At 49.9% G+C, this 109,439-nt stretch overlaps 3 protein-coding genes across 8 annotated transcripts; all 3 read right to left on the bottom strand.

Annotated features, from left to right (window-relative positions):
• Positions 1-11,373: 11,373 nt before the first annotated feature.
• On the bottom strand, positions 11,374-61,356 carry ATP8B3 (ATPase phospholipid transporting 8B3). 5 transcript variants are annotated; one of them, XM_082206261.1, is made up of 28 exons: positions 61,138-61,356; positions 50,015-50,056; positions 49,168-49,259; positions 47,717-47,830; positions 46,659-46,757; positions 45,541-45,602; positions 45,149-45,221; positions 44,252-44,322; positions 43,965-44,047; positions 42,782-42,940; positions 39,673-39,761; positions 38,736-38,929; positions 36,403-36,611; positions 35,890-35,921; positions 34,280-34,436; positions 30,916-31,104; positions 29,837-29,949; positions 28,695-28,859; positions 27,543-27,654; positions 26,194-26,269; positions 24,811-24,952; positions 23,156-23,426; positions 21,551-21,774; positions 20,335-20,418; positions 19,343-19,582; positions 16,864-17,002; positions 14,455-14,585; positions 11,374-13,038 (listed from the first exon to the last, which is right to left on the bottom strand). In XM_082206261.1, exons 1-28 carry the CDS (start codon positions 61,193-61,195, stop codon positions 12,781-12,783), a joined length of 3,678 nt encoding a protein of 1,225 aa, XP_082062387.1. In that variant the 5' UTR covers positions 61,196-61,356; the 3' UTR covers positions 11,374-12,780. The 5 variants fall into 5 exon arrangements, with proteins under 5 accessions (XP_082062387.1, XP_082062388.1, XP_082062386.1 ...); XM_082206262.1 differs by lacking the exon at positions 61,138-61,356 and adding an exon at positions 56,691-56,918; XM_082206260.1 differs by lacking the exon at positions 61,138-61,356 and adding an exon at positions 53,038-53,161.
• A 2,210-nt stretch (positions 61,357-63,566) lies between these two features.
• Positions 63,567-68,900, bottom strand: LOC309523151 (uncharacterized protein; the record flags this gene model as incomplete). Its single annotated transcript, XM_082206910.1, has 3 exons — positions 68,312-68,900; positions 67,525-67,700; positions 63,567-63,944 (listed from the first exon to the last, which is right to left on the bottom strand). Exons 1-3 carry the CDS (start codon positions 68,484-68,486, stop codon positions 63,567-63,569), a joined length of 729 nt encoding a protein of 242 aa, XP_082063036.1. The 5' UTR covers positions 68,487-68,900.
• An 8,820-nt stretch (positions 68,901-77,720) lies between these two features.
• Positions 77,721-107,785, bottom strand: REXO1 (RNA exonuclease 1 homolog). Of its 2 annotated transcripts, none has more exons than XM_082206266.1 (16): positions 107,536-107,785; positions 98,145-99,805; positions 96,474-96,578; positions 93,850-94,081; positions 93,036-93,193; positions 90,438-90,575; positions 89,773-89,896; positions 88,725-88,844; positions 87,949-88,086; positions 87,390-87,503; positions 86,613-86,686; positions 85,228-85,338; positions 84,048-84,163; positions 82,835-82,973; positions 80,994-81,114; positions 77,721-79,529 (listed from the first exon to the last, which is right to left on the bottom strand). In XM_082206266.1, exons 1-16 carry the CDS (start codon positions 107,672-107,674, stop codon positions 79,441-79,443), a joined length of 3,579 nt encoding a protein of 1,192 aa, XP_082062392.1. In that variant the 5' UTR covers positions 107,675-107,785; the 3' UTR covers positions 77,721-79,440. The 2 variants fall into 2 exon arrangements, with proteins under 2 accessions (XP_082062392.1, XP_082062393.1); XM_082206267.1 differs by lacking the exon at positions 107,536-107,785 and adding an exon at positions 105,301-105,412.
• Positions 107,786-109,439: the final 1,654 nt, after the last annotated feature.

Here is a 109,439-nt window from a genome sequence, read left to right as displayed (position 1 = left end):
CATAAACCCAGCCAATCGACCCAATCCACCGCCTCTCTCTCCATCACAAACCTGGCAAGACTTTTGACAATGTTCTCTGAAATACCTCAAAAAAAATAAAATAAATATTTAATGTATAGTTTATGTGACAAAAAAATAATGATGATGATGATAATAATAATAATAATTACTTAGCTAGTTTTTGGAATTTGCAACTTGAAGCTTTATACTGTTAAATTATAATTTTTTTGCAGAGGGCGGCATGTTGTAATTATGTTAAGATCCTCATTGGGAGACGTATTGAATGTTAAGAAAAGGGAAAGGGAAAACTGGTTCGTTTCATGATTTTTTAAAGAGGGAGAGAGACGAAGAGAGGGAAACGAAGGTTCCTTGGCGTTTACAGATTTCATATTTAAACGAGTCCTTTAAAAGAAAAAAAAATCACAAATAATACTAATACCTGTTGCTTTCGGGGATGTTATTCTTTTCTCCTCTCCTGCTGAGTCATGTCTTACGAGAGTATTTATTATATGTGTTTATGTGTTAAATTGTAATTTAAGAAGAAGAAGAAGAAGAAAAAGACCAAAAAAAAAGAGAGATGAAATGGAAATTTGATTTATGCATGGAAAAAAAATATACTCTTTCTTGAAGTAACGTAATAATTATTGAGCGGGTGGGAGGGTGGGCGGGGCGGGCGGGGGAGGAGGGAATTGATGTGTTGTTTGTCTGACAAAAGATTTCATTTCGACTTGACAAAAGGTCCGTGCATGGGCCGGATCCGTTTCATGTGACCGTTGACCCTCTTCCTTTCCCCCCTCCTTTCTCGTTTATCCCGCCATCTCTTCTTCTTCCGTGTTGTCTGTCTGCGCGTTGTCCAACGACAACGAGGACGGTGCTTATCCGAGGTGAGGGGGAAAGGCTGGAGCTCCTCGTGTGTAGGAGACCCCTGGCAGGGCCGGGGATCTCCCCCCACGTCCGAAAGCAGTGCTCAGCTAGATGGAACCAATGGCCCAACTCTGTACAAGGCAGCTTCCTAGGTCCCTGTTGAAATCCAAATTCTCATTCGAGATCATGAGGACCAGAATCCTTATGCAATCTTCAACTTAGTGGTGGGACACCAGCTTCGCATGTAGAAGGCCCCCTGGTTTGATCCAGGTACAGCCGGGATAGACACCATTTCTGAAACCCTGGAGGTCCTCCGACAGTCGGTGCCAGCGCTACTGGGCTAGCTGGACCAACTGGCCCCAACAGCTTGGGAGCAGAGTGAGGGCAAGAGGGCTGGAGCTGGCTACAACGAAGGAATGGTGCCTCAGCCAGCGCCAACCCAACGCGGTCCCTGCCTTTCCAGCAAGCAAACAACAGCTCCTCCACACTGCTCTGCCCGTGCCCCTTTTAGCATCCAATCACAAGTGTCTTTATAAAGAGAAAGAGACAATCATCTGCCCAAGATAAAAAGTAAAGTTCCACTGAACCCGTAACCGCATTGATACCGGTTGCTGGAAACGGCAGGGAGCGAGGGTTGCTGTTGAGCTGAGGTCCCAATTGTGAGCTTCCCGTTGGGACATCTGGTTGGCTTCTGTGACCACATGGGCCTCCTTGTTCCAGCAGAGCTCAGCTCATCCTCTAAGGAGCAGAATGAGAGACGAATTCTTCCCTTCATGCCCTGTGAGAACAGGAAGCTGGACTTGATGGGTCTTTGGCCTGATCTTCCGGGGCGCTTCCAATATCAACTTTTTAGGATAGACCTCTCCCACTGTGAATTTTGGGTCAAGGGGAACCACGCACCATGGACGTGCTTGTCCTCTGACCACGGCACATTGGGCTCTTGGACCAAAATCAAGCTCAGATCAGGGCAGAAATATCTCCAGGAATCGATGCTTCTAGGTCCTCTTTCTATAGTTTGGAAAGTTGCAACCAGGGCATGGGGGAAAGAGGGTGTCCGTAAAGTTTTTGTTGTTCTAAAGGATGAGTGTCCGCACCTCTTCCATCTCTGAGGAACAAAGTGTCTTACAGGTCTCTGAGGCCTTCCAATTCGACGGGACCTGTAGCACAGCGGAAGGTCATCTGCTTTCCATGCAGAAGGTCGCAGGTTCAATCCCTGTTATCTTCAGCTACAGCTGGCAAAGAATCATCTCCAAAACCCTGGATAGTCAGTCAGTGTAGATCGGTGATGGCAAAGACCTGAAGTCTTCCAGATGTTGTTGAGTCAGGTCCCAGCAGCTCCCCAGGGTTTGGGAGAGGATTTCTCCCCTCTGGGGATGATGGGAGCTGTCATCCCGTAACATCTGCAAGGCTGCAAGTTTCTTGTCAACCAGGGTTCTTCAGCCTCAGGTCCCTAGCTGTTGTTGGGACATCACCCCCAGGCTGTTTAGCCAATGGTCAAGGATGATGGGAGTTGTGGAGTCTAGCATCGCCTAGAGACCCAAGGTGGAAGAACACACTGGTGTGGACAGTGCTGACCTAGATGGACCAATGGTCTGATGTGACATAGAACACCTTCTGCATTTCCATGCTCCGATGTTTAAAGGACTCACCACCAGAAATATCAAATCCAGGAGGGTCATAAGAAGTTCTAAAAAAATAATAATGGTGGTCTTAAACAAAGAGAATTTGGATGTAATTGAGAGGGTGTTTAATGCTTGCCAGAAAAGTGGTCCATATGTAAGTTCAGAATGAAAACAAACCCATCAACGGGTCTCGAGACAGGGTTAGTATCCAGACAGGGTTTTATCCAATTCATGTATGCTCAGAACAGACCCACTAAAATTAATGGACCTGACCAAGTCACACCCATTAATTTCAATAGGTCTTCTCTGGGTAGGGCAAACACTGACTGCAACCCTATGGGCTGTAGCCAACATTAGTCATACTCAAAGTACCCCAGATATTTATGTCTGTAATAAGCACTAGGAGCCAAATTATTTCTTCATTTCTGTCCTCGGATGATGACCACATTTAGATTGGCCCTTGTACAATAGGGCTGCCCGGTCACAGACCACCCCAAATTGGCTTTCAGCCTTGAGACAAAGAGGCCCTCTTCTGAGCCATCTCGTTGACCTCATAAGCCCAAAGGGTCACGAGATGACATAGGTTGCTCCACACGTGAGCAATAAGTGGTCCAAGAGCCCAGCCAAGTTTTTTAAAGTTTACCATGAATAATGTGGGAACAGGAGTGTCTCTGTCTAAGCCGTGCTCAGAGTGAACCAGTCGAGTTTATGGCCAGCTAAGTTCTCTGTGCAGGGCAAACCCATTGGAATTAATGGGCCTGAGTTACTTGCGTCCATTACTTTCAATGGGGCTGCTCTGAATGGGACCATTAAAGGACATGACATATGTGAGGCCATTGATTTCAGTTGGTCTGGATAGACTTTAGTTTGAGCGCACAGGGGGTTAGATCCATTTTCCTCAAAGCCTGGTCAACTTCTAGAAGTTCTGACTTTGGCCTTTTATCCCTGACGTGAAGTAGATGGAAGACTTGTAAGACCCGACACCAAAACTAACACCCTTTTGTCTCTCCTCCTTTCTGCCATTCTGCCTATCAACACTAGCTCCATCGTTCACACAGTTCTCAAATCATTTCAGGAACAATCTTTCCAGGATACCAAAGATCTCCATTCCCTTCCTTCCTTCCTTATAGAGGTATCGACAATCCAAACTTGTCCTAAAGACAATTCTCTCTACCACAAGAAGGGTGGTGGTGGGGGTTCCTCAGGTATAAATTTTGGGAACTGTGAGGAGGAAGAGGGAATCGTTTCCCCCCTTTTTTTATTAGAAATGGTTTTGTCCACAGCCATCGAGGAGAGCAGGATGGAATATGCCACCATCTGACAGGAGGCAGCAGCATATCAATGGTTTAGAAGAGAGAATTTCAAGGCAATAACAGACTTCCATCCTTTCTTTCATTACTTTTTGTTGTTGTTAATGAAAAGCTAATACAGTATGTTTCCCCATACCTACCCAACCTTGTCTCACCTAATGATTGCATTATGACATTGCAGACTATCAATTAACGGTAGGTGGGATATTTTGTGCATGTGCTCTGAACCAATGCTGGTTTCATAGAATCATAGAATCATAGAGTTGGAAGAGACCCCAAGGGCCATTGAGTCCAACCCCCTGCCAAGCAGGAAACACCATCAGAGCACTCCTGACATATGGTTGTCAAGCCTCTGCTTAATGACCTCCAAAGTAGGAGACTCCACCACACTCCTTGGCAGCAAATTCCACTGTCAAACAGCTCTTACTGTCAGGAAATTAAAATAAAAAAAATTCCTTCCTGTAGCACCTTAAAGACCAACTAAGTTAGTTCTTGGTATAAGCTTTCGTGTGCATGCACACTTCTTCAGATACACAGATACATGTGTATCTGAAGAAGTGTGCATGCACACGAAAGCTTATACCAAGAACTAACTTAGTTGGTCTTTAAGGTGCTACAGGAAGGAATTTTTTTTATTTTGACTATGGCAGACCAACACGGCTACCCATCTGTAACTGTCAGGAAGTTCTTCCTAATGTTTAGGTGGAATCTTCTTTCTTGTAGTTTGGATCCATTGCTCCATGTCCGCTTCTCTGGAGCAGCAGAAAACAACCTTTCTCCCTCCTCTACGTGACATCCTTTTATATATTTGAACATGGCTATCATATCACCCCTTAACCTCCACTTCTCCAGGCTAAACATGCCCAGCTCCCTTAGCCGTTCCTCATAAGGCATCGTTTCCAGGCCTTTGACCATTTTGGTTTCACCGGGCACAGCCAATGTGGACAGGGATACGTTTGCTTAAGGTTCTTCATCAGGGCCCTTTGGAGTTGGCTGGATATGTGTTTTGATCCAGAGCATCCTGTTCTGTTGTGGCGGGAGAGCCTTTGGAGTGGGGTGAGGCAGGACCACAGACAGCTCCCAGTGAGAAACGTGCCCCTAGCCAGACCATGGACAGCTCCCAGTGAGACATGTGCTCCAGGTCAGCACTATGGACAGCTCTCGGTGGCAAATGTCAGAGGTAGACTACGGCCTTTGAACATCTGCCTCCAGTCCACCTCACCTGGCCTTCATCCCTCTTGAGAATTTCAGTCTATTAAGGCAAACAAGCACTTCTTCTGTCCTCCTCCTATCCCTGAACCATCGGGCCAGCTAGTTAGCTTGGGAGGCAGAGGGAAAGGTTTTTGGACCTTGGTGCTGTGGCTTCTAGTTCAGCTCCTTCCTGAAACCCCAGAGAGCCTCTGGCAGTCAGTGTAGACAGCACTGAACTAGAGGGACCAAGGATCTGAGCTGGTATAGGCAGCTTCCTATAGTAGCCTGAGACAGCAACCCACATGTCGAATGAATGCGTAAGTGGACTCTATCAAGCAAGCATTGCATTTGAGGGAAGGTGAAGGCTCTGCCTCTGATCTTTGACCCAGATTTGCTTCTCCACCACTGCAAAATTGCTCCTTCTGTGAAACGTTCGTCAGGTGTCCACAGGTAGTTCAGGCTCCATAAGTGTCTCACATGCAACTCCTAGGAGTGCAATGATTTTTATACCATTATCAAAGCAATATTTTGGATGCAAATCTGGTCTACACACACCACGAGAAACTGCAAGACAGGTAAGAATAAAAGAAGCAAAGTTCCCCAGGAGTTGGGACCATTTCCACACGCCTTGCTACCTGAGATCCGCAGGCTAGGCGATGGAGTCTCCTCCAGATATTACTGGTCATCAGCCTTCTTGAAGGTCCAGCTCTCACTTCCATACACCACTACTGGGAAAACCATAGCTTGAACTATACGGACCTTTGTTGGCAAGGTGATGTCTCTGCTTTTTAAGATGCTGTCTAGGTTTGCCATCACCTTTCTCCCAAGGAGCAGGCGTCTTTTAATTTCGTGACTGCTGTGATCATGGAGCCCATGATCTTTATGGAATAATTCAAAACATCAGAACTAACAAGCCAAAGTCTCTGAACGTCCTTAAATGAATCACGGTTCCAGACTTTACCCGGCAGAGAGCAAGCTGTGAAGCTTTCTATGATCAGCAAACGTCCAATTCTGATGTCCAGCTCTGAACTCTGCTGAACGGTGTTTCCGGATAACAGCTCCTGTTTTGTTGAATTCCTCATCAGCCAATTAGTTCCACACTTGTAAGTCGGAAGATATGTCATTTCTTCATTAACTGAAAATAAAATATTCAAACGATGACCTGCACATAACAACAACTTCAAATAGCGTAGAAATTATAAACTGTAACAGAATTGGACATTTGCTGATCATACAAAGCTTCACAGCTTGCTCTCTGCCAGGTAAAGTCTGGAACCGTGATTCATTTAAGGACTTCTTTCAGAGACTTCAGTTTGTTAGTTTTGATGTTTTGAATTATTCCATAAAGTTTTTCACATTGTTATTGTTTATGGCCATTGTGTTGCTTTTGATATTGCTGAGTTACCCAGCAGGGTCTGATGGGCCACTGTGGGAAGCAAGTTGATAGACTTTATGGGTGACTGGCTTGAGTCATCAAGGCTCTTCATAGGCTCTTATGCACCAAAGAAGAAGAAGAAGAAGAAACTAATGTTCTTCTAGGCTGTATCAAAAGAAGTCTAGTGTCCGTATCAAGGGAAGTCATAGCACCACTCTATCCTACCACTCACTTAGAAGATTGTGTCCAGTTGTGGGCACCACAGAGTTTAAGAAGGACATTGGCAAGCCGAGGAGGGCGACCAAGATGATCAAGGGTCTGGAAACCAAGCCTGATGAGGAACGGTCGAAGGAGCCTGGTGTGTTTAGCCTGGAAAGATGGAGAAAGCTTGTTTTCTCCTGCTCCGGAGGGCAGGGCTCGAACCAATGGCTTCAAGTTACAAGGAAGGAGATTCCAACTTAACATATACGGGAAAACGTTCCGATGGTAAGAGCTGTTTGACAGTGGAACAGTCTCCCTTGGGAGGTTGTGACCTCTCCTTCCTTGGAGCTTTTTAAGCAGAGGTTGGGTGGCCATCTGTCATGAATGCCTTAGCTGAGATTCCTGCAAGGCTGATGACCTCTGGGCTCCCTTCGCACTCTATGATTGTATCATAATATTGACAGTCTGCTTTAATGGCGGAATGGGTCAGGAAACAGGGTGAATTGGTGGACGTCAAATGTCACAGGTGGGGCATTCATCTCTCAAATGCAATCTTTTTGAATGGGTGACACTTGACACATCGAGATAGCCCTGAGGGGCAGCCAATTCTTGGCTGAATGGGTCATCTGCCTTAATGGAAAACCATATAGCAGGTCAAGAGACATTGGAGATATAGAAAGTTGTCCTAGCAAGGAAGACACACACGAACGAGCCAGCCTCTCCTGTTAATTTAGCCAGAGAAGCAGAGTTAATATAATCACCATGTCTTAGCCATGTCCAATGGTTTAGCTTAATGGCATGGTTTTCTCGCTGATTGCCACCAAGCTGTTTTAATTTGACCCAAAAGAAGGTGTCTGGCATCTCCTCAATGGCAGGTAAGGGTGATATTCAATGTTAGTCGTTCTCAGAGTTGGACCCATTGAAACGAGCGTACCTAAGTAACTCATGACTATCGATTTGAATGGGCCTCCTCTGGGTACGAACAGGTCCCCCAAACGATGTATATTTTTAACGGCATGAGCTTTTGTGGGCTGGATCCTGCCTCACCAGACCTTAGCAGGCTGGTGAAGATATGAAGGATAAAATGGTAAGCTGCGAGTTGAACAGAGAGCAAGTGGAGAGTCAGCGATAGCCGGGACATAAAGGCATAGAGTAAGGATACATCTTGGAGTAGGAGATTGGTGATAATTTACTCCACATGGCTGAGATGACCTGTGTCAGGGCAGGGGTTTTAATGTCAGCCTAAACAAATGGCCACCCGCTGTAATGTTGCCATAGGTAAAGGTAAAGGGACCCCTGACCATTAGGTCCAGTCGTGGCCGACTCTGGGGTTGCGGCGCTCATCTCGCTTTACTGGCCGAGGGAGCCGGCGTACAGCTTCCAGGTCATGTGGCCAGCAGGACTAAGCCGCTTCTGGCGAACCAGAGCAGCGCACGGAAACGCCGTTTACCTTCCCACTGGAGTGGTACCTATTTATCTACTTCCACTTTGACGTGCTTTTGAACTGCTATATTGGCAGGAGCAGGGACCGAGTAACGGGAGCTCACCCCGTCGTGGGGATTTGAACCGCCGACCTTCTGATCGGCAAGTCCTAGGCTCTGTGGTTTAACCTACAGTGCCACCTGCGTCCCTGTCCCAGAAAGTTGCCATATTCCATTGCTATTCAGCACACACTTCAAATGCCTACCAATTGAGATTTCACTTTCTACATCTGACAAGGTGGGTTTGAAAGTCCACAAAAGCTTACCACACAAGAAATTTAAGGCACTGCAGTTTCGCTGCAAGAAACTAACAAGGCTGCCATGCCGGGAATTTTGACAAAATGAAACAAGTCGGCTCCCGAATGCCGAAAACCCGGAAGTAAGTGTTCCAGTTTTCGAACGTTTTTTGGAAGCCAAACATCTGACATGGCTTCCACTTGAGCTCCTTGGTTTTCGAACAGTTTTGGGAGTCGAACGGACTCCTGGAACGAATTAAGTTCGAGAACCAAGGTTCCACTGTACTCACAAATCAATCAGGGGGTGGCTACATTTCTCACTGGCTCTGCCTCCATCCCATTATTGGCTGTAGCGCCACCTATTGTTGGCCTCCTTGCCTTTTGCCCAATCAGACCCAGTCACCATTGCCTTCCAAATCTAATAAATCTGTCTTTTTTAATTTTATCCAGTCTTGAATCCAGCAAATGCAAGAGGCTTCATAATATAATTTCAAATCGGGCAGGGAGAAGCCTGGAGGTTGTAGCTCTGTTCACCAACATTGGGCGGGGGGTCCACAATAACCCATTGGCATGACCTGGAACTTTGGCACGGGTACCATGCATCGCCCACCAAATCTACCAAGCATTTGGGGTTTTGTTACCAAGTAGGCGAGAAAGGCTGTTTCGTAGCAACGTAAACGGCCCTGTTTCAAAATTCCAGCGCCGGTTTAAGCTCCTGTGTTTCATTCCTGCTTCTCTTTATCCAGGTGGCTTAGGAAACTCGTTTTTTGTTTTTAACGTTATGGGTAACACATACTTATTCGCTCTTCCTTCTGTGTCTTTGCCATTCTATACTTCGGTTCTTTTCAAGATGTCAGTTTAATCTTTAGCTCTCTTTTTTTAAAAAAGTCTTATTTGTTGGCACTTTATCCAAAAGAAACCCAAAACCAAAACACCACCATTATGAGGGGAAATAACAATGTTGCTTGGAGCTGGTTTTCAGCATTCAAGAACCCTGCTTGAAACTTCTCGACCGATTTTTGAAAGGAAACCAAAAAAGAAAAAAAAAAACTAAGAGAGAGAGAAAATAATTCTATTTGTGTTTTTTTTTATTGCTATCTGCTGTTCCATGTGTGTTTGTATGTTCCTACAGCTTTTGGGTTCCTTCAATAAATTATTTTTTGGTCATTCAACTAAGCTCCTGCAGTTCACCCGTGTCGTTGACTTTTGCCACTGATGCTACGATAATAATAATGATTTATTCCCTGCCCATCTGGCTGGGCTTCCCCAGCCACTCTGGGCGGCTTCCAGCAAAATATTAAAATACAATAATTCATCAAATATTAAAAGCTTCCCTAAACAGGGCTGCCTTCAGATGTCTTCTAAAGGTCAGGTAGTTCTTTCTCTCCTTGACATCTGACAGGAGGGCGCCACCACCGAGAAGGCCCTCTGCCTGGTTCCCTGTAACTTCACTTCTCACAGGAAGGGAACCGCCAGAAGGCCCTCAGGAGATGGACCCCGGTGTCTGGGGTGGAGACGCTCCTTCAGGGATACTGGGCTATTTAGGGCTTTCAAGGTCAGCACCAATACTTTGAATTGTGCCTGGAAACGTACTGGGAGCCAATGTAGATTAGAAAACTTCCCCCAAAGTTTCAAACTTTGGAACAGGGAGAGCCGTCCGTCTTTAGACCCAGAAGACTGGGGCTGCAGGCAGAAACTCTATTTCTCTACCTCATTTCCCTTTTAATCAGAAACCGCTCTGTTCACCCTTTGCAAACCGAAACACGGCAGCCGCCTTTGAAATTTGCACTGCTCTGAATTTTGCGATGGAGTGTGTAGAAAGACGAATTAATTGGGGGAAATTGCTGGCACACCTTATTCGTTGGTTTGCTTATTTATTGCTGGCACATATTATTTGTTTATTCCTGGGGGGAGATCACTACAGTGGTCCCTTGGTTCTCAAACTTAATCCGTTCCGGAAATTCCGTTCCAAAACCAAAGCGTTCCAAAACCAAGGAGAGCTTTCCCATGGAAAGCAATGCAAAATGGATCAATCCATTCCAGACTTTTAAAAACAACCCCTAAAACAGCAGTTTGAGGGACACGGGTGGCGCTGTGGGTTTGAGCAGTCTGAGATGAATTTTGCTATCTATCGAGACCAGCGATCCATTTAATGAAAGCAGAAAACAACGGATAATCAATCTATGAGGGCAAACTGTGCCCTGCCCCAGCAACCTTTGCCTGACAGCTGCTGCCTGCCTTCCTCCCTACCAGCAAGCAGTCCAGGGTCGGCCCTGACACACCATTCCTCCTTAGTCTAAGTTTTGCCTTCGCAGACCTCAACAGGAGGAAGGAAGAGGATGGGGACAAAGTCAGCACTCCGTGGCTCCAATTTTCATTGCTCTAGCGCCACCTGCTGTCCAGCTCCCTGCCTCCCAGCCCATCAAGGACCAATGAGTACCAGCCACCAATGGCAGCTGCCCCACTCTCCCCTATTTGTAGCTTCGTGATGTGAGCCTTATATCTAACACATTGGCGGTGTCTGGTGTGCCCTTTCGAACAATGCCAGAGGAGGAATTCTGCTCGCTGCCCAGGAACCCCCCCAGAACACACTTCCTGCAGATGAAAGATTTGTGGCGCGCAGCCCCAAGAACCAGCCAGAATTGTTATGTTTTCCTTTCCCAAAATCAGTTTTATTTCAAAGTGCTGGAGAGTGCAAAAAAGGGGGGAGGGGAGATTAAGGATGCCTTTGGACAGAACCTCTGTCTGGAGTTGAAGCCCTTGTGCATCAGAGATTCTGCTGTGAAGGTTCTCCCCTCCATCCCATAACCAGTCAGCCAAACTGCTACAGTCTTGGGAGATTTCGCTCTGTGTCAGTACTGCATCCGTCCAGCAGAGGGCAGTCTTGTGTGCAACAGCCAACACCGGCCGCGTCGCTTGGGCGCCCTCTAGGGGCTCTTGCCAGTAATGCAGTGGCAATGCGCCCTGATTTCGTTTAAGAGAATAATAATAGGAATTAAAAAAACAAACCACCTTTATGGAGCTTTGTCAAGCGGGTTACTGCTGGAGCCGGCTTTCCTTCACTAAATAAACTGTTCTTTTTTTTTTAAAAAAAAAGAGAGAAATGTTCTTTGTTTATTTTAAAAAAGGCACCTCCTGTTTTTCTTGCAGCCAGAAAACAATGATTGAAAACGACTAATGTTGCAGAGGAAAAGAGCCCCCGGGAAATTATGATGCGGTGCTTAAAAATACCTTCAAGGACAGCCAGGCACCTATTGAAAGCTACAAGACATAGAACGGCCAGATATAGGGGCAGTCTACCTCCCAGCAGTAGGTGATGAGGTTCAGCAACTTGGGGAGGCTGGTGGCTTTCACGGTCCGTTTGAGAGCTTCTCCCAGACACCCAACAGTTTGTAGCTAAACGCTGGATTAGACAGAACTCGGGTCGGATCCGCCAGGGCTCTTATTGGGTTAGGAATGACAGCTGGACCTCCAAATTCGGAGGCAGTCTACAGTGACTGTGGCTGTGTGTCAGCTTTGGAGCCCTGGCCATGCGATTCCCAGAAAAACACTTGGAGTTGGTCATTGTCGAAAACAGGGTGCCGGGTTCGAGAAGACCCCGGGAAGTCCACGCTCGTGTTCTTAAGAGGTGTTTTTGGCACAAACATAATTCCTGCGTTTGCAAGCAGCTGGCCTAGATCCCCTTTGGGGTGTCCCTTCCGACTGTACAATACTTTGATTCTTTGGCTAGAGGATAGAGAGGGGTGTGTGAGCGCTTGCAGAAACTGGCCTACGGGACGAAGGTTAAAGTTTACATTTGAGGCTCTGTCCGTTTGCCTCTAGTTCCGGCCACTGCTGGTATGTATCCCATGGAAGGACGCTCAGAAACAGGGGGGCCAACTTGAATAAAATATTGGGGGGCAGGCAAGCCCCTCCCTGAATAATCAATCACATGATGAGGTGCGCACACATTTGAATGCACATCGACTTTGCAGGGCCCAGCCTCCTCAAACATTGTTTTGTTTTGAGGGAGGGCAAATATCCATTGGCCCCTAGGAGTTGACCCCTGTGCTCAGAAGTGAATGGGATAAGCTCCACTTTGCTTGAGGGCTCTCCTTTCTGCCGGCGCCTCTGAATTCGGTGCCTCTGAATTAAAAAAACAACCCTAAGAATCAGGCACCGGTGGTTGTCGATTGGAATGCTTTCTGAATAAAGTTTCAGAGGGTATTTGCAACATCGACGTCTTCTTTCGCACCACAGTTACGGTGCGAGAGCACAGCAGAGTCACCGCTCAACGTCTGCCGCCGCCCGTGCGAGAACGGCGGCGGTTTCCGCGCAAGGAAATGTCCGGCGTGCCGGGATTCGAACTCAGAGCTGCGATCTCCTGCGGACTGCGCTTTGGGTCTCGGGAGCCCTCTTCGGACGCCAAGGTGATGGAGATTATCCGACGCTGGTCCCTATGGCTACTGGTACACACACACACACACACACACACACACCAAGGCCTTGCTCTTCTCCTGGTCAACAGAGATGGAATTTCTTTTCTTCAGAGGCGCCATCGGCAGAGGGGGTGTATTTGGGGCTGCCGCCAAAGCCGTTCAGCTGGCTGCGGACACGGGGGCCCTTGCTCCGTAGACTAGCACCTCTGGAGATGAGGTCTGCGTAACCTTCCTTGTGAGAGAAAGCATAGCTGGAACGTCTCAGGTGCGAGTTCCTTCGGATGTGAGAGGTCAGTTCCACCGCCTTTTGCTTCTCTTGCATGTCACGGGCTTGCAGCACCTGAAAAGAAAGCAGAAAGCGTTGTCTTTTTTGCATAACCTTTTTCCTGAATTTTCACATTTTGCAAATTCCTTTCATCGACAATCAGAGCAAATCTCCCGTATCTGTTGACTCCTTGAGCATCCTTCCATTGTGTTCTTTTCTTACCATGTATTACTTATATTTCCCCCATGATATACCTTGGAAGGGGATGCGGGTGGCGCTGTGGGTTAAACCACAGAGCCTAGGACTTGCCGATCAGAAGGTCGGCGGTTCAAATCCCCGCGATGGACGGGGTGAACTCCCATTGCTCAGTCCCTGCTCCTGCCAACCTAGCAGTTCGAAAGCACGTCAAAGTGCAAGTAGATAAATAGGTCCCGCTCCGGTGGGAAGGTCAACGGCGTTTCCGTGCGCTGCTCTGGTTCGCCAGAAGCAGCTTGGTCCTGCTGGCCACATGACCCGGAAGCTGTACGCCGGCTCCCTCGGCCAGTAAAGCGAGATGAGCGCCACAACCCCAGAGTCGGCCACGACTGGACCTATTGGTTAGGGGTCCCTTTACCTTTACCTTTATACCTTGGAAGTCAAATGAAATCCGTTCTGGAAGTCCGTTTCACTTCCAAAACGTTTGGAAACCAAAGCACGGCTTCTGATTGGCTGCAGGAAACTCCTGCAGCCAATCAGAAGCCGTGTTGGACATTTAGCTTCCAAAAATTGTTTGCAAACCGGAACAGTCACTTCCGAATTTGTGGCTTTCGGGAGCCAAAACGTTCGAGAACTGAGCTGCTCGAAGACCAAGGTACGGCTGTAATTCTAACTTCTTAATAATGATATTTTCCTCAATCCTCAAACCCACATATCATAAGTTTGTTTTCTTTTTCACACAAAACGTCTATAAGGAGTTTCCAATCCTTAGTAAATATCGACCGTGATTTTTCTCCGATTAAACATGTCAACTTTGCCATCTCTGCCACGTCCAATAATTTTAACAACCATCATAGTTCATAAAGAATCTTTCCATCTTTGTGCAGAAGAAAGTCTCGCCGCTGTGGTCATGTCTTGAAATAATATTCCACAGTCTTTTTCTAATTATGTATCCACTATTCCTAGGCAGGAAAAGGTCTGGCTTCAAATGAATGTTAGGCTTTAAAAACCTTCTACATTGATGTATCTGATATTTCTTGACTTTTTTTACAAGTCCACCAAACATGATAAAATGTCCCTTCATATTTTTCACACTTCTAGCAAACAGCTTGATAAGCTCTAAAGTATTGTGCTGGATTTAGATGCCATTGGAACATCGTTTTGTGTTGATTTTCTTGAAGGCCATTGAACCCGTCTTCCCAACAGATTGCGCCAAAGGATTCCATCTAAGGGCTCAACGCTTTGGCGCTGTCCTTCAGCACCCAAACTCTGGGGAGACTGCCAAGCAACACTCACCTCCGACATGGTTGTGGGTCCCGCGAAACTCCGCACAAAACGGAAGGTGAGGGACGGGATCGTGTTCACCACAACGCAGAGCAGGACCACAAAGAGCGACAGTGGGTCTGTCAGCGCGTTCTTGGTGGCAGCTGGAGGAGAAAAGAGTGACCCAGTCAGCTCGGGAACATCAGAGGGGTCTTCATATGTCGGGTGGCAAGGCAGCTGAGAAGACTGGGTCTACCCAACACACACAAAATGCCAATTGCAAAGGAAACTCAAATGGGCCTTTAAAAATATTTCGTAGAAATTGAATTTATGCATATATGCAGGCTAGAATCCTCCCTGCCATTCAGACTTAAAGGTACACGTGAAAAGGATCCAGGGGTTTTAGTAAACCACAAGCTTAACAGTGTGATGCAGCAGAAAAATAGGTGATACTATTCTAGCTTGCATCAACAGATCAAGGGAAGTCATAGTCCTGCTCTAGTCTGCCTTGGTCAGACAACATCTGGAATACCATGTCCAGTTCTGCATACCACAATTTAAGAAAGCTTTTGATAAGGTAGAATGTGCGCAGAGGAATCATGGGACTGTAGAGTTGGGAGGGACCGTGAGGATCATGTAGCCAAATTCCTTGCAGTGCAAGAACCTTTCGCCAAAGAGGGCAGCCAAAATGGAAACCAAGAAGGAAAATGGAAACCAATTCAAGAAGGACACTGACAAACTGGAACGTGTCCAACCAAAATGGTCAAAGGCCTGGAAACGATGCCTTATGAGGAACGGCTAAGGGAGCTGGGCATGTTTAGCCTGGAGAAGAGGAGGTTAAGGGGTGATATGATAGCCATGTTCAAATATATAAAAGGATGTCACACAGAGGAGGGAGAAAGGTTGTTTTCTGCTGCTCCAGAGAAGCGGAGACGGAGCAATGGATCCAAACTACAAGAAAGAAGATTCCACCTAAACATTAGGAAGAGCTTCCAGACAGTAAGAGCTGTTTGACAGTGGAATTTGCTGCCAAGGAGTGTGGTGGAGTCTCCTACTTTTGAGGTCTTTAATCAGAGGCTTGACAACCATATGTCAGGAGTGCTCTGATGGTGTTTCCTGCTTGGCAGGGGGTTGGACTCGATGGCCCTTGGGGTCTCTTCCAACTCTATGATTCTATGATTCTATGAGGTATGGTCGAAGGAGCTGGGTATGAGCTGGCCTTGGAAAGCGGAGACTGAGAGGAGATATGACAACCATCTTCGAATATCTCAAGGGCTGCCACATGGAGGATGGAGCAAGGTTGTTTTCTGCTGCCCTGGAGGGTAGGACTCGAACCCAAGGCTTCAAGTGATAAGAAAGGAGTTTACGGCTCAATGCCAGGAAGAACTTTCTGGTGGCAAGAGATGTTTGACAGTGGAACGGACTCCCTTGGAACCGTTCAACAGTTCCTCATCAGGCGTGGTTTCTAGACCAGGGGTCAGCAAACTTTTTCAGCAGGGGGCCGGTCCACTGTCCCTCAGACCTTGTGGGGGGGGCCAGACTATATTTTGGGGGGGGGATGAATGAATTCCTATGCCCCACAAATAACCCAGAGATGCATTTTAAATAAAAGCACACATTCTACTCATGTAAAAACTCGTGGGCTGGATTGAGAAGGCGATTGGGCCAGATCCGGCCCCTGGGTCTGAGTTTGCCTACCTACCCATGTTCTAGACCCTTAATCATCTTGGCTGCCCTCCTCTGCACACGCTCTAGCTTGTCAACACCCTTCTGAAATTGTGGTGCCATGAATTGGACACTGTGTTCCAAATGGGGTAAAAGGGTAAAGGGACCCCTGACCATTAGGTCCAGTCGTGGCTGACTCTGGGGTTGTGGCGTTCATTTCGCTTTATTGGCCGAGGGAGCCGGCGTACATCTTCCGGGTCATGTGGCCAGCAGGACTAAGCCGCTTCTGGCGAACCAGAGCAGCGCACGGAAACGCCGTTTACCTTCCCACCGGAGTGGTACCTATTGATCTACTTGCACTTTGACGTGCTTTCGGACTGCTAGGTTGGCAGGAGCAGGGACCGAGCAACGGGAGCTCACCCCGTCATTGCGGGGATTTGAACCGCCGACCTTCTGATCGGCAAGCCCTAGGCTCTGTGGTTTAGACCACAGCGCCACCCTCCAAGTGGGGTATTTCAGTCAGTTCATAAAATATAATAATACAACAATAGTGGAGCTGGAAGGGAACATCTGGTGCAACCCTCTGCAGTGCAGGAATGTTTTGGGCTCCCTGGTTCCTGCCCCATCAGTCCCAACGGGCGCTGGCCCTCCCTTCAGGGCAGGCAGCATGGCCCACACAGATCTCCCCCACCAATACCTCCCTGCTTCCTCCCGTCCCACAACGCATCTGCCGTTTGAGTGTTGTGGAAGACACGGGAGAGTTCCGGGAGTCCTTACCTGGAAACTGGAAAGCGACAGGCGACGTCTTGAAGGCTTGAAAGCTTTGAGTTATATAGGAGAAAAGGCAGTAGAAACCGATGCTGACGGCAATAGCCAGCACGGACAGGACAGTCCAGAATTTGACCTCCATCATGCTCTGCCAGGGGAGATACAGAAATTATTATTATTATTATTATTATTATTATTATTATTATTATTATTATTATTTTACCAACAACCAAAACACAAACAGTGAAACCCCCCAGGCGGCTGATACATTGGGTATAAAGGTAAAGGTAAGGTAAAGGGACCCCTGACCATTAGGTCCAGTCGTGGACGACTCTGGGGTTGCGGCGCTCACCTCGCTTTATTGGCCGAGGGAGCCGGCGTACAGCTTCCGGGTTATGTGGCCAGCAGGACTAAGCCGCTTCTGGCGAACCAGAGCAGCGCACGGAAACGCTGTTTACCTTCCCGCCGGAGTGGCACCTATTTATCTACTTGCACTTTGAGGTGCTTTTGAACTGCTAGGTTGGCAGGAGCTGGGACCGAGCAACGGGAGCTCACCCCGTCATTGCGGGGATTCGAACCGCCAACCTTCTGATTGGCAAATCCTAGACTCTGTGGTTTAACCCACAGCACATCCCGCATCCCTACATTGGGTATACATAATCAATAATAACATATTCAAATCAAGCATATGTACAATTCTATATACCTTAACACTCCTCCCTCCACAAGATTTTAGGTTTTAACATTCTCCCGGATTGTTCAAACCTGCCCAAATAATTCAATATCTTCTCAAACCAATCCTCCTCCTTTCTCACTGACCTTAAACCCTTTCATTCTGTGTATCTTCACAGTTAGATATTCTAAGATTATAATATTTTTCCTTCCATTGCTTCACCCCTAGCTCTTCTGCGTTTTTCCAAATACTCGTTATAACCTGTCTGGCTGCAGTTACCATCAATTTTACCCATTTACATTCCTCTTTTGTTTCTAACTCAGTCATAGCTGTCAACGTTTCCCTTTTTTAAAGGGAAATTCCCTTATTCCGAATAGGATTCCTCGCAAGAAAAGGGAAAAGTTGACAGCTATGATCAGTGCTACTCAGGGTAATAAGAACCATTAATTCAGATATTTCCACCTTCCTACCCACAATTCCCGATATTTCTATACCAATCTGTTTCCAGAATTTGTTAACAAACGGACAATCCCACCACATATGACTGTAAGTTCCCATCACTCCACATTTCCAAGGGGAGATACAGAAAGGAAGTTCAGTGAAGCAAACTGCTTTGCCAAATCTGCAGCCACAGGGATTCGATTTACCCGGGCGGATTCGATTTACCGTATTTTTCGCTCTATAGGACGCACTTTTTCCCCTCCAAAAATTAAGGGGAAATGTGTGTGCGTCCTATGGAGTGAACGCAGTCTCCTTGGCTTCAGCGATAGCAATGCGAAGCCTCCGAAGCGCAGAGGGAGCGCTTCCTCTGCGCTCCAGAGGCTACGCATTGCTTTCGCAGAAGCCTGGACAGCGAGAGGGGTCGGTGCGCTCTGGTTAGACCTCACCTGGAGTACTGTGTCCAGTTCTGGGCACCACAATTCAAGAAGGACACTGACAAACTGGAACGTGTCCAGAGGAGGGCAACCAAAATGGTCCAAGGCCTGGAAACGATGCCTTATGAGGAACGGCTAAGGGAGCTGGGCATGTTTAGCCTGGAGAAGAGGAGGTTAAGGGGTGATATGATAGCCATGTTCAAATATATAAAAGGATGTCACATAGAGGAGGGAGAAATGTTGTTTTCTGCTGCTGCTCCAGAGAAGCGGACACGGAGCAATGGATCCAAACTACAAGAAAGAAGATTCCACCTAAACATTAGGAAGAACTTCCTGACAGTAAGAGCTGTTTGACAGTGGAATTTGCTGCCCAGGAGTGTGGTGGAGTCTCCTACTTTGGAGGTCTTTAAGCAGAGGCTTGACAACCATATGTCAGGAGTGCTCTGATGGTGTTTCCTGCTTGGCAGGGGGTTGGACTCGATGGCCCTTGGGGTCTCTTCCAACTCTATGATTCTATGATTCTATGATTCTATGATTCTATGACCCCTCTCGCTCTCCAGGCTTCAGAGATAGCTGCCTGAAGCCTTCGGAGCGCAGCAGGAACTCGCGCTGCGCTCCGAAGGCTTCAGGTTCCTTTTGCTGAAGCCGGGAGAGCAAGACTCTCCTGGCTTCAGCAGAGAGGGAGAGCTGTGCAGCGCCCCTTCGGCAAAGCGGGAGGAGAAATGGAAGGGGCTCCATTTCTCCTGCCCCTTCGCTGAAGGACGCTGAGCAGGGAGGGGGAGAATTTTCTTTCTTGTTCTCCCCCTCTAAAACAAGGTGCGTCCTATGGTCGGGTGCGTCCTATAGAGCGAAAAATACGGGAAATCTCGATTTAAATCACTGATCGCATCCAACACGCACAAACACACACACGGGCACCTCCCACCCACCCCAAGCTCACCTCGGCAATGACGGTGAATATTGCAGCGGTAGCTATTACCATGGCAAAGGACTGGTAGTCGCCGACGACGTGGGTGCCAGAATGGTCTCCCATGGCCCAGAGCGTGATGAAGAAGTTAGCCAAGGAGACGAAGGAGCCATGAACGAAGCAGAGGCAGAAGATTCGGAAATTGAAAAAGCGGTCTTTCTGGCCTGCCTTGTAGAGCTCGGGGAATTGCAAACTTTTCTTGGCACTCACGTCCTGAATGAAAGGAGGAGAGAAAGAGAGAGGGGTGGATTATTTTTATTGTTTATATTGTTATGAGGTTTTTTTGGGGGGGCACCCTAAACCCTAAACCCTAAACCCTAAACGACATCTGAAGGCAGCCCTGTTTAGGGAAGTTTTTAATGTCTGATGTTGTACAGTGGTACCTCAGGTTAAGTACTTAATTCGTTCCAAAGGTCAGTTCTTAACCTGAAACTGTGCTTAACCAGAAGCACCACTTTAGCTAATGGGGCCTCCTGCTGCTGCCGCGCCGCTGGAGCACAATTTCTGTTCTCATCCTGAAGCAAAGTACTTAACCCGAGGTAATATTTCTGGGTTAGCGGAGTCTGTAACCTGAAGCGTATGTAACCTGAGGCACCACTGTATTGTGTTTTTAATATTCTGTTGAGAGCTGCCCAGAGTGGCTGGGTAAACCCAGCCAGATAGGTGGGGTATAAATAATAAATTATTGTTATTGTTATTGTTATTGTTATATACATTGCACTGGTCTCTGAACACTCCCTGTGGGATCGGCGGCATGATGTCTCTGAACGCCAATTGCTGGGGGGGTCACTGCTGGTGATTTCGTGCCACAGGCATCCGGTTGGTTGCTACGGCAACAGGATGGAGAATTGGATGGACCGCACCCCTTTGGACTTGTCCAAGGGCAGAGCTCTCCTTGTGTAATGGAGGAGAATGGGATGAGTGGGTGTGGGTAGCAAACGCATCTACGGAAACGGCGGACTTACCTGTTCAAACAAGCCCATGCACAGCACCGGGTACGAAGTGTAGAAGACGTTGTAGAGGGCAAGGAACCAGCCCTCCAGCAGAGGCTGAGATGGAAGAGCAAAACCAGAGAGGATTAGATGGGTTTCCTTCACATAACTTGCAACCGGTGTTAGGAACCTATGACCCTATGTCGTTGGACTACAACTCCTATCATCCGGCCCATGCCAGCTGCTGAGACCTACGGTCCAGTGACACTTGGAGGTTCACTGATGTTCACCATCCCTGAACCAAGAAGAGGCATCCCTTCGTTCAGGGATGAATGCCTCTTCTGAACAGAGGCTGCCTTTCACCTCTTGAATGCAGTAGGGAATGAGACCTTCTCATAGCAAAGATGGGGGACATCAGTAACCCTGCAGGTGTTGTCAGACTACAACTCCCATCATTCCTGACCACTTCTGGCTTAAAAGGTATATGCATTTTATGGAGAACACGCTACCTTATCAATTTACCTTTTCTCTCTCCCCATCTCTGTTTCTCCCTCCCTCCCTCCCTCCCCTCTTTCACACACGTAAGCACACAGCTGGAAAAAGAGAACATCACATTGCACCACCATTTATGAATCAGGCACCATTTCCCTCCCATGATGCCCTCGAATAGTGCTTGACTTGTGCAGTTGGGCAGGGAGGGAAATGGTTATCAGTCATCATCACCATCTTATTATTATTTATGCCCCATAGTTGCTGCTGGTTTTGCCACGAGCAGGGGCAACAGTTAAAGAATAAAACCAAACGAAAACACAGGACTTGAACCCAGGATCTTCCGTCTCACAGGTCGTCATGCACAGTACCATATCACCTCGGAAGTGAACAAAACGGCAGAATGAAAGGGTACGAACTACAGGGAGAGGGCAGGGGGGAGACCCCTGAAAATTCACATGGAGTGCATAGTTTAAACTATGGAACTCACTGCCACAAGAGGCAGCGATGACTGCCAACTTAGATAGCTTAAATAGGATTAAACAAATTTGTGGAGGTGGAGAAGTCTATCAATGGTTATTCATCAAGTTGGCTATGCTCTGCCTCAGCAGTCAGAAGCAATAACACACCACTTGCTGGAAGCTGGAAGAGTGCACAGGCGATAACTCTTGTGTTCGGAGCCTGAGGTCATCCTACAGGTATCTGATTGGCCAGTGTGACATGATGCTAAATGAGCACCTAGGGCCCTATCCCTTCCTACCTGCGCTGTGAAGCCAGTGTAGAAAGCAAACCAGATCTGCACCATCATGCCGGCGAAGGTCTTGTAGAAGAAGTAGCGGAGGAACTTGCAGATCCGGAGGTAGGACCACCGGCCATGGACAAAGAGCAGCCGCTCCAGGTAGCGGAACTGAGCCAGGGCATAATCGCTGCACTGAACAGCCTGCATCCCTTCCTGTCCGCTGATCCCGACTCCGATGTCGGCAGCTGGAGAGAAAAAAGGCAATCGATAAAGTAAGTGGTTTTGTGTGCCATGATTTGTCATGGCTCCTTTAGTGGAGATTCCTGCCTTGCAGCTGAAGACCTAGAATAGGCAACCCCAAACTCGGCCCTCCAGATGTTTTGGGACTACAATTCCCATCATCCCTGACCACTGGTCCTGTTAGCTAGGGATGATGAGAGTGGCGTGGCGAGTTCCCGCCTCCCCCCAATGGAAATAAAGACACGTATATTAGGTTAATGGGCTAAAACTTTATTGGTTACAGGTAAGAGCGGTATTGGCTTAGGCATTGGTCCTATCAGACTATCCGGCTTCAGCCTGCTTGCATGAAGACTGGGAAGGGTTAACACCAGCAGGGGGAGCCCTGCTGATGCACATCAACTAGGTACTCCCCCGGGGTCACCGCTCAGGGGCGCGCTTTAGGCCCGGACCTCCATAGGCTTCGGACGAGGCAACGCCCCCCGGAATCCTTTCCTGGACTACCCTTCAGTATATGGGGGAGGTGATGGCACTGCTCCCCCCCAACCATCTACATAACAATACCCCTACCAATGCCTAACCGCCAAAACCAAAGGAGTTGTGACAATTTGCTACGAGGTAGGGATGCGGGTGGCGTTGTGGGTTAAACCACAGAGCCTAGGATTTGTCAATCAGAAGGTCGGCAGTTCGAATCCCGACAACAGGGTGAGCTCCCGTTGCTCGGTCCCTGCTCCTGCCAACCTAGCAGTTCGAAAGCACGTCAAAGTGCAAGTAGATAAATAGGTACCACTCTGGCGGGAAAGTAAATGGTTTCACCGTGCGCTGCTCTGGTTCGCCAGAAGCGGCTTAGTCCTGCTGGCCACATGACCCGGAAGCTGTACGCTCGCTCCTTCGGCCAGTAAAGTGAGATGAGCGCCGCAACCCCAGAGTCGGCCACGACTGGACCTAATGGTCAGGGGTCCCTTTACCTTTACCTAGGCAAAAAACCAAATGGCTGGTGCCAATTTGCCAAGTGGGAAAAATTCCCACCAGGCCCCTTAACGGCGACGGACCGAGGTCCATAGCAAGGTCAGAAGGGGAACATTAAGGGGCGGGTGGGAAACAACAGCAGCTGCGCGGGCAAAAGAGGGAGATCCCGGAGCCATGCTTGCCTTAAGTGAGGCAAGCCACACACCCCGAGCGAGTCGATTGGCTGGCTCAGGGGATGACACGGCCCGAGGATTCCCCTGATTGCGTGGGGGCGTGATTGCGTGCGTGTTGGGGGTGTGAAGCCCACAACCCCATGATGTCGGAAGTGGCTTTGTAGTCCCAAAACATCTGGAGGGCCAAGTTTGGGGATGCCTGACCTAGAAGCTCAAGTCTTCTTGGTCCCCTGGGAAAAGGCCTCACTTTTAATCATGTTGACATCGTTGGCCCCATCTCCAATGGCCAAGGAGATGGCTTTCTTGTGGCGCTTGACCATCTGAACGATGAGGGCTTTCTGCTTGGGAGTCACCCTGCAGCAGATCACGGCCTGGCAGGTGGTGGCCAGTTCCACAAAGGCTTTTTCCATCGCGTTCTCCTGGTCCTTCTTGGTTCTGTCACGGCAGCAGCGTAAGCGTTGGCGCCAGCTCAAGTTCTGCTCCTCCGTGGTCGATCCCTCTGTGTGGAAGATTTTATCCTGGGAAGAAAATGAGGAGACACCCAATCGGATGGTCTTTACAGTGGTACCTCGGGTTACATACGCTTCAGGTTACATACGCTTCAGGTTACAGACTCCGCTAACCCAGAAATAGTGCTTCAGGTTAAGAACTTTGCTTCAGGATAAGAACAGAAATCTTGCTCCCGGCGGCGCGGCGGGAGCAGGAGGCCCCATTAGCTAAAGTGGTGCTTCAGGTTAAGAACAGTTTCAGGTTAAGAACGGATCTCCGGGATGAATTAAGTACTTAACCTGAGGCACCACTGTATTTGTTAAGAGACCATCCCAAATTCTCGGTTCCTTTCGCGGATGAATTGCCACTTGGGATAGGAACCATGTATCATATGTGGTGGGAGTGTGTGCATATCAAACAATTTTGGAGGGCCACTCAAGAGGAATATTAAAAAATGCTTAATAATAATATATAATAATAATATTAATTTATTATTTATACCCCGCCCATCTGGCTGAGTTTCCCCAGCCACTCGGGGCGGCTCCCAATCAAGTGTTAAAAACAATACAGCGTTAAATGTTAAAAGCTTCCCTGAACAGGGCTGCCTTCAGATGTCTTTTGAAGATAGGATAACTGCTTATTTCCTTCACATCTGAAGGGAGGGTGTTCCACAGGGCGGGTGCCACTACCGAGAAGGCCCTCTGTCTTGTTCCCTGTAACCTCGTTTCTTGCAATGAGGGAACTGCCAGAAGGCCCTCGGCGCTGGACCTCAGTGTCTGGGCTGAACAATGGGGATGGAGACGCTCCTTCAGGTATACAGGACCAAGGCCGTTTAGGGCTTTCAAGGTCAGCACCAACACTTTGAATTGTGCTCAGAAACGTACTGGGAGCCAATGTAGGTCTTTCAAGACCGGTGTTATGTGGTACCGGCAGCCACTCCCAGTCCCCAGTCTGGCTGCCGCAATCTGGATTAATTATAGTTTCCGGGTCACCTTCAAAGGCAGCCCTACGGAGAGCGCATTGCAGTAGTCCAAGCGGGAGATAACTAGAGCATGCACCACTCTGGCCAGACAGTCCGTAGGCAGGTAGGGTCTCAGCCTACCATAGTTCCATGGATAGGAACCATGTATCATATGTGGTGGGAGTGTGTGCATATCAAACAACTTTGGAGTGACATTCAAGACGAACTTAAAAAAATGCTTAAAACATCATGTAATAAAAAAACCAGGTGTCAAAACTACGCTGGCTAGAAAGAAGCACTGGTTCAGTGTGTCTGCTTTGAAAGAGGCTAAACTGCCTGGAGGATATTTGGGGGGGGGGTGGAATGGGCTGCAAAAAGACTTTCCATTTCTAGAATTTAAGTCTGGGAAGGAAGGAAGAAGGGTCCAGCAAAAAATATACAATATATCTTACCAGGAAGTCTCCAGTGACCACCAATGCTTTCTTGCCGTGTGGCAGGGAGGCCGGGAAAGATAGGAATGACTTTTCTTTGCAGAGGCCTTCTCCACTGCTAGCTAAGCTGCTATTGCTGTACCAGCCCGGCTCCAGGATCTCGCTGCAAAACAAGGCGGGTGGTTGAAGGGCCAAAACAGAAACACTGACACACGTCTTCATATAACCAACATACTTAAGTCTGGTTAGTAATAATAATAATAATAATTTATTATTTATACCCCACCCATTTTGATGGGTTTCCCCAGCTACTCTGGGCGACTTCCAGCAAAACACTAAAATACGATAACCTATTAAACATTAAAAGCTTCCCTAAACAGGGCTGCCTTCAGATGTCTTCTAAAAGTCTGGTAGTTGTTGTTCTCTTTGACATCTGGTGGGAGGGTGCCACCACCGACAAGGCCCTCTGCCTGGTTCCCTGTAACTTGGCTTCTCGCAGGGAGGGAACCGCCAGAAGGCCCTCGGCGCTGGACCTCAGTGTCCGGGCAGAACGATGGAGGTGGAGATGCTCCTTCAGGGATACTGGACCGAGGCCGTTTAGGGCTTTGAAGGTCAGCACCAACACTTTGAATTGTGCTCAGAAACGTACTGGGAGCCAATGTAGGTCTTTCAAGACCGGTGTTAATGCATGAAGGGGTTAATACCATAGAGTAAGCTGGCCTGCCTGGCTTAGCTAGGTAGGGACTAGGCAACCAAGCCTTTGATCCCTCTGTCTACCTGAGAAGCTCAACATGTTTGCTCCAGCTTAGCCGCATGGCTTTAACAAGCCTCCCTTGGGTTCCTATACAGTGGTACATCCGTTCTCAAATGAAATCCGTTCCGGAAGCCCGTTCGGCTTCCGAAACATTCGAAAACCAAAGCGAGGCTTCCCATTGGTTGCAAGAGCTCCTTGCACTCAGCGGAAGCCGCGTAGCACGTTCAGATTCCGAAAAACATTTGAAAACAGAAGCATTTACTTCCAGGTTTTTGGCGTTTGGGAGTCGAAACGTATGATATTCGAAGCATCCAGGAACCGAATAATTCCATCCCTTTGCAACTAAGCCAAGTTCTACTGCCTGTGCAATTTTTTCCCAAAGCTGCGTGGAACAGCACATGACTCGGACCTTTGAAGCGCTTGTAAGTAAACCATGGGTTCAGGTTACAAGACTCAACACGAGGAAGAACTTTCTGATATATATATATATATAATGCTAGGAGAAGTGGGAAACTTTGGAAGAGAGGGCATATTTCGAAGGTCTAACAGCCTGCATTTCCACTGCGTGTTTTGTGATTTTAAATCTCTGCTGGGGGTTCTCTCACCAGAGAGTACTTGCCCCACACCTAGAGCTCAGCAGACACCCGTACCTGATTTCACTCTCCTCTAGAATACTCATGTCGTCCGAGAGAAGTCGACAGGCAAAGCCAATATTGACAGCAGTCTCTGAAAATGCAAAGAAAGAGCAAAAATGAGACAAGGGTGCCCTGCCGAGATGCGCCAATGACCACGGCCACTTTTATATACAGTGGTACCTCGGGTTACAAACACTTCAGGTTACAGACTCTGCTAACCCGGAAGTAGTACCTCGGGTTAAGAACTTTGCTTCAGGATGAGAACAGAAATTGCGCAGCGGCGGCAGCAGGAGGCCCCATTAGCTAATGGAATATTAAAAACATAATATACCATTAAACATTAAAAACTTCCCTAAACGGGGCTGCCTTCAGATGTCTTCTAAAAGTCAGATAGCTGTTTATTTCCTTGACATCTGATGGGAGAGTGTTCCACATGGCAGGTGCCACCACCGAGAAGGCCCTCTGCCTGGTTCCCTGTAACCTCACTTCTCGCAGGGAGGGGACCACCAGAAGACCCTCGTAGCTGGACCTCCGTGTCCGGGGTGGAGACACTCCTTCAGGGATATTGGGCCATTTAGGTCTTTCAAGGTCAGCACCAACCCTTTGAATTGTGCTTGGAAACATCCTGGGAGCCAATGTAGGTCTTTCAGGACTGGTGTTATGCGGTCTCCACTCCCAGTCACCAGTCCGGCTGCCGCATTCTGGATTAGTTGCAGTTTCCGGGTCACCTTCAAAGGTAGCCCCACATAGAGCGCATGGCAGTAGTCAAAGCAGGAGATAACTAGAGCATGCACCACTCTGGCCAGACAGTCTGCGGGCAGGGAGGGTCTCATCCTGCGTAGCAGATGGAGCTGGCAGACAGCTGCCCTGGACACAGAATTGACCTGGGCCTCCATGGAGTCCAAAATGCACAGGACACACACGCGCACACACACTGAAACAAATGTTTTCATAGAATCATAGAATTGTGCAGTTAATAGGGACCCCAAGAGAAAAAATGTAGTATAAACACTGACAACTGGGAAACACTGGCCTGCGAGCGCTCCAGTTGGAGAACAGCCTTTACCAAAGGTGTCTTGGGTTTTGAAGACACTCAAACTCAGGACAAAAGGGAGAAACGCGCTAAGAGGAAGGCACGCTTGGCAAACACTCACCGGGATCAACTCCTGCCCGGAAACCCATGTCTCCACTGTGGAAGGACGTGTGGATCCAGAATTGGCCTCCACAGTCCCTTACTGACTCACTGTGAAAACCGTGTTTATGGAAGACAATCGGCTACGAGGGATCGCCAAAGAAGGGTCGTAAAGGTAGCCAGGTGGGGGCTGGCTGCGGGCAGGTAGAAGTTGGTGGGACGGATGTCTTACCTTGCTTGTCTCCCGTCAACACCCACACTTTGATGTCTCCCCTTTTGAGGAGCTGAATGGTTTCGGGGACCCCGTCTTGCAGTTTGTCCTCGATAGCCGTGGCCCCCAAGAGCTGAGAGAGGAAGACCAAGACAAAGGAATGATGGAACTCAAGCTCATAGCTGTCAACTTACAGCTTTGAAAATAAGGGACCAGCAGCCTTGGAAATAAGGGCTCAGCAGCCAAAATAAGGGATTTTCAGAGCGCTGGTATGTTCAACTTCTGAGCCCCTCCGAGCCAAAGGCAGAAAGCCCAGACAGCAGCCAAACGAAGCCTCAAGCGGTGGTTCCCACAGCGCAGCAACCCGGCTAAGGGGATGCAGCAAGGAAAACCACCATCACCTCTCCGCTGGGAAGCGCTGAGCAAAGGCGAGTCCCCAGGCAACACGGCCGATTTGATCGGCACAAGGCATGCAAGCTCCACCACCCAGTCGTTCTTAGACTCCTTATTGGGTGAGCAACGCAGCCAAGCAACACAGTTGGAGCCTCCCTCCTCCCTGGCCGACAGGGAGGGAGGGAGAGGAGCTGCTTCCTTTGAAACCCAGGAAATTTAAGGGACATCATCAATAAGGGACAGCAGCGGGAAGCGGCGCTGGGATAAGGGACTGTCCCGCCAAATAAGGGACGGTTGACAGCTATGCTCTAGCTAACCCAGAAACCTTTCGCCCCCAGCTCCTTCCTCGCTCGTAATACCAGACTCCAACAGGGGCTTGTAGGACGGGACGGAACGTGGGAAGTTTCAGGAGAGCAAAAGTAGCTGGGTCAACAGCAAAGCAGTTGGCTGCCATCATCCGACTTCGCTTTGCTCCTCCCTCCCTCCTGACTTGACCCCCAACAACTGAGCTCAGCAACTTTGGCCAACTTTTGTGCCTGGATTTTCACTTTCGGAAATATGGCAACCCTATTATATTATGTATTTGGGGGGTTTTATATTGTGGTTTTCTGCTGCGGACCAGCCTGAGACCTGTGGCGGTACAGCAGTACACACATTTTTAATAGTAGTGACAGTAATGGTGATAATAATAAATAATAATAAACAATAATAATGACATCTGGTCTGTAGAAAGGGAAGTCCGGCCGCAGGAGAAGCCTTTTGCTAACCAAAGGATCTTACCCTGAGATCCTTCTCGATCTCCTCATAAACCTTGTCCAGTTCTTGGGCTCGATTCTGCAGCAAGACGCTGGCAGCGTGGTGTTTCTTACTCCACAGGGAGAATTCGCTCTCGCCCACATCTTTCGTCGCCACACATAGAGTCCTCAGCGTCTCGGCCGCGAAAGTCTAGGAGAGGTGAAAGCAGAGACTGGATTTCTGCAGAAGGGGGCAGCGTGGCATAGCCGGGAGTCATTTTGGACTCACGGTTGCCCATGGAGGAGCAGGTCCATTCTGTGTCCATCTGGTACGCAGGATGAGACCCTCCCTGCCCACAGACTGTCTCTCCAGAGTGGTGCATGCTCTGGTTATCTCCTGCTTGGACTACTGCCATGCGCTCTCTGTGGGGCTGCCTTTGAAGGTGACCCGGAAACTAATCCAGAATGCAGCAGCTAGACTGGGGACTGGGAGCAGCCACTGAGACCACATAACACTGGTCCTAAAAGACCTACATTGGCTCCCAGGACATTTCCGAGCACAGTTCAAAGTGTTGGTGCTGACCTTGACAGCCCTAAACGGCCCAGTAGACCTGAAGGAGCGTCTCCACCCCCATCGCTCAGCCTGGACACCTGGGTCCATCTCCTGAGGGCCTTTGAGACTCCTTAAAGGTAAAGGTAAAGGGACCCCTGACCATTAGGTCCAGTCGCAGGCGACTCTGGGGTTGCGGCGCTCATCTCGCTTTATTGGTCGAGGGAGCCGGCGTACAGCTTCCGGGTCATGTGGCCAGCAGGACTAAGCCACTTCTGGCGAACCAGAGCAGCGCACGGAAACGCCGTTTACCTTCCCGCCGGAGTGGTACCTATTTATCTACTTGCACTTTGACGTGCTTTCGAACTGCTAGGTTGGCAGGAGCAGGGACCGAGCAATGGGAGCTCAATGGGATTCGAACCGCCGACCTTCTGATCGGCAAGTCCTAGACTCTGTGGTTTAACCCACAGCGCCACCCGCTGAGACTCCTTCGGGTAGTGGGATATCAAATCCAAACTCCTCTTCTTCTTCTTGAAGTCAGCCAGCGAGCTGGGGATTCGAACCCTGGCCATCCAGATCTTAGTCCAACACTCTGACCACTACGTCACACCAGCTTCCATCCACTTCCAAAGACTTACATCCAGAGCCTTGACGGTGCATCCTTCAGTCGCACGGTCTCTGTGGAGTCTCTCCAGGATCACAGTGTCTGCTCCTTTGGTGTAAAGCTTGATATGGCCTTCGGGGTCCCGCACTGTGGGGTGGAGAAACAAAAAAAGCCTTAAGTTGAGAAAGAGGGAGAGAGAGGGAGAGGGAGAGAGAGGGGGGCACCATCTGTTTACCAAAGGTGGGAAACCTCTGAAAGTCCCATATGTTCCTGGACTACAACTCCAATCATCCCTGACCATTGGGGCTGATGAGAGTTGTAGTCTGGCAACATCCAGAAGGATGAAGTTTCCCATCTGTGAAAATGCGCTTGGACTACCGCCATGCGCTCTACGTGAGGCAACCTTTGAAGGTGACCCGGAAACTACAATTAATCCAGAATGCGGCAGCTAGATTGGTGACTGGGAGCGGCTACCGAGACCACATAACACCAGTCCTGAAAGACCTACCGTATTTTTCGCTCTATAAGACTCACTTTTTTCCTCCTAAAAAGTAAGGGGAAGTGTGTGTGCGTCTTATGGAGCGAATGCAGGCTGCGCAGCTATCCCAGAAGCCAGAACAGCAAGAGGGATTGCTGCTTTCGCTGCGCAGCGATCCCTCTTGTTGTCCTGGCTTCTGAGATTCAGAATATTTTTTTTCTTGTTTTCATCCTCCAAAAACTAGGTGCGTCTTGTGGCCTGGTGCGTCTTATAGAGCGAAAATATGCTACATTGGCTCCCAGGATGTTTCCGAGCACAATTCAAAGTGTCGGTGCTGACCTTGAAAGCCCTAAATGGCCCAGTATCCCTGAAGGAGCGTCTCCACCCCCATCGTTCAGCCCGGACACCGGGGTCCATCTCCTGAGGGCCTTCTGGTGGTTCCCTCCCTGTGAGAAGCAAGGTTACAGGGAACCAGGCAGAGGGCCTTCTCGGTGGTGGTGCCTGCCCCGTGGAACGCCCTCCCACCAGATGTCAAGGACCCTTATGGATTTCCGTATGGGACAGCGGCAGATGATTTTCAGGGTCCCCTTTTCCAACTCTACGATTCTGTGATTACGGGCCCACAAAACACTGACCCACGATGGACATCCGTTTGCGGACGCTGTTGAAGTCCAGAAGGGCCAACACCTTGTAGGTTCTCTCCACCCCGAGCTCACTGATAGTGACCGTGTCCTGCGTTCGAGACAGGAAGACGTAGCCCAGGTTCCTGGCTGCGGTCACCAGGGCTTCCTCGTCCGGCGAAGCGGCTTGGTAGACCAGCTGATCTAAGAGAAATTGGGGAGGGAGGAGAGCAGAGGGTCATCGCCAGAATCACCCCAGTCCCTTTTGCCCAGATGGATCACAAATCCATGAGGCTGGATGACGTCTTTGTTCTTCTTTTTTACAAAAAACATCCCCCCCCCCAATTTATTTATTGGGTTTTTCAGATTGAAATTTTGCAACATAAAAACTACCGTAGAGCCATTCGTTCCAATGGATCTGTTCTGGTTTTTTGTTTTACCTTTACATATATATTTGTGACTTTTGTGATTTGTACCCACAAAACACTTCATCGCAGTTTCTTCCTATCTATTCAAAGGGCCTTTGCTGCACGATACCAAATGTCAGAATTCACTGATCAGTGTGCCTATGTACTGGCTCACTGGGAAAACTTCAGAAATTCATATAGACAGGTGAGCTCAGCTCCTCAGCAGCCCCTCTGCCTGAGTGATAATCCCTGGCCTCCTGATACCCGAGTGCCAGACAGGTAGCCATTCCAGAAATAACAAACCCAGATGAAGACAAAAGGGTGGGATGAACTTGGCTGGGAAACAGGGAAATGTAAAGATCTCTTTGTTACACTTGATGATGTCTTTCAGCTTCTGCCTTCTAGAAGAAGGTACAGAGCTATAAAGACTAGGGCTAGCCGCCTAAGAAACAGTTTTTATCCAAATGCGATATTGGTTTTAAACGCAGTGTAAGGTAGTCTCTGTGGGAGTATATCATATTTAATTATGGGGCATCGGAGTTTTTAGGGGGTTAAACCAGGCTGAGATAGCTGGGATAGCAGGCTTGTTGGTTTCTGAATGTCTGATGTAGATGTTTTTCAATTTCGTTGTTCTGCATGGGACAATGACAATAAAGATTATCGTATCATATTGATGGGTGTTTGGTGGAGGGCAAGGGGAACCATGGGGCAGGGTCCAGGATGCTCAGATTGCGGCCACCAGACCTCCCCTTTCATGATATAACCATGATGTATTAGTGATGTAGTTTGGGGGGCTGTAACATGGGGATTAAAGGTAAAGGTACCCCTGCCCGAGCGGGCCAGTCTTGACAGACTCTGGGGTTTGTGCGCCCATCTCACTCTATAGGCCGGGGGCCAGCGCTGTCCGGAGACACTTCCGGGTCACGTGGCCAGTGTGACAAAGCTGCATCTGGCGAGCCAGCGCAGCACACGGAACGCCGTTTACCTTCCCGCTGGTAAGCGGTACCTATTTATCTACTTGCACCCGGGGGTGCTTTCGAACTGCTAGGTTGGCAGGCGCTGGGACCGAGCAACGGGAGCGCACCCCGCCGCGGGGATTCGAACCGCCGACTTTTCGATCGGCAAGCCCTAGGCGCTGAGGCTTTTACCCACAGCGCCACCCGCGTCCCACAACATGGGGATTAGCAGCTAATAAAAGTTGGGGTTCTCTTTTGTTCGGGGCTTCCATCCTGTTCCACCTGGTGGCAGGTGGGAGTCCTGTCGCGACAGTCTTCAGTAAAGACCAAGCCTCCTGGTTTCTGTTTTGCTCTGGGATTCCTGGCTGGTGTCCTTGTTTTTTGGTCCAGGGGAGCTCTCAGATTTCTCCGTCAACTGCACCCACAAATTTTGGCTCCAGGGCCTAGGAAACCCATGGTTGTGGGGCCAAGCCAAACCCCTGGATCAACGTTTCTGCTGAACTTTGCATTACAAAAGCAACGGAATTGCCATTCAAAACAGAAACAAAAGGCGCAGTGTCCGTAATACGCGCTGCAAACATTTCCTCGTCTTGCTGCAAAACAGACGTCTTTCTCCACCAAATCCCATCTCATTGCCAGGCAGAGGTGCCGCCCTGCATTTTTCCCGTTAACGACTTAACGGGTCATGCAATGGAATTAGCTCGACAAGGAAAGGATCTGCTTACATTGGGCTGAGTACCATAATTAAAAGTTTTAAAAACACAAACAAACAAATCCTTAGTATCTACTATCAAGCTGTGGTTTGTGGCTTCCATCCAGAGCCCTGTGGGCATTGTCATGGGAAAGTAAGAATAACAGCACCGCTCAGGTGCCAGAGAAGCTGAAACAACAGCTAGCGGGAGCCAGAAATTTTTCAGAGACATGCACTTCCTCAAAGAGGATTCTAGTCCTCATTATTCTATGACTTTGTTTACTTCCTGCTAGGGTATGGAACGAGCTGCGCATTATATCCCATTTCAACCTTGCTGACCCTAGTTCATAGACCTAGAGTTTATTTCACACTAGGGTTGATCTGAGCATGGAATTACACCCTGGTTCAGCCTTGCTGGGGGACGCGGGTGGGTTAAACCACAGAGCTTGGGCTTGCCGATCAGAAGGTCAGCGGTTCGAATCCCCGCGATGGGGTGAGCTCCCGTTGCTCAGTCCCAGCTCCTGCCAACCTAGCAGTTCGAAAGCATGTCAAAGTGCAAGTAGATAAATAGGTACTGCTCCAGCGGGAAGGTAAACAGCGTTTCCATGCGCTGCTCTGGTTCGCCAGAAGCGGCTTAGTCCTGCTGGCCACATGACCCGGAAGCTGTACGTTGGCTCCCTCGGCCAATAAAGCGAGATGAGCGCCGCAACCCCAGAGTCGGCCATGACTGGACCTAATGGTCAGGGGTCCCTTTACCTTTACCTTACTCAGCCTTGCTGGCATTCAGGCAATATTTTAAAAATGCAGTATAAACACCAACAATTGGGAAACACTGGCCTGCGAGCGCTCCAATTGGAGAACAGCCTTTACCAAAGGTGTCGTGGGCTTTGAAGACACTCGGACTCAGGACGCAAGGGAGAAACGTGCTAAAAGGAAGGCACGCTTGGCAAACCCTCACCGGGGTCAACTCCTGCCTGGAAACCCACTGTGTCCCCACTGTGGAAGGACGTGGGGATCCAGAATTGGCCTCCACAGTCACTTATGGACTCATTGCTAAAACCGTGTTTATGGAAGATCTTACTCGGCTACGAGGGATCGCCAAATAAACTCTTTGCACGCTTTGGTGAAGAAACATTCTCACGAAAACACGCACACCTTTCGACCTTTTCAGGGCCTTCTCAGTGGTGGCGCCCGCCCTGTCAGATGTCGAGGAGATAAACAATTGTCTGACTTTTAGAAGACACCTGAAGGCAGCCCTGCTCAGGAAAGTTTTAAACGCTTGCTGTTTTACTACACTTTTATATTAGTCAAAAGCAGCCACTCACTCTGTTTCTCCTCAACCATGACGGTGTGGCAGATTGCCAGGAGGCGCATGAATTCCTTCACCATGGGGTCGTCGTTTCGCCGGATGTTTTCCAGGAGCTGTTGGTCGTAAAATTCCAGCTTACTGTCCACATACTTGTTCCACTTCAAATCAGTCTCCTGGGGAGGGGAAGAAATGAAGTTAAGAGGTTAATGACGAGGAAGAACCCTGGGGAAGCTGCAAACCATGAGATTCCGTCTTCACACACACTCAGGTCAGAAACAACAACAACAATTTATTATTTATACCCCAGCCACTCTGGGCGGCTTCCAACAGAATATATTTAAAACACGACAAAACATTAAAAACTTCCCTAAACAGGACTGCCTTCAGATGTCTTCTAAAAGTCAGATAGTTGTTTATCTCCTTGACATCTGATAGGAGGGTGTTCCACAGGGTGGGTGCCACCACTGAGAAGGCCCTCTGCCTGGTTCCCTGCAACCTCGCTTCTCGCAGGGAGGGAACCGCCTGAAGGCCCTCGCAGCTGGACCTCAGTGTCTGGGGTGGACGATGGGGGTGGAGACGCTCCTTCAGGGATTCTGGGCCTTTGAGGCCATTTAGGGCTTTCAAGGTCAATGCCAACACTTTGAATTGTGTGCGGAAACGTCCTGGGAGCCAATGTAGGTCTTTCAGGACCGGTGTTATATGGTCTTGATGGCCGCTCCCAATCCCCAGTCTAGCTGCCACATTCTGGATTAATTGTAGTTTCTGCGTCACCTTCAAAGGTAGCCCCACATAGAGCGCATGGCAGTAGTCCAAGTGGGAGATAACCAGAGCATGCACCACTCTGGCCAGACAGTCTGTGGGCAGGGAGGGTCTCATCCTACGTACCAGATGGAGCTGCCCTGGACACAGAACTGACCTGCACCTCCATGGACAGCGCTGAGTCCAAAATGACTCCCAGGCTGCTCACCTGGTCCTTCAGGGGCACAGTGATCCCATTCAGGACCAGGGAGTCCCCCACACCCGCCCGCCCCCTGTCCCCCCAGAAACAGTCCTTCTGTCTTGTCAGGATTCAACCTCAATCTGTTGGCTGCCATCCATCCTCCAGACACTCACACAGAAATATAGCTGCTCGTAAGCTTTCAGAGAAGAACGTTTCCACAGTGTGGGCCTTGTGGTAGGAGAAGATTCCCACACTCCAGCTTCATAGAAGTCCAATATGTCAATAGCTCTCATGTGCACAGACCTCTTTCATGTGGCAACAGTGGCTCGGTTAGCACATAATGCTAAGCTATGGTTTGCTTAGCAAACAGCAATTCAACTAGGGTCGGATCAGCTGATAAGCGACTTAGCGCTATTAGCGCTATTAGCGGATTTTAGCTGCTTTTAGCGGCTTATCTGCTGATCGGATCAGCTGATAAGCAGCTTAGCGGCTTAGAAAAGGGGGGAGGAAAAAAAAACCAGCAGGAACTCGCAAGACATTGTGTCTTGCGAAGCAAGCCCATAGGAGATTCGTTTTGCGAAGCACCTCCAAAACGGAAAACTCTTTTGTCTAGGGATTTTTCCGTCTTGCGAGGCATTCGTCTTGCGGGGCACCACTGTAATTTACAGCAAGAATATGCAACGTACCATGGACTTGTCTTGAGCGCTGTTCTGCGAACCTGCAAATATTTGCAAAAGGAAGAATCAGAAATCAGGAAGACCAAAATGTTAAGAAGGAATGGGGGGGGGGAGGAAATTATAGCTAATCTTAAAAACCATTGTAAAACGGTTAAAATGGTTAGCAGGACTGTAAATATCACTTGTAGTTTAATGGCGAATTTTGGACACAATGGAGAGGTGAAAAGATTCTGGATTATCGTGAAAAGTGCAAGAGGAAATGATTTGCAACAGGACCCACAAAGGGGAGGAGCAGGGAAGTCTGAGAGATTCCTTGGGATCTTGTTTTGAAGTTGTAAGTTGGACTTTAAAATTTTAATTTGGAAAACCAAATAAATGATTTTTTAAAAGAGTGTGCAAAAGCTACCCTGGCGCGCAAAAGGTTAAAAAAATGCATTTGTCGCCCTGCCCATTCTGAAGCTTGCCTAGACAGAAATGTAGGACTTTTTCCCAAATCCCAGTGAGATCCCAATGGGACTTTACCGTATATCACCCCGTTGATACAACATTTCTTGAAGGTCATGATGTTCTGGGTCAACGTCCCCGTCTTATCCGAGAAGACGTATTCTATCTGCCCCAGCTGGTCATTCAGACTGGTGCTCCGAGCTTTCGCTGGCATGTCCTTTGGAGCGTAGTACATTTCTCTGTCCCAGTTGATGAAACAACTGTTGACCAGGTATATGAATTCGAACCTGCGCCGGGAAGAACAAATCCACGATCACTGAATGGGCAAAGAAGAATTTTGTGGCTTGTGGCGCAAAGCTGGAACAATCTACTGAACATCAGAATGGTTCTCCTAGCTTGTGGACTCCCTGGTGACACCTGGCTTGAGAGCAGTACATGTGAAAAGGATTTAGGAGTCTTGGTTGACCACAAACTTGACGTGAGCCAACAGTGTGACGCAGCAGCTAAAAACGCCAATGCAATTCTGGGCTGCATCAATAGGAGTATAGCATCTAGATCAAGGGAAGTAATAGTGCCACTGTATTCTGCTCTGGTCAGACCACACCTGGAGTACTGTGTCCAGTTCTGGGCACCACAGTTCAAGAAGGACACTGACAAACTGGAACGTGTCCAGAGGAGGGCAACCAAAATGGTCAAAGGCCTGGAAACGATGCCTTATGAGGAACGGCTAAGGGAGCTGGGCATGTTTAGCCTGGAGAAGAGGAGGTTAAGGGGAGATATGATAGCCATCTTCAAATATATAAAAGATGTCACATAGAGGAGGGAGAAAGGTTGTTTTCTGCTGCTGCTCCAGAGAAGCGGACACGGAGCAATGGATCCAAACTACAAGAAAGAAGATTCCACCTAAACATTAGGAAGAACTTCCTGACAGTAAGAGCTGTTCGACAGTGGAATTTGCTGCCAAGGAGTGTGGTGGAGTCTCCTGCTTTGGAGGTCTTTAAGCAGAGGCTTGACAACCATATGTCAGGAGTGCTCTGATGGTGTTTCCTGCTTGGCAGGGGGTTGGACTTGATGGCCCTTGTGGTCTCTTCCAACTCTATGATTCTATGATTCCCCTTCCTAGGAGGTTTCAAAGCAGAGGTCCTGACCTGGATGCTTTTGTGGGGTTCGACTAATCAGTGTTTCCCAACCTTGGGCCTCCAGCTGTTTTTGGACTACAACTCCCATCATCCCTAGCTAGCAAGACCAGTGGTCAGGGATGGTGGGAATTGTAGTTCAAAAACAGCTGGAGGCCCAAGGTTGGGAAACACTGGACTAGATGAACCTTGAAGGTCCCTTCCAACTCTACAATTCTATGATTCTGCGATAAGGGCCTTTCTAAATCGAGCATCCTGTTGTCACCATTGCCACTCAGATCCCACGGTCTTCTGGTGGTTCCCTCACTGTGAGAAGCGAAGTTAGAGGGAACCAGGCAGAGGGCCTTCTTGGTGGTGGCACCCTCCCTTCAGATGTCAAGGAAATAAGCAACTATCTGACTTTCAGAAGACATCCGAAGGCAGCCCTGTTTAGGGAAGTTTTTGATGTTTGTTGTTTTATCGTGTTTTTAATATTCTGTTGGGAGGTGCCCACCGTGGCTGGGCAATGTCCCTATTTTGACGGGAGAAATGTTGGAGGGGATGGAATAGGACGTCCCTATTTTCATGGGAGAAATGTTGGAGAGGATGGAATAGGACGTCCCTATTTTCATGGGAGAAATGTTGGAGAGGATGGAATAGGACGTCCCTATTTTCACTGTAGAAATGTTGGAGAGGATGGAATAGGACATCCCTATTTTCATAGGAGAAACGTTGGAGAGGATGGAATAGGACGTCCCTCTTTTCAGGGGAGAAACGTTGGAGGGGATGTTGCACAACTCCGTTCCTGTACTGCCCTCCAGTCTGTGGGGACGTTGCTGTGATTGACTAAGGAGTTAGCCAACGAGAAATGTTATGCTCCCAGGAAAAGTGGTATACAGTGGTACCTCAGGTTACATACGCTTCAGGTTACAGACCCCGCTAACCCAGAAATAGTACCTCACATTAAGAACTTTGCTTCCGGATGAGAACAGAAATCACACGGTGGCAGCAGGAGGCACTATTAGCTAAAGTGGTGCTTCAGGTTAAGGACGGTTTCAGGTTAAGAACAGACCTCCGGAACGAATTAAGTTCTTAACCCGAGGTACCACTGAACAATGGAATTGTAGAGTTTCCAGGGGTTGTATAGTTCAACCCCCATTGTCCTCGTTGGCTGACCCTACACTCCCGCCAACCAGTCAATATGGGCCCGAGTGAGACAGTCCATGCTAAGACACGCTCCTCCCATGCCTCTCCGATCACAGCCGTCCGAGGAAGAGGAGGCGGCTGACGACTTACGTGATGAGCATAGACATGGGGATGACCAGGCTGAGGAGGATGAGGAAGCCCCAGAAGGCAAAGAAGGCGTATTGGATTGAGCTCGTGGTGCTGTAGAAAGCAAAGAGGTAGGAATGCTGTTCCCGGAACCTCTCGGCAGAGACTCCGGATCCGACCGCCAGGCCGAAGGAGATGAGGAAGAGTGAGATGGTGATCTGTGGAGAGAAGCGAAGAAGGGTCAGCCCTTCGTGGGGAGAAGACTCTGGGCCAGTCACTCCCAACTCCAGACCCTCCAAGTGTCCCAGTTTTCCATGGACAGTCCTGGATTTACAGAAGCCGTCCCGGTTTCTGATTTTATGCCAGAATGTCCCACTTTTCCTTAGGAGAAATGTTGGAGGAGATAGAATAGGACGTCCCTATTTTCATGGTAGAAACATTGGAGGGGATGGAATAGGACGTCCCTATTTTCACAGGAGAAACATTGGAGGGGATGGTATAGGACGTCCCTATTTTCAGGGGAGAAACGTTGGAGGGGATGGAATAGGACGTCCCTATTTTCAGGGGAGAAACGTTGGAGGGGAGGGAATAGGACGTCCCTATTTTCAGGGGAGAAACGTTGGAGGGGAGGGAATAGGACGTCCCTATTTTCAGGGGAGAAACGTTGGAGGGGACGGAAGAGGACGTCCCTATTTTCAGGGGAGAAACGTTGGAGGGGAGGGAATAGGACGTCCCTCTTTTCAGGGGAGAAACGTTGGAGGGGATGGAATAGGACGTCCCTCTTTTCAGGGGAGAAACGTTGGAGGGGATGGAATGGAAAAGAAAAGAAAAGAAAAGAAAAGAAAAGAAAAGAAAAGAAAAGAAAAGAAAAGAAAAGAAAAGAAAAGAAAAGAAAACTTCCAGCTCCCATGGGTGAGGAGATACACACAAATATCAGGGAGGGACAGCCAAATATTTTTACCAGTAGCACCAAGCGATCCATCAGATGGCTGAGTTTGGTCTTCTTCAACTTGATTTTCCCACAGTTTTTCATGATTTTGGAATCGAAGCCTGCGGAGGAGAGACGTTTGAATACAATTCTCTGATGAAAATAGGGACATCCTATCCCATCCCCTCCAACATTTCTCCTGTGAAAATTGGCTGCAAAACTAATGAAATGTATAAACTTGAAAAGTAAAAATGAAAACTCCAGAAGGCTGGAGAGGAGGGAGGCCAAGAGGCAGAGATGAGTTTGGCTGGGGAAGAGGCACAAGAGTCTCCCCTCTTTCTGTGACAACCTAGAACCAGGAGAGGCATGAAAAGGGCGGAGGAGACGTTGGCTGCATTCAGGCGCAGTCTCCGATTGCTTGGGAAAAGCCCTGGGGAGGAGGCAGGGACTATCGATCTCTTTAACTGAGGTTCATGGAGGAAAGAGCTGCTCCACTCATTAGGCCTGACACTCAGCCAAGTCTGTGGAGGGTGTTTTTGCAAACTCCATCTTTGCACCGTGCAACTTCAACTCCAAGAAAGCAGGTAGCGCTTGTGACTTTTGGAGGGCTCTAGTACGCTCAGTGGGACCCGGGCGGTGCTGTGGGTTAAACCACAGAGCCTAGGACTTGCCGATCAGAAGGTTGGCAGTTCAAATCCCCGCAATGACGGGGTGAGCTCCCGTTGCTCGGTCCCTGCTCCTGCCCACCTAGCAGTTTGAAAGCACGTCAAAGTGCAAGTAGATAAATAGGTACCACTCCGGCGGGAAGGTAAACGGCGTTTCCGTGCGCTGCTCTGGTTCGCCAGAAGCGGCTTAGTCCTGCTGGCCACATGACCCGGAAGCTGTACACCGGCTCCCTCAGCCAATAAAGCGAGATGAGCGCCGCAACCCCAGAGTCGGCCACGACTGGACCTAATGGTCAGGGGTCCCTTTACCTTTTAGCATGCTCAGTGGGAGAGTGGAAATGGACGATGGGAGTTGTAGTCCCACAATGATAATTATAATAATTAATAATAATTTGCAGGGCGGGACTTTGGCTACCCCGGACCATCGCAGCTGCTTCTCTCTTGTGTGTGTGTCAAGAAACCGTGTCAAACTGGCTCGTAATCTTTCCTAAACTGCCTCCGCATTGCTGCTGCTGTTACCCGGTGTGGCCAGAGATCTGTCGTGAGATTAGGCGTCAGTAAAGGCCTGGGGAAAACTGGTACGGCGAGTTTCTTAATGCTTCCTGCTTTCAGAAGTCAGCCCAGGGCACAGGGTTGAGAGGGGAAAAGGAGGAAGAATAGAGCCTTTATGTTGCGGAATTTCGGCAAAGGAAAAGGCGTTTCGGCAACGTCTTTTGCAATGCTCAGCTCAGGATAGGCACACCGACATTGTAATAATAATAATAATAATAATAATAATAATAATAATAATAATAATATTTTTTTATTTATACCCCGCCCTCCCCAGCCAAGGCCGGGCTCAGAGCGGCTTACAAGCAATAATAAAAACAAGATGAGTGATTACAACTTAAAAACAAAAATAAAATACAACATTAAAATAATGGAACATTAAAATATTAAAATGAAGCCTCATTGCAGGAGAAGGAAAAGAAAAAAGAAAAAGGGGGCGGAGGGAATCAAATTGGCTCCAAGCCAAAGGCCAGGCAGAACAACTCTGTCTTACAGGCCTTGCGGAAAGAAATCAGATCCTGCAGGGCCCTGGTCTCATGAGACAGAGCGTTCCACCAAGTTGGGGCCAGTGCTGAAAAGGCCCTGGCTCTGGTTGAAGCCAATCTAACTTCCTTAGGGCCCGGGACCACTAGGGTGTTGCTATTTATGGACCTTGAGGCTCTCCGTGGGGCATACCAGGAGAGGCGGTCCCGTAGGTACGAGGGTCCTAGGCCGTGAAGGGCTTTAAAGGTCAAAACCAGCACCTTAAATCTGACCCTGTACTCCACCGGCAGCCAGTGCAGCTTGCAGCATCGCCAGGGGCCTAACTTTATATATGTTGTTGTTGTTTAGTCGTTTAGTCGTGTCCGACTCTTCGTGACCCCCTGGACCAGAGCACGCCAGGCACTCCTGTCTTCCACTGCCTCCCGCAGTTTGGTCAAACTCACACTGGTAGCTTCGAGAACACTGTCCCACCATCTCGTCCTCCGTCGTCCCCTTCTCCTTGCGCCCTCCATCTTTCCCAGCATCAGGGTCTTTTCCAGGGAGTCTTCTCTTCTCCTGAGGTGGCCAAAGTCTTGGAGCCTCAGCTTCAGGATCTGTCCTTCCAGTGAGCACTCAGGGCTGATTTCCTTCCGAATGGAGAGGTTTGATCTTCTTGCAGTCCATGGGACTCTCAAGAGTCTCCTCCAGCACCAGGATTCAAAAGCATCCATTCTTCGGCCGTCAGCCTTCTTGATGGTCCAGCTCTCATTTCCATACATCACTACTGGGGAAACCTTGGCTTTAACTATACGGACCTTTGTTGGCAAGGTGATGTCTCTGCTTTTTAAGATATATATAAAGTATTTCTGTACTTTCACAAAATATCAGGGCTGTGCATAGATTGTAGCCAACTACGCTCGACTCACAGCGAACCCTTTTAAATAAACGGACCTAAGTTAGCCGTGTCCATTCATTCCAATGGGTCTACTCTGCGTAGGGACGAGGGGGAGAATCTGGATGGGGGCAAATCTAGCAAATTCGCCCTTTCTGAAACAGCGTGAGATCTGCCCCCCTTCGAAATTTGCGCCGATCCGAATTTTGCGATGCACCTCTCCAAACCACGAGATTTACGAAAAGCGTGTTGTTAAGTAAAAGCATGCATAAAAAGGAATATACCAGCATGAATGCCTTAGATTTGCAGGAATCCCTTGCGATAATTTTTTAAAAAAATCTGTACGTTGCGTAACCCTCTTTTTAAGTCAGTGAGCATCGCTGCTCCCTGTGGAAGTGAGTTCCACAGGTTAACTTGCATGAAGGGGTTTCTCTTAGCTGCCCTGAACCTTCCAAGGGAAGGTGGGTTTTTAAGGTGGGCGTTTTGGGGACCCTCTGTGAGAAAAGCGCCGAACAAATCGAAACCAATGAAGTAGGTAGATAAGGCCATGCTGCAAAGACAGGACTCAGCTCACCTGCGTAGATGACGAGGCCATAGCAGGCCTCTGTGTTGCGCACCTTGCAGCCCCGCAACAAGAGTTTCTCACTGTCGAGGGAATATTTCTCTCCATGCCAATCCAACGTCCCCACAAAACTGTGCATCCGGCTGTTCGGCTCCTCGCAAGTGATTACCCCTGCGGAGTTTAGAAAAAGGAGAGGCGAAAAATTAAGTTTTGTCTTTCTGCTGTCCAGAGACTCCCTCTTTCCTTCTGCGACATGCAATCATTAGTAATAATAATAATAATAATAATAATAATAATAATAATAATAGTAATAATTAATACCCTGCTCATCTGGCTGGATTTCCCCAGCCACTCTGGGCATCTTCCAGCAAAATACATGAGTAATCGCCAAAGATGATGATGATAATGATTACTTGGACTAAATATCTAGCTTAAGAAAACCACAAAGCAGAAAACACATGCACACGCATTCCAAGGAATCAACAGCATAAAGCGCTAAACACCAGTGGAAAACTTTTGAGAATGAAAAGTTGCTGTTGTTGTTTAATCTTTTAGTGGTGTCCGCCTCTCCGTGACCCCCTGGAGCAGAGCACGCCAGGCCCTCCTGTCTTCCACTGCCTCCCCCAGTTTGGTCAGACTCATGCTGGTAGCTTTGAGAACACTGTCCCACCATCTCGTCCTCTGTCGTCCCCTTCTCCTTCTGCCCTCCATCTTTCCCAGCATCAGGGTCTTTTCCAGGGAGTCTTCTCTTCTCATGAGGAGGCCAAAGTCTTGGAGCCTCAGCTTCAGGATCTGTCCTTCCAGTGAGCACTCAGGGCTGATTTCCTTCCGAATGGAGAGGTTGGGTCTTCTTGCAGTCCATGGGACTCTCAAGAGTCTCCTCCAGCACCAGAATTCAAAAGCATCCATTCTTCGGCCATCAGCCTTCTTGATGGTCCAGCTCTCACTTCCGTACATCACTAGTGGGAAAACCATAGCTTGAACTATACGGACCTTTGTTGGCAAGGTGATGTCTCTGCTTTTTAAGACGCTGTCTAGGTTTGTCATTGCTTTTCTCCCAAGAAGCAGGCGTCTTTTAATTTCGTGACTGCTGTCACCATCTGCAGTGATCATGGAGCCCAAAAAAGTAAAATCTCTCACTGCCTCCATTTCTTCCCCTTCTATTTGCCAGGAGGTCCTGGCGACTGACACTCACCGTCAAAAGCAGCCATGCTCCCATCGTTGGTCAACTGCTCATGCGTCACCAAGAGAGCTTGCCGGTACTTCAGGTTGGTCTCTCTGCGAAAGAAGGATGGAGAGGGAATTTATCAGTGGGGGGAAACCTCAGGCCGTCTGTGAACGATGAGCCTATTCATTTACAGGGATTTGTTTATAGGGGAAATTCTCTCAGATAGAGGGAGGTGCACAGAGGAGCGCTCAACCCCAGCCCAGAATGGCAGCGATGGCTTAAAAAGAAGAAAACAACGTAAGAAGCAGCCTTACCCGTCAATGTCCATCGTCTCCACGTAGCAGAGGCTGTTTGGCTCGGTGCTGGAGAGCAAGAGGAGGTCCGCCTGCAGAAATCGAGAGCAGAACACCTGAGAGAGGCTCCCTGGTGGGCTGAGCAGTTGTAAATAGCGCAGGGGGTTGGGAACTATTGCCCACGGACTGGCCGATTGGGCCAAAGCAGCCATGGACCTCTTTCCCAGAGTAAATTCAGGCATCCTTTCAGCCATCCACCAAGAAAGGGAGGGAAGGAGGGAGGGAGGGAAGGAAGGAAGGAAAGGGAGAGGGAGAGGGAGAGGGGGAGGGGGAGAGAGAGAGAGAGAGAGAGAGAGAGAGAGAGAGAGAGAGAGAGGGAAGGCAGGCAGGCAGGCAGGCAGGCAGGAAGGAAGGAAGGAAGGAAGGAAGGAAGGAAGGAAAGAGAAAGGGAGGGAGGGAGGGAGGGAGGGAAGGAAAGAAGGAAGGGAAGGGGGGAGGGAGGAAGGAAGGAAGGAAGGAAGGAAGGAAAGAGAAAGGGAGGGAGGGAGGGAGGGAAGGAAAGAAGGAAGGGAAGGGGGAGGGAGGGAGGGAGGGAGGGAGGGAGGAAGGAAGGAAGGAAGGAAGGAAGGAAGGAAGGAAGGAAGGAAGGAAGGAAGGAAGGAGAGAGAGAGAGAGAGAGAGAGAAGGCAGGCAGGCAGGAAGGAAGGAAGGAAGGAAAGAGAAAGGGAGGGAGGGAGGGAGGAAGGAAGGAAGGGGGAAAGGAAAGAAGGGAGGGAGGGAGGGAGGGAGGAAGGAACAAATGAAGGAACGAAGGAGAAAGGGAGGGAAGGAGGGAAGAAACAAACGAATGTACGAACAAAGGAACGAAGGAATGAAGGAGAAAGGGAGGGAAGGAAGGAAGGGGAGGAAGGAACTTACAGGCACAATGCTGTCCTTACGGAGGCAGACGATATCACCCACGCAGATATCCCGCCATTTCTTCTGGATGAAACTGGGTTGGAGGGAAGAAGGAGAGAGAATCAGCTGCCTTCAGGAGCCAGCCGTGCACACGAAAGGGAAGAGGCTCATGCTGTGGCTTGACACCCTCCCCACCACCACCACCACCGTGGGGCTCAACTGTTCAGCCCCACACTTGCCGCTGAGAAACTCCGTGGAGCTGAGCAGCTGTAAAGGAGAGCGAGGGTGAAGGGCAGGGGTGGTCCAGTCTCAAGACAGTCAATGGCCCCTGAATGCCAGCCGCTGGGGGGCTTCCCCGATGGGTACCTGGCAGCACGGAAGACCCCTCTCCCTTCTCTTCCAGCTCTCCTCACCTTTTCCCCGTCAAAATCTCGCAAGGGCGGCTGTTGATCTCCCAGTCGCTATGATGACGGCCCTGCGGAGTGAAAGGAGGAGAGAAAAAAGATTATTTTCGTTGCCAATACTATATAGTCATAAAGGCCAGGTTTATCCTGCCTGCCCTACATAAATTCCCAGGATGTGCAGACTAACAACAACAGCAACAACTTATTATTTATACCCCGCCCATCTGGCTAGGTTTCCCCAGCCACTCTGGGCGGCTTTCAACAAAATATTCAAATACAATGGTCTATTAAACATTAAAAGCTTCCCTAAACAGGGCTGCCTTCAGATGCCTTCTAAAAGCCCGGTAGTTGTTTCCTTGACATCTGATGGGAGGGCGCCACCACCGAGAAGGCCCTCTGCCAGGTTCGCTGTAAAGTCGCTTCTCGCAGGGAGGGAACTGCCAGAAGGCCCTTGGAGCTGGACCCTGGTATCCGGGCTGGACGATGGGGGTGGAGACGCTCCTTCAGGTATACTGGACCGAGGCCGTTTAGGGCTTTCAAGGTCAGCACCAACACTTTGAATTGTGCTCCGAAACATCTTGAAAGCCAATGTAGGTCTTTCAGGACCGGTGTTATGTGGTCTCGGCGGCTGCCCCCAGTCCCCAGTCCAGCTGCCACATTCTGGATTAGTTGCAGTTTCCGGGTCACCTTCAAAGGCAGCCCCACGGAGAGCGCATGGCAGTAGTCCAAGCAGGAGATAACCAGAGCATGCGCCACTCTGGCCAGACAGTCTGCGGGCAGGGAGGGTTTCATCCTGCGTACCAGATGGAGCTGCCCTGGACACAGAACTGACCTGTGCCTCCATGGACAGCGGTGAGTCCAGAATGACCCCCAGGCTGCGCACCTTCGGGGGCACAGTCACCCCATTCAGGACCAGGGAGTCCTCCACACCTGCCCGCCTCCTGTACCCCAAAAACAGTCCTTCTGTCTTGTCAGGATTCAACCTCAATCTGTTAGCTGCCATGCACCCTCCAACTAAAAGCACTAAAAGCCCTGTTCCTATATTGTCTGAAAAGGGAACCCTGATAAGATTAAATTTGTGGGCGAGAGAGCTATGAGGGGTCCCCAACGGGCCAACCCAGACTTACAATGTCATCAATCAGGTCTCGGACGCCTCTGATGGACAGCAGGAGCGTGAGGGGGAAGAGGAGAGCAAACCAGGGAAGCGTGGAGATCTGGGGAACAGTCTGAAACAGAAGACAAGCCAGGAACAATGAATATTCGGAGATTTCTCACAATGGTTTGGAACCCAGTTCAGCTACTGATTGATTGACTGTGTGACTGCAGAAATGGATAAAAGCCCTCCATCCAAACAATGACCGTCATCAGTCTAGGTAAGGGGGGGAAATTAGCTTTAATTTTTATCATCTACAATACGGTCTTATTTAAACCACAGAGCCTAGGACTTCCTGATCAGAAGGTCGGCGGTTCGAATCCCCGCAATGACGGGGTGAGCTCCCGTTGCTCGGTCCCTGCTCCTGCCCACCTAGCAGTTCGAAAGCACACCAGTGCAAGTAGATAAATAGGTACTGCTCCGGCGGGAAGGTAAACGGCGTTTCCGTGCGCTGCTCTGGTTCGCCAGAAGCGGCTTAGTCCTGCTGGCCACAGGACCCAGAAGCTGTACGCCGGCTCCCTCGGCCAATAAAGCGAGATGAGCACCGCAACCCCAGAGTCGGTCATGACTGGACCTAATGGTCAGGGGTCCCTTTACCTTTACAGCGCATTAACTATTGCTTTCATTCTATGGATCAATGGTCTTGTTAGACAGTAAAGTTCACGTTAAATGCCTGTTTTTAAAAGTCTGGAACGGATTAATCCGTTTTGCGTTACTTCCTATGGGAAAGCGCGCCTCGGTTTTGGAACCCTTTGGTTCTGGAACGGGCTCCGAGAACGGATAAAGTTTGAGAAGCAAGGTACCACTGTACTTCCGGGTTTACGGCATTCGTAAACCAAAATGTTCGTCAACGGAGATGTTCGTAAACCAAGGTACAGCTGTATTTTATATCTGTTTCTTTGAAGATCACTCAGGTCTTGATGCTTGAAGCAATAGGCGCCAGGGGTCACTGACACACACACAACCCATTGGCTTGCTCCAGAATTCCACTTTGGGACACCCCCGTTCCCAAATACATGAGAAGCCCCTTACCTGCAGGAGGATGATGAAGATGAAGTATATATTAACCAGCCGATGAAGTTGTTCATACAAGTTAAGCGGGAGAAAGGTGAGGACGTTATACTTGGCTGTCTTGATGCCGTTGTCCTGAACACGAAGGTGGAAGGACAAAAATAAATAGATAAAGATGTGTGTTCTGAGACTTATTTGAGTTTAATAATAATAATAATAATAATAATAATAATAATAATAATAATATATTATTATTTATACCCCGCCCATCTGGCTGGGCTTCCCCAGCCACTCTGGGCGGCTTCCAAAAAATATTAAAATACTCTAATACATCAAACATTAAAAGCTTCCCTAAGCAGGGCTGCCTTCAGATGTCTTCTAAAAGTCTGGTAGTTGTTGTTCTCTTTGACATCTGGTGGGAGGGCGTTCCACAGGGCGGGTGCCACCACCGAGAAGGCCCTCTGCCCGGTTCCCTGTAACTTGGCTTCTCGCAGTGAGGGAACCGCCAGAAGGCCCTCGGGAGATGGACCCAGGTGTCCGGGCTGAAAGATGGGGGTGGAGACGCTCCTTCGGGGATACTGGGCCGTTTAGGGCTTTCAAGGTCAGCACCGACACTTTGAATTGTGCTCAGAAACGTCCTGGGAGCCAATGTAGATCTTTCAAGACCAGTGTTATATGGTCTCGGCGGCCGCTCCCAGTCCCCAGTCTGGCTGCCACATTCTGGATTAGTTGTCCAAGCAGGAGATAACCAGAGCATGCACCACTCTGGCCAGACAGTCTAATCCAGAATGTGGCAGCCAGACTGGGGACTAGGAGTGGCCGCCAGGACCACATAACACTGGTCCTGAAAGACCTACATTGGCTCCCAGTACATTTCCGAGCACAATTCAAAGTGTTGGTGCTGACCTTGAAAGCCCTAAACGGCCCAGTATACCTGAAGGAGCGTCTCCACCCCCATCGTTCTACCTGGACACTGAGGTCCAACTCTGAGGGCCTTCTGGCGGTTCCCTCATTGTGAGAAGTGAGGTTACAGGGAACCAGGCAGAGGGCCTTCTCGGTGGTGGCACCCGCCCTGTGGAACGCCCTCCCGTCAGATGTCAAAGCGATAAACAACTACCTGACATTCAGAAGACATCTGAAGGCAGCCCTGTTCAGGGAAGTTTTTAATATTTAACACTGGACTGTTTTTAACACTTGATTGGGAGCCGCCCAGAGTGGCTGGGGAAACTCAGCCAGATGTGCGAGCTATAAATAAATTATTATTATTATTAAGGATCTTGTTACTGCAGGTTGCCTAACGCTTAGGCCGGCCCCTTCTAGAACCGAGTCATGTTTTGTCCAAGCTGCAGTGACTCCGCTGCTTAAGAAAAGGAAATATAATTTGCAGTAAGCACCGAGGCTTTGGGGAAGGGGACGGAACTGGACTTGCCATAAGCTACAAGATCAATAGAACAGAGGTTCCATTTCCTTACAGCGTATTTTCTCTTCTTCAGGCACCAGGCGTAGGTCGTGTGAAACTGCTCGTGGTATGCCCGGTCGTTCGCCTTCACGATCCAGGTGAAATCTGGATAAAGAGAGGTAGGAAGAAGATCAGAGGCAGCACTGCTTGCAGAGAGCAGCCTAGAACCCCATGAGAGAAAAGAGATGCCTGGAACACAGCTAGAGAGATCTAGAAACCAAGAGGCACCTAGAACCGTAAAGGGGGAAATGGATGTCCAGAGCACAAATGAGCCCAGTACCCTGAAATAGCAAGTGAGGTCTATAAACCAAAGCAGACAGAAGTCTAGAACCCTGGGATATCGTGAGAGCTCCAGAACCCCCACCCCTCCAATTAATCTGGAGCGCTTAGTTTGAGGTTCACAGAGACCGTTTGCTAGGTCTCTGTCTCCCTCTTAATATACGTAATTTAAAGACTGGTTCTTATTATTCTTTTTGGTTTTAAAAATCCCACTCTTCAGTCACAGATGGCTTTCAGAGTGGCTCACAAATTGTGAAAGAGAGAAAGAGAGAAAGGAAGAACGAAAGGAAGGAAAGGAAAGGAAGGAAGGAAGAGAAAAAGAGCGAAAGAGCGAAAGAGCGAAAGAAAGAAAGAAAGAAAGAAAGAAAGAGGGAGGGAGGGAGGAAGGAAGGAAGGGGAAAAGAGAGAAAGAGAGAAAGAGAGAAGGAAGGAAGGAAGGAAGGAAGGAAGGAAGGAAGGAAGGAAGGAAGGAAGGAAGGAAGGAATCCTCAGGCTTCCAATGTAAAAAACCATGACATAAAAGGAAAGCAGGTTGGGAGGGAAGAGGAAAAAAGCAAGCTCAGGTCCAAGTTCTCAGCTACCTGGTTGGGATTTGGAGTCATCCTGGTTGGCCATTTTGGTCCCTAGAAATCAAAGAGATGGGCAGAGAGGCAGATTAGACAGACTGCACCAGTCATGTATTTGGGTCAGATTCGCCACCCCTTAGCAGCAGCGACGAAAAGAACCATTTACTTGACGCATTCTACAGAATATTCCGCTTATTTTCGTGAATACCGAAAGCTCGTTTCAGCATTTCGCTTTGTATCCTTTGAACAATTTTGTGCGCTCGACTCGTTCTTTTTCGTTTTTTATTATTTATCATTTTTCTTTCTTTTTCCTTTTCCTTTCCTTTTTATATTTTTACTTTTTCCGTATATTTTCCTTTTTCTTTTTGAATATTTGGATGTCATGCTTAATTCACGCTTTCTCCGTAATTTTTTAAAAATGCAATAAAGATAATAAAAATAATAGAGAGAAAAGTTGGTCCATTAAGTTCACTTATTCCAGAAAGGATGCTGAACGTATAAACTAGCCGAACAGGTTTATGGGAAAATGGGCGTTTTTAACAATGTTAAAAACTGGGTCCCACCTTATGCTGCTTTCAAGCTGCTGTAACAGCATTTCGTAGAATCCTAGAATTGCGGAATTGAATGGGTCCCTCCAGAGGTCATCCAGTCTGACCCCTGCAATGGAGGAATCCCAGCAAAAGAATTCTGGAGATCTTTGAACTGAGAAGTTCACACACACACACACACACACACACACACACACACACACACACAGACCTGGAAGATTCTGGTAAACAGAGAAGGCATTTGGCATGATTCCGCAGGATAATTTTTCTCTTTGATGTTTAGCCAGTCCTTTGAATAGGCAAATTTCAATCTGTCCCCGTCATGCCTCATAAAACAAGGTGGAAATGGATGGACTCTGTGTCTCAGCTGGAGGTGGGCTGTTGGGGTGTATGTTTCCTTTAGAAGACTCTGTACGTTGCATTTTTTTTTTTTTTTTAAATACAGTGGTCCCTTGGCTCTCAAACTTAATCCGTTCCGGAAATTCCGTTCCCAAACCAAAAGCTGGCGTTTGTCCGCACACAGCTTCCAGGAGAAACGTTGGAGAGTATGGTGTCGCAGAAAAAGGCCGTCTACAGTGGAAATTTGAGAGTGTGGCTTCTCTCTTGTCTGCCAAGAGTTCTGTAAATGTTTGCTGATTGCCCTGACTTGACCGTTCTGGGTCATCCTTTTGAATCCTGCTCACAAATTTATACCTGTTGATGGACAGAAGATGCTCTGCGGACTGTCTGCTCTGCTTAAAAGATACTTGCCGGACCAGTTTTGCAGTTCACCCCAAGCAGCTGATAGCAGTTTATTTATTTAACAAGACTGACATATTGAAAACAAAACCAAAACCTATTCTTCCCCAGATAATTCCTTCTACTGCGGGGTCATTTAAGACAGTCGAAAATGGATTCAGGGTTGCATTTCAGAATACCCCGTGTGTTTATGAACATTTATTTTATCGTTTTGACATCTTAGGATTCCTGCAACGGCCCCAAAACACAGAGAGACAAACACTGTCTCCAGCCCAATAATATCCAGTTCCTTTTGCCAATCCTAAACGTCGCCTTGCATTACCTGGAGACCATGTAAACATCAGCCTACTTGAATCCTCAACTCCCTTCCTTCGCAATCGCAGAATCCTGTAATTGCAGAATCACTCCAATCCTGCTCTGATGAGTCATCTATTTCCCACAATCCCTGACAAACTCACATGGATTGCACCGGGGTTATTATTTTTGGAGCAGAAACTCAGGGTGAATTGAGTTCCCTTAACTTTCTAAAAACCAAATAATTCTTCCTCTTCCTCCTTTTTTTGATACACCTAATGTCCCACCTATATCTGTAAACAGCAAAGTTGAGGCTGATCATTGTCTCCTAGAGTTTATTACCGCATTTTTCGCTCTATAAGACGCACCAGACCACAAGACGCACCTAGTTTTTGGAGGAGGAAAACAAGGAAAAATATATTCTGAATCTCAGAACAGCCAGAACAGCAAGAGGGATCGCTGCGCAGTGAAAGCAGCAATCCCTCTTGCTGTTCTGGCTTCTGGGATAGCTGCGCAGCCTGCATTCGCTCCATAAGACGCACACACATTTCCCCTTACTTTTTATAGAGCAAAAAACACGGTAATCGCATCTTAGATTTCTCCACCGCCTGGGTGGCACTGAAATGGGGCCCTCAATAAACAAACAAACTTTGCGGTGAGTCCCCCCAAATTTTCCCCTAGGAAAAATAGAGGTTTGCACCATTCATGGGCACAAAGGGGGAAATCACCGCTGCAGTACGATTCTGCTTGCGGGCTTTATTTTTTGGATACAATTTTTATTTATTTTCCATCTAATTATATACATTCACATCACCATTATCTTCAGAGCCTAGCGACTTCCTTCCCTCCCGCCTCGCGGCTATCAAAATCAACCTCTGTATCCTTGCATTTCCCACGTTTCCCTGTTCTGATTGTACCCAAACGGCTCAAAAAACCTGAATAAAGGTGGAAAATTTCTCACTGCTTGCGGGGCTCCCCGTCGAGGCATCCCCTCAGCCACCGAGAGGCACGATCCTGGACTTAGATAGATCCCGATCCAGCGGCAGTCAGCCTCTTCTTAAGGTCTTAGGGCGGTGGGGAAGAAATTATCTCCATTTTCCTCGTTTATTTTTTCCTCCCCTCCCCACGACTGCCCCAGGGTCCTCATTAAGGGCGCAGCTCAAAACCCGGCGGCTCCATAGCAACCGGGAGTTGGCACACCTTACCTGCTTCCCTCCCCAGGGACAGGTGAGATATACCCTCTGCCAGGGATGTCTTTGAGGCCCTCGAGCGATTTGCTAGATGTGGCAGAGAGGTGAGGTTGGCACTGCCAAGACACCTGGGCGGCTCTTGAAATCTGGATTGACTGACAAGGGAGCGCCACTCTCGCCAGTCTTTCTGCCTCTTCTCTCTCTCTCTCCCTCTAAGCCCCCACCTGCCAGCACCTTTCCCATGACGATACCTGCAAGACTCACTCACCTGTTCCTCGGAGGATAAATCCTTTCCAGCCAGGTGTAAGGTATCTCCTTTCACCTCTCCCTCGCCCGGCTGGCATGCTGCCGGGGGTTGTGCCCACACAAAACACCCACACGCAAAATCGAACCGGCTTTCACACACGTGGACGCTTCACATCCGTAAATGGAGCCTCCGCGAACCGGGATAGTCTACCTGTGCCAAGCTATTCATCAGCACCGCTCCAGTTTCCACCTCTCTTTCTCTCTCACACACACACAACATAACCCTCCAACATTTCACCGGTGAAAACAGAGATGTCCTGTTCCATAACAATAATAACAATCTAATTATTTACGTATACCCCACCCATCGGATTGGGTTGCCCCAGACACTTTGGGCGGCTTCCAACAGACATAAAAATATAGTCAGACATTAAATATTTTTTTAAAAAAACGCCTCTCTACAGGGTTGCCTTCAGATGTCTTCTAAAGTTGTGTGTTTACTTATCTGCTTGGCTAAGGTGTCGTATAACTCCCTATTTTCACGGGAGAAACGTTGGTGGGGGTGGAATAGGACGTCCCTCTTTTCAGGGGAGAAACGTTGGAGGGGATGGAATAGGACGTCCCTCTTTTCACGGAAGAAACATTGGAGGGGATGGAATAGGACGTCCCTCTTTTCAGGGGAGAAACGTTGGAGGGGATGGAATAGGACGTCCCTATTTTCACGGAAGAAACATTGGAGGGGATGGAATAGGACGTCCCTATTTTCAGGGACGCGGGTGGTGCTGTGGGTAAAACCTCAGCGCCTAGGACTTGCCGATCGCATGGTCGGCGGTTCAAATCCCCGCGGCGGGGTGCGCTCCCGTCGTTCAGTCCCAGCTCCTGCCAACCTAGCAGTTCGAAAGCACCTCCGGGTGCAAGTAGATAAATAGGGACCGCTGTCCCTAGGCAAACGGTGTTCCGTGTGCTGCGCTGGCTCGCCAGATGCAGCTTGTCACGCTGGCCACGTGACCCAGATGTGTCTGCAGACAGCGCTGGCTCCCGGCCTATAGAGTGAGATGAGCGCACAAACCCCAGAGTCTGGCAAGACTGGCCCGAACGGGCAGGGGTACCTTTACCTTTATTTTCACGGGAGAAATGTTGGAGAGGGTGGAATAGGACGTCCCTATTTTCAGGGGAGAAACGTTGGAGGGGATGTTTGCCTAATCTTCTCTTATACCCATTAACGTTGCTGGCTCTCACTGCCTCCCATGGGAGTGAATTTGCCTATGTGCCAATGCATGACGAAGCTCAATTTGTCACCAACCACAGCTGCCCAGTGCTGTGCAAAACACCCAGACCTATATTTTTAAAAGGGCGTTTCGAATCCCCGCAATGACGGAGTGAGCTCCCGTTGCTCAGTCCCTGCTCCTGCCCACTTAGCAGTTTGAAAGCAGGTCCAAGTGCAAGTAGATAAATAGGTACCGCTCCGGCGGGAAGGTAAACGGCGTTTCCGTGCGCTGCTCTGGTTCGCCAGAAGCGGCTTAGTCTTGCTGGCCACATGACCCGGAAGCTGTACGCCGGCTCCCTCGGCCAATAAAGCGAGATGAGCGCCGCAACCCCAGAGTCGGCCACGACTGGACCTAATGGTCAGGGGTCCCTTTACCTTTACCTTACAGAAATACAGTGGGGTTTGATGCACACCCCAAAATGAGCTAACCCCTTTCGGGTGCAAAACTGGTGTTGCGCGGCATGTCCTCAGTTTCAATCCAAAGAAACAGACAGAGTCCACTTGCTTCAGAGAGTTGGCAGGTGGTGGATTGCGCAGTTGACCCGACAAGGAACTGTTCTGCCTTAACTCTCCAATTTCTTTGGAAACCACCCTACATGCCAGCCAAAACCCTCCATGGACTGGAAAGGCAGAACAAAGTGCTTCTGCTCTGACGTGGTGGCTCTGCCTCTTCTCTCTGCACAAGCCTCGCTCGATCATATTTCACTCTATTTTTTCTCAGCGCTCTTATTCTGACGGCATACCGAGCTAACTCCTTGCTGCCCACTGCGGTGAAGCCGTTTCTGTCCAGCTTTGCAGCTGCAGCAATAAGTAACCGAACAAACCCCTGGTCCAGGGGGTCATGAAGAGGCGGTCACCACTAAACGACTAAGCAACAACAACAGGGACCTGGAGATCTGGACGGCTCTGGGAGGCAGTTTCAGGAATAATACAGAGCGTCCCTATTTTCCAGGGACAGTCCCAGATTTACAGAAGCCATCCCGGTTTCAGATTTGATCCCAGAATGTCCCGCATTTCCTTGTTGTTGTTGTTTAGTCATTTAGTCGTGTCCGCCTCTTTGTGACCCCCTGGACCAGAGAATGCCAGGCCCTCCTGTCTTCCATTGCCTCCCGCAGTTTGGTCAAACTCATGATGGTAGCTTCGAGAACACTGTCCCACCATCTCGTCCTCTGTCGCCCCCTTCTCCTTGTGCCCTCCATCTTTCCCAACATCATGGTCTTTTCCAGGGAGTCTTCTCTTCTCCTGAGGTGGCCAAAGTCTTGGAGCCTCAGCTTCAGGATCTGTCCTTCCAGTGAGCACTCAGGGCTGATTTCCTTAGGACTTCCCTAGGACGTCCCTATTTTCATCAGAGAAATGTTAGAGGGGATGGAGTTATGTGACCCTAGGAGCTAAGGAGAGATAAGTAACTCTACATCCTTTAGAAGACATCGGAAGGCAGCCCTAGATAGGAAGGTTTTTTAAAAAATGTTTAATTTTAATTGTGTTTGTGTTTATGCTGGAAGCCGCCCAGATTTTTGGGCTGCTGTTTCTATGTGTGCGCTCTAGATGGAGCAATTGTCTGGCCCACAGTGTTGCATCCGCCTGAGATTAGATGCTTAAGCAAAAGGATGAATGATTGTCACATTTGCCTTGCAGATCATAGAATCACAGAATCACAGAATCCTCCAGTATCCCAGTAGACCTGAAGGAGAGTCTCCACCCCCATCGTTCTGCCCGGACACTGAGGTCCAGTGCTGAGGGCCTTCTGGCAGTTCCCTCCCTGTGACAAGTGAGGTTACAGGGAACCAGGCAGAGGGCCTTCTCGGTGGTGGCGCCCACCCTGTGGAACGCCCTCCCACCAGATGTCAAAGAGAACAACAACTACCAGACCTTTGGAAGATATCTGAAGGCAGCCATGTTTAGGGAAGCTTTTAATGTTTAATGCTGTAAAAGGTAAAGGTAAAGGGACCCCGGACCGTTAGGTCCAGTCGTGACCGACTCTGGGGTTGCGGCGCTCATCTCGCTTTACTGGCCGAGGGAGCCGGCGTACAGCTTCCGGGTCATGTGGCCAGCATGACTAAGCCGCTTCTGGCGAACCAGAGCAGCGCACGGAAATGTTGTTTACCTTCCCGCCAGAGCGGTACCTATTTATCTACTTGCACTCTGACGTGCTTTCGAACTGCTTGGTTGGCAGGAGCAGGGACCGAGCAACAGGAGCTCACCCCGTTGCGGGGATTCGAACCGCCAACCTTCTGATCGGCAAGTGCTAGGCTCTGTGGTTTAGACCGCAGCGACACCCACGTCCCTGTTTAATGCTGTATTGTGTTTTTAATATTTGGTTGGGAGCTGCCCAGATAGGCAGGGTACAAAATACCTTATTATTATTATTATTAATTATTGTTGTTATTATTGTATTGAGAAAGACTTACGTGGCAGCTGCATTGCACATTTCGATCAGATTCTCCGATCTACTTGATTTGGAAAGCCAAGTGGCAGGGAGTCGTTTTTAAACAGGCCCATGCGAAACCGTGGGAGTGTGGCTCTTGTTCCGTCTTGCCTTTAAGGGTAACTAAATCTCGCTTCTCGCTTCTGGGGGAAAGCCACCGCTCCGTGGCGGAGCAAGAGCCGATCTGTTTGGAAACCCGGCAAGGAAGCGATGAACTGGTTTCTGCGCTCACAGGTTTAATTGAGCTGCTCACCTGGACCACACCTCAACCGCCTGCAAACCAGGCTTGTATCTGGTGCCGATCTCATTCCTCAGAAGACGGTCAGAGGAGCCTGGCCGCTGAGTCAGCCGGCATCCTGTTCTTTTGTCTGCCCTGCATCTCTCAACATCCAGCTTAATTCAGGATGTCAGCATCCTTTTCCAAGGTTCTGGTCCTCATGAACCAATTTATAATAATAATAATAATAATAATAATAATAATAATAATAATAATAATAATTTATTATTTATACCCCGCCCATCTGGCTGAGTCTCCCCAGCCACTTTGGGCGGCTCCCAATCAGTGTTAAAAACAGTACAGCGTTACATATTAAAAACTTCCCTGAACAGGGCTGCCTTCAGATGTCTTCTGAATGTCACGTAATTATTTATTTCCTTCACATCTGAAGGGAGGGCGTTCCACAGGGTGGGCGCCACCACCGAGAAGGCCCTCTGCCTGGTTCCCGGTAACCTCACTTCTCGCAATGAGGGAACCGCCAGAAGGCCCTCGGCGCTGGACCTCAGTGTCCGGGTAGAACGATGGGGGTGGAGACGCTCCTTCAGGTATACTGGACTGAGGCCGTTTAGGGCTTTAAAGGTCAGCACCAACACTTTGAATTGTGCTCGGAAACGTACTGGGAGCCAATGCAGATCTCTCAGAACCGGTGTTATGTGGTCCCGGCGGCCACTCCCAGTCCCCAGTCTAGCTGCCACATTCTGGATTAATTGCAGTTTCCGGGTCACCTTCAAAGGTAGCCCCACGTAGAGCGCATGGCAGTAGTCCAAGCGGAAAATAACCAGAGCATGCACCACTCTGGCCAGACAGTTCGCGGGCCGGGGGGGTCTCATCCTGCGTACCAGATGGAGCTGCCCTGGACACAGAGTTAACCTGCGCCTCCATGGGCAGCTGTGAGTCCAAAATGACCCCCAGGCTGCACACCTGGTCCTTCAGGGGTACCATTACCCCATTCAAGACCAGGGAATCCCCCACACCAACCCGCTCCCTGTCCCCCAAAAACAGTACTTCTGTCTTGTCAGGATTCAACCTCAATCTGTTAGCCGCCATCCATTTAATGGAGAACAGTGAGCTCTCTGCCTGGAGATGTTTAAAGGGCGGAAAAACAACTGGATGTACATTTCCAAAATATAAGATAAAAGACAAATAAAATAAAACCTACATACAGCAACAGTGTTTTGTGTTGTGTAGGCTCCTGTGATGTAAGCCATGGGCCCTGCCTGCTTGTGTTAACTACAATTGCATTGTACAGGTTATAACACTTAACTTCATATTAATAAAGCTATTTATAATTATTAGTAGTTTGCATCGTAATTCCAGGGGTCAGCAAACTTTTCCAGCCGTGGGCCGGTCCACTGTCCCTAAGAGCGTGTGGGGAGCTGGACTATATTTTGGGGAAAATATGAACGAATTCCTATGCCCCACAAACAACCCAGAGATGCAGGTTTTCATCCCCAAAAAGTTTTTGATTTGAGTTTCTACTGAAATGAGGCTGCATTTTAACGTTGTATTTTAATCTGGTTTTTAAGTTGTATTTTAATCAATTGTTTTCATACCTGGTGTTAGCCGCCCTGAGCCCGGTCATGGCTGGGGAGGGCGGAGTATAAACAAATTATTATTATTATTATACCTATTTATCTACTTGCACTTTGACGTGCTTTCGAACTGCTAGGTGGGCAGGAGCAGGGACCGAGCAACGGGAGCTCACCCCGTCGCGGGGATTCGAACCGCTGACCTTCTGATTGGCAAGTCCTAGGCTCTGTGGTTTAACCCACAGCGCCACCCGTGTCCCTTCAATTTTCCTTAGGACGTCCCTATTTTCATCGGAGAAATGTTGGAATTATCCGACCCCCTAGCCGTCCGAAGGCTAGTACAAGGAAGTCATTTTTTAATGTTTGCTATTAAGCGACTCCTGTGCCAAACGGATATGTAACTACAACAACCTTTAGAAGACATCTGGAGGCAGCAGCCCTGGATAGGGAAGGTTTGGGGTTTTTTTAAACGTTTAATGCTTCTGAATTCTGGTGCTGGAGGAGACTCTTGAGAGTCCCATGGACTGCAAGAAGATCCAACCTCTCCGTTCTGAAGGAAATCAGCCCTGAGGGCTCACTGGAAGGACAGATCCTGAAGCTGAGGCTCCAAGACTTTGGCCACCTCAGGAGAAGAGAAGACTCCCTGGAAAAGACCCTGATGCTGGGAAAGATGGAGGGTGGAAGGAGAAGGGGACGACAGAGGACGAGATGGTGGGACAGTGTTTTCAAAGCTGCTAATATGAGTTTGACCAAACTGCGGGAGGCAGTGGAAGACAGGAGGGCCTGGCGTGCTCTGGTCCAGGGGGTCACGAAGAGGCGGACACGACTAAACGACTAAACAACATGTTTTTATATATGTTGGAAGCTGCCCAGAGTGGCTGGGAAAACCCAGTCAGGTGAGCAGGGTATACATAATAAAATTATAATTACGGAATGTGACGCAATCCAAAGAAAAGGCCCCTTTTCCCATTCCTTTTTGCAATTTCTCCCTCTCCTCCGCATTCCTCTCCCTCTTAATTAGGGTTTAACCTGGATTAATTCCCTGAATCAGAGCCGCCCCAGACTGCCCCGGCTTTCATTTACATCTCTCTGCCCCTCCTCACATGTAAAGTAACGCACTGCCAAGAAGCAGTCTTGAGACGATGGCATGTGTGGCGATAGCACCAAGATTCCCCTTTCCCTCCAGTGTTTCCGTGGTGCCCACGGTTATTGCTAAAACCCTGGGCATTAGAATAAAGTAATGAGATTTTCATGTCAGGCTGTCCCTCAGCGGTTGCTGGTCACTAGTCTAGGGCAAACGGGACGACAAACTTAGCCCCTCTGCCTGCTTTCCTACTTACTGCCAGTCCAGAAGGTGGTTCGTTCCTCCTTGCAGACCTCAGCCCTTGCAGAACTCAGCAGGGAGGAGGAGGAGGAAGGGGCCAGAGCTGGAATAAGTTTGCTCTGGCCTCTCATTCCCCAATGGCGCCACCTGCTGATGGACTCCCAGCCTTTCGCCCTATCAGCATAAAAACAAAACAAAACCCCGCTGGAACTCGCCAGTGGCTAGGACTGCCGTTCGGACAGCGTCGGGATTTGGCACTGGTAGACAATGTCCGGGCGGAAACTGTCTGGGGAAATATCAACAAACTCAAAACACGTCAAAGTGCAAGTAGATGAATAGGTATTGCTCTGGCGGGAAGGTGAACGGCGTTTCCGTGCGCTGCTCTGGTTCGCCAGAAGCGGCTTAGTCCTGCTGGCCACATGACCCGGAAGCTGTACGCCGGCTCCCTCGGCCAGTAAAGCGAGATGAGCGCCGCAACCCCAGAGTTGGCCACGACTGGACCTAACGGTCAGGGGTCCCTTTACCTGATAGATTTCACTCTTTCTCTAAAGGCAAGTCTCGTCAGGATGGAAGGGAATTCTCACGGCCTCGGCCCTCTCCTCTCATTAAGAAAGAGCAGCAAACTGCAGGTGGTGCTGTGGTCTAAACCCAAGGTTCAGGCAACTCTATAAAGGTACTGATATTGATTCAGATCCTGATGCTGAGGCTCCAAGACTTTGGCCACCTCATGAGAAGAGAAGACTCCCTGGAAAAGACCCTGATGTTGGGAAAGATGGAGGGCGCAAGGAGAAGGGGACGACAGAGGACGAGATGGTGGGACAGTGTTTTCGAAGAGACCAGCATGAGTTTGACCAAACTGTGGGAGGCAGTGGAAGACAGGAGTGCCTGGCGTGCTCTGGTCCAGGGGGTCACGAAGAGGCGGACACGACTAAACGACTCAACAGCAACAATTGATTATGGTTTACAGTATACAAGTGTGTGTAAAAAAATGTTCTTCTTTTTGAAACTTTGAAAACTAAAATTATAAGAAAGAAAAGAAAGCCCAGAGTGCCTGGAGGGCAGCATAGAGAGGTCCTGAGGGCCGCATTCAGAACTCCCCGTCCCTGCACGAATGGGACGTGAGCCAAAACGAAAGCAGGAGATCAATTCTGGGCATAGGTGTCAATGTTTCCCTTTTTTAAATTCCCTTATTCCGAATATTCGCAAGAAAAGGGAAAAGTTGGCAGCTATGGTTCTGGAGTGTGTGTGTGTGTGTGTGTGTGTGTGTGTGTGAAACAATGGTGTAGGGACTGGGATTTACCTGGTTTCTCCTGCTTCTCGCCGGAAGCCTCGACTCCGGTCCCTGATCTGGGTCGCATCGCTCAACTTCAGCAGCAAACGCAAAATACGCAAAAATAGCACACCCGGCTGTTCTTTGGACAGGGGAAATTGCTCCCACGCTGATCCTTCGCTGGGTAGCAGAAACCCTTTCCTGCCGCGAGGCTCTGTTTAAGGCCTCATCCTTCCTTTGAGAGCAGTCCTGGGCGGCTGGCTGCTGGTGGCACACAGGGCAAATTATATATATAGGGACCTGCCCCTTCTTGCGGTTCAGAATCCCGGAGGATAACTGGACAATCAGGAAGTGCCTTCTCCCGGCAAAGCCCAGGTGAGGACAGCTCTGCCTCCTCTGCGAACTCAGGAATTTGCATGGGCCAATTTGCAACTCACCGCCTGCAGCAGCAGCAAACCTTTCCCACATGCCTGCGGTTGACTCATCACCAGGAAGGCTTTCCAAATTCTCCCCGAATTAGCAGCTCTTGCAGTCTCCTCTTTTTTTGAGGCTGCGGCCCCACTCATTTCATAACACATAGTACCATCCCCTCCAAAAGGCTGATCGCCGAAGAATTTATGCTTTTGCATTCTGGTGCTGGAGAAGACTCTTGAGAGTCCCATGGACTGCAAGGAGATCAAAGCTCTCCATTAGGAAATCAGCCCTGAGTGCTCACTGGAAGGACAGATCCTGAAGCTGAGGCTCCAAGACTTTGGCCACCTCATGAGAAGAGAAGACTCCCTGGAAAAGACCCTGATGCTGGGAAAGATGGAGGGCACAAGGAGAAGGGGAAGACAGAGGACGAGATGGTGGGACAGTGTTCTCGAAGCTACCAGCATGAGTTTGACCAAACTGCGGGAGGCAGTGGAAGACAGGAGGGCCTGGCGTGCTCTGGTCCAGGGGGTCACGAAGAGGCAGACACGACTAATCGACTCAACAACGACAACAACAACCATCCCCTCTGAGTGTGTCCCAGTTTTCCAGGAACAGTCCCTGAATTATAGAAGCTGTTTTCCTATTTCCTCTCCTCCACTTATTGGAGAAACAATTAAATGTGATGCGCATGTGTGGGTGGGGGGGAAATAAGAGAGTCCCCTTTATATAGTGAAAGTAAAAATCCCTGCACCAAACGAAGGAAATGGTTTAGCTGGCGTAGAAAGCCCTTCCTATAATTTTGAAGGAATCTACATTCTTCAATTAGGGACGCGGGTGGTGCTGTGGGTTAAACCACAGAGCCTAGGACTTGCTGATCAGAAGGTTGGCGGTTCGAATCCCCGTGACGGGGTGAGCTCCCGTTGCTCGGTCCCTGCTCCTGCCAGCCTAGCAGTTCTCCTGCTCACCTAGAAAGTAATGCAAAATGGATTGTCCCAGACATTTTTTAAAAACAACCCCTAAAACAGCACTTTAATATGAATTTTACTATCTAACGTGACCATTGATCCATAAAATGAAAGCAATCAATAATGTACTGGAGCACGTTCGGCTTCCGAAAAAAGTTCGCAAACCGGAACGCTTACTTCTGGGCTTGCAGTGTTTGGGTTCCAAGTTGTTTGAGGACGAAGGCGTTTGAGAACCAAGGGACCACTGTGATATATAAAATAAACTGGGGACTTCTGGAGAGCAAAATGCGCCCTGCGTACTGAATGGGGTAACTGTGCCCCCAAAGGACCAGGTGCACAGCCTGGGAGTCATTTTGGACTCACAGCTGTCCATGGAGGTGCAGGTCAATTCTGTGTCCAGGGCAGCTCCATCTGGTACACAGGATGAGACCCTCCCTGCCCGCGGACTGTCTGGCCAGAGTGGTGCATGCTCTAGTTATCTCCTGCTTGGACTACTGCAATGTGCTCTGTGTGGGGCTACCTTTGAAGGTGACCCGGAAACTGCAACTAATCCAGAATGCAGCAGCCAGACTGGGGACTGGGAGCGGACGCTAAGACCATATAACACCGGTCCTGAAAGACCTACATTGGCTCCCAGGACGTTTCCGAGCACAATTCAAAGTGTTGCTGCTGACCTTTAAAGCCCTAAACAGCCCAGTAGACCTGAAGGAGCGTCTCCACCCCCATCGTCCAGCCCGGACACCGGGGTCCATTTCCCGAGGGCCTTCTGGCGGTTCCCTCCCTGCGAGAAGTGAGGTTACAGGAAACCAGGCAGAGAGCCTTCTCGGTGGTGGGGCCCTCCCTGTGGAACGCCCTCCCAGCAGATGTCAAAGAGAACAACAACTACCAGACTTTTAGAAGACATCTGAAGGCAGCCCTGTTTAGGGAAGCTTTTAATGTTTGGTGTATTACAGTATTTTAATATTTTTTGGAAGCCGCCCAGAGTGGCTGGGGAAGCCAGCCAGAAGAGTGGGGTATAAATAATAAATTATTATTATTATTATGCAGGTTGTGAACGGGGAAATCCCAGACTCTTTTCGCCTACGTGCTCAGCCAATAAGTCTGCAAGGGCAATGCAGACCCACACCACAGTCCCAAATCCTGCCTCCTCCTGGTCTCTCTTTGCACGGGTGTGGGGTCCAGGGGGGCAGCTCCAGAAACTGCTTGGGCACCCCCCAGGAGAGGCCTCGGAGCAGCGTCCGTGTGGTCCTCTGCTACAGCGACGACAAGCTGTTTCTTCCCTGTCACGGCACTCTGTGACATGGGCCACATCCGAGGCGCTTGCAAATGGTGCCGGTCCATCGCGGTCGCTCCTCTTCCTCCCGCAAGGACGCCCGGGGGGTCGTCGGTCCTGGGGGGCTTCTTCCGCGGTTCGTGCTGGCTCTTGCGGAATTTGGCCCGTCGGTTTTTGAACCACACCTGGGGGGAAGAATGAGTGTTACATTGGACAGAGGACAGGGGGCGGGCAGGTGTGGGGGAATCCCTGGTCCTGAATGGGGTCACTGTGCCCCCAAAGGACCAGGGGTGCAGCCTGGGAGTCATTTTGGACTCACAGCTGTCCATGGAGGCACAGGTCAAATCAGTGTCCTGGGCAGCTCCATCTGGGACGCAGGATGAGACCCTCCCTGCCTGCAGACTGTCTGGCCAGAGTGGTGCATGCTCCGGTTATCTCCCGCTTGGACTACCACTATGCGCTCTCCGTGGGGCTCCCTTTGAAGGTGACCCGGAAACTGCAATTAATCCAGAATGCGGCAGCTGGACTGGGGAATGGGAGCGGCCGCTGAGACAATATAACACCGGTCTTGAAAGACCTACATTGGCTCCCAGTACGTTTCCGAGCACCATTCAAAGTGTTGGTGCTGACCTTGAAAGCCCTAAATGGCCCAGTATCCCTGACGGAGCGTATCCATCCCTATCGTCCAGTCCATCTCCCGAGGATCTTTCAGTGGTTCCCTCCATACAAGAAGCGAGGTTACAGGGAACCAGGCAGAGGGCCTTCTCTGTGGTGGCGCCCGCCCTGTGGAACAGCCTCCCATCAGATGTCAAGGAAATAAGCAACTATCTGACTTTTAGAAGACATCTGAAGGCAGCCCTGTTTGGGGAAGCTTTTAATATTTGATGAATTATTGTATTTTAACACAGTGCTACCTCAGGTTACATACGCTTCAGGTTACAGACTCCGCTAACCCAGAAATAGTGCTTCAGGTTAAGAACGGAAATTGCGCAGCGGCAGCAGGAGGCCCCATTAGCTAAAGTGGTGCTTCAGGTTAAGAACAGTTTCAGGTTAAGAACGGACCTCCGGAACGAATTAAGTACTTAACCCGAGGTACCACTGTATTTTGCTGGAAGCCGCCCAGAGTGGCTGGGGAAGCCCAGCCAGATGGGCAGGGTATAAATAATAAATTATTATTATTATTATTATTATTATTATTATTATTATTATTATTGACAGAGGAAGAGGAAGGAGAGGAGAGAGATGACCCAGTTCTCTCAAGGAGTGTGTTCATTTGCTGTGGGGGATGGTGTGCTTAAATGCACAAACCAGCCGCCCTCCCCGTCTTGCAGAAAGCTAGCAGCTCAGGGAGAAATGGCGCAGATTGCAGCCACCTCCCTATGTGCCGACATTTTAGGCAGAGAAGTCCATGTCCTTCCTAGCTCTGTCCCAGGAGAATACCAAAGTATAAACCAGTATGGCCAGTGGAATAATCCTCTCTTGCTGGTGCGGGGGGGCGGGGGGGAGGTTTGGGTGTGTGGGAGGCAAATGGAAAATTGAGAGGTGGTCCTGTGCTAAGTGAAAGTGCCAGCCAGGACGTACAATTATCTGCAGGAATGCCCCTATCATAAACTGGGAGGTTGACTTTTGAAGGGAACGGTGATAAGGTCCCAAACCTATCATCCTGGTAAATTACAGGGACGGGAAAAGGTCAGGGTTTGACCCCTGCCAAAATATCAGGGCTCTTTTGCAAGACAGCCTGCTCCCAAGCGAACGGGTTGCACGTACCCTCCAACATAATAGGGACATCGTAATTTCAATCATAATCCCAGACAGGGCTGGATGAGGCCCTCCGCTCCTGAAGGTAATGGGGCCCTTTCTATGTTCAGCTGTCCTTTGTCAACAACAAATTGTTGCTGTTTTTTTGTGTTGAATCTATGCTATATGGTAATTGATGGACCTAATAGGTATCTTTTATACCTATAGTTCAAGCTCTGGTTTTCCCAGTCGTGATGTATGGAAGTGAGAGCTGGACCATCAAGAAGGCTGATCGCCAAAGAATGGATGCTTTTGAATTCTGGTGCTGGAGGAGACTCTTGAGAGTCCCATGGACTGCAAGAAGATCCAACCTCTCCATTCTGAAGGAAATCAGCCCGGAGTGCTCACGGGAAGGACAGATCCTGAAGCTGAGGCTCCAAGACTTTGGCCACATTGTGAGAAGAGAAGACTCCCTGGAAAAGACCCTGATGCTGGGAAAGATGGAGGGCACAAGGAGAAGGGGACGACAGTGCAAGTAGATAAATAGGTACCGCTTCAGCGGGAAGGTGAACGGCATTTCCGTGCGCTGCTCTGGTTCACCAGAAGCAGCTTAGTCCTGCTGGCCACATGACCCGGAAGCTGCACGCCGGCTCCCTCGGCCAGTAAAGCGAGATGAGCACCACAACCCCAGAGTCGGCCACGACTGGACCTAATGGTCAGGGGTCCCTTTACCTTTAATAAAAAGGATTATATGAAGGAGAAAAAACCGGGACATCATAAGGTCATGTGTGTAGCGTTGGTCCCCTCCTCCATCACCCTTGCAAGCTGAGGCCTCTGGCCCTAACTGTTCCCTTTTGAAATATTTCACCGCCAGCAACCCAGACCACGCGGGTCTGCCCAGAGGCAGGCTTGAGAAACGCCTGTCTCCGCTGCAGCACGTCGACGGGTGCTGGGGAAAGCGAGCCAAATTTCCCCACAGAGTGGATATAAGATCACCAGGTTTATGTGCCAGACTAATGGGATAAAAAGGTTCCAGTTACAGATAGGTAGCCGTGTTGGTCTGCCATAGTCAAAATAAAAAAATTCCTTCCAGTAGCACCTTAAAGACCAACTAAGTTAGTTCTTGGTATGAGCTTTCGTGTGCATGCACACTTCTTCAGATACACTGAAACAGAAGTTGCCAGATCCTTCTATATAGTGAGAAGGTGGGGAGGGGTATTACTCAGAAGGGTGGTGGGAATGGGAGATTGGCAGATAGCTGAGATGAGCCTGTTGACGACTCTTAACGACTGCAATAGGTCTTACAGGAAAAGGCAAGGGGTGAAAAGGTGAGAAATGGCTTAGTCATGTATAATGGGATAAGAATCCAATGTCTTTGTTCAAACCAGGTCTCTCCATGGTTTTAAGTTTGGTAATGAGTTGCAATTCAGCAGCTTCTCTTTCCAGTCTATTTCTGAAATTCCTTTGTAGTAAAACAGCTACTTTGATAAAAAGTAGTGATAAAAAGTAGGGATAAAGAGGACTGACAATCCCGGGGCTGGGGGGAGGGGACGCTGGAAGAAGATTAGATTGTTTTTATTCTCTCTTTTTCCCCCCTATCATCAGAAATGTTTTATGAACATTACAAAAATGTTGAAATGAAATTACTTGGCTCTTGTAAGAATGTTTAAAGAATTAGGTAAAATGGTAATGGTTATGAGAAGCTGGTAAAAATAAGAGTTTTAAGTTTTAAGGTTTTTTTATAAGATAAGATGAAAATAGAGCAAGGTAATGTAATGACAGAATATTGTGAATTATGGAAAGGATTTGCTGTGACAATTATTAATCAAGATACAGGAGATGGGAGGAGGAGGAGGTCACGAAAAGAAGGTAATGAAAGTGGAGAATTTGAAAATGATGGTTTTAATTTTTTTCTGTTTTTGTCTTTCTTCTCTGCAATTTTGTCTTTTTTCCTTTGTAATTTTAAAAATTCTTTTTTCAATAGATATCATTACAAATTTCCCCACGGAGGTGCGCCCCCGAAATTACCTGCACGCGAGCCTCGGGCAGATTGGCAAAGGCAGACAGCCTCTCCCGGGTGCCCACGTCTGGGTAATGGGTCCGCTCAAAGGCGCTCTCCAAAGCCTCTCTCTGCTGCGCCGTGAAGACGGTCCGGGTCCGGCGGCGCCTCTGCGGCAGGCCGTAGTGCAGGTCCAGGAAGATTTCTGTGCACGTGCAAAAGGCTTTTATTATTATTATTATTTGCGGAGGAGGGAGTGGAACGAGAGGGAAGGAAAGGAAAGGCTGGCCCGTCATGGGAAAACCTGGTCCGTCTAGTATTAAGCTAAGGCGTGGGTAGACAAACGAAGGACCGGGGGCCGGAAGCGGCCCAATCGCCTTCTCGATCCGGCCCGCGGATATGGGGGACTCCCTGGTCCTGAATGGGATCACTGTGCCCCCGAAGGACCAGGTGCGCAGCCTGGGGGTCATTTTGGACTCACAGCCGTCCATGGAGGCGCAGGTCAATTCTGTTTCCAGGGCAGCTCCATCTGGGACGCAGGATGAGACCCTACCTGCTTGCGCACAGTTTCTCCAGAGTGGTGCATGCTCTGGTTATCTCCCGCTTTGACTACTGCCATGCGCTCTCTGTGGGGCTGCCTTTGAAGGTGACGCAGAAACTGCAACTAATCCAGAATGCGGCAGCCAGACTGGGGACTGGGAGCGGCCGACGAGACCACATAATACCGGTCTTGAAAGACCTACATTGGCTCCCAGGACGTTTCCAAGCACAATTCAACCGCCTGACAACCCCGTTTTGCAGACCAGCCCCCTTTACCTGCCAGGTGATCCATTGCAGGGACGGCGCAGAAAGGCGTGAGCTGAGTCGAGGGTGCTGGCAGAAAGGAGGAGCAGCAGCCTCCCGGAGCCTTTGGAAGATGGGGTGGCACTGTGTACAGGAGCGACGGAGAGGTCATCAGCGGGAAAGCGACGCTGCCAGTTATATGGTACATGGCCCTCTTTTGTCTAGAAGAGGAGAGGGGGGCAAATGTATTAGCCAAAGAACCTGGCAAAGTCTGCAAGAGGTAGCTTCAGAGGGAGTAATGTAAAGGTAAAGGGACCCCTGACCATTAGGTCCAGTCGTGGCCGACTCTGGGGTTGCGGCGCTCATCTCGCTTTATTGGCCGAGGGAGCCGGCGTACAGCTTCCGGGTCATGTGGCCAGCAGGACTAAGCCACTTCTGGCGAACCAGAGCAGCGCACGGAAACGCCGTTTACCTTCCCGCCGGAGCGGTACCTATTTATCTACTTGCACTTTGACGTGCTTTTGAACTGCTGGGTTGGTAGGAGCAGGGACCAAGCAACGGGAGCTCACCCCGTCGTGGGGATTCGAACCGCCAACCTTCTGATCAGCAAGTCCTAGGCTCTGTGGTTTAACCCACAGCGTCACCTGCGTCCCTTTCAGAGGGAGTAGGTCTTCTTAAAATAAAACAATAATACAGTCATACCTCATGTTATGTTTGCTTCAGGTTGAGCGTGTTCAGGTTGCGTCCTGCGGCAACCCAGAAGTAACAGAACGGGTTACTTCTGGGTCTCACCGCTCGCGCATGTGCAGATGCGCAAAAATGACGTCACGCGCATGCGCAGAAGCGGCAAATCGAGCATGCACAGACGCAGGTTGCGTTCTGTTCAGGTTGCGAATGGGCCTCCAGAACAGATCCCGTTCGGAACCAGAGGTACCACTGTAATAATAATAATAATAATAATAATAATAATAATAATAATAATAATAATTTTCCTTTAGGATCACACACAAACAGACACAAGCACACACACACACACACACACACACACACACACACCTTGGTGGTACCTTGGTTCAATCTGTTCCGGAATTTCCGTTCCAAAACCAAAGCGTTCCAAAAGCAAGGCTTTTCCGAGCACAATTCAAAGTGTTGGTGCTGACCTAAACGGCCTCGGTTCAGTATATCTGAAGGAGCGTCTCCACCCCCATCGCTCATCCCGGACACTGAGGTCCAGCTCCGAGGGCCTTCTGGCTGTTCCCTCCCTGTGAGAAGTGAGGTTGCAGAGAACCAGGCAGAGGGCCTTCTCGGTAGTGGCGCCTGCCCTGTGGAACACCCTCCCACCAGATGTCAAAGAGAATAACAACTACCAGGCTTTTAGAAGACATCTGAAGGCAGCCCTGTTTTGGGAAGCTTTTAATGTTTGATGTATTATAGTATTTTAATATTCTTTTGGAAGCCGCCCAGAGTGGCCGGGGAAGCCCAGCCAGATGGGCGGGGTATAAATAATAAATTATTATTATTATTATTATTATTATTATTATTATTATTATTATTATTATTGCTGCTTTCCCATAGAAAGGAATGCAAAACAGATTCATCCGTTCCAGGCTTTTTAAAAACAACCCCTAAAACAGCAATTAAACATGGGTTTTGCTTTCGAACGAGACCGTTGATCCACAAAATGAAAGCAATAAACGGTGTGCTGCAGTCACACCATCGATCCATCAGTAGCTGGACTGGGTTCCACGCAGTCGCAAAAACAAAATGAAAAAGAGCCACAAAAACGCAAAATAAATAGGGGGGAAAAGACAGACCTCAGCATTACATTCAAAAAGGGAGCATGTTCAGGTTCCGGAAAAAGTTCGCAAACCGGAACACTTCCTTCCAGGTCTGCACCCCACATAAATCACTCACCAAGTCCCAATATCTCTCTCTCTCTCTTTCTTCCTTCTTCAGTCTCGCGCCTTCATGGCTCCAACTCCCAGCTTCTGCTCATCCTCTGCTATTTAACAGCTTGGGGGATTTGGGGGAAGGGGGGAAATGTAAGCGAGGGGCACGTGTCAAACTCCGACCTCTCCCCCCCCAACTTTCCTCCTGCACCCCTCCCCAAATCTAGTAGGAACTTAACCAGAGCTCAGCCAAATTTATATGTGTGTGTGTGTGTGTGTGTGTGTGTACCTACATATATATATATACCTATATACATATATATATACCTACACACACACACACACATATATATATAGGTTTAAAATACAAACATACCACTAGGGTAGGTATAACAAGGTTCAATAAAAATAGAGGGGGAAACTTCATGACTTAAAAGCAAGTAAAAAATATGAAAAAAGAAAAAATAATGAAAAGAAAACCAAAGATTTATACAACATCATGTCCTTCAAATATATATATATATATATTTACAAGAAACTTCCAATCGTTCTTTTTCTATCGTCGTGGTATTATCTCGCAGTTTTGTTTTGTATCCTTTTTCATACATCCTACTAAGATATTTGTTACATTTATTTAATAATAATAATAATAATTAATTTTATTTATTTCCCGCCCTCCCTAGGCAAAGCTGGGCTCAGGGCGGCTAACAACAATAAAATAGTACAACATGTAAATAGTATTTAGCGTTCGCAAGTGTCATTCCAGTTCTGCTAAGGCGGTGTTATTTTTGCAATATAGTCTTATATATTCCTTAAATATTTTCCATTCTTGTATCATCTTATAGAAATAAACTAAATAATAAAAATAAAAAAGTCTAAGATAAAAATGAGAAAAACCTAGAATTGTACAAAGCCTTAACGGGATGCCGTCTACAAAAATAGTTTCACTGAACTATTCGATTACTTCTCGTTTCAGGGATTTTCACGGTATTTCGTTTGTTTTGTGTAATTTCTCAGTTCTTTTTTCTACTTTTGACATAACTGCTGGCTCAGAGTGGTCTTTAGGCTTTCCAAGGAGTAAAGTTTTCTGAGCATGTAAAAAGATCACCATCACCACCACCTCTCTCCTGTCCATTTTAAAAAGAAGGGTCACTCTCGCCTGGGCAGGTATAAATGAATGGATCTACATTTGCGTCAGCCATCGGCCGCAGCAATAACACAACAATACAACATACGAAGAATAGAAATAAAAAGTCAATTATATACAATACATTTTAGGGTTTTGAATCAATAGTGGACTTTATTCTGATTGCCCCAGCTAAAAACCTTGCCACCTTTGCTGTCACCTGCTCATCTGGATCTGCCAAGGGAAAGGACCCTGGGGCAGTGGCTGGGCGACCCGGGATGGATGATAAAAGAGGGGTGATAATCTCATTCCTCAAGTCTTTATCAAGAGGGCAAGCCAGAAGGGCATGTGCCACCGATTCGGGACTGCCGTCTCCACAGGGACTTTTTTCGTGTGGGATCTGTTGGAATCGTCCCCTAAGTCCAGCCGAGGGCAAGACATTCAATCTTGCAAGAGTCGAAGCGAGTCTATATTTTAGAATTGCTCGGTTATGCAGATTGGGTGCTGGAGTCGAAATGGGAAGAAAAATAGTCATGCCATGGGCAAAATTTCCTTATTGTGGCCAAGCTGTTCTGACGCTCGATATCATTTAGGTAAAGGTAAAGGGACCCCTGACCATTAGGTCCGGTCGTGGCCGACTCTGGGGTTGCGGCGCTCATCTCGCTTTACTGGCCGAGGGAGCCGGCGTACAGCTTCCGGGTCATGTGGCCAGCAGGACTAAGCCGCTTCTGGCAAACCAGAGCAGCGCACGGAAACGCCGTTTACCTTCCCGCCGGAGTGGTACCTATTGATCTACTTGCACTTTGACGTGCTTTCAAACTGCTAGGTTGGCAGGAGCAGGGACCGAACAACGGGAGCTCACCCCATGGCGGGGATTCAAACCACCGACCTTCTGATCGGCAAGTCCTAGGCTCTGTGGTTTAACCCACAGCGCCACGCGCATCCCGGCGCTGACAAATTAGAGAGTTTGCTTTACTAAAACCCAAAGTGAGTAGCTGCTGTGGTGATAAACCACAAGAGCGAAGTTTTTGATAGACCATTTTGGTCCAGGTGCTTTTGGGATCTTGCAGCACTCGGGATATTAGACCGGGGGGGATTTGAGTTTAGGCAAAGCCAGGACAGCAAAACCTCAGGGCCCCTAATCCTGGCTCTCCCTCTTTGCTGAGGGATTTTGCATTCGGCGGCTGGGCAAAGAAAGAGATGACTTCTTTGCTGGGGACACCAACAAGGTCTGACAAGCGTGGAGAAGGCTTGGAGAGACGATTTCCTCCTAAGCCAGGATGGGATGGTCAAAATGCCACCAAGGCACCAGGAGATGTGGAAGCCCACAGATGTGCAAGCAATTGGGGAAACCACCCGGTTTCGGTGGAGGGTTTGCAAAGAACACCTCCCTGTTCTGTGCGATGATGCTTAGGATGGAGAGGACACTGCCTGCAGACTGGCCAGAGTGGTGCATGCTCTGGTTATCTCCCGCTTGGACTACTGCCATGCGCTCTCCGTGGGGCTGCCTTTGAAGGTGACCCAGAAACTACAACTAATCCAGAATGCGGCAGCCAGACTGGGGACTGGGAGTGGAGACCACCTAACACCAGTCCTGAAAGACCTACATTGGCTCCCAGGACGTTTCCGAGCACAATTCAAAGGGTTGGTGCTGACCTTGAAAGCCCTAAACGGCCTCAAAGGCCCAGTAAACCTGAAGTGGTGTCTCCACCCCCATTGTCCAGCCCAGACACTGGGGTCCAGCTCCGAGGGCCCTCACTGAGTGAAGAGAGGTTGTGCAGGGAGCCAGGCAGAGGTCGCACAGCCTGGGAGTCATTTTGGACTCACTGCTGTCCATGGAGGCGCAGGTCAGTTCTGTGTCCAGGGCAGCTCCATCTGTACACAGGCTGAGACCCTCCCTGTCCGCAAACTGTCTGGCCAGAGTGGTGCATGCTCTGGTTATCTCCCGCTTGGACTACTGCCATGCGCTCTCTGTGGGGCTACCTTGGAAGGTGACCTGGAAACTGCAACTAATCCAGAATGCGGCAGCCGGACTGGGGACTGGGAGTGGAGACCATATAACACTGGTCTTGAAAGACCTCCATTGGCTCCCAGGATGTTTCCGAGCACAATTCAAAGTGTTGGTGCTGACCTTGAAAGCCCTAAACGGCCCAGTATCCCTGAAGGAGCGTCTCCACCCCCATCATTCAGCCCGGACACTGAGGTCCAGTTCCAAGGGCCTTCTGGCGGTTCCCTCCCTGCGAGAAGCGAAGTTACAGGGAACCAGGCAGAGGGCCTTCTCAGGGGATGGAACACCCTCCCATCAGATGTCAGGGAAATAAACAACTATCTGACTTTTAGAAGACATCTGAAGGCTGCCCTGTTTAGGGAAGCTTTTAGTATTTGATGAATTATTGTATTTTAGTAGTTTTCAATGTTTGGTGTTTTTAATATTCTGTTGGGAGCCGCCCAGAGTGGCTGGGGTATAAGTAATAAATCATTATTATCATCATAAAATTCTATGTGCCTGTGAGCTTGCTTTCAATCCCAAGCTTCTTTTGTGTTTCATCATTTTCTTTCGATTGTGAGGCCCGGCAGCATCTCAGAACTAATTTTTCTTTCTTTTTGTAAACCTCTCCAAAATAAGCTACAACATGCACAGGCGCCAATAAAGAAATGAATTTAGGCAAGCGGCAAGCCAAAAATGTGAACATCAGCGGCTGATATTTGCCACACTAACTTCCATGTCCGGAGGATGCCATCGAAACAGCCATGCGTTCATTTTTCATAGCTTTTTTTTGGTATGTGGTTTGGCCCGGAAAAGGACCTTTGCACATGTTCTTTGGTTGGAGAACTAGCTTGGAGGGAAAACTGCGCTTTGGGGCTCACAGATCTGGTCCGGGAAGAGTGGATTTGAGATGTGCGCATTGAAACAAGCAAACATCGGCCCTGGGTGCAAATAGTAAAAAAAAAAATTAGGTAACAAGAGCACAGATGTGCTCAGGAGATCAATGGCTTTGCACCCTTCGGACGTCGCTCGCTAAAGAGCTTACCTCCATCCTCTAATCAGCTTCCTGATCCCTGATCGATCCGTTGGCTCGCTAAACCCCCCATCCCACCCCAAAAAAACCCTTCTTCGCGTGCCCCATGCTTTTGGCTGACCGTGCAACCCCCCCCCCGCCTACAATTTGCTCCGGCTGTCCAGGAACAAAACACAGTTTTATAGGAATGAAATTGCCTTTCAAAAGGTGGGATCGATCACTCCCGATCACCCCTGACCCCAACGGCCTCGTGGCTGCGCGGAGGGGGCTAAGCTGAACGAAAGGGGCCTGAATGCTTCGCAGTGGGGGTTCCCCTCTAAAAAACCCCACACTACTGGGACGGCCGAGCTGGGAGATTTCCCCCTTCCCAACTGCTAGCCTTCTGTGAATCAACACGGATTTCTACAGTCCTGGTGGGGACATAGCGATTCCCTTATGTAGAAGGGCTGTGGGGTTTGGGGCTTTTTTAAGTTTGGGGAAAAGGCAAGGAAGAAGTGGTTTATAAAAGGATGCACCGCCAAGTAGCTACAGAAAAGGGCTTTTCTCCCCCTCTCCTAACACTAAAACTCGCAGACTATCCAACGAGGCTGAACTGCTGGACAGTCCAGGCCAAATGAAAGAATCGCAGAATCGTAGGAAGGGATGCTAAGGATTGCAGAATCACAGAGGGTTGTCAAGTGCAACCTTCTGCAATGGAAGATCATTGAGTACAGAGGTTCCCAAACTTTATTCCAAACTTAAGAATGGAAAGCGTAATGCTGGTTGCCAGCAAAAGAGGTTCAAAGACTCTCTCAAGGCAAATCTTTAAAAATGCAGTATAAGCACCGACAACTGGGAAACACTGGCCTGCGAGCGCTCCAGTTGGAGAACAGCCTTGACCAAAGGTGTCGTGGGCTTTGGAGACACTCGAACTCAGGACAAGAGGGAGAAACGTGCCAAGAGGAAGGCACGCTTGGCAAATCCACACCGGGATCAACTCCTGCGTGGAAACAAATGTCCCCATTGTGGAATGACGTGGGGATCCAGAATTGGCCTCCACAGTCACTTATGGACTCATTGTCTTCCATAAACACGGTTTTAACAATCTTACTCAGCTATGAGTGATCACCAAATAATAATAATAATAATAATAATAATAATAATAGTACTAGATTCTGGTAGGTAGCTGTGTTGGTCTGACGCAGTCGAAATATATAAAAAAATTATCCAGTAGCACCTTATGAGACCAACTAAGTTAGTTCTTAGTATAAGCTTTTATGTGCATGTTGGTCTCTAAGGTGCTACTGGACAATTTTTTATATATAGTAATAGTAATTATTATTATTATTATTAATATTATTTAAAAAGGCAAAGGGACCCCTGACCATTAGGTCCAGTCGTGGCCGACTCTGGGGTTGCGGCGCTCATCTCGCTTTACTGGCCGAAGGGGGCGGCGTACAGCTTCCGGGTCATGTGGCCAGCAGGACTAAGCCGCTTCTGGCAAACCAGAGCAGCGCACGGAAACGCCATTTGCCTTCCCGCCGGAGCGGTACCTATTGATCTACTTGCGCTTTGACGTGCTTTCGAACTGCTAGGTTGGCAGGAGCAGGGACCGAGCAATGGGAGCTCACCCCGTCATTGCAGGGATTCAAAGCACCGACCTTCTGATTGGCAAGTCCTAGGCTCTGTGGTTTAACCCACAGCGCCACCCGCATCCTTTATTAATATTATTAGCCAAATATCACCTGATTGGAGATGAGCAACTGAAATTCCTGGCTGCAAACTGAAGCAATCTTCAAATGCAGCCACGGAACCAGCAAACTAGGGACGCTTTGGTGTCGCTGGAAGAGGGGATGGGGAGATGAAATGGGATGCTGAAACCCCCCCCAAAAAAAAAAACACTGAACCGGTGGTCGATTCAGTGAGGAGCTTTCGACTCGGGGACATTTCTTTGCAAGGCAGCTCCCTTCAGACGTCACGAGGCGCAAACGGGTTGTGACAGGTCCATCGATATCTCAGCGGGAGACTCTGGGCCGGCCAGCCACCCTCCCTGCTTCTGTGACTTGTCCATCCCACATTTGCCGGCCAAAAGGAGCTTACAAGAGGCAAATTAACTGGAGAAGGGGTTTTAATGAGGCTCAGCGCCCTGATCAATAGCATGGACAATGGGAGGCTCTGGCGTAGGGGTGGCGATCGGGGGCTGACCCCCACGAGGAAGCCAGCCAGGGGTGCAAACAAGCTTAAAAGAGGCATGTTTAATGCAGCAACGTCTCCATCGCCAAAAAGCCCGGCCGGCTCTGCCTGACCTCTGACCCCCACCTCCCAAAGGCGAGATGCCAGAGTCGACGGCCCAGTGGGTTTCGTTCTGAATTTTCCTTCGTGATCCGGACTCAAGCAAGTTGGGAGGCGACGCGCCAGGTTTCCTAAACTGTGCCCGGTGTGGAGAGAGCCGTTAAGAGAGCAGCCTTCCTCCCAACACCAGAACTCGTGAAGATGCGATGGAGCTGGAAGCTGGGGGATGCAGGGGAAATGAAAGGGCTTCTTCGCGCCGTGCAAACTATGCCGAAGCGAGAGAATGCAAATAGTGTGAACTACGGCACTCCTATCCATTCTGAAGGAAATCAGCCCTGAGTGCTCACTGGAAGGGCAGATCCTGAAGCTGAGGCTCCAAGACTTTGGCCACCTCAAGAGAAGAGAAGATTCCCTGGAAAAGACCCTGATGTTGGGAAAGATGGAGGGCACAAGGAGAAGGGGACGACAGAAGACGAGATGGTGGGACAGTGTTCTTGAAGGGAGCAGCATGAGTTTGACCAAACTGCGGGAGGCAGTGGAAGACAGGAGGGCCTGGCGTGCTCTGGTCCAGGGGGTCACGAAGAGGCGGACACCACTAAACGACTCAACAACAACAATGGAACTCCTGCGAGCGAATGCAAAAAGTGAATGCATTTTCAGCGTGGGGTTGAAGCCTGCACCACCGATTGGTTTGCCTGTCGTGACATCATAGAATGCTCATCCAACGGTGAAGGAGAATGAAGACAGGAAGCTGCCTTGTAGACTCTCAGGAGGGGAATGGCTCCTCTTAATAAGAGAAACCTCCCTCCAGTGGTTATCCGGGATACATATCCCCTATCTAAGAAGCAGCATTCGGCTGTCTCAAGAGGGACTGCGTTCTTCCAAGTTCTTGCACGCAGAGCTGGTACTTAGACCAAGTATGGAGGAAACCCAACGCCCTCTCTGATTTAAACTTGAAGGTTTCTGGCTTTTCGCAGGTGAAACCTTTGGCAAAGTTGTGGCCTTTCAAAAATAAAATCTCAGAATTATCCACACACACACCCCTTTATCCCTGAAACACTCTCCAGTAAGCAGAATAACACACACACACAGAGAGAGAGATAATCTCTAAAACAACCAATCGTGCTTACCACAAATAGCCAGGATTTTTTGTTTATTTAAAAAAAAACATTTACAAAATAGTGTTAACAGGTTTTTACCAGTTCTGCATATACAAAACCTACAGCGCCTGTTTTTTTAAATTAACTGTACAGTGTTAACAAAACAAAGGAGATCTGGGGATCGTCTACCAGGGAACGGCTGAGGTCAGCTGCAGAGGAGGTCGACCTGTGCTAAGGTTATTATTATTATTATTAATAATAATAGGGTTTTTCCCCCCCAGGGGCAGAGGAGACTCGCTTTCTCCTCTTATTACCCTTGAAGGGAGGAAGGAAGAGGGCAGATTGGGAGCTGCAAGAAACATGGAACTGGTATTTAAAGGGAACGAACGGGTTCCGACGGCGTTGGGAAACATTTGAACTCTTTAGGCTCTCTCCTTAAATGAAAATTCGGGGGACAGAGGAGGGAAGTGTTTTGTCAGCTAAAATAGCTTGTAGTGCAGAATTGTCCCCTTGTTTTAAATAGATAGCCAACACACACACCCCGCCCCACCCTGTCTTCTAACTTGCTCTGTTCCTAGAACATTGTTATTTACACTCACGGATAACTGAGCGTGTGTGAATTTGAAAAGGTGGATTCAACCATCACCCCACTTTCTGTTTTACGCCAAAGCAAATATTTCCACCTGTATATTCCCCCCCCCCCAAGCGAGCTGGGTTAAGTTTCCCCACGGGGCGTTCACAGAGCAGCGATTAGCAATTATTAGGAAGAAGCGTTTCCTAGTGTTTTTTTAAAAAGTCGTGGTCGAGCTTGGAAGTTAAGTGCGATATGCTCTGAACAGTGGAGTTCCCTGGATTTGCAGTTGCGAAGGCGGAACGAATCGTAAGGGTCCCTGCAGCGACTCTGCCACGCTCACGCCCCGTTTTCCACCCTGGAGGACTTGCGCAACTGCCGATTCGGGGTCTCAGGTGGCGAACCCGTCGTGGGAACGGCTGCCAGCCCCTTATCCGGGGCAATCCGACGGGGCAATCCTCTGCATTGGGAAAGAGTCCGATGATGCAAGCAGCAGAAACCGGGGGGGGGGGCTGTTTCGCTGGGAGACGGGGCGAGGGGACCCCCTGTTTGCAGGGCGACCCATTTCCTGCGGGTCGGCACCAGCCGGCTGCACTGAAGGCCCCCAGTGCTTCTGGTGCAGGCGCAATGCCCTGCCATACCCACGGTCGGGACTCAAACGCGTATCCGTGCCGGCAGTTCTGCTGCTCTGCCAGCCGCACGCCGCCTCCGCCTTCTCCCCTAGGGTTGCAGGTTTGGAGGCAGCCCGCTGCCGGATCGGAGCCTCTGCAGCTTGCCCGAGTCGCCACAGCCGACTTCCCGGCGTGCGGCGGCGCACAGGGGGCCCCATATTAAGTCCCCAAAGGAGAAGCTAGATTTCCGTTTTTCGAGGTTCGCGAACGGGACGGGGTTTCGGGGAGTTAGGCGCCGCCCAGATTTTATCCTGGAGTTCTCCGGCGGGCCTACAGGTCGTGGGGGACGGGACATTGCGGCCAGACTCGCGAGGTCGCACGCTTTCTCAGTGTGACGGCAGAGGAGTGGTGGTGCCACCAGCAGCAGCTACGCAGGGATACCTGCGAACACAGAAGGGGGGGGTATGTCCATGCTCCCCAGAGGCTGTTATTGTTATTATTATTATCATTATTGCACTGCACCGGTAAAAGCGGAAGAGGCGAAGGAGGAAGAACGGCGGCGGCCCCTCCTCTATCACCGCTTCACTTTCGCGTCTTCTTTGATCTTCCAGATCATCAGTTCCATGCACGCCCGGGCGTCCTCGCTCGAGTCATGGCCTTCCACTGCCGGGAAGAAAAACAAAGAGAGAACGCAGGACGTTGTGACTCATCTTCTGGGGAAGTGGTGGTCAAACTCGGCCCTCCGGATGCTTGGGACTACAATTCCCATCATCCCTGACCGCTGGTCCTGTTAGCTAGGGATGATGGGAGCTGTAGTCCCAAAACAGCTGGAGGGCTGAGTTTGGTCACCGCTGCCTTGGGGTGATCAAAGAGGGACTCGGGAAGATGGGAAGGAATTGGGGCGGGGCGGTGAGGGACTGCAATACCTCTAGGATTGCCTCTTTCCATATGAACCTACCCTGACCCTGAGATCATCTGCCGAGACCCTCCTTCGTGTACCTGCCCCTCAGGAGGTTGGAGGGTGGCAACATGAGAGCAGGGCCTTCTCTGCTGTGGCCCCCCATCTGTGGAATGCTCTCCCCAGGGTCGTCCGCCTGGTGCCTTCATTATACACCTTTAGGCGCCAGGCAAAAACATTCCTTTTTAACCAGGCCTTTGATTGACCTCATCGACATCCTATACCCTCTTAAAATGTGGCTCTATTGGGTTATTGTTCTTATTTTGATTTTACATATTGTGATCTTTTCTGTGAACCGCCCTGAGACATCTGGGTATAGGGCGGTATATAAAATCAATCAATCAATCAATCTTGGCCCTCGGAGCTGGACCTCAGTGTCCGGGCTGAACGATAGGGGTAATAATAATAATATTATAATAATTTATTATTTATACCCCGCCCATCTGGCTGGGCCTCCCCAGCCACTCTGGACGGCTTCCATTGAAACCAAAAATACACTAAAATATCACACGTTAAAAACTTCCCTGAACAGGGCTGCCTTAAGGTGTCTTCTGAATGTCAGGTAGTTGTTTATCGCTTTGACATCTGGTGGGAGGGCGTTCCACAGGGTGGGTGCCACCACCAAGAAGGCCCTCTGCCTGGTTCCCTGTAGCTTTGCTTCTCGCAATGAGGGAACCGCCAGAAGGCCCTCGGCGCTGGACCTCAGCGTCCGGGCAGAACAATGGGGGTGGAGACGCTCCTTTAGGTATACTGGGCCGAGGCCGTTTAGGGCTTTCTAGATGAGCAGCAACACTTTGAATTGTGCTCGGAAATGTCCTGGGAGCCAATGTAGGTCTTTCAGGACCGGTGTTACGTGGTCTTGGCGGCCGCTCCCAGTTCCCAGTCTGGCTGCCGCATTCTGGATTAGTTATAGTTTCCGGGTCACCTTCAAAGGCAGCCCCACGGAGAGCGCATTGCAGTAGTCCAAGCGGGACTGTAAGGCTGTTCCTTTATGGGGAAAAAGGGCACTGGGGTGTGTGGAGTTGGAGCTGTAGGACTTTAGAGAGGCTGGTGTTCGGTGGCCAGGGCTTTGAAGCTCAGGAGCGGAGAGGGCGGAAGGCGGACTGAAGACCCCACGGATTCTCTCCCTTGCTCCCCATCCCGCCCCCCTCCATGCACCGAAATCTCACCGCTGTCCTGGATGATGCGCTTGAGGTAGTCAGCCATCAAGGTGCGCAAAGCTCGTTTGTAAGGCAAGCCCAGGCGGTGAGGGAAGACGACAGCCGTGTCCACCACAGTCCCGTGGATGAGCTGCCGGGAGAGACGGACGCAGACAGGGTCAAAGGGTTTCCCTTTCCACCCCCCAAGTACTTCTGCTAAGTTCTTCTGCGCCAGTGGAAACCCTCGCGCCACCAGGAACGCGTCCTCGGACCCCCCACTTGGGCCGGGCGATTATCTGGCTGCCAACTTTGCGATATCACCGCCGGCTAAACATTGCGACAGACTGATAGATCGCGAGGCCTGAAATAAGGACCAGGATACGCAGAGGCATCAGCTGGATTTGTGGTTTTCCAGCGCCGTGATTTTTGCCGTCGCCTGCTCTTGCGATCCACTGCCTGCCCCCCGGGGGAGAGCTGAGCTGGCCAAGTTAAGAGGGGCTGCAGGAATCGAGAGAAGCCTTCGCCAGTGTCCCCCCCCCCACTGTGATTTTTGCATAGCCAGTGCTTTTTTTCTGGGGGACGGACCTACGCAGGGGTACGCATACCCCTAAACCTTTTCTGAATCTAAGTTTGGCCTCATAGGAGTAGGAAAATGAGAGTACCCCCTAACCTTTTTTTTAAGAAAGAAAGCAGTGTGCGCAGCACACGCAAACATCATGATTTGCGATGTATCGCCAAGCCAGAAGTGATGAAACCTGATTTCGCGATATGGACATCAGAACGGTTTCGGACGATATATTCCCCAGCCCTAGACAACCCCCTCACCACTTGGCCTTTAAATTTAAAAGCTGTTCCCACCCTTTCAGACAGATACAGCAGTGGTTCCCAACCTATTTGTAAGCATCTGTAAAATCCTGATTCTCCCCCCCCCAAACATATACCATATTTTTGCATGTATAGGACTAGGTTTTTCCTCTTAAAAATAATGTCAGAAATGTGGGGGGGGGGGTCTTATACACAGAGGCCATCTCCCCCCGATTTTCTTAAATACCCCCAAATAGTAAAGGTAAAGGGACCCCTGACTGTTAGGTCCAGTCGTGGCTGACTCTGGGGTTGCGACGCTCATCTCGCTTTACTGGCCAAGGGAGCCGGCGTACAGCATGACTAAGCCGCTTCTGGCGAACCAGAGCAGCGCACGGAAACGCCGTTTACCTTCCCGCTGGAGTGGGACCTATTTATCTACTTGCACTTTGACGTGCTTTCGAACTGCTAGGTTGGGAGGAGCTGGGACCGAGCAACGGGAGCTCACCCCGTCATTGCGGGGATTTGAACCGCCGACCTTCTGATCGGCAAGCCCTAGGCTCTGTGGTTTAGCGCCACCCGCGTCCCCTCCCCCAAAATAGGGGGCGTCTTATAGACAGAAAAATACGGTGATTCTTATTATTCAAAAAGCGAACTCCTATTCATGTCGAGGAAACCTAAAAGGCCATTCACTGCTAATAGCTCATTCTCGAATTGGCCCCCTATCTAAAAATCAGATTGCCACACCCCCCCCCCCCGTGGGGCGTGTGTGTTGCGAACCAGGGAGATAGAAATTATGCTTTGGAGAGTTGCGGCTCTGGGAAGAAACCAGGTTGGAGGATATGGCGACGGGTTTGGGGTTTGTCCGTAGGACTGGGGGACGGCGATGGGTATGGGGAATAGCCGCCTGATCTAGCGTTGCTCAGTTGCTTCAGTCTGGATGGGGTGGGGGGCAGAGACTCCTCTGTTAAGCCGCTCAAGGGGGGGAAACGACCCCAGCCCACCCTGCGGCTGATACATCGCTGCCTGGCTTTCCCCAAAGCACGCAGAACGCAGAACTGCCCCGTTACCTTCAGCGCAAACAGGTCACTTTCCAGGCTGTGCCCGATCAGGATCGTGTCCGAGCTGAACATGCTCAGGAGGACGGCTTGGACGTCCCGCAGGGTGATGGAGGCATTCTCCAGGTCTGCCTCCGTCACGCCCGAAAACCTGCGAAGGCAAAGATCAACGTCGTCAAGCGGCTGGGAATACTCGCCCTTTCGAAGAAGCGTTTCCACCCCCGTCGTTCTGCCCGGACACTGAGATCCAGTGCCGAGCGCCTTCTGGCAGTTCCCTCATTGCGAGAAGTGAGGTTACAGGGAACCAGACAGAGGGCCTTCTCGGTGGTGGCACCCGCCCTGTGGAACACCCTCCCTTCAGATGTGAAGGAAATAAGCAGCTATCCTATCTTTAAAAGACATCTGAAGGCAGCCCTGTTCAGGGAAGTTTTTAATATTTAACGCTGGACTGTTTTTAACACTTAGAATCATAGAGTTGGAAGAGACCACAAGGGCCATCGAGTCCAACCCCCTGCCAAGCAGGAAACACCATCAGAGCACTCCTGACATATGGTTGTCAAGCCTCTGCTTAAAGACCTCCAAAGTAGGAGACTCCAACACACTCCTTGGCAGCAAATTCCACTGTCAAACAGCTCTTACTGTCAGGAAGTTCTTCCTAATGTTTAGGTGGAATCTTCTTTCTTGTAGTTTGGATCCATTGCTCCGTGTCCGCTTCTCTGGAGCAGTGGAAAACAACCTTTCTCCCTCCTCTATGTGACATCCTTTTATATATTTGAACATGGCTATCATATCACCCCTTAACCTCCTCTTCTCCAGGCTAAACATGCCCAGCTCCCTTAGCCGTTCCTCATAAGGCATCGTTTCCAGGCCTTTGACCATTTTGGTTGCCCTCCTCTGGACACGTTCCAGTTTGTCAGTGTCCTTCTTGAACTGTGGTGCCCAGAACTGGACACAGTACTCCAGGTGAGGTCTGACCAGAGCAGAATACAGTGGCACTATTACTTCCCTTGATCTAGATGCTATACTCCTATTGATGCAGCCCAGAATTGCATTGGCTTTTTTAGCTGCCGCGTCACACTGTTGGCTCATGTCAAGTTTGTGGTCAACCAAGACTCCTAGATCCTTTTCACATGTACTGCTCTCAAGCCAGGTCTCACCCATCTTGTATTTGTGCTTCTCATTTTTTTTGCCCAAGGAAAGCATTAAGATCTCTGATCATTCTCACCTAGTGTTGTAGTCCACGACTTTGTGGTCAGGCTTGACGAAGGTGTCATAGACGACTTTCAGCTCTGAGTTGATCACCGTGACCCGAGTCAGCTCCAGGCCTTGCTTGGTGTAACACTGCGGGAGCCGAAGAAGAGGAGAGAGATATTGGAGGGGAGGTGTCTCAGGAAGCCTCCCTTTCCGCAGACAGCCCTGATCCCCGATTCGCCAAACCCTCGCCTGACTCAACGACCCAGAGATTAAACCGATTTGGGGTCCGGAGAGGCAGGAATCAAGGGGGATTTCTGACAGCTTTCAAGGCTGCTTCTTTCGGCCGACTGTTTCCCAGCAGTTGAGGAAGAGAGCTACGATTTTAGTTATCTTTTTTCAGAACAGACATGGTAGATAGATGAATGATAGACAGAGAGAGATAGATAGATAGATAGATAGATAGATGATAGATAGATAGATAGATAGATAGATGATAGATAGATAGATAGATAGATAGATAGATAGATAGATAGATAGATAGATAGATGATCTATAGATAGATAGACAGACCGACAGATGATAGATAGATAGACAAACCGACAGATGATAGTTAGATAGACCGACTGATGATTGATAGATAGATAGACAGATGACAGATAGAGAGAGAGAGAGTAGATATATGGATAGACAGAGAGACAGATAGATAGATGGATAGACAGATAGACAGACAGACAGACAGATAGATAGATGATAGATAGATAGACATAGACAGATATATAACTAGACAGATAGTCAGACAGACAGACAGATAGATAGATAAATAGGTAGATAGATTGAGTCGTGCCTTGGTTATCGAACAGAATACAGAATGCGTTTGACTCCTGGAACCGTCCTACGGCCAACTGGAAGCCGCGCCGGACATTTGGCTTCTGAAAATCGTTCGGAAACCGGAACACTCACTTCCGGGTTTCGACCACTCGGGAGCCGAAACGTTCGAGTTCAAAGGTGTTCGGCTTCCGAGGTTCCAGCCGTTAAGGAACAGAGCTACGGTTTTAGTTAACTTTTTTCAAAACAGACACGACAGGCAGACAGACAGAGACACGTTTGAAGCTGAAAGAAGCAGCCTTTTTCGAGCTGCCTAAGCCGATGATTTTAATGGCTATCGTTTTTCGAAACCGCCCCAGTTCGCCCCAATCAAACGCTCCACCAACCATTTCGCAGTCTAAGGCGTAGATGCCCGGGTTTCCGTCCGCGCTGGGCATCTTCTCAAAGGTCTTCACAAAACCTTCCAAGCTCTCCTTCCTGCCGTCGTGAACGTGTTGCTGAAAGAGGGAGGAGGAAATTAAAGGGGCAAAGAGAGAAGGAAGACGGCTTATTTCACCTCGCCTGGCTTTAGGAGGACAATGGCTTTGAAAGAGAAGCCTCCAGGTTTAAAGGCAGTCTATCATCATCATCATCATTTTACTAGAATTTATATACCGCCCTATACTCAGGGCAGTTCAGAGAATAAAATCAAGATATAAAAACACAAAATACCTAATAAAAATAAAAACAACAACCCAATAAAGTAAAGGTAAAAGGACCCCTGACCATTAGGTCCAGTCGTAGTCGACTCTGGGGTTGCGACGCTCATTTCGCTTTATTGGCCGAGGGAGCCGGCGTACAGCTTCCAGGTCATGTGGCCAGCAGGACTAAGCCGCTTCTGGCGAACCAGAGCAGCGCACGGAAACGCCGTTTACCTTCCCGCCAGAGTGGTACCTATTTATCTACTTGCGCTTTGATGTGTTTTCGAACTGCTAGGTTGGCAGGAGCAGGGACCGAGCAACGGGAGCTCACCCCGTCATTGCGGGGATTCGAACCGCCGACCTTCCGTTCGGCAAGTCCTAGGCTCTGTGGTTTAACCCACAGCGCCACCTGCATCCCTAACAACCCAATAACGCCCCTCCCCTCCAAAACCCCCCACATTTTAAAAGGGCATAGGATGCAAAACAGATCAACCAAAGGCCTGGTTAAAAAGGAACGTTTTTGCCTGGCGCCTAAAGGTGTATAATGAAGGCACCAGGTGAACTTCCCTGGGGAAAGCGTTCCAGACGGGGAGCCACTGCAGAGAAGGCCCCGCTCTCGTGTTGCCGCCCTCCGGACCTCTTGAGGAGGCGGCACATGAAGGAGGGCCTCGGAAGATGATCTCAGCGTCCGGGTAGGTTCATATGGAAAGAGGTCTTGCGGTCCTGAGCCATTTAAGGCTTTATAGGTCGAAACCAGCACTTTGAATTGGGCCCGGAAACGAATTGGTAGCCAGTGCAGTCGGACTGGGATCGGAGTAAGATGCTCAAACCGTCTTGCCGTCCGGTGAGCAACCTGGTCTAGCTGACGTTCACAGGGACCGGCAGGGTTCCCCAAGGTTTCAAGCAAGGGGGCATTCCCAGTCCTACCTGGGGATTGGGACAGGGGCAGGACTGGCTGCCTGCAAGGGAGGAGCTCTACCAGTGAACTACGACCTGCGCCTAGGTCTAACGACCACGCTTCTGCCCCCTGGGGCTCCGTGACAGAGGACGGGCGAGTTAAAAGGAAACCCAGGAAATTTGAAAGTACTTACTTTTGCGACTTGGCACCCGGGAGAACCAACTGCTCCCGAACAGCAGTTGTAATGGGTTTCCCAGCCACCAGGAACTGAAAGGGAGAGAAAAGGTTGAGTAAGGAGAACACTGTGGCTTAGGAATCAGCAGAAGGTACCAGCTGAACGATACGCAGAGGCTCTCCTTGCAATATTTACACCCTGCCTTTCCCTCAAGCACTCAAGGTTTTAAATTAATAATAACGATGGTGATTGTTGACAACCAAAGGGATGAGATAAATAAGGGGAAGGAGCTGGGGAGGGAAGAGGAAACAGCCAAGATCAAAGCATGGCTCTTTGCCGAAGCCGCATAATGACTAGGTCAGGGAATTGAATTGGTCCGGTACATTATGGTGCTGGAGGAGACTCTTGAGAGTCCCATGGACTGCAAGAAGATCCAACCTCTCCATTCTGAAGGAAATCAGCCCTGAGTGCTCACTGGAAGGACAGATCCTGAAGCTGAGGCTCCAAGACTTTGGCCATGAGAAGAGAAGACTCCCTGGAAAAGACCCTGATGTTGGGAAAGATAGAGGGCGCAAGGAGAAGGGGACGACGGAGGAGGAGATGGTGGGACAGTGTTCTCGAAGCTGCCAGCATGAGTTTGACCAAACTGCGGGAGGCAGTGGAAGACAGGAGGGCCTGGCGTGCTCTGGTCCAGGGTTTCACGAAGATGCGGACACGACTAAACGACAACAAATATTTGTTCTATCCCCTCAGGATGAGTTGCGGGAGAAAAGGAACTCAAATGCAACGCTCTACCTCTCTGCTTGCGCAACTTCCCCCAGTGGTGGACGCATTCCTCCTTGCGGACGCAGTTCCCAGACGGAGTCACCATGTACTCGGTGCCGCAGCGGCAGCAAACTCTGCAAGAGCCTAGAAATTTGGGGGAGGGAGGGAGAAAGAGAGAGATTCAATTAATTGCCGTATTTTCCGCGCCATTAAGACGCACCTGACCATAAGACGCACCTAGTTTTTAGAGGAAGAAAGGGGGAAAGCCCTGTTTCCTGGGGGAAATCAGCTCACAGTTGTGTAGCTTCTTTTGCAAAGATGAAAAGCCCAGTTTTTTTGAGAATCAGCTCAGAGTTGTTGAGCTCACTTTGCAAAGGGGAAAAAATCCTGTTTTCATGGGGTTCAAATCCCTGCTCAGTGGGTGAATCTGCCTCTCAGCCCATCCGACCTCCCAGGGATGTCGCTGGCGATAAAGCGGGGAGGTGGAAAATGACACAGGAGGGGTTATAAATGCAACGAATCGATACTATATGAGGATCGCCAAGCCAGAAGCCCTCACGGGCCTCGCCCCTCTCTCCGCGGAGCTTACCGTCGGTCGTTTTCTTCTCCTCCGCATTGAAGACGACGGCGCGGCCCGACGTCTCAGGGCACGGCAGGGGGTACCCGTGCTCCTTCAGGTCCTCCTCCGTCAACACGTACTCCTTGAGCCGGCGGTAGAGGGAGGCCCCTGAGGGTGGCAAAGAGATTGGCTCGCTCAAATAAAACCGGCTGAGCCGAGACGTTAGCCCGTGCTAACGTTTCAGAGGGATCGCAAAGGTTTTGCGGTGTTCTGCTCGGTCCCTGCTCCTGCCAACCTAGCAGTTCGAAAGCACGTCAAAGTGCAAGTAGATAAATAGATACCACTCTGGTGGGAAGGGAAATGGCGTTTCCGTGCGCTGCTCTGGTTCACCAGAAGTGGCTTAGTCCTGCTGGCCACATGATCCGGAAGCTGTACGCCGGCTCCCTCGGCCAATAAAGCGAGATGAGCGCCACAACCCCAGAGTCGGCCGCGACCCTGACCTAATGGTCAGGGGTCCCTTTACTTTTAGGGACGCGGGTGGCACTGTGGGTTAAACCACAGAGCCTAGGACTTGCCGATCGGAAGGTCGGCGGTTGGAATCCCCGCAATGACGGGGTGAGCTCCCGTTGCTCGGTCCCTGCTCCTGCCAACTGGTCACAACTGGACCTAATGGTCAGGGGTCCCTTTACCTTTTTACCTCGCTCTGGATTTAGGGATTAAACGGCCCCGAGGCCCTCATTCGGCAGAAAGGAAGGCGGCGCAGACACAGACACATACAGAGAGAGAAGACACAAAGAGGAGCCTACCTTTCAGGTCTTCCGCCCGCAACTGAGCGGCCACAGAGCGGTTCAAGGTGAAGCTGGTCTTGGCTGCCAGTTTGCCTCCCAGCATGGCCTCGTGAGACACCAGTTTCCGGTTGCCAATCCCTGGGAAGGGGGAAAAGCAGCCGGGTACAAAATGGGCACATTAGCAAGCGTTTCTGAAAGCAGGCTCCAGCCAGGGACGCTCAAGTCTGCAAATTTCTGTGCAACCACCCGTGGATCGGATGCTGTTACCAGACCATAGCTCAGAGCAGGCCCACTGAGATGAATGATCAGAGCTAAGTTAGGTCTGTTGTTTCTCAATGGCCCGGACACTGAGGTCCAGCTCCAAGGGCCTTCTGGCGGTTCCCTCCCTGCAAAAAGCGAGGTTACAGGGAACCAGGCAGAGGGCCTTCTCGGTGGTGGCGCCTGCCCTGTGGAACGCCCTCCCGTCAGATGTCAAGGAAATAAACAGCTATCTGACTTTTAGAAGGCATCTGAAGGCAGCCCTGTTTAGGGAAGCTTCTAACATTTGATGAATTATTGTATTTTAGTATTTTGTTGGAAGCCGCTCAGAGTGTCTGCGGAAAGCCAGGCAGATAGGTGGGGCATTTATGTATGTATATTTATGTATGTAAATAAATAACTACTACTAATAATAAAAAGGGACGCGGTTGGCGCTGTGGGTTAAACCACAGAGACTAGGACTTGCTGATCAGAAGGTTTGAATCTCCGTGACGGGGTGAGCTCCCGTTGCTCGGTCCCTGCTCCTGCCAACCTAGCCGTTCGAAAGCACGTCAAAGTGCAAGTAGATCAATAGGTACCACTCCGGCGGGAAGGTAAACGGCGTTTCCGTGCGCCGCTCTGGTTCGCCAGAAGCGGCTTAGTCCTGCTGGCCACACGACCCGGAAGCTGTACGCCGGCTCCCTCGGCCAGTAAAGCGAGATGAGCGCCCCAACCCCAGAGTCGGTCACGACTGGACCTGATAGTCAGGGGTCCCTTTGCCTTAATAATAATAATCTTACAAAAGAAGCAAGCAAGGAAAGATACACACTGCGAGCATCGTGCGCGGGGCTGGGAAGGGCGCTGCGCAGCTTCTTCAAGGTATTCACAGCCACATTCAGGTAAATGTTGCGGCTGGTGCTGCGGTCGTAGACCACCTTCTCCTCCGCCAGGGCCTGCGGACAGGACATCGTTGGCCGGAGAAACGAATGAATAACAAGAAGAGGAGGAGTTTGGATTTGATATCCCGCTTTATCACTACCCTAAGGAGCCTCAAAGCGGCTAACATTCTCCTTTCCCTTCCTCCAGAATTCTTTCTGTACCCCACCCCAAATAAACCCCCCTGCTCCTCGGTCCAGTATACCTGAAGGAGCGTCTCCACCCCCATCGTTCTACCTGGACACTGAGGTCCAGCTCCGAGGGCCTTCTGGCGGTTCCCTCCCTGCGAGAAGTGAGGCTGCAGGGAACCAGGCAGAGGGCCTTCTCGGTGGTGGCGCCCGCCCTGTGGAACGCCCTCCCACCAGATGTCAAAGAGAACAACAACTACCAGACTTTTAGAAGACATCTGAAGGCAGCCCTCTTTAGGGACGCTTTTAATGTTTGATGCATTACTGCATTTTAATATTTTGTTGGAAGCCGCCCAGAGTGGCTGGGGAAGCCCAGACAGATGGGCGGGGGATAAATAATAAATTATTATTATTCCTCAAAGGTACGAACCTTGTCGAACGCTTCCTGCTGCGAGGTGCACGACTTCAGGCACTCGTCGATGAAGAGGTTGAGGTATCTCTGCCGGATGTTGGTGGGAACCTTTGCCCCGAACTCCGTGGGGATCACTGGTCTTTTCAAAGTGGCACTCTGGGGGAGGAGGAGAGATTCGCCTGAGGAATTCGGCCGACGCATCGCCCGCCCCTTTTCCCGACAGGCTACTGGGATCTGTGGGGCTATGGCATATGCGACTGGCCCGCGAGACTGGGAGACCTGGGTTCAGATCCTCACACTCGGTCATGTTGGGTGACCTTGGGGAGCTAAGCAGTCATCTTAGCAAGGCTGTTGTGAAGATGAAAGAGGGGCGGGGAGGAGAACTGTGGCCTACGAATGTACTGAACAAATACATGTGGAATGAAGGGGAGCTGAAGGCTCCCCGGACACTGAGGTCCAGGGCCTTCTGGTGGTTCCCTCGCTGCGAGAAGCCAAGTTACAGGGAACCAGGCAGAGGGCCTTCTCGGTGGTGGCGCCCGCCCTGTGGAACGCTCTCCCACCAGAGAAAAAGAACTACCAAACTTTTAGAAGTCAGAGTGGTGCATGCTCTGGTTATCTCCTGCTTGGACTACTGCAATGCGCTCTCCGTGGGGCTGCCTTGGAAGGTGACCCGGAAACTACAATTAATCCAGAATGCGGCAGCTATACTGGGGACTGGGAGTGGAGACCATAGAACACCGGTCCTGAAAGACCTACCGTATTTTTTGCACCATAACACTCACTTTTTTCCTCCTAGAAAGTAAGGGGAAATGTCTGTGCGTGTTATGGAGGAAATGCCTACGGGTGCCATGCCTACGGATTTTCCTCCTCTAAAAACTACGTGCGTGTTATGGTCGGGTGCGTGTTATAGAGCGAAAAATACGGTACATTGGCTCCCAAGACATTTCCGGGCACAATTCAAAGGGTTCGTGTTGACCTTGAAAGCCCTAAACGGCCCGTATACCTGAAGGAGCGTCTCCACCCCCATCATTTTGCCCGGACACTGAGGTCCATCTCCTAGGGCCTTCTGGCGGTTCCCTCCCTGCGAGAAGCCAAGTTACAGGGAACCAGGCAGAGGGCCTTCTCGGTAGTGGCACCCTCCCTGTGGAACGCCCTCTCACCAGATGTCAAAGAGAAAAATAACTACCAAACATTTAGAAGATATCTGAAGGCAGCCCTCTTTAGGGAAGCTTTTAATGTTTAATAGGATATTAAACAAATAGAGTGGCCGGGCAAACCGAGCCAGATGGGCAGGGTATAAATAATAAATTATTATTATTATTAAGGCACACAGGCACGGTTGAGATACTGGACTTTGCCGCACAAGGGCTAAAGTGATTTCCAACAGGGTTTGAAAAAGCAACTGCCTTCTAGGCTCCAGCCTGGCCAACGGTGAGGTGAGGATGGGGGACTGTGGTTTGGCAACCTCAGAAAGCGCTGCCAGACAGTCCCTCTCCTGACCTAAGGAGCACCTCCAGCCTCATTGTTCAGCTCGGACACCGGGGTCCATCTCCAAGGGACTTCTGGCGGTCCCCTTCCCTGCAAGAAGAGAGGTTGTGCAAGGAGCCGGCAGAGGTCGCACAGCCTGGGAGTCATTTTGGACTCACTGCTGTCCATGGAGGTGCAGGTCAATTCTGTGTCCAGGGCAGCTGTCTCCCAGCTCCATATGAGACCCTCCCTGCCCACAGACTGTCTCGCCAGAGGAGTGCATGCTCTGGTTATCTCCCGCTTGGACTACTGCCATGCGCTCTCCATGGGGCTGCCTTGGAAGGTGACCCGGGAACTGCAACTAATCCAGAATGCGGCAGCCAGACTGGGGACTGGGAGCAGCCGCCGACACCATACAACACCGGTCCTGAAAGACCTACGTTGGCTCCCAGGATGTCTCCAAGCACAATTCAAAGTGTTGGTGCTGACCTTGAAAGCCCTAAATGGCCCAGTAGACCTGAAGGAGCGTCTCCACCCCGGACACCGGGGTCCATCTCCTGAGGGCCTTCTGGCGGTTCCCTCCCTGCGAGATGAGAGGTTGTGCAGGGAGCCAGGCAGAGGTCGCACAGCCTGGGAGTCCATGGAGGCACAGGTCCATTCTGCGTCCAGGGCGGCTGTCTACCAGCTCCATCTGGTACGCAGGATGAGACCCTCCCTGCCTGCAGACTGTCTGGCCAGAGTGGTGCATGCTCTGGTTATCTCCCGCTTGGACAACTCCCATGCGCTCTCCGTGGGGCTACCTTTGAAGGTGACCCGGAAACTGCAACTAATCCAGAATGCGGCAGCTAGACTGGTGACTGGGAGCGGCTGCCGAGACCATATAACACCGGTCCTAAAGGATCTCCACTGGCTCCCAGTACGTTTCCAAGCACAATTCAAAGTGCTGGTGCTCATCTTGAAAGCCCTATTCTCACCTCACTACTTCCAACGATGCCGATCTACCATTCTACGCAGCCCAGCGCATTTCACAACCCATCTCTGACAGAAGCCCGGGCAAGACACAGAAAACAGTCTGCCCTCCGCGTTCTGCGTGCTCCCTTGTGAAGCAATTCTGGGGGGGGGGGGGCAGGCAGTGGAGAGAATCTGTACCTGCAGTGTGGGAGCGTGGGCTATCCTTTTGGGGACGTTCGTGTTGGTCGTCTTGGACGCCATCCCAGCAAGCGTGCGGGCTTTCAGGGATAGGGCTTCGGCCCCGTTGGAAGATGCCGTGCTCCCGGGCGAAGCGGTTTTCTTGAGGCCTCCTAGGGCTGGGAACACATGGGGATGGGGGACAAGCAGGAAGAAAACAAGATAATAATAAGAATAAGAATAAGAATAAGAATAAGAATAATTATTATTTATATCCTGCCCTCCCCAGCCGAAGCCGGGCTCAGTGCGGCTAACAACAATCAAATAATCAAACAGTCAAATAGTCACACAATCTAAAAATATTTCATTATAAAAATTAATTAAATCAAATTGATGGCAACCAATTAAGCAAAATTCTGTGCAGGTTGCCAAAGGAGGGAGTCAGGCTGCGCCCTGACCAAAGGCCTGGCGGAACAACTCTGTCTTGCAGGCCCTGCGGAAAGATGTCAGGTCCCGCAGGGCCCTAGTCTCTTGTGACAGAGCATTCCACCAGATCGGAGCCGCAGCCGAGAAGGCCCTGGCTCTAGTTGAGGCCAGCCTAAGCTCTCTGAGGCCTGGGACCTTGAGGATGTTATTATTTGCAGACCGTAGGTTTCTCTGTGGGGCATACCAGGAGAGGCGGTCCCGTAGGTACGAGGGTCCTAGGCTTTGAAGGTTAAAACCAGCACCTTAAACCTGATCCTGTACTCCACCGGGAGGCAGTGCAGCTGGTATAGCACCGGCTTGTAGCAGATTCCCCACCCCTTGTAGCAGAGAATCAGAAGCACTCGCTTACCGCACTTGGACACTGCAGGAAGCGCTGGGTTGGGCACGTGAGCGATCCTCTTCTTCTCCCCTTTGTGCATCGCCACGGAGGCTCTCGGGGGTGCCGGAGACGGCCGCGTGGGGGGCAGCTGCCGGGCCAACTGGGCCGCCTGCTTCTGGGCCAACTGGATCCGCTGGTAGCACACCTCTTGGGCCGTCGGGGGCCGGTACGGGCGGAAGACGGGCTTGGTCGGGGTCTCAGCCTGCGCGGAGAGGAAGGGGGAAGCGAGGAGTTTGGTTGGCACCGACAAGACAGGGGGCAGCAAACCGAGGCCAGAGTTTGAGCCAATTATAAAAGGAGGGGCAGGAAGGTCAGCCCCGCCCACTTAATGATCCAGAGTGATCCATGCGACGGTCACCTCCAGGCATGACTACTGTAATTCGCTCTACGCGGGGCTGCCCTTGAAGCTGTCCCAGAAACTCCAGCGGGTGCAGAATGCTGCAGCGAGGCTCCTCACGGGGTCTCTGCCAGGGGAGCATATTCACCCAGTGCTTTTCAAGCTGCACTGGCTCCCGGTGGAGTCCAGGGTCAGATTTAAGGTGCTGGTTTTGACCTTTAAAGCCCTTCACGGCCTAGGACCCTCGTACCTACGGGACCGCCTCTCCCGGTAGGCCCCATGGAGAGCATCAAGGTCCATAAATAGCAACACCCTAGTGGTCCCGGGCCCGAAGGAAGTCAGATTGGCTTCAACCAGAGCCAGGGCCTTTTCAGCACTGGCCCCGACTTGGTGGAACGCTCTGCCTCATGAGACCAGGGCCCTGCAGGATCGGATTTCTTTCCACAGGGCCTGTAAGACAAAGCTGTTCCGCCTGGCCTTTGGCTTGGAGCCAATTTGATTCCCTCCCCCTCTTTCTTTTTCCTTTCTCCTCCTGCGATGAGGCTGCATTTTAATATTTTAATGTTTCAATATTTTAATGTTGTATTTTAATCTTGTTTTGAAGTTGTATTCATTCAACTTTTTATTATTGCTCGTTAGCCGCCCTGAGCCCGGCCTTGGCTGGGGAGGGCGGGGTATAAATAGAAATTATTATTATTATTATTAATCACCCCTACGCGTGATCACATGAGGGACGGTGTACAGCGGTGCTAAGGAACGGCGAAATGTTTGAGCTTCGCCATTTCCAACTCATTTCACCCATGTCCCTTATCTCTCTGTTAGATTTGGGGGTGGGGAGACGGCTAATGGATGGGTGGGCGAAAAGCACAAGGCGTTATTTGTGCTGACCGCAGACCTTACTTGTCAAAACAAAAGCTTTCGCGGCAAGGCAGGGAGAAAAAGGGTTCAGCGCACGCCTCGCAAACATCGGGCCATTAAGAGCTCTCTGCTTTCGTTTCTCGGGGTGAAAAACAAAGCCCTTCAGAGCGGAAAATTCCAGTAAAAAGAAACTGGGGAGGGAGGAGAGGACAGGTGGAGATTCCACAGGTGTTGTTGGACCACAATTCCCAGCACCCCTGGCCACTGGGGGCTGATGGGACTTGGAGTCCAAAGCCATCGGGAGGGCCAAAGGCTTGCTGCCCACCCCTGATCTAAGAAGTGGTGTTCCCCTCTCTCAGGAAGGGAACCTACGGCCTTCTGCCCGTTCCTAGACTCTCTCACTGTCCGTGACCATTGGGCTATGCTGCCTTGAGGCTGACGGGAGTCTGAGCCCTGGTGATGACATTCAGAACCCCAGCAAATCTGAATCTTCAGAACAGGGTGGAGAAAAATCAATGATTTAAAAAAAATCAGATTTTTTTTATTATTTAAATTTAAATTTAAATCAGATTTTTAAAATAAAATGCTTTCGGAGGAACAATCTTTCTAAATATTTTCTACTTTAGTCCAATAAGGAAATAAGGATTTGTTTTCCATTTTTCATGCGTGCTGAAACTCTGTCTAAGCTTTTCGTTTTGTTTTTAATTGTTTAACCGCATCGGTTAATAAACATGGATACATACGCTACAATGTTACTGTCTTAGTTAAATGAATTGCTCAAACCGTTGCTAAGAAAATGATCCGTTTGTCTCCTGGCAATAAGGCACAGCAGAAAAGTTGCCCAAACATAAGCAGTTAGCTTATAAAACCTCACAACATTTTCATAATGATCTGTACTTCTAACAGTATAGCCAAATCAGTAATTCTTGATATAACCGTAAAAACTACTCTGGAAATGTATACAGTGGTACCTCGGGTTACATACGCTTCAGGTTACAGACTCCGCTAACCCAGAAATAGTACCTCGGGTTAAGAACTTTGCTTCAGGATGAGAACAGAAATCGTGCTCTGGCGGCGCGGCGGCAGCGGGTGGCCCCATTAGCTAAAGTGCTGCTTCAGCTTAAGAACAGTTTCAGGTTAAGTATGGACCTCCGGAACGAATTAAGTACTTAACCCGAGGTACCACTGTAATTCCAAAATGTATGCCTATTTCAGCAGCGGTATCGTAAAAGCCCGTTTTCGTAAGGCGGCGAATTTAAGCTTCGACTTTTCGCGGTCGGAATTTGGAGGGGGCGGGAAGAGTGAGGTTTATATTCAGGCCAATATGGTAAAACGGTATCTTGTGGGCACGATCCAACTGCTGCTAAGGGTTTCCTGATCTCCCCTGCTATCCACTTACGTTCCCTGGCTTCGTCGCGTGGGAGATCCTTCGCTTCTGGCCAGGAAAGAGCGTGGTCAGACAGTCTTCGGCCGGTTTTTCCTCGGACCCTTCCTCTTTTGATGGCTGGCGGGGCGGGGGGGGGGAGAGGGAGGCAGGGGATAAAAAGAGAGAGGTTTAACGAAAGGGAACGACAGCTTTCTGCTCCACCGCTGTTTGCATATTTTGCTGGGAAGGAGGGTGGGAAAAGAACCCCGCCTTACAGTAAAGGGAACCGCAAAGCAGAAGCGAAAGCGAAAGAAAGAAAATTTGTGGGGAGGGAAGTCACTTCGCAGAAGCAATTGCACAGGGCTCAGCGACCTTTTGCAGCAACCACTGTCCCTCAGACCATTTGGGAGGCAGGACTACATTTTGGAAGGAAAAAAATAAATGAACGAGTTCCTACGCCCCACAAATAACCCAGAGGTGCGTTTTAAATAAAAGGACACATTTGCTATGATGTCACTGTCTTAGTTAAATAAATTGTTTAAACTGTTATTAAGGAAATGGTCGTTTTTCTCCTTCCAATAAAACACAGCAAAAAAGTTGTCCAAATATAAACAGTTAACTTACTAAACCTCACCATAATTTCATAATTATTGGTCTATGTATTTCTGACAGTAGAACCAAATCGGTAGTTTTTGATGTAACTGTAAAAACGACTCTGAAAATTTATTATTCCAAAAATGAAACCTTCACCTGGTTGTAAATATTAAGATGATACCAGCAAGAATGAGTCTCTCTGTAAAAAAATGATTTAAATAAAGTCTTACTGACTCGTGATTTAAATTGTGATTTAAATCAGATCCACCCTGATGCTCAGTGCCACTGAGTTACTTTTATTTGTGCGATAAATCGCCCTTAGCCTCGAAAAGGCTGTGGGTAGTTCAGGCGGTACAGCACGAGACTCTTAACCCCAGGGTAATGAGTTCGAATCCCACCTCAGCCGAAAGATTCCTGCATTGCATGGGATTCGGCTAGGTGACCCCGGTGACCCTTTCCAACTCTAAAAATTATATGATTCCGATTCTATGAAAAGGTCTGAGCAAATGGGTGCCGGCCACAGAAACACCTCCTGTTTTTACGTTTCACTCGGAATAGCTAAACTCAAAAGAATTAAGGGAGTGCGACCCCCCCCACAAAGCAGCCTCACCTGGGTTAAGTTGGAGCGGAGCCGAGGGGCTTTCTTCCCAACCTAAAGGTAAAGGTAAAGGGACCCCTGACCATTAGGTCCAGTCGTGGCCGACTCTGGGGTTGCGGCGCTCATCTCGCTTTATTGGCCGAGGGAGCCGGCGTACAGCTTCCGGGTCATGTGGCCAGCAGGACTAAGCCGCTTCTGGCAAACCAGAGCAGCGCACGGAAACGCCATTTACCTTCCCGCTGAAGCGGTACCTATTTATCTACTTGCACTTTGACGTGCTTTCGAACTGCTAGGTGGGCAGGAGCAGGGACCGAGCAACGGGAGCTCACCCCGTCATTGCGGGGATTCGAACCGCTGACCTTCGGATCGGCAAGTCCTAGGCTCTGTGGTTTAGACCACAGTGCCACCCGCGTCCCTAACTGAAGAGTAGACCTGTTGAAATGAAATGTGGTTCCTAACCCACAGCGTCACCCACATCCCTTTCTCAACTAGCCTACCCCCAAACCATTTACCTGCTTCCCCAGCCTGCCTTTGTCTTCCGTCTTGACGTCGGTCGACTCGTTAAAAATCCGAAGGCACTCCTCCATGGGGTCGGACTCGAAGTCCACGTCTCTCTCCAGGACTGAATAGTCGAGCTCGTCGGAAGAGGACGACGAGGAGGAGGAAGGAGGAGGAGGAGCAGCTTTGGGAGCCTTAGGGCGCTTCGCCACCCCGTTGTCCCGGGGCGGAAGGAAGCAGCAGCCGTCGTCTCGGTCTGAATCCGAGCTCACGTCTGGGAAGGCCACGGGGTGAGGCTGCCCGGCTTGCCCCTCGTCCCCGCTCTCATCCCCGAAGAGGTCAGCGTGGCTCAGAGCCCGCCGTTTCGCCTTGCACTTGGCTCCGGGGCTCTCCGTGGGACCCTTCGAGGAGGGCCGCTTCCCCTGCTTGTCTTTACGTTCGGCCTGCGAAGCCTCGGCCTTGGGTCTCAAGCCCCCGGGCGGGTTCAGCTTCCCATCTTTCTTCACGCTGCCCAATTTCTTCTCCGCTCTGGGTCCTTGCGGGACCTTCTTGCACGTGCCAGAGCTCCCCGCTTTTGCAGCCTTGGGGGGCTCATCCTGTTTCCTCGAACGCCCGTCGGCGTGGGGCTTGCCGTGCTTCTCCTTACTCCTCTCCCCATTCCTGCGCTGAGCCTTCGCTTCCGCCTTCTCCTTGTCCGCAACCTTGCCACGCTCCCTCTTGCCGTCCGCCGCGTGGCCGCTGACGGCCTTCTTTTTCACCTTCTCCTTCGGGCCCCCCTTGCCCTCGCTCGTGTCCCTTTGGGGGGGCACCTTGGCCAACCTTTCCCCCTCCTCCGGCAAGCCCTTGACGCCGCCCTCGATGTCCCCCATATCGTACTGCACCGCCGTCTCCTTCATTTGCCGAGAACGGGAATCGGCCCGCGGGGACCCCTTCCGGTCTGCGGGACCCGCTTTCGGTTTCGGAGGGAAGACGGGAGCCGCTTCGCGCTCCTCTTCCGAGTCGGAGAACCTGGCGTCCGGCTCGGGGCCGCTCCCTGCGTCGCAGTGCTTCTTGGGAGAAGGCGAATACCCCTCCTCGGGGTCGACCTCCCTTTTCCTCCTGGCACCCCTCTGCTCCTTGGCTTTGCTCAGGAGCCGGGCGGAGTAATTCGAAAGAGGGTCGTACTCCAAGTCCGTGGACGGCTTGGAGTTGTCCAGGGTGTATTTGCTCTTGGCCACGGTGCAACTGTACTTCTTTGGCTGGGTGACCACCGTGGGGACGTACTCCAGCGAGCTGCCCTTGCCTTTCGCCTTGTCGAAGGAATCCAATGTGTACTTGGTGGAGCGGCTAGCAGCGGCCACCACAAGAGGGGTGGGATTGTAGTCGGCAGTGCCGCCCGCGCTGTAGCCCCCCGGGTTATATTCCAAGGCAGTGAACGACTTGGGTGCTGCAGACCCAGAGGCCTTGGAGACCAGCGACGGGGGCTCGGACGAGCCGTACTCCTTCGCCGTCCCCAAGAGCTCCTCATACTTCTTTTGCTCTCGCTCAACTTCGTTCTTGACGGCCTCGATGGCCTTGTTGACCAGTTCGAGTTCCAGGATGCCGGGCGCCGCGTCGGCGATCGCCTCCAAGGAGCCATTGCGGCTCTGCGACACGGGCTTGGGAAGCTCTGGGTTGTAAGGGTCATAGCCGCACCCTGCGGGGGGGAAGAGAAAGGGGAAAGTTACGACTTAGCATCTCTCTGAGAATTCCCATCTAATTTTTAAAATAAAACGTAAAATCCACCAGGCCGCATCAGCGATGCATCAACTGCTGGCCCAGTGTTAGAAACTCAAATACAGTGGTACCTTGGGTTAAGAACTTAATTCGTTCCAGAGGTCCCGTTCTTAACCTGAAATTGTTCTTATCCTGAAGCACCACTTTAGCTAAAGGGGCCTCCCGCCGCCGCTGTGAGATTTCTGTTCTCATCCTGAAGTAAAGTTCTTAACCCGAGGTACTGTTTCTGGGTTAGCGGAGTCTGTAACCTGAAGCGTCTGTAACCTGAAGCGTCTGTAACCCGAGGCACCACTGTATATATCAGCTAGGTGCCAAATGGCTCCTTAAACCAAGGTTACAGTGGCCAAAATGGAATGTTGTTTTGGGGCGAGACGCCTCAAAAGTCGGACAGACTTTGATTGATTTCCATCTGGCTAGTTCAGAGGACAACCCTGAGCTAGTTTAAGAGCTCTGAGAACTTTAAGAAGGAAAGTCCCTTGATCCAGGGGCAGTCCACATCTATATTGGCCTATTCCCGCCTTTTTCTTAATGGTGACATGGACCATTCCTAACGTAGAGATATTCCGCACAACTGTGAGCAGGGAGGAAGCGGAGACAAGCAACAACAATTCGCTATGACGCCGTTCACTGCTCCTGCTCAGGCTGCTCAGAAAAGGCATTTTGGTTCCTGAGATTCATTCCGATTGTTCAGGTAAAATATAACTGACAGAATTCTACAGGATGGGGCTTTAGTGTGTGAAAACAGTCAAGATCCAACAATCCCCAGGCATCTTCACTTGGTCGCAATTGGCCCATAACAGGTAAAGGTAAAGGGACCCCTGACCATTAGGTCCAGTCGTGGCCGACTCTGGTGTTGCGGCGCTCATCTCGCTTTACAAGCCGAGGGAGCCGGCGTATAGCTTCCGGGTCATGTGGCCAGCAGGACTAAGCCGCTTCTGGCAAACAGCACAGAAACGCCGTTTACCTTCCCGCCGGAGCCGTACCTATTTATCAACTTGCACTTTGATGTGCTTTTGAACTGCTAGGTTGGCAGGAGCTGGGACCGAGCAACGGGAGCTCACCCCGTCCATCGCGGGGATTCGAACCACCGACCTTCTGATCAGCAAGTCCTAGGCTCTGTGGTTTAACCCACAGCGCCACCCGCATCCAAAATGAGCCTGGGGCCTGGCAAATTTCAAACACTGCTGGAGAGCGACTGTTGCCAAGCCAGTACAAATTATGTATCTTTTAATTTAAAAAGCAGAGAATGAACACATTTTTTAATTGGCTTTTCAGAGCAATATAGTAAAGATGGTATTGGACGAGAGGGCGAGAGTTCTGGCAGGGTATTACCGGTGCCAAAACCAAAATGAAAAATAAATATTGCAAGCCTGTAGGCGATCAGAAGGTTGGCGGTTCGAATCCCCGCAATGACGGGGTGAGCTCCCGTTGTTCGGTCCCTGCTCCTGCCCACCTAGCAGTTTGAAAGCACGTCAAAGTGCAAGTAGCGGTACCGCTCTGGCGGGAAGGTAAATGGCGTTTCCGTGCACTGCTCTGGTTCGCCAGAAGCGGCTCAGTCCTGCTGGCCACATGACCCAGAAGCTGTACGCCAGCTCCCTCGGCCAATGAAGCGAGATGAGTGCTGCAACCCCAGAGTCGGCCACGACTGGACCTAATAGTCAGGGGTCCTTTTACCTTTACCTTAGGCAGGGGCTGCTGTGTTTTAACTGACTGTATGCAAACTGAGTCTCTTAGACACGTTGCGTGGAAGGCAATGAAGTAATCAGCAGCCGAGACACCAGTCCTCACCATCTCAGGCCTATCTGCTCTGCCGGGCAACCCTCACACTCCTGCACTAGAGAAAAGGGAGAAGATTGCTTCAAAGGTTTTAGGGGCAGACACGAGCCCATCACAGCTACTCCCCCCATTTTGTGGGGACCGTTGCTAGTTGGAAGTAACAGCCCTGCCTTAGCTAGGAAGGCATAATCTCTGAGAAAAAGGGACCAAAAGGAGGAAATTGCCCAATACAAAGACTTCTAGGAAAGGAACTATTGCCCAAGACGGCTCCGTTTTTAATCAAGTTTCTTAAGCCTGTCGCCTGAAGAGCAGAGATAAGCCCACTTTCGGTGAAGCTCGCTTACAGAAGCCACCCCAGAAACGAAGAGATATAAATCTCCCGCCGCCACAAGCCACTCGGGCCAAACTTGCGGAGTCGACCTATTCCTGGAAACGGCTCTTCGTCGAGAACTCACAGAAATGTCAAATGCGTTCGAGGTTTTGAAAAGGAGTGTGTCTTTGCCAGGGTTGCGCAGGTGATCTCCCCACGCTGCTGTGCTGCCTTTTAGAGCTTGCCGGACTCGATCCCAAAGCCACAGGTTCCCCATCTCTGATCTCACAGAATTGCAGACCCGGAAGGGGCCTCCCAGGAGCCATCTAGCCGAACCCCCCAAAATGCCAGGATGACAGCTGAAGCATCCTGTGACGGGCAGCTTAAAAACCTCCAACTTTCCGAAGCAGCCCGTTCCACTCTTGCCGCCAGAAAGCTCTTCCTAATGTTTCGTCGGAATCTCCTTTCTTGAGTATCAGGAAACAAGCTAAAAAGACGCGAGAATGCCTCTGTTTACAAGAGGTGCACCTGTCCTGAGATGAGGGACAGGGAAAACTTCTATCCCCCCCCCCCAATAATGCTTGGACTCCCAACTCCCAAATGGCCAATGGTCAGGAATTGTGGGACTTGCAGTCTAGCAACATTGGGGGGTGGGAGGTGTTGGCCAGTGCTGAATATTGCAAAGTGGGGGGAGACAGGGACCGTCATAAGTTGCAGCAGCTCAGGAAACATTACTGGAAAATGGAACTGAAAGGCTATTTTGACCTCCACCCCCCCCCCTTTACATACAAAACCGAGTTTCACCCCTGTGAAATTTGTCTCGAAAGAAAAGACAGAAATGAGGCGACGAGTTTCTGGACACCTGCAGCTCAAAGCTTAACCCAACTTGTCTTATAATTAGCAGGGAGAGACCATCGCGGGCAACGGATGTTTGAAAATCTGCCAATCCCCCACACAGCGCTCCGAGCCATTTCAGCACCCAATTTAAGGGCGATTAAAAGCAAAGCAAAAACGAAGCTCTTCTTTCTAATGAAGGACATGGAGAACAGCGGCTTCGTCCCAGCGAGACGGTGAAACAGATAACTGCAAAGGCCGTTTGCTCATTACCTCTGCCACCCTTCTTCGTGACCTGGGTAATTCAAGGCTGCCTCTTCGGTGGAAGTTAAACGTGCGACATATACAAAATAAATTTTAAAAGTGCCAGGTTCAAATGCTGGGTACTCCAGGGACGGCTGGAGAAAATGACTCCCTGCCTGAAAACCTGGACAGCGGCTGCCAGTCCGTGTAGACAACACTAAGCTGGATGATCAATGGCGTAAGGCACCTTCCAATATTCATATTTAAACAAGCCATTTATTTAGGTGAAAGACTGTAGCTCAATGGGACAGCACGCAGAAGGTTCTGGCTTCAATTCCTGGGAGGGGAAAAAGCTCCCTTGTGTGAGACCGGCAGTATACAAATTTAATATTAATACCCTGGAGGATCTGTCAGTTAGCACAGGCAACAAGAGATGAACGGTCTGACCAGAAAGCTTCCTACATTAGCCTTCGAGGAAACAGCATGATAATACCAACACACACCGTATTTTTCGCTCTATAAGACGCACCAGACCACAAGACGCACCTAGTTTTTGGAGGAGGAAAACAAGAAAAAAAATATTCTGAATCTCAGAAGCCAGAACAGCAAGAGGGATCGCTGCGCAGCGAAAGCAGCAATCCCTCTTGCTGTTCTGGCTTCTGGGATAGCTGCGCAGCCTGCATTCGCTCCATAAGACGCACACACATTTCCCCTTACTTTTTAGGAGGGAAAAAGTGAGTCTTATAGAGCAAAAAATACGGTACTTTGCAAGCAATGCTTTGCAGGGACCCCGATCTCTGCCCTAGACCCTGCAAAGACACGGCTCCCGACAGAACAAGCTTCCCTGCTCTGTTATTTCGATCTAGTTTAAGGCAGGTTGTCGTGCTCTTAAAAGTAACCCGTCCAAAACCAAATTGAGGGAGGGAGCCACGGAAGAAGAAACCAATAGTTTTGGGACAATTCCTATGCTTTTCTTTCTCGTTGGTTCCCCTTCCAACAAAGGGATTGATTTTTTAATGGTGCTTTGAGCACACACACACACCCCCAAAAATTTGATTTCGATGATTACACTATGTAAGGATCAAAGGTCACTTAAGACCCAGGTAAAATGAACTGGAGGGGGGGCGAGAATACTTTTTTCCAGGTATCAAGGGTCCAAGTTGACCCCAACAGCATGAAAAATTGCAATTCACAATGCAATTGCTACTTAATCCAGCCGTTAAGATTAGGGAACATTAAACACTCAGTACTTTAAATAAAAACACACCTCCAGGAGATTTAAGACAACACTGGATTAATTATCAAATGCAGCCTACCTCCACCAGTTTAAAACCCTCTCTGTGGGCATGTATTTGACCCAATACTCAATTAGCATCTGTGGTTGTTAATATATATACATATATACATATACATATACATATACATATACATATACATATACATATACACACATATATATATGCATCTTAAAAAGCAGAGACATCACCTTGCCAACAAAGGTCCGTATAGTTAAAGTTACGGTCTTCCCAGTAGTGATGTATGGAAGTGAGAGCTGGACCATCAAGAAGGCTGATCACCGAAGAATGGATGCTTTTGAATTCTGGTGCTGGAGGAGACTCTTGAGAGTCCCATGGACTGCAAGAAGATCCAACCTCTCCATTCTGAAGGAAATCAGCCCTGAGTGCTCACTGGAAGGACAGATCCTGAAGCTGAGGCTCCAAGACTTTGGCCACCTCAGGAGAAGAGAAGACTCCCTGGAAAAGACCCTGATGCTGGGAAAGATGGAGGGCACAAGGAGAAGGGGACGACAGAGGACGAGATGGTGGGACAGTGTTCTCGAAGCTACTAGCATGAGTTTGACCAAACTGCGGGAGGCAGTGGAAGACAGGAGGGCCTGGCGTGCTCTGGTCCAGGGGGTCACGAAGAGGCGGACACAACTAAACGACTAAACAACAACAACTAGAGAGAGAGAGTAAGAAAGAAAGAGAGAGAGAGAGAGAGAGCACACAGGAAAGTTTAGATGAAAACAAAGGATTTCAAAAATGCTTCACAGGTAAGTAGCAGAGAGCGAAGGGTTACACAGCCTACATACAAAATTCACCAGCCTCATTGTAGGCTATTCGCCTGGAAGATAGCGTGCCTCACCTCCAGAGAGCGGCCAATAATAGCAATCTTTTTTTACCTGGCGCCCCAAAGAAAGAACACCAAGGATAGCAGGATTCCATCTTTTTTAAAAAATATATATATTTTACCTGGGCTCTCGTGCGTTAGCAAGGAACGGAGGTATTTGTTCATGCTTTCAACTCTTATTTCAATGTCTCCTTTGCAGGCGAGAACGTCGGCAGTCATGACTGCCCTAACTCCTGTGGCAGCAGAGATCTATCAGAGGGTGGAGGAAACTGGTCACAGATCCCAGTTTCGCAGACTCGCATGGCTTTTAAAGAGACACTGCCCTCTTTTAGTTTTCAAGGGCGTTAGGTTCTCTGATGTTTAACTTTCCCAGGAGCCTCCAGAGACCCCACAGTGCAGGTAAAACACGAATGCCCCCCCCCAGCTTTTTCAGATTGGGAGGTTCACTATCTGAAAGCGTTAAAGCTTATTCATTTGCCAGGGCCAGGGCTTTTTTTTCTTTTAAAAAAATGTTTAGGGGTACTCGTATTGAAATACCGCCCCTCAATGAGGCCAAACTTAGATTCACAAAATGTTTAGGGGGTATGCGTACCCCTGCGTACGCATAGATATACCTCATTATAGACAGAAGAGAGCGCAAAAGCTCCTGAGCATACACAGAGCACAACAGACAGATAAAGATAGAAATATTGATATATCTAGTTATAGATAAGATAGATACAAAGGAGTGCAAGAGCCCCTGAGCATACACAGAGCACGATAGATAGATAGGCAGATAGATATAGATAACAATATATAGAAGTATCTAGTTATGCTGTGGATAGATACATACATAGACAGGAGTGCCAGAGGCCCTGAGCATACACAGAGCACAATATACAGATAGACAGAAAGATAATGATATACAGATATGCCTAGTGATATATAGATAGATAGAAGTACAAGAGTCCCTGAGCATATGCAGTGTGCCTTCCCCTCCTCTGATGGAGGGTGGGGTTTCCTTTCCCCGCCTGCCTCCCTCCCTCCCTCCCTCTCGACGTACCTCTGAGCATACAACAGAACACAATAGACAGATAGATAGAAAGATATATTGATATATCTAGATACAGTATAGATAAGACAGATACGTAGATAGGAGTGCCAGAGCCCCTGAGCATACGCAGAGCACAATAGACAGAAAGATAGAAAGATATATTGATATATAGATAGATAGACAGACAGACAGATAGATGGGAGCGCAGGAACCCCTGAGCATAGGCAGAGTGCCCTCCCTCCTGAGGGCGGGCGTGGCTCCCTCCCCCCTCCCTCTTGACTGGCACCTGAGCATACGCAGAGCACAATAGATAGGAAGAGAATGATACATATATAAATATACCTAGTGATAGATATATGGGAGCTCAGGAGCCCCTGAGCATAGGCAGAGTGCCCTCCCTCCTGAGGGCGGGCGTGGCTCCCTTCCCCCCTCCCTCCCTGCCCCTGAGCATATGCAGAGCGCTCTATAGCTATATACCTATAGATATATGGCAGTGCAAGAGCCCCGGAGGGTACACAGAGCACAACAGATAGACAGGCAGATAGAAAGATTATGATATATACCTCATTATAGATATATAGACGGGAGCGCAGGAGTCCCTGAGCATACGCAGAGCGCCCTCCCTCCTGCGGGCGGGCGTGGCTCCCTTCCCCCCTCCCTCCCTCCCGGCCCCTGAGCATACGCAGAGCACCTTCCCCTCCCCCCTGAGGGCGGGCGTGGCTCCCTCCCCCTCGACTGGCTCCTGAGGATACACAGAGTGCCTTCCCCCTGAGAGCGGGCGTGTCTCCCTCCCTCCCTTCCTCCCTCCCCCTCGACTGGCCCCTGAGCATATGCAGAGTGCCTTCCCCTCCCCCTCGACTGGCCCCTGAGCATACGCAGAGCGCCTTCCCCTCCCCCCTGAGGGTGGGCGTGGCTCCCTCCCGGCCCCTGAGCATACGCAGAGTGCCTTCCCCTCCCTCCTGAGGGCGGGCGTGTCTCCCTTCCCCCTCCCCCCTCCCTCCCGGCCCCTGAGCATACGCAGAGTGCCTTCCCCTCCCCCCTGAGGGCGGGCGTGGCTCCCTCCCCCCCTCCCCCTCCCCCCTTCCCCTGAGCATACGCAGAGCGCCTTCCCCCTGAGGGCGGGCGTGCCTCCCTTCCCCCCCTCCCCCTCGACTGGCCCCTGAGCATACGCAGAGCGCTCTATATCTATATACCTATAGATAGACGGGAGCGCAGAAGCCCCTGAGCATACGCAGAGCGCCTTCCCCTCCCCCCTGAGGGCGGGCGTGGCTCCCTCCCCCCCTCCCCCTCGACTGGCCCCTGAGCATATGCAGAGCGCCGTCACCTGCTGCCGAGGCGGAGGGCCTCCTGCTGCTGCTGCTCCTGGCCTGGCCCGGCGGGTGTCGGAAGTGGCAGTAGGGCCTGTGGCAGGCGGTGCCGAAGGGGCAGTCGACGCCTCGCAGGAAGCCGCTCGAGCGGAGCATCCCGGCGGGGCCTGAGGGGAGAAGGGACCAGACCAACCGCCGGCTCTTTCTTCTTCGCTCAGGCCGCCGCCATCTTGGCCGAGGGCAAGGCCGGGGGCTTCGCCGCGCCGCAACGCGCCTGCGCCGCGCGGGCCGGAAACCACGCCCTCCCCTCGCGAGACCAGATAGGCGGAGCTCGAGAGGGGCAACAGCGCGCATGCGCCCCATCTTGATGCAAGCCGTCTGCTTGCGGGGACAGGAAGAGGGAGGGCACCCGCTGCGCATGCTCCTTAAACCATAAAGGGTGGAGCTTAGAAAAGGCGCCATGTTAGCGAAGGGCAAACGGCCGAGAGGATGTAGGGTGGCGCCAAAGCGCATGCTCGTTGCCAGAAGGGTCCTTCAACGCCCACTTTAGTGACATGAGGTGGCTAAGGAGGTGCCTGTTGGAAAGTTGGAATAAGGAAGGGAAACTGGGGTAAAATCACGGCCAGAGGGGAACGGCTATGAAAGAGGAAAGGGGGATTTAAAGAAGGAAGTCGGGGAGAAAGGGAAAAAAAGGAACTGAGCAAAAGTCTCTTGGCTGCCAACTTTTTTTCCCAAAAAGGCTCCTCTGCCCTTAAAACTGAATTTTTTTTACTTTTTTATTTATTTATTTTTACAAAAGTACGACCTTTCCTGAGTGTCTTTCCTCCTCTCTCACCTCGCAAAAAAAAAAAGCACAATAGGGAGACATCTATTGCATTTTTCTCACTGGAACAGTAGGCACAGGAGCCCTTCTGCAGGAAACATGGAGAAGTGTTGGCAGCAAAACTAAAGCAAATAGTCAAAACTTGGCAGTGTTGGGTTGGAAGTTGGGTATGATCAAAGGCAGGGCCTGTTCCCGTGCGCCGAGAGCCTCTGAGAACGTCAAAAGTGGCTCATTATTACAGAGCAAAGTGCCGGTCTCTCCTTCCACGAAGGTTTCATTTATTTACATTTAATTCCACGCTGCATCATTTTTATAGATCTCCAACCCCATTCGCATAAAGTTGTGTTTCTTCCATTATTAAATGAATGCACACATCAGTTAACTGTGATGGTTGCTTGCTGGTCATGTTGTGCGGATGCCCGATTATTGTCTTCCAAAGCGACAGTGTGATGCGGCAGCTAAAAAAGCCAATGCAATTCTGGGCTGCATCAATAGCAGTCTAGCATCTAGATCAAGGGAAGTAATAGTGCCACTGTATTCTGCTCTGGTCAGACCTCACCTGGAGTACTGTGTCCAGTTCTGGGCACCACAATTCAAGAAGGACACTGACAAACTGGAACGTGTCCAGAGGAGGGCAACCAAAATGGTCAAAGGCCTGGAAACGATGCCTTATGAGGAACGGCTAAGGGAGCTGGGCATGTTTAGCCTGGAGAAGAGGAGGTTAAGGGGTGATAATGATAGCCATGTTCAAATATATAAAAGGATGTCACATAGAGGAGGGAGAAAAGTTGTTTTCTGCTGCTCCAGAGAAGCGGACACGGAGCAATGGATCCAAACTACAAGAAAGAAGATTCCACCTAAACCTTAGGAAGAACTTCCTGACAGTAAGAGCTGTTTGACAGTGGAATTTGCTGCCAAGGAGTGTGGTGGAGTCTCCTCCTTTGGAGGTCTTTAAGCAGAGGCTTGACAACCATATGTCAGGAGTGCTCTGATGGTGTTTCCTGCTTGGCAGGGGGTTGGACTCGATGGCCCTTGTGGTCTCTTCCAACTCTAGGATTCTATTCTATGACTCCTCTATTCCAAACTTAAAAACAGAGA

This window comes from Podarcis vaucheri, assembly GCF_965113315.1.
Source record: "Podarcis vaucheri genome assembly, chromosome: 18".
Classification (NCBI taxonomy): domain Eukaryota; kingdom Metazoa; phylum Chordata; class Lepidosauria; order Squamata; family Lacertidae; genus Podarcis; species Podarcis vaucheri.
This window is presented reverse-complemented; position numbering and strand designations above follow the sequence as displayed.

What these genes read in the sequence shown, in the direction of transcription:
- ATP8B3 (XM_082206260.1), bottom strand. Translation starts at nt 53,113, where the DNA reads ATGCCAGCCGGGCGAGGGAGAGGTGAAAGGAGATACCTTACACCTGGC. An exon ending in TGGCCTCGTCATCTACGCAG is followed by an intron (nt 39,762 to 42,781) that starts GTGAGCTGAGTC and finishes TCTCCTCCGCAG; the next exon opens with GCTTCGATTCCAAAATCATG. An exon ending in GCATGGGCTTGTTTGAACAG is followed by an intron (nt 19,583 to 20,334) that starts GTAAGTCCGCCG and finishes CCTTTCATTCAG; the next exon opens with GACGTGAGTGCCAAGAAAAG.
- REXO1 (XM_082206266.1), bottom strand. Translation starts at nt 107,674, where the DNA reads ATGCTCCGCTCGAGCGGCTTCCTGCGAGGCGTCGACTGCCCCTTCGGC. An exon ending in AGCAGGAAGCGTTCGACAAG is followed by an intron (nt 89,897 to 90,437) that starts GTTCGTACCTTT and finishes TCCTGTCCGCAG; the next exon opens with GCCCTGGCGGAGGAGAAGGT. An exon ending in CCCCGCGCACGATGCTCGCA is followed by an intron (nt 88,845 to 89,772) that starts GTGTGTATCTTT and finishes CCCCCTTCCCAG; the next exon opens with GGATTGGCAACCGGAAACTG.